The sequence below is a fragment of the Globicephala melas genome, chromosome 5, assembly GCF_963455315.2.
Source record: "Globicephala melas chromosome 5, mGloMel1.2, whole genome shotgun sequence".
In the NCBI taxonomy this organism is placed as follows: domain Eukaryota; kingdom Metazoa; phylum Chordata; class Mammalia; order Artiodactyla; family Delphinidae; genus Globicephala; species Globicephala melas.
In genome coordinates this window covers 55,378,041-55,522,219 of record NC_083318.1, presented here as the reverse complement: position 1 = coordinate 55,522,219, position 144,179 = coordinate 55,378,041, and positions in this window count along the sequence as shown.

Here is a 144,179-nt window from a genome sequence, read left to right as displayed (position 1 = left end):
AAGACCATTGATACAAAGTTACTACAGAATGAAAAGTTAATTTTCATTATGCTTTAAGTACATGATAAAAATAACCTAATGTAGGTTTAGTCTCAAAACTAAACAGAGAAAAACAAGTTAAAATAACAGTGAGATACCACTTTTTAATCAGGTATGCAAAAACCAAAAAAGAAATGGATATTAACTTTATGAAGAGATGTTCCTTACTAGAAGTTATATAAATAAGTGTAGTCAACTTGGAAATTGTCAATATTTGATAACACTGAAAATATTAAGAAGATATGACTGAGCAATACAACTTTTAAGTACTTAAATATTTTGGACTGCCATACATCTGAGAATGTGACAAAGCAAATAAATCCATTTCACAGGAAAATTCATATGGTACATACACGAAAAAGTTTTCATATTTTTAGGTCTTTCATTTAAACACTACAGCCAATTAATATCTGCTAAGAGCCTATGAACTCCATTCACAGGTATGTAGGAGTTAAGGATGAAGATGTTCATGTAATACTGTCTGGAATAGCAAAATTTGGTATCATTCCAAGGGACTAAAGAGGAAGATCTACAGAATACAATGTGGTTACTCACATGGAAGAATATCACAAAGCCATTCAAAGACTCTAATAGACCCTCAGATATAAATATGAATGAATCTCAGTAGCATAATGATGACTGAAAAAGATGAAATTCAGTATTAGACCTTGAATACTATGCAATTTTTCAGTTAAGAAACTCACAGAATGGCATTATATGATTATGGATGCCTATGTGTTTGACTTGGAAAACTTATATTAAATACCAGAACGAGTGTGACTATGGTAGTAGAATTCAGATTTTACTTGAAATAAAGCATAGAAGAGGGGAAGAAAGATCTATGTCTGAATGGATTATTTTAATGTATTTCTAACTAAGGATTATAATTGATTGGAAAGGCCCAATCTGTGACTTAATGCCATGCATAAATTTTGTGATTTTTCCCCCAAAGAAAACAAATAACATTTTTAATAAGTATATATATATATATATGTATATATATATAAAATTGACAAGTTAGTCCACCTCTCTAAACCTCAGTTTCCTCACTCATTAAAGGAATCATACCAGTCACCACTTGAAAAACGTATAGTGAAGATTAATTGAGAAGATATATGCAAAATAATAATGAGTGTTTGTCAGGTTAACAGTTGTTGGTTTAACATTTATTTATTGAATATCTACTATACATTATCAATGTAGGTCCAGAAGAAAGTAGTGAACACACAAAAGATATTTTTTCTTTCATGGATCTTGAATTTTATATGGGTGCTGTTGAACCAATGAAAGAGTATATGATGGATGGATCAGTGGATGTATGGATATACATAGAAAAATATCAAAGAATGATGCTTGCCATATTGCAATATTAAAATAGAGTTGATATCATAGGCAGTGATTGGGTAGCCAACAGTAGATTTAGTGATCAAGGCAGAGTTTCTCAGAAGGCTGCCTTTAAACTGAGCTATGAATGATATGAATGGGGAAAATAGGGAAGATCATTGCAGGAAGAGGAAAAATCACTAAGGTAGAAAAGAAATGTGTGTGTTCAAGGAAGCATAATAGGCCTGAGTCGTGGGAACATTGTAGGGAAGGAAAAGACTGGTAAAAAATAATCACAGAAATTTGCATGAACAACATATTCAAGGTTTGAAAGCCAAGGTAGGGAGTCATAATTTGATTCCAAATCATATGAAAAAAATTGCATGGCTTTAAGCAAGTGAGTGATATAATACAATTTACTTTTAAAATAACCTCTTGGTTGCCAAGAGGACAACGCATTCCTGGGAATAAAATGTAAGTGAGGAGATTTTAGGAAAATCTTGAAGTAATCCAGGTGTGAAATGATAGTGGCTTGAACAAAGGGGAGAGAGATAAGAATAGAAAAATAGTAGATATAGAGGACCAGTTTTTCAGGAGATTCCAGATTCCTGATGAATTAGGTGTGGTAACTAAAAGAGCAGAAACCAGAAAAATTCTAGCAAGATAATTGCTGATTATTGCAAGGTGATTCTTAGTGATTATTATGTGGGTGTTGTTTTTGCCTTAAGTGGCCTCACAATCTTAAATAAAAGATGCATGCAAATAAATACTTATGCTATGTACAAACCACTTAGATTTTATTTTTAAAAATAATGTTAGTAGTGGCATATTAAGAAAACCTAGCTTATTTATCATAGTACCTAAAAATATTCCTCTCAGAAAACAATAAACTGAGTAATAAATAAAAATAATTGCTATAATGAGAAGGAGATCCTTAAATTAAAGTAAGAAACAAACAAGTAGGGAAGTCGTGGTATTTATATTTAAAGTTTATTTCGAGCCTCCAACAGCTAAAGCCAAAAGAGAAATCTAATGGATTAACAAATTGTAATTTTCTGATAGCTGGCCGCATATGAGACAACAGTAGAAACACCAAACATTTTCTGGCTCTGATCTGGGAGAAACTGCTAGAGAGAATTTAAACAATATGAAGAACAGCATACCCTCTTGGTTTCTCATATTATTTCAGAATAATATTTGAGCTTTGCATTTACATAAGCAAGTGGCCTATTGAAGCAGAGCCAAATCCAATCTCTTTGCTGCACAGAAAGAGAAGCTGACAGCATTAAAATAGAGGTTTGTCCCCAGTGAATTGACAATATTTCTTATGGAATAGCCTTAAGTTCCTTAAGAGTCCAGCATGCAATTAATTATTTTATTCATTTATTTAACAAATATTTATCATTATCATTTGTTTTAGAATAATTGTGTTAGGACAACTCTGTGTAAGCAGTTACTTAAAATCACATAAATAAGGATCAGGCACGTTCTTCTTTGTCCATGGTGGTAAAACATGCAAATGAGAAGCAAACATATAACATAAAAGTGGTAATTGAACTAAGCCAATTGCAGATATAGTCTTGTGAGAGGGCTTTTTATTTTATAAGAGAGATAGAGATTTATTTGTTGGTGTATTTGCTTTCCTGAATGGAGCACTTACTTGGAAGACTTCAAGAACTTCAAAAATGGAACGTTTTTGACCATAGGAAAATGGGGGAAAAGGGCATCACTGGGAAAGAAAAAAAAAAGAATGAAAGTGCAGCAGAGGGGAAGGGTATAAAAGTAAGGATAAATCGTTAAGCATGGCTTGAGGTTTTGTGATATAATGATGAATGCTGGAGATAAATCTGAGAAAGTGGATTACAAATGGAATCTAGAGCAGTTTTCCTGTTTTCAAATGTACACTTCCCTGCAGACTACATGGAAATTTATTGGCAATTAAGGCATATAAAAGCCATGCTTTAGGAAAATCAATCTGACAGCAATGAGAAGGAGGAAGATGGAGTCCCCCTGGAGCTAACTTGGTGTCTTGCACTCACCATCCAATACTTAGGCTTGGAACTATTGGCCTGCTTTAGTCCAATAGAACTCTACAAATGTACATCTCTGTAGTAACAAAGACTAAGGGAACTGAACAGAAAGTTTTGGCATGTCAAATGTATTGCTTGCTTCTCATGAAAGAAGAAGGGTGGCCAGACTTTTTAACGTAAAGTCATGACAGATGAGTGGATGGAGAAGAAAACTTTAGAGGCAGGAAATGAACATGCTTCTCCACACCACAAACTAGGAAAGCTTGCATTGGTCACCTTATTGTGTGTATATTTATACATTTATGGAATAAGAATCTAGTCCTGCATTACTTTCCATGAAAAATTCCACTGAAAAACAGAAAATAAAATGAAAAAACAGTCTATTACATCAGTGGAAATCAAGAAACACAGCAAGCAGCATGAGAGAAATAGAACAATGTTTCATTCTCAGCTCTGCTTTAGATCAGTTTATTAAAATGGAACTATCTCCTCAGTGTTTTGCAAGAATTGACATGTAAAATGTATCAATGTGTACTTCCTAAAAGAATGTTTATTATATATCATTTCAAGTTTATCATTTCAAAGTTGAAAAATATAGTAAAATGTAGCTTATTATGGAATATAGTAAAATAATAAATATAATAAAATGTGAACATAATATAATAAATATAATGAAATATAACAGATATAGTAAAAATAAGTATAACAAAAAATTATGTACTAAATACATATAAAATATACTACATTTTATTTATATTATCATATGATTATAAAATAATGTAAAATATAATTTTGCATTTATAGTATTTCCCAATAGAAGTATATACATTTTTTCATGTTAAATTTAGTTATTTTGTTTTCTAGAGCTTTTCTTGAGTATGTTTACCACAGACAAAACTATTTGTCTCACTATTAGATTTTAATATTTGTATATCTTATCTATTAATTTAGCTATAATATTTATGAGTTTGTATCTTATTTTCACTGCACATATTTTATGATTCTTCTAATTCTTGAAATGGATTATTTTATTTATTTTATTCCATTTTGATTTAAAACATACCATTTAAACATGTAAATTTTTGTCTGAATACAGTTTTTTTGTCTCTATAAAGAGTGATAAAAAATGTTTTGGTTTTGTTTACTAAGTGTGATCTAATTGCAGTTTCACATTGTTTCCAAAATATAAAAAGTTTAAAGAAACTTTTATCACTATTTGCTGGTTTTCTTGAATTATGATGGAAGAACAGAAATATTATTTACTCACTTTTGATATTGCTATTGTGCCTAATATAAGCTAAATTTTGTGACTAGTTCCAGGGCCTTGGAAAAATTTTGCTCTTTATCTTTTGGTATTAATTTGACATACTTCCAAGCATATAAATTAAACTATTAATATCGTCTATGTGATATGTTTACTTTTTTTTCCCAAAGACTGAAGTATGAATATTAACGTCAGAAATCACTTCATAGCTTTTGCATGTTGCTCTTTCCCCCTTATAATTAACCCTTTGTTGAGACCAAATACTTCAAATCAAAAAGCATGTGTGAATTGCCCTTACGCTTGTGTTCTGTTTTTGAATGTAATTCTCAAATCCTTTTCCTATGGGAGGATAGGGCAATCGTCCCTTGGATGACATAGTCACACTCCATTGACTCTTTCCTTGCTCAATTTTAGTACTTCCTCTCCAAAAGCTCTCACTCAACCACAATCCTCACACCTCAGTCTTCCTGGGAATTGCTTCAGAGTTGTGACAAGGACAGTTTAGGTTAAACAATGAAGTAATATTCATTAAAACATAATATCCTTGAAGTAATATTCATTAAAACATAATATCCTTTAGGAATAAAGGTAAATTTCAGATTTATATAGGCTTTGGATGCTTTAAACAAGAACAGATAAAATGGCTTTCAAAATGTTCCCTTTTCTCTGTCTTTCAGGGTACAATACTTGGGTATGCAATAATGCAAGTCTGAGACAGAGTTTCCTCATTCTCACTCTACCTGCCTTAATATTAGAGGGGGATTCCTTCCAGATTCTGGATTTAGATTGCAAGTAGTATTAGAGTTTTGTGTTTTTCCTGTGACTTCATGTGAATTTTACTGAGAAGTTTGGTGACACTGCATTGGAGACAAAGAGCATATTCAACCAGAAGTCCTGTGGCTCACATATTTAACAAGAACAAAGCAGCTAGCTATTTTCTTAATCACCAATCTGCCTTCCCACAAAGCTGGAAATCTTAGTCACTTCCAGAGCTAATCTTTCCTTTCTCCATCCTGGTCTGTGGATTGGTGTGGCTTCATCAACAGACTCTTGCCCTCTGGCTCCTAGTTGAGTTTTGGGATGGAAAGAATGAGAGATGGTTGGAAGAGGGTAGGAGAATGGGGTTAGGTAGTTTGTTTCCTTGGTTCTCTACTCTAGACCTGGTTCCTGTTGATTGGCTTTGGAGTAATGCAGGCTCCCTACACTATTCCTTGGGGTATGCTTCACTATTCACACAACTTTGTAAATCTCCCCTTTATTAAAATAGCATCATATTATCAAGAGCATGTTATTTCTTTTCCCCAGGTACACTGACTGATACACATCATTGAATAAATTATGCTTTTACAGCCTTTGCTACATTCAATTACTTATATATAGTCCCAACTCATGTCTCTAACTCCCAATATTGACAACATTGACAATTCCTGATATATGTGCAAACCTTAAGCCTGTAGCTGTTACATTTAAAAAGTGCAACTCATGGGATGCAACCATAGTGGATTTTTATTTTATCTACCACTGACACTTCATATGTGCTGGAAATAGCTGGATCTTCCTCTGCTGCAGGATAAAATTTAGTAAAACTGCAATAAAATTTATTGCGACTTTGACTTTCACACACACACACACACACACACACACACACACACACACACACACACACACACACACACACACCTATTTCATTTAAACAATTAGTATCCCAAGTCTGGTTGTAATAGTTGAGATTTCATCTTCTCCATCTCAGCAACCTGCAGGAAGGAGCCTGTTCTTCATCTTTGTCTCTAGAGGGAGCCATTCAGTTATGTTCACTCCACAACATTGGAAAATCTTTGCCCCACCCAAATACACATTATTTTCATTTTGCCATTCTCCAGCTCTGTACGGTCCACATTTTCTCCACTTCTTAGTAATTCAGTAACATTTGAGAGATTTAAATGAAAGCAAGAATAACTGACAGTGTTGAACTTTACCTGAGCCCTATGCTCCTGGAAAACAGCAACAGTCTGTTGAAAGAAATCAGAAAGAAGAAAGAAGAAACGGAAAGAAGAAATCTCATCTTTTGTGTCTGGGAAAGAGCTTCTTTCAAAGAAACATCCAGGGCTTTCCTGGTAGCGCAGTGGTTGAGAGTCCGCCTGCTGCTGCAGGGGACACGGGTTCGTGCCCCGGTCCGGGAAGATCCCACATGCCGCGGAGCAGCTGGGCCCGTGAGCCGCTGAGCCTGCGCGTCCGGAGCCTGTGCTCTGCAACGGGAAAGGCCACAACAGTGAGAGGCCCGCGTACCGCAAAAAAGAGAAACATCCATCCCCCTTTGACTAAAATAAGACTCCCAGATGGAATGACAGGGACAGACACAATCCCGAAAATCCCATTGTTTGTCTCATACATGATTAGCTGAATGGTTTGCCTTCAGTAGCTAATAAGCAGGACAAAATGCTTATTAACTTGTCCTGAGCAAAATTTAGCCAGGTGTCTCCTCTCCACACAAGACACTGACTCGACCTACTCTTCAGTAGGCATATGAGTGAAAAACAATCTCTCCTTCATGGCCTCTCTTGAGGATCTATTGATCTCAAAAAAAAAAAAAAAATTACGGATCAGTAAAATATCTTCTGAAAATACCTTGTGCTTATCCCACACACCCCCACACATGGTTCTTTCCAGCCTTGTTTATTTCTCCTTATAAAAGAGAAACCATTTTTCCTCATGGATGCCTAACTTTGCCTAACTATTGCAACAGTCCGTTTCCCCTTATTGCAGTAATTCCCCTATCCCCATTGCAACAGTATTTTCAAATAAAGTGTTTCCTTACCTAAGTCTAGACTTGTTTTTCATTTGACATAATGATATCCTGTATTCCAGGCTAAAGTAGAGACTCCTCAATACTGATAAGTAATCTTTATGATTCAAATTTTTATTGTTTATTAACTACTTGTTTAAATAGCAGCTCTATAAAATATCTCCAATTGTTCCAAATTTCTTGCTTTGTCCTAGTCTCCCTTCATATTTTCAGCAGAAATTGTATTCTCATTTATTAAAATTGATGCCTACATGAGAAACTTTATATGTCTTCATTGAGCTATATTTTTCCCTTTTTGCTAAAAATAACCCTTCACCTGTACCTTTGAATCTTAGTCCTCCCACACATAGAGGACTCAATCAATTATTTTTATTGCTAATAATTATTTATTATTATTATTGCTCAATCAATTATTTCTTCAAACTTACATCTTGTAGCTCTCTCCCTCTCCATCTATATTAGTCATTCGTAGAGGCCTCGGAGGTATCTTATCATATTTAAGACAGCAACACAAAAAACAAAAATGTTTTTCCTAGACCCTACCAACTTGTACTCTTTTCTCCCCCTTTCCTTTTCTTGCCAAATCTCCTGAAATAGTCATCTTTGTGTCCTCTCCCTCACCATGCTCTCATTATTGATCATCTTGGTGTTCTTTCCACATCATCTGAGTGTAACTGCTTTTTTGAAAACTAAGTCCATAAGCACTTTCTAAGGCTTAATCTATCTTGACCACATACAATGAAAACTGCTGAGAACTTCACTCCAAATGAAAAGTTTTCTTGGAACTCCATCTGTCCTTGACTTCTCTCAGACTAAGTAATCTAGTTTCTGTTACTCTGTTCAACTGATCATTTTCTTTCTTCAAAAGTTGTTCCTATTTCTCCAATTGCTACTCAATTGAGAGTATTAGCTCAAAATTCTGTTTTGCTTTTGAGTACTTATTTTTTCTATTTTTTTTTGTTTGTTTGTTTTTTCTTCTTGGAAAATTCATGCTCTCATGATTTCAAGTGTAATCTCTAAAGAGATAATATCCAATTCCAGTATTCAGCTCTTATATCTTACATACATCATGTGCTTCTTTGAAACATTTTAAACGTCACATACCTCAGATAAAACTATTTCTTCACCTTCGTTATGTGACTTTTCTTTTGGAATTTTCTTGATCGCCAAGTTTTCCATTTTGTTTCCCCTATTTCCTCTCCCTCTTTCTTGTTCTTTTCATTCAATAATCCCTAAATTCTTATATAAAGCTCATGTGCAATGTAAATATATGATATTGATATATAATATATGTATATATATGGATCTGAGAGCTTTTATTTTTCTAAACTGGATCCTTACTTTTACAATTTTGAAGAGGAATCCAATTAGAGAATGTGTAAATAGTAAAAAATTGAACTGTTTTCAAGAATCTCAGTAGATAAATGATACAGAAGCTGAGTTCTTCTAGTTGAAAGAGGCTCAATAAGCCTGGAGGCTGCTTGACTTGTCTTATCTGACCCTTCCCAGTAGATGCTGGAGCAATGTCAAGGACACAGTACAGAATTGCTACTGGAAATTATTCTCCCAGTGTTTCTTGAATCTACGTCTTCTATTCTCACCAATCAATTTATTTTCTCCTTTTGTTTTGTAGATACCCTCAGAAAACGTCATTCAACTCCTCCTGCTTCTTAGTACCAAATTTCCTCTATAAGTACCTAATGTGGTAATCAGGGAGCTCCTCTTCCCAATGTCTTGACTCCCCACAGTTTTACCAATTATGTTCCAGTTTACATCTGTGGAACATGTGGATATTCTCCAATTTAGAGTCAACTTATATTTCTAGAGTTATCTCTCATAACTTCATGTCAAGTCAACATCAAATTCTGTATTTTCTGCACCTTTCCCATGGTCTCCTGCCCCTGCATATTAACTCATGTTTTTATTTCAGACTAAACTGTTATCCCAATTTTTTGGTAAAAGAAATTGTAAACATCTGCAAATCCACACTCAATTTAAACTCCACATTTTTTTAAAGCATTTTCCCCCAAATCACCTGACATCATCTCCTTTGCCTTTGAACTGACATACCTTGTGTGAAAATTTATTTCAGCACTCATCCTCTGGGCTGACAATCCAATGGTACCCAATGAGAGATCTGTGCCAATTGGTATAATTTTGAAACATATCTATTGGTAAATAGTTACTGCCTGGGCCTCCTGAGGTTCCCCATCCAGTTATTCAAACTAGTATGTGAAGGTTTAAGAGACTGGAGAAACAGAGATACCACCTGGATCCCTTCCAAATTTAACACATGCTAGGTAACTGAGAAAGTCCACAAATGCAGACGCTTCTCTAGGACAGGCCTAGAAGCTGTAGGGCTGATGCCATCCTATTGGTAGTACTAGCACTCAGGAGGTCAAACAGCTTAGCACTTATAAGAACCCAGAGATCATGAGCATCAATATCTGGCCTCTACCGACCAGAATTTTATCCATCTGCCTATAGAAACTGCTGTTTCTGCCATGAACTATGGGGATCATGAAATATTTTGAATACCACCACAATCTATAACATTCATTTCCTAACATAGTTAATTGAGTTAATGCATGTAAAGCACTGAGAACTGTGAACAGCGTGTGTTAATTGCTACGTAAGTGTGAGCTCTGTTATTATTGTCATCATCATTGTTATTAATATTAAGCTATGTCCATTTTTGGTAACAGATTTGCTTATTTAAACTGACATACCTTGGAGAATCTAACCTACCTTCTTTATATTATCTATTTAATAATAATATGTTTCCTAAAAATTAATTGGGAAATAAGAGTGTAAAATTATTTCCCTAAATTTATTGCAGTGGATTTATGTGACTACTTCTGTGTAGGACTACAAAAGACACAAAGAGGTGTCATCTAAAAACTATCAAAGTATTGCTAATTTACATGGCCTCACGGCTTATGTATGAAATGTTATATTTGAATTACAATAAAGACATATTGTAATAAACTTAAAATAAGTTTCTAGTTTCTATTCTTTTGTAATGCCATACCTGTTACAGTTAGTGTACCCTAGAATAAATAAATAGATCAAAAACAGATCAAACATATTACTCAGCCATAAAGAGAAACAAAATTGAGTTATTTGTAGTGAGGTGGATGGACCTAGTGTCTGTCATACAGAGTGAAGTAAGTCAGAAAGAAAATAAAACAAATACCATATGCTAACACATATATATGGAATGTAAAAAAAAAAATAAAATGATCATGAAGAACCTAGGGGCAGGACGGGAATAAAGACACAGACCTACTAGAGAATGGACTTGAGGACATGGGAGGGGGAAGGGTAAGTTGGGACAAAGTGAGAGAGTAGCATGGACATATACACACTACCAAATGTAAAATAGATAGCTAGTGGGAAGCAGCCGCATAGCACAGGGAGATCAGCTCCGTGCTTTGTGACCACCTAGATGGGTGGGAGGGAGGGAGACTCAAGAGTGAAGAGATATGGAGATATATGTATATGTATAGCTGATTCACTTTGTCATAAAGCAGAAACTAACACACCATTGTAAAGCAATTATACTCCAATAAAAATGTTAAAAAAAACACCCCAAAACACAGATCAAACTATTTTGGTTAATGAAATGGAAGGAGGGAGGATGCAACAAGTGATGGATAGAAATGTTGTTTAGGTCGAGTCATATATGATTTCATCAGAGATTGGTGCCTGGAATTAAACCTGTGAAAAAAAATGTAGGAAGAAAATAGGTATGATATTAAGAATAGGCTATCTTCCAATTTTCTGAACTTCAATTGAACATAAAGTCAATACATGTAGAGTAAAAGAACCCAAGCATGGCTGATATTCAGATCATCCAGAAATCAATGGATTTAGAATGAGTGAAACTATTGATTTTATAAGTGCTGAACTATTGATCAGGCACACCATGGGCCTGTTAGCATGAAAGCGTAGTTTAAAACTCACATGTGAGCAGTTCAAAATACAATATAACATGATGAAAAAGGCTTCGCTTACTATTGTTACCATAGATAGAAGGTCTGTTAGCCTGAGAATCTTATGATATTTCTCCCATCAGAAAAGTTCTTTAAATCTGATATTGATGACTTTACATGACAGCAGAGGAAGATCACTAGCTTTTTACTTACCATTCCCTGGATCATTGGAATATTCTTTTAGGTGGTTTTAAGAATTGAATCACAGTTGATACAGCTTTATTTTGAATGCTTATTAAAAAAGTTTTTTTTTTTAATTATAAGATTGAACTAAACGTTGTCACTAAAAACTTTTTTCACAACAAACTCCTGCAAAATATGATAATGGCTTCCAATTTCTTGTTTTATATGTGCATAGTCTGGAACTGAAATAAAAGTGTGTATCTTTTATTAAGACAATTGCATTTAATTTTTATGCTTATTTTTTCAGTGATTGATCAACAACATCTTTTCACTATGTCACTTAGTAATTGCATCCTGTGATATGTGGCTCACTCAGATTTCAAATATGTTGGTTTTATCTCTCCAAAGAGCTTAATACCTTTGTCAAAACAGTCATCAAGTACAGTAAAGCTCTGGATCTATTGTAAGTATTAACAAAACAATTGGTTTTCTGAAACCATTTTTATTTGGTTGAAAGATCTAGGAAAAGTCTCAAAATTTAATTTACATAATACCTTTATTTCATTATAGTTTTAATTGTGAGGGAAATTAAAGTTAATGGTATAAAACCATTAAGTCATGTGGTTGATAAGTACAAATACAAAAGGATAAGGAGGATTAAAATTTAATAAAAATTACTAATAAAACCATAAACATTTGCTCAAATCTCATGAAAGAAACAAAACAAAAACATAGTATCACTTAACAGATGGTAGTCTTATAGTATAAATACGTGATTACTTCAATATCCAAGAGATATTTGCTGAATATCTACTCTGCGCAGCCAATGTGCTAGCTACTATGAAATAATCTAAAGATGTATAAAATGAGATACCACAAACTAATGCTTACAATCTATTAGAATAAATAAGTCATATGCACAATATATTCAAATTATAATATAAGGACTGCAAATGTATTTAAAATGTTCAACTTTAATAGCTCTGGGAAAATATTTTAGGGGAAATATGCAAAAATAAGAATTAATGTTTAAACAATAATGATTTCTTTATTTAATATATATAAAATATGTTATTTATTTTGTGAATGTATAGCAAATGAACTACATATACCCACAGAATGGTGTACTGTGGTACTTTTGAAAGTCATGGTAAATTCCCCAATTTAATGAATAGGGGAAGCGACCGTGGTACCCTACTAAATAAAGAAGTGGATTAGAAAACAGTAACATGAAATCCTTGCAAATTGCAAACATATAGAAGTTGTGTGTGTGCATTTGTGTGTGTGTGTGTGTGGTGTCTTAGTATGTTTGAGCTACTCTAACAAAATACCACAGGTTGGGTGGCTTAAACATCCGATATTTATTTCTCATAATTCTAGAAGCTGAGAAGTCCGAGATCAAAGTACCAGCCAATTAATTTTCTGGTAAGGGCTCTCCTTCTGGCTTGTAGACAACTTGCTTATCCCTGTGTCTTTACATAGTTGAGCAATAAAAAGAGAGAGAGAGAGAGAGAAACAAGCTCTCTGATCTCTTCTAAGGGTATTAATCCCACCTTGAGCATGCTACACTCAAGACCTGATCAAAACCTAATTACTTCCCAAAGACCCCATCCCAAAATACTGTCACATTAGGGGTTAGGGTTTAAATATATGAATTTGGGTGTGTGGGGCAGCACGATACAGGCCATAGCAAAGAGAGAGAGAGAGAGAGAGACACTGTGTGTGTGTGGGGTGGGGGGGGGTGTGTGTACATGGGCCAATTGGAAACTTCTTAGTTGATCTGCAGGACTTCTAGCTTGTAAGGATCACGTTGGCCTTTAAGATTTTGTTAAAATCGGCTCAAACTCGCCTCACGATCTCATGTGCTTTAATAAATAATCATTCTTTCTAAAATCTCTGGAGAACCCTGAAAATATTCACCTGTCACCTGGTCCTGCTAATCCTGTCGACTGCTCCAACTCTCTCCATTTCTATCTCTGTGTGTTCAGGCAGCATCTGTCAAAAAATGTTTTCCCTCTTTCATCCCCTAATGAGCTCCTCTTCCTCCATCGACCCTAAAGAACCAATTAAAAATGTTTGTGTGAGCTGGATGCCATGAAAACCTGACACAACGGGGAGATGTTACTCCACAGCAGAGTACAGCTTACAGTTTAATACTGAATATTGTTTTTCCTCACTCTTCAAAGTCACTTGGGAGCTGAGTCCTGGTACTGAGTTTACCTCTTACTTCAGCCGTCTCCAACCTTTTTGGCACCAGGGACCAGTTTTGTGGAAGACAATTTTTCCACGGATGGAGGTTGGGGGATGGTTCAGGCGGTAATGCGAGCAATAGGGAGCGGCAGATGAAGCTTCACTTGCTCGCTGCTGCTCACCTCCTGCTCTGAGGCCCGGTTCCTAACAGGCCACGGACCGGTGGGGGTCTGCAGCCGGGGGGGTTGGGCACCCCTCTCCTACTTATTCTCCCGTTTGAAGTACTGGCTTCTCACTTCGCACCATCTTATAGGACTCCCTTCTCCTCTTCCCCTTGGCTGACAATCTAAAAAGCAAAAAGTCCTAACACTATTTTATGCATAGAAATTCAGCTTTCTCAATTTCTCTGCTACAAACTAGTATATATCTTTCTAAATCTCAGAGTGTATTAATGCTTCTCACATTCTCTAGCATTTGGCAGCACTAAGAAACACTGACATTCCATTTATGTTTACATCATGGGACAACTCAAATTTTGTGTCAGATTTTCTTCATTCTAGAGGGAGTAATGCAACCTTTATTTCTTGTATCACTGCTGGATGAAAAGAAGCAATTACAGTGAGAGTGAGAGAGGGAGAGAGTGAGAGGGAGAGAAAATGAGAATGAGATCTTTTTTTACTAGTATTTATTTTACTTCCCAGTAGACAATATATGTATAACAGAGTGAAGTATGTGGCAATGAACAAAATCGCCAACCATGATGATATGATTAAGGGTTATTTCACTTACCTGAGTTTTTTTTTTTTTTTTTTTTTTTTGCGGTACACGGGCCTCTCACTGTTGTGGCCTCTCCCGTTGCGGAGCACAGCCTCCGGGCGCGCAGGCTTAGTGGCCATGGCTCACGGGCCCAGCTGCTCTGCGGCATGTGGGATCTTCCTGGACCGGGGCACGAACCCGTGTCCCCTGCATCGGCAGGCGGACTCTCAACCACTGCGCCACCAGGGAAGCCCACCTGAGTTATTTTTTAATGCTTGTATGAATATTGTAGCCTAAAGTCAGTAATAAAAAAAGAGAAGTGAGGGGCTTCCCTGATGGCGCAGTGGTTGAGAGTCCGCCTGCCGATGCAGGGGACACGGGTTCGTGCCCCGGTCCAGGAAGATCCCACATGCCGCAGAGCAGCTGGGCCCGTGAGCCATGGCCACTAAGCCTGCGCGCCCGGAGGCTGTGCTCCGCAACGGGAGAGGCCACAACAGTGAGAGGCCCGTGTACCGCAAAAAAAAAAAAAAAAAAAAAAAAAAAAAAAGTGAGATATGGGACGTGAAAATAGCAAACGTTTTATACAATAATTTTTTTAAAAAAACTAACATTCGTAGCTTTTTCATCAATAAATTTAGACTAGATTTCAACTTTTCACTCCTCACAGAGAATCTGGTTTTCACTGTCAGTCGTTATCAGGCTCTTCCTTATCCTGAGCTAGTTTCTGTCGATTAACAGCATTTTGTTTCCTAAGGAACACAGCACACTGGAAAAAAAAAATAAAATAATTAATAAAATTATTAATTATTAAAATTACCCAGAGAATCTCTTACTCACTGATAACATTGATGCTGCTCTATTGGAAACATAGTTAGGCTTTAAAACAAAATATTACAAAAATTAAGTGCTTGACATTTTTGACTTAGGTAAAACTTTCAAATTTTTTAAAATACATAATATTTTTTAAAAAGTAGTTCTTGACTCTTAAGTTATAAATAAACTCAAACTGTCCCTAAAACCCAAGGTAATTATGTGTTTCTTTTTCCATTCTACCTCTTTGAAACATTAAATTAATTTTCACAGTTTTAAGACTTGTTTTCTTACTATTTCATTCTGTCTACCAGACAGTTTGTTCCTTGAGGACAGGGGCCACATCTAAGCCACTTTTGTGTTTCTGTTGTTATCATATTGCCTGAATCATGGTAAATGTTGCATAAATGCTTATTGAATAAGTAGAAAAGCAAGAGAGTCCACTCATTCTCCATTGCAGAAAATGTTTTTTTCCCCCTAATATGGGTTGATAATGGGCATATAGTTGAGGAATTTCGTCCAACTGTTGCCTTAATTTCCAAGTCTCTCCTGTTCCGCTGTGAAAAATAAATAGTTCAGTGATTACCTTTTAAATTTGATGAATGTTAGCAAAAATCTTGATTATTCAAAGCAAAAAAAAATAAATAAATGTAGACCAAAAGTTTCCTGAATTATTTTACCAATTCTTGATTAACTTTGTAAATATTCATTAACCTTAGAGGAAAAACTATAACATTTTGATATATCAGTTCAATTAGGTTCTGAATAATAACTGTACCTCACAAATATCTTCCCAGAGATGACTTTTTTTTGCCATATGCGGGCCTCTCACTGTTGTGGCCTCTCCCGTTGCGGAGCACAGGCTCCAGATGTGCAGGCTCAGCAGCCGTGGCTCACGGGCCCAGCCGCTCCGTGGCATGTGGGATCCTCCCAGACCCGGGCACGAACCCGTGTCCCCTGCATTGGCAGGCAGACTCTCAACCACTGCGCCACCAGAGCAGCCCCAGAGATGACTTTTATAGGAGCTAAATATAACTATGAGAGAAAAATAGAAAGATACTGCATAATCTCAATTGTGAGGTAACTGCCATTGTGCTGAAACCTATATTCAAATACTTTCAGTTATTACCTATCTTTGTAGACCTCTCACTATGAAATAGACTGGTGGCGCTATATTGAATAATGATCATACATAAGAGTTCAAATGTTTTAGTTAATGTTAGATGGCCTTACTACTGAGTGTTTTGCAAAATTGCAAGTGAGAACATGGCCTAAATAAGTCAACTGTACAATTCTTGAAGAACTTCACCTGTTTGGTGATAATGTAGTCCATAGACCAGTCAGCGTTAAAACACACACACAAAATTCTCAAGTATGTGTTGCACTATGAGAAAAAATGGCTTTCAATTGATTACCAGTCCAAGAATAGTACTTGCATAAAATTTACTTTATTGATGATGTGCCTATCTTACCATTACCATAAATTATTGATAGCATTTTACTGAAAAATCTTCTGGGCTAAAAATTTCAGGCTCTCTATTCTGAAAAATCAAAATATTGCATAAATTTCAGCTTGCAGTAAGTATAGTGGAAAGTTTGGAGGCTGCAGTCACACTGCTGTGTATGAATCCCAGGTCTACCCTCATTAGCTTCCTAAGTTTGGGCAATTTCACCTCTATGCCTCATCTTCCTCATCAGTAAATTTGGGTTAATAAAAATAGCACAGATTTCTTGGGTTCTTGTGAGTATTAAATGTGTTAATGCACAAAAAGCATTAACAACAGTGTCTGGTGTCTAATAAGCTCTAAAGAAACTCCCTAGCATGGCTACTAAAACCAGTAGATTTATTGCCCTTTTCCAAGTAATTAAATCCAAAAACTCAGTTCTAGTTTCTTACATATTTTAATTTCAATTCTAGTTTACTATATGTTGTTTCTATAGTTTTGTATATTTTTGTAATTTATTTATTTACTAGTTTGTAGATTTTAACATAGAAATGAAATTATACCATTGTTAGTCCCTACAAAATAAAGCAGATGTGTCCAATACACAGTCATTTTGACTTGAAGGGATACTCTGCAGATCATTCTGATTCTATTAATAAACACATCTAAAGATAAATTTAAATTCAGTTTCAATTATGTAATTACCTTATTTTAAAAAGCATGAAGATGGTGGGGTGGAGTCAAGATGGCATATTAAGAGGGCACTGAATTCACATCTCCTCACAACTAGGGCACCTACCAGGCACTGGTGGGGGACCACAGACACCTAAGGGGATGGGAGAAGACCCCAGTGACCAAATACTCTAGGGCTTCCCTGGTGGTGCAGTGGTTGGGAGTCTGCCTGCCAATGCAGGGGACACGGGTTCGAGCCCTGGTCTGGGAAGATCCCACGTGCCGCGGAGCGGCTGGGCCCGTGAGCCACAAATACTGAGCTCTGTGCGTCTGGAGCCTGTGCTCCGCAGCAGGAGAGGCCACGACAGTGAGAGGCCCACGCACTGCGATGAAGAGTGGCCCCCGCTTACCACAACTAGAGAAGGCCCTCGCACAGAAACAAAGACCCAACACAACCAAGGATGAATAAATGAATAAATAAATTTAAAAAAAAATACTCTAGAAGGAATCAATAACAGAACAACTGAAGCAGAAGAACTGATAAGTGACCAGGAAGATAAAATGATGGAAATAACTACCGCAGAGCAGAAAAAAGAAAAAAAAATGCAAAAAATTGAAGACAGTCTCACAGACCTCTGGGGCAATGTTAAATGAAGAAACATTAGGACTGAGAAAATATTTGAAGAGATTATAGTCAAAAACTTCCCTAACATGGGAAAGGAAATAGTCAATCAAGCCAAGGAAGCGCAGAGAGTACCATACAGGATAAACCCAAAGAGACACATGGCAAGACACATATTAATCAAACTATCAAAAATTAAATACAAAGAAAATATATTGAAAGCAGCAAGGGAAAAGCAACAAGTAACATACAAGGGAATCCCCATAAGGTTAACAGCTGATCTTTCAGCAGAAACTCTGCAAGCCAGAAGGGAGTGGCAGGACATATTTAAAGTTATGAAAGGGAAAAACCTACAACCAAGATTACTCTACCCAGCAAAGATCTCATTCAGATTCGAAGGAGAAATTAAAAACTTTACAGACAAGCAAAAGCTAACAGAATTCAGCACAACCAAACCACCTTTGCAACAAATCCTAAAGGAACTTCTCTAGGCAGGAAACACAGAGAAGGAAAAGACCTGCAATAACAAACTCAAAACAATTAAGAAAATAGTAATAGGAACATACATATCAATAACTACCTTAAATGTAAATGGATTAAATGCTCCAACCAAAAGACATAGACTGGCTGAATGGATACAAAAACAAGACCCATATATAAGCTGTCTACAAGAAATGCACTTCAGGGCTTCCCTGGTGGCACAGTGGTTGAGAGTCCGCCTGCTGATGCATGGGACATGGGTTTGTGCCCCAGTTTGGGAAGATTCCACATGCCGTGGAGCAGCTGGACCTGTGAGCCATGGTCGCTGATTCCACACGTCCGGAGCCTGTGCTCTGCAATGGGAGAGGCCACAGCAGTGAGAGGCCTGCATACCTCAAAAAAAAAAAAAAAAAAAAAAAAGAAAGAAATGCACTTCAGACCTAGGGACCATACAGACTGAAAGTGAGGGGATGAAAACAGATATTCCATGCAAATGGAAATTGAAGAAACCTGGAGTAGCAATTCTCATACCAGAAAAAATAGACTTTAAAATAAAGACTATTACAAGAGACAAAGAAGGACACTACATAATGATCAAGGGATCAATCCAAGAAGAAGATATAACAATTGTAAATATTTGTGCACCCAACATAGGAGCACCTCAATACATAAGGCAAATGCTAACAGCCATAAAAGGGGAAATCAACAGTAACTCAATAATAGTAGGGAACTTTCACCAATGGACAGATCATCCAAAATGAAAATAAATAAGGGAACACAAGCTTTAAATGACACATTAAATTAGATGGACTCAAATTGATGTTGATATTGATAGGACATTCCATACAAAAAAAACAGAATACACTTTCTTCTCAAGTGCTCATGGAACATTCTCCAGGAAAGAATATATCTTGGGTCACAGATCAAGCCTTGGTAAATTTAAGAAAATTGAAATCATATCAAGTATCTTTTCCAACCACAAGCTATGAGATTAAATATCAATTACAGGAAAAAAAACCTGTAAAAAATACAAACATATGGAAGCTATAAAATAAGTGAGAGATCACTGAAGAAATCAAAGAGGAAATCAAAAAACACCTGGAAACAAATGACAATGAAAACAAAACAACCCAAAACCTATGGGATGCAGCAAAGGCAGTTCTAAGAGGGAAGTTCATAGCAATACAATCCTACCTCAAGAAACAAGAAACATCTCAAGTAAACAACCTACCCTTACACCTAAATCAATTAGGGAAAGAAGAATAAAAAAATCCCTAATTTAGCAGAAGGAAAGAAATAATAAAAATCAGATCAGAGGTAAATGAAAAAGAAATGAAAGAAACAATAGCAAGGATCAATAAACTAAAAGCTGGTTCTTTCAGAAGGTAAACAAAATTGATAAACCATTAGCCAGACTCATCAAGAAAGAAAGGGAGAAGACTCAAATCAACAGAATGAGAAATGTAAAAGAAGTAACAACTGACACTACAGAAATACAAAGGATCAGGAGAGATTACTACAAGCAACTATCTGCCAATAAAATGGACAACCTGGAAGAAATGGGCAAATTCTTAGAAAAGCACAACCTTCCGAGAATTAAACAGGAAGAAATAGAAAAGATAAACAGACCAATCACAAGCACTGAAATTGAAACTGTGATTAAAAATCTTCCAACAAACAAGAGCCCAGGACCAGATGGCTTCACAGGCGAATTCTATCAAACATTTAGAGAAGAGCCAGCACCTATCCTTCTGAAACACTTCCAAAATATAGCAGAGTTGGGAACACTTCCAAACTCATTCTACAAGGCCACCAACACTCTGATACCAAAACCAGCAAAGATGTCACAAAAAAAGAAAAAAAAAAGGCCAATATCTCTGATGAACATAGATGCAAAAATCTTCAACATAATACTAGCAAGCAGAATCCAACAGCACATTAAAATGATCATACAAAATGATCAAGTGGGGTTTATAACAGGAATGCAAGGATTCTTCAGTATACACAAATCAATCAATGTGATACAACATATTAACAAACTGAAGGATAAAAACCTTATGATAATCTCTCAATAGATGCAGAAAAAGCTTTCAAGAAAATTCAACACCCATTTATGATAAAAACTGTCCAGGGGTTCCCTGGTGGCACAGTGGTTAAGAATCCGCCTGCCAATGCAGGGGACATAGTTCGAGCCCCGGTCTGGGAAGAACCCACATGCCAAGGAGCTACTAAGCCCGTGCACAATAACTACTGAGCCTGCACTCTAGAGCCCATGCTCTGTAACAAGAGAAGCCACCGCAATGAGAAACCCACTCACTGCAACTATAGAAAGCCCACTCGCAGTAATGAAGACCCACCACAGCCAAAAATAAAAACTATATATATATATATATATATATATAAAAAACCTGTCCAGAAAGAAGGCATAGAGAGAACTTACCTCAACATAATAAAGGCCATATATGACAAACCCAGAGCCAACATCATTCTCAAAGGTGAAAAACTGAAACCATTTCCTCTAAGATCAGGAACAAGACAAGGTTGCCCACTCTCACCACTATTATTCAACATAGTTTTGGAAGTTTTAGCCACAGCAATCAGAGAAGAAAAAGAAATAAAAGGAATCCAAATCAGAAACGAAGTAAAACTGTCACATGTTTGCAGATGACATGATACTATACATACAGAATCCTAAAGATGCTACCAGAAAACTACTAGAGCTAATCAATGAATTTAGTAGAGTAGCAGGATACCAAATTAATGCACAGAAATATCTTGAATTCCTATACACTAATGATGAAATATCTGTAAGAGAAATTAAGGAAACACTCCTATTTACCACTGTAACAAAAAGAATAAAATACCTAGGAATAAACCTACCTAAGGAGAGTAAAGACCTGTAGGCAGAAAAATATAAGACACAGATGAAAGAAATTAAAGATGATGCAAAGAGATGGAGAGATATACTATGTTCTTGGATTGGAAGAATCAACCTTGTGAAAATGACTATACTACCCAAAGCAATCTACAGATTCAATGCAATCCCTATCAAACTACCAATGGCACTTTTCAGAGAACTAGAACAAAAAATTGCACAATTTGTATGAGAACACAAAAGATCCCGAATAACCAAAACAATCTTGAGAAAGAAAAATGGTGCTGGAGGTATCAAGCTCTCTGACTTAAGACTATACTACAAAGCTACAGTAATCAAGACAGTATGGTACTGACACAAAGAAAAATAGATCAATGGAACAGGATAGAATGCCCAGAGATAAACTCACACACATATAGTCATCTTATCTTCTATAAAAGAGGCAAGAATATACAATGGAGAGAAGACAGTCTACTCAATAAGTGGTGCTGGGAAAACTGGACAGCTACATGTAAAAGAATAAATTAGAACACTCCGTAACATCATACACAAAAATAAACTCGAAATAGATTAAAGACCTAAATGTTAAGGCCAGACACTATAAAACTCTTAGAGGAAAACATGGGCAGAACACTCTTTGACATAAATCACAGCAAGATCCTTTTTGACCCACCTCCTAGAGAAAGGGAAATAAAAACAAATATAAACAAATGGGACATAATGAAACTTAGAAGCTTTTGCACAACAAAGGAAGCCATAAACAAGACGAAAAGACAACCCTCAGAATGGGAGAAAATATTTGCAAATGAAGCAACTGACAAAGATTAATCTCCAAATTATACAAGCAGTTGATGCAGCTCAAAATCAAAAAAACAAACAACGCAATCCAAACATAGGCAGAAGACCTAAATAGACATTTCTCTAAAGAAGATATAGAGATTGCCAGCAAACACATGAAAAGATGCTCAACATCACTAATCATTAGAGAAATGCAAATCCAAACTACAATGAGGTATCACCTCACACAGGACCGAATGACCATCATCAAAAAATCTACAAAAAATAAATGCTGGAGAGGGTGTGGAGAAAAGGGAACCCTCTTGCACTGTTGGTGGGAATGTAAATTGGTACAGCCACTATGGAGAATGGTATAGAGGTTCCCTAAAAAACTAAAAATAGGACTACCATATGGCCCAGCAATCCCACTGCTATGCATATGCCCCGAGAAAGCCATAATTCAAAAAGAGTCATGTACCACAATGTTCATTGCAGCACTATTACAATAGTCAGGACATGGAAGCAACCTAAGTGTCCATCGACATATGAATGGATAAAGAAGATGTGGCATATATATACAATGGAATATTTCTCAGCCATAAAAAGAAACGAAACTGAGTTATTTGCAGTGAGGTAGATGGACCTAGGGTTTGTCATACAGAGTGAAGTAAGTTAGAAAGAGAAAAATAAATACCATATGCTAACACATATATATGGAATCTTAAAAAACAAACAAACAAACAAAAAATGTTTCTGAAGAACCTGGAGGTGGGACAAGAATAAAGACACAGATGTAGAGAATGGACTTGAGGATACGGGGAGGGGGAAGGGAAAGCTGATACGAAGTAAGAGGGTAGCACTGACATATATACACTACCAAATGTAAAATAGTTAGGGGAAACAGCTGCATCACACAGGGAGATCAGCTTGGTGCTTTGCTATCACCTGGAGGGGTGGGATAGGGAGGGTGGGAGGGACACGCAAGAGGGAGGGGATATGGGGATATACGTATGCATATAGCTGATTCACTTTGTTGTACAGCAGAAGATAACACAACACTGTAAAGCAATTATACTCCAATAAAGATGTTAAAAAACAAAAAAGCATGAAGATGAATAGAAAATATTCTTGGGCTCTTCTTTGGGGATTATCGAAAATTCTACTCTGTTTTCAGAAAAACAAAGCACAATTTATTATTTTAGCCATTATTTCTAGTACTTATTTGTTTCAGGACTTTTATTTTCCTTTAAGATTTATTATGTTAATAACCTCTTTTTGCCTCTGTCTTCCTTCAAAATGCCTCAAGCATCCTAAGGGGTTTTTTTTCTGATACATTTTGAAGTAGTGAAATGTTTTCTGGTGAGTATGTAATCATAAGAGTGGCAAAAACTTGTTTTATAAAAGAGAATTTTTGTTCTATATGCAATAGTCAGTAATTAGGAATATCTTAGAAGCCATATTGTCATGTGGTGTTATGATGACACTGTTAATGTTTTTACCACCTCTCAAATAATTGTAATTTTTCACTAGATTGGTAATTATGAAAATCCCTAAAATACTAGACATACCATTTATGTGCACACCATTTCATTAAATTTTAATATTTGTGACAGGATACTAAATGACACATCAGTCAAATTAATATTCATTATTTGAATGATCTATATGATAACTTGAATAGCACATAGCTCATTGTACTAAGCTACATTTTTCATATAAATGTTTTATTTGTTAGGTTTCTACTGCTTCACACAGATAATAGAATTGATAACTCCTGAAATTATGGAGTGTACTATTTTTACATTTCCATTGCAGTGTAATTATGGCCACTTTTCTTCCTTCAGTTTTAAAATAAAAAAGAAGACCTACTTTAAAATAATTACCTACAATTTTGACTTGACAAAGGTGTCAAAGCTTATTTCCTACCTTACAGTTCTTCTTGTGGTGCTCTGGATTAAGAGTAAAATGTTTTGATGTCACTGCATTTCATGTCTAGGATGATATAATTATCAAAAATAAAGCTTAACTTAGGGAAGGCAAAAATTAAAAAGACCTGAATTCATTTTTTAAGATTCTTCTATTTAGAGAGAATTAGAGGAATATAACGATGTCTTTCTCTTTTTCCATTGCCTAAAATGATCTCTTCTTTAATAATACCAGTTTCTTAATCAAGTTCTACAGGATTACCACAAACATTTTTTGTGTAATTATAAAAATTACTCAAACTACTGCTTTGACATTGCATATATGAAAATAAGCAATCTGGTATAATTTCTTTCTTTTTTAAATTGATATATAACATATTAATTTTGAGTGTACAACATAATGATTTGATTTATACATATACTATGAAATAATCACCACAATAAATTTAGTTAACATTCATCACCACACAATTACAGTTTTTTTCCCCCCCTAGGAGAAATTTTAAAATACACTCTCTTAGCAACTTTCAAATAAACAACACAGTATTGCTAACTAAAGTCATCGTGATGTATGTTCCATACTCAAGATTTATCTTTTATTTATTAATATGCAGATCTCTTGCTTAATATGTGACATTATGAACTAACAAGTAAATGTGCTAATGCATTTTTTGATAAATTTAGTTGGCAAAAATCAATATCTATGTCATTTTGGCCAATATGTGATCAATGTCATGCACTTTGTGCTCAAAATATAAGTGAAATATGTAAAATAGTGTTCTAGAAAGTTTTCAGATCCTGAACCTCTAGATTACACACTCTAAGGAATTTAAATGTTCATATTTCTATGCCCACTTAAAAGTGGGCTTAAACTAAATTAATTGGCAAAATATCAGGTGCTGTGTCTATAATGGAATATTTAATGGTAAAACATAGAAATGATAAAAACAGAAAGAATAAAAGGTTATATTTAAAATAGTTCTAAGAAATTGATTTTTTCCTTCTCTCTACTTTCTACTGGTTATAGTTGAATCCTATGTATCTAGCTATTAATTACTCTAGAATATAATTTGCAAGTATTGTGAAGTAGAGATATAACATTATTTTTTTTATGGAGAGCTGATTTTTCTAACACTATTGAAAAGCCTATCTTTATGCTCTTCATATGAAATATCACCTTTGTTGCATAATAAATTTCTGTAGAATCTGGAGTCTGCTTCTGAGGTTCATAAACTATTTCAGTACTTTTCTTAAGTTTCCACTAATGTCACTAAACGATTTTAGATATTTTAGTATTTTATAGTATAACTTGTCCAAAAAGCAAATCTTCTCTCAATTATCTTTTTACCAAGGGTTTCTTGGCCATATTCTTCTACTTATTCATTTGTCCATTTGCTTTATAAAATGAGTTTATCAAGTTTCTAATCACACTAGGATTTTTATTTTAAATAAAAAAAGGAGATTTTAAAACTAATTTTGTGATAAAATCTGTGTTTATAAAAGTATATCATGGTATATCTCTGTATTTTCTAGTTTCCCTTAAAAAATCATATAGTTTTATTAATAAAATTTCCTTACCTTTATTCCCCAAATGAAGTGGCCTTCTGTCTTTTTGAATATTCAATAATTCATAGTTTAGAAGCTCCAAACAAGTAGAATTCAGGGCTCTGCCCCTTGCTGCTGAATTAATCCTAGACAACTAATGTTCTCTCCCAACTCTTTAGAAGAAAGATTCCTTAATGCAGTTGGAGTTCTACAATTAAAATGTATTTCTGTGTATTTTGAACCTAGAAGTAGTGACATAATTGTATCTCAAATGCCAAAGATAATTTTCAGTGTTTTAACAGGAATTGAGAATCCAGTGTAAAATAGTGGTAGTAACTGTAAATGTCTTTAACAGACAGTCTCTGTGGAGAGATACTACCTTGTCTTACCTCCTTGGTTAACTATTTTCTGAGTGTTATCCTTCAACTATCACAGATTCCAGAACTAGACAAGAGTAAGAAACCCTTGTGTGTGAGGGCTGGCCAAATTGTTACAGCCTAGTAGAGAAGGTTTGCCTAACAAAGAATTTCAGGATACTACTAATTTATATTGACACAGTTTGAGATAATTTGTGATAATTAGTTCTTCTGGGATAGAACTGGAACAAAAAAAAATTTAGATAGTTTAAATTTATTAATACAATTGATTTTACTTGAGATCCAGGTTTGTGCATGTCAATAGTTGGATTTGGTTTCAACTTTTTACTCAGATGTTGATTGAGATCTGCACTCAGTATAGGCCCATGATAAATGAATTTGAGGTGAAAGGAATGCTTTCATATAATATAGAAGACAAAATTAAAGGTCTGCGAGACATAGGAATGCTGTTGTATACACCTTTACTTATATAGACATAATTCTATTCCTTTGTGTATATCTAAGTTTCCATATGGTATAATTTTCCTTGTGCTTGAAGGAACTCTTTTAATATTTCTTGTAGTGTAGGTTTTCCAGTGATGAGTTATTTCCGATTTTGCTTATGTAATAGTTTTTATTTCCTCTTTGTTTTTGAAAACTTTTTCACTGCTTAAGAATTCTTGATTGGTAATTTGTTGTTGTTTTTTTCTTTCAATGTGTTAAAGATGTTGCCCCACTTTCTTTATCAATGTCTGGAGAATACCCAAAGATCACCAATATCTTTCTAACATTACAAGACAGTCTTTGATTTTCTGCTGTATAAAACCCTACCTATGGTATGCTTGAGCCAGATTTTATCACCTCACAAATGCTTATTTTTAATTTTTCAGGAATATTGCCAACATGTTGTTAAATACAGTCTTTAGTTATTTTAAAATGAATAACATAATTTATAATTAAACATTATATTAAAAACAAATGTAATAAATATTCAACACACCACTTATTACATTTTGCTATAATTTATGGTCTTGAAGTTGTCTGTTTATCTTTATAATGGAAATGCTTGATAATAGCCTGATAATATGCAGTTCTTCCCAACTTTGTATGCAACGACATCACTAGATGACTTTAAGTTAGTTATGATATGAGTATTTACACTGTAGAAATCAGGAAACACTAATATAGGCATTGACTTCTTGTTTATTTTTAGTTGTTTAGACTTTAGAAAGTGACAGAGAAAATATCAATAATGCAGATTAAACTTAAAAGTGTGTCACATCTGTAGACAATACATAATAAATAATACTCTCCCAATTTTTAGGGAATGTTGTTCCAGCAATTGGAAAGTGTGATGTTGGTTTTTGCTTACGTTTATGCTTAATCCTGTTAAAGAAGGGGACTCAAATTCATAGTGTATGAAGAGTATTTTATGATGGATGATATTTGAAGTGTATCACACCTGTTTTGATTTATCAAGTTAGAGCTTTTTAGTTGTTCTACAGTTTACTTTGACTTTTAAGAAATTGTAATATACATTTAAGCATATGTCTATACTCCCAATATTTTTCTATATGGCCATTTCTATTTGGTTTTCTAATTCCATTTTGTAATATATAAAGCATGCTCTAGACACTTAGGCTTGAAACATATAGATAATATTCCTCTAATTTATTTCCTTGTACGAAGTTCTTTTCAAGTGAATATTTAATGGGATATTAAAATTCTCAGTAACTAAAAACTACTGACATGCATTTTCCTCTTTAATAATCAGGTAAGCATCAGCATAGTTCATTTTGTAATTTAATAGAATAGGGTATATTTCCAGCTCCTGAAGGAATTTAGAAAAGATGAATTGCTTATTTTGCATTTCTTTGAAAGCCCAATAAATGTGCTGTTTTAGGTGTTGCAGGACAAAAGATGATAATTCTTGAGACTGATTGTCCTTTGGGATGTGATTTTTCTTTAGTTTTACTCAGAACTAAGATGTGATTTAATTTCCATGTATTTCCTGATTAGAAATCCATACCTTAGATCTTTTCGTAATTAAAAGTATTCATTAATTTACCAAATATGTTGATCAGTTATCATATACAAAATTTTGCTCAGCATTAGGGATATACACCTGACAAAGACAGTCTCTTTCCAGGTTTGTATACTCTACTGCAAGGAAATAATTAAATACAATTAAATGTGACTAGAATTTTATTAGGACAAGTAATAGTTGCAATAGGCTCATAGAAAAGGGAGTCTTGATGTTTACATGAGAGAGTTATGAGAGAGTTCACACATATTTGATGTTTTCTTCATCAATGGTGTCCAATAAGCATAGTTAGTGAAATCTCAGGATTCTTATCTGTGAGAACTCAGGCGAAAAAAAATCAGAGAGGATATGTAATTTTTCTTAAATTAAACTGTATCATGGCTTATGGGCTGCCTCTCACCAACCACATAGCTCAAAGGATTCATTGCACAGAGAACTGTTTCCTGGAGAAAGAATACAGCTGATAAAAGAAACTGGACAAAGAATGGAATGTCCAGGTGAATGAGAAAGAAATAGGGTTTTCACCCAGTTCACTGCTGTAGATTGGGTAAATGAGTAGAATAATGACAATGTCCAATATATCTTAGAAATGCTAGCTACATTTAAGAGTTCAATTGATGGTAAAACAAAAACCACATCCTCTAAGATTCGTGGGAATAATAGAGACACTAGATGCAGTAAGAAAAGCATATTAAGAAAAATGTTTATTTCAGTGGAGTTTCTCTCGTTAAATAAAAAAATCCATCATATATAAGAAACTGAAAGTTGGGAGATTATGTTTTGACACAAATTTTGGAATCTAAAACTCTTCAGATTTCATAAATAGTTCATATATAACACATGATCCTGACAGTAGTGGAAAACAATGTAAAGTATAATGATAACCAATTCATCTAATATGGATGTCAGTATGGAAAATAAAGATTTAAATTGAATTTGTATACTAGCTCTGCGTACAAGCTTTTGAGGAGTAAAGGATATAATGAAAGTGATGTTGTGATGGGTGAGCTCTAATGGGAAGATAATTTTGGACTTGGACAAAATTGGATTGAATTCTAATTCTGCCACTTCTAAGTGTAGGACTCAAAGCATATGCATTGTTATCTATTGTATAAAAGGAATATAGTAACTACTATTCACAATTGTTATGAGGATTAAAATTAACACAATCATATATAAACTATTAGTACAATGGACAATTAACTAGCATAAGAACATAATAAGAGCTAACTAAATAGAGATTCTCATTTTGCTATCTCTTGCTGTATTATTTCTTTATGTCAGAATATTTATTTTACATTATAACACTCTTGATGAATTTTTTATTCCTCATCAGATTTCACATGAGGAATAAAACAACTGAATATTTAATATAAAGTCTACAAATAGTTGATAATTTGATATTCTTTTGAATATTTAAAGCTAAATTAGGACCAAAACTTATTATTTTCCCCTATCCCTTTCTGATAACTACACTAGTTCTTATAATAACACTTACATGCCTCTAGTATTTTATCTGTAGAAATAGGAGTATTCACTGAACATCACAACCACTAGCTTATGCATTATTTGCATACATTATTTAACAATATTGTGTGGAGTTCCTACTCTGCACCAGACACTATGATGAGTGATTAGGGATTAAAAATAATTAAGACACAATTTGTGACCTCTAGTTGCTGACATGGTACCTTTAAACACACTATTGATAGAACATTATAAGGGTTATAATAAATATATAATAGTGGCATAGAAAAAGACCTGATGATTAAAGAGTAGATAGGTAAGAAAATATACCCAAGAATAAAGATACTAGAATTTTATTTTCTATGATTTGATGGAATTAACTGTAGAAACAGGGAAGATGTCTTGGTATCCCAACAAGAAAAGGATACAGCAATACTAAGACCTGCATCTAAGGTGTCCCTAAGATAAAATTTAAAGGTTTTGAAATCACAGTATAAAAGAGTGTGCCTTTTCAAAACAGTGTGCCACTCATGTTTTTAACCTCTTGCAGTGTTATACTTGGCAAACTTTTGCACATATTCAGCAAAATATTTTATCAGTACTGATTTAATTCACTCACTACTGATTCTGTCATTACTAATTCAATATTATCTCTTTCATTGGTCTGTTTATCTACTGGTTATATATATCCCTTTTATTTTTCCTGAAATTTTCTTCATTTTACTCTGTTGTTTTCAATTTATAGCTTTTGTTTTATTACATTTGTTTTCAATAGAATGTATAGTTTTATTCACTGTCAAGGAATAACCTGGCAGATCATTTGATTTTTTTTTTCCATCATATGGCACATATGGAAATTGGACTAGGAAGAAAAAAACCCCAGAAGTTCTGGAGAAGTTCCAAAGGATATAATTGCACCATTTTTATCATTTATACTCCCTTGAGCAATTCAGTGGAGTGGAAGACATCAACCTCTACCGCATCTAAATTTATTTTTCTTTTCGAACCTTAAAACGATCTCTTGTGTACCTGTGGATTCTTTATTTTTCCAGGTGGTTTATGGTTTACATGCTTATAACTATTTTTTGTAGTTTGATCTCCATATGCATGATATAAAACTGGCTTTTTCTTACTAAATCTTTTTCCCTATAAGCAATACTGTAAACCAGGGGTCCCCAACCTCTGGGCGGTGGACCGGTATGGCCTGTTAGGAGCCCGGCCACACAGCAGGAGGTGAGTGGTGGGCGAGCAAGGGAAGCTTCATCTGACGCTCCCCAACCACTGTTTTCTCAATTTTCTAATCAGGCAGGTCATAACAAATACTATATTTTTTATAGTCTGGCAAAATTATGAAAAGCTTGGTTCTGTCATTTTTTTCCATTATAGTTTAACAAATCATTTTTAGTCTCTGCATTGAAAAAATCAGAAAATTGGTGAATCTAATCTTTCCTACTTTCTATGTTTATTGTTACTGCTAATTATCATTGTGGACAGAATAGTCCCCCACCTCCACCCCCCAACAAGATGTCTACGTGCTGATGAGACTAAGTATCTTGACTTGAGAAGATTATCCAGGTGGGATCAAAGTAATCACAAGGTTTATAAATGTAGTCAAGGTCAAAGGCAAATAAAATTCCACCTCTGGACAGCAGGTTTGTCTCCTGTCCAAGAGTTACAGACTGCTCTTGCTGACAGACTACTCTAAAGATTTGGACTTTCCTTAGACAGTCCCCGCTATTGTTTAAGCTAATAATGTGCTATTAATTTCTTAATATATATTTGTTATTGGTTCTGTTTCTCTAGTTGAACTCTGATGGCCACAGTCCCTAATATGATTACTGTGGAATTACTTGCTAATGGCAAACCCTCTAATAATATCAACATGTTCCAGAATTGAGTATTTTGACCTAAATAAGCAAACAGGCTGGAAAATGGTAAATACGGTTTCTTTTAAAGGGTAGAATTGTTTTATTTAAATAATCAAAGTAAGTGATAAACCTCTCTTCCAACACCTAGAATGAGTCGAGATGAAAGAAAAGATACTATTTTCTCAAGGAAAGAGAGTTTTCTCTATCTACTGCATAAATTTGAAAATATTACTCTTTGCCAATGGAGCTTTCAAAGATATAAGCTAGAAGACAGAACAAGTACCACATCTCACTATTATCAATTTTCTTCCCTGAAATACAAAAGGACATTTCAATTTTTGCATTCTCAACCTCAGTGTCCTTTGTAATGTTCTTGAAAGTGATCTAAATACTTATTCCTGGAATTTGGGAACATAAAGCCCTGCCTAATTTATTAATAAATCCAAGTTTCACCTGCTGCCCAGCACATGCACACTGAGCGTAAAGAGGAGATCTAATTTGTTTCCTATTTTGCAGTTACCTTAGGATTTTAAAATATATGTTTCAAAATGTATTTTATTTTCCCTTTACCAAAATATCAAAAGTTACTTTTAGATATAGCTCATAGGTTTAATTTGGTTGTACGTTGACTTAAATGATAAATGTTTTATGGGTGCAACAAATGGAGAATTTGTTGCAAGTGAGTCTTTGTTTATCTGCCTAAATGATATCAATGAAGTAAACTGCCTGTTTGTCTTTTCTATGCCTTTTACAAGTTGAGTTTTCTTCAGTCTTTACATGATGGCTTGAGGGTAACTCAGTATCTTCACTCATAACAGTAACATGACTATAGTATGTTTTGATTTTGAAAGCTCTCACTGTGTAATTCGGAGATTCCTATGGTTTTATCTTTGGCACTTGCATGAATTGCTGCAAGTGTCCAATTATGAATCAATCACTATTGCCAAGAGAATGGGGTGTTCTCATTGGCTTAAGCTGTTCAGAGTAGGCCCATCCCTGGATCTGTGGAGTGGATTCAATCTCATCCAAAACACATGGATGATCATAGGGATATATGAATTCCACAAGGAATGGAAAAGTAACCATTAACTCTAGTTCAGGAAAGTGTTTTACTGAAATATGCCTGATGGTGGGGTATTCATTTTACCAGAATATATAAGGTATGTAGGTGAAGAAACCAATATTAATAATATACAACTAATAATTACTGAACTCTAAGGAAGCATTGTTTTAAATGCTTTAGATGTACCCATTCACTTAGTCTTCACAAATAACGTAACAAGAAAGTAATAATATTATTCCCCTTTTATTAATGGGGAAACTGAAGCATTGAAAGGATATTTGACCAAGACCACTCAACCAGGAAATGAATATAGAGAATAGGATTCCAGACCCTGAAATCTTGAAAATTAATACCATGTTGTTTTAAAGGAAAGATTAAAAAGACTTACCTAAGATCATAAAGCAACTATGCTAAGAGTTGTGATCTGAATGCAGCCTTCCTATATATTATTTTCCATGTCACACTCTAAATCTTCTTTCTGAATTAAATTATGTGTACTAATGATTCAAATGTAAACATACAATTATTTATTCATTACCACAGTCATGTACTCTGTTAATTTTAAATGAGATATCTCCTGTGAATAGTGATGAGCTCAAACCTGACAGAAGATACTTTGTAACTGTTTGGTTAATGAAAAGACAAATTAACTAATTAAGTGATGTTTTTAAAATCATGGTAGATGATAAATCAATTTTTCCCACTAATTGGTACTTTTAATATTAATTTTTCATTACCATAATTAATATCACAAATATTCCTCAAGTTAATGTTTGAAAATATAGCCCCTATAACAGTTAATAAAGAGTTTTAGCAAAATATACTTATCCAAATATCCAGAAAGTACATCACTCTCCCAAATTCAATGGAAATAAATTACATGATTACCACTGAGCCCTTAGCCTAAAGGCAAATTGTCTTTTATAGCTTTCAAGTGTCTTTGAGGCAAAAATATTACAGAAAATTTATTTTGCAAAGTAACTAGTAATCATCTCTCAGTCATATAAGTAAATAAAATAACAAAAATGATTGTAAAATTCTGACTCCATATTCTTAAGAAACTCTAAGCCAGAAAGTAAAATCTGCCCTATGCACATATGAATATCAATGAGATTTTAGTCTTATTTATTCACATTACATTCTTTACCAAGTAATGTTACTATCTTGACATTAAAAAGCATACCAAATGCCAGATATATATCCTTATCTATTTTTAAACAAATCAACATTAAGTAAAATCTTAGCTGTTTGTTTAATTTGTGTGTGTGCATGTGTATGTGTGCCATTTTCAAACCTTAGTAATTTCATATATACATACCTATGCATAAAATATTGTCATTACTTTTATTAAACCTTAAAATGGCATAAACAAATGCTCTTTTCCTTGTTAAGTCTTTAATAACCTGGTTCTATCCTACATTATATTCAGATATGACTTCAGCAAAAGAACAGGGTTTTCTTTTTAATCCATGCTTTTTGGTTTTCATTATTTTGTCTTATTTTTTTTATTTTTGTTTATGATTCTGAACAGTAGTGTAATAGTAGCCACCAATCCCAGACTTCTCTGATGACTGACAGCAATCTAAAATCTCTTACAATTTTATTACATATTTACTAATGAATGAATATGTAGCCCAGTATTTTAAATGTCAGTTCTCCAACTCTGTAGTTACTATTAAACTGTAGCAAAACAAGGTATGGTTTAGTCAGAAGAGTACAGAGCCAGGTGCCACCCCACAATCAGAACACGACCTATGTTGCTGTATTAGATACTCTTGGTGTTACATCCAGATTGTTTTTTTATGTGGGTACACCCTTCTTTAAATACTTTGAGTGTTGACTACTAATGCTCATAGTGGCACCTTCTGAGGATCACCCTCCACAGACAGGAGCTACCTAACCTGCTTGCTAATGGGTTGACTTGGCAAGGGTAAGCCTCTCGTTCACCAACCCACTCATCCAGATGCCTGATGTTTCAAGAGTATAGAGTCACCCTCGGAGGTTGCCTGTCTTCTCTGGGTTGGAGCTTTGGACTGTGGGAAGTGGAGGAAGACACCTGTCTCAAATTCCCCACCGTTGATCGAAGTCTGGCACATCAGTCTGGTCGATGGCGGGAGGAGGCCCTAGCAGCAGAGTAGGTACCACAAATATGCTAAGTCTTGGGCCAGAGACATCTGTGGTGGTCTGTTCTCATCCAGAACTGAGGAAATATCTGTGTTTGAGGTAGTATAGCATTAAATAACAAATATAAGTCACCATCACAGGTAGAGAGACCATAGAATAAAGGTATAAATTTTATAACTTAGCACTTTTCTTCTGCTTTTGTGCTTTTGTACAAGTTCCCTCTCTTCCTAAAAAGAGACATCTAAACCTCTAGTTTTTTCCATATCTTGGTAAGAAATATAGATATTATCAAGTAACTGTTCTCTTTTTCCCTTTCTTTCAATTATCTTCTCTTTCCTCTTCTTAACTTTTCTTTCTTGCTGATCTTTTACTCTCTTGTGGTTTGAAATACCATCTCCATGTGGATGACTGCTATGTTGGTCTTCCACTAACTGCTATAATACATTCTCCAAATTTAGTGTTTTAAAACAGCACAAATATATTAACTTACAATTCTGTAGTTTAGGAATCCAGAATGGGACCCAGTGTGCTAAAATCAAGGTACTGGCAGGCTTTCCTTTTTTCTGCATTATTGCTCCCTGGGGAAATCTGTTCTCCTGCCATTTACAGCGTCTAGAGGAATCCTGCATTCCTTTGCTTGCAGCCACCTCCTCCATATTCAAAGTCAGCAACAGCCAGGCTCAGTCCTTCCAACATTACATCACTCTGTACTCCTTTTCCACCCCCCTTTTCCAATTTATAGATCCTTGTGATTGCATTGGGTCCACTCTGATAATCCAGAATAATCTCCCTTTTTAATGTGATTAGCAACCTTAATTATACCTTCTATGTTAATTCACACTTTTCCAGGAAAAATAACCTATTAACACATCTCAGGAATTAGAATATAGACACCTTTGGGAGATGTATTATTCTGCCTGCCACAACTACCAAATCAAAATAGGCATTTATAAAGTCTAGATAGAAATGTTAAAAGAAATCTCAAAATTTAACTTCCCAAACACATCCTCCTGTGGTGACACAAGAAATTATCTTTTTGTTTACTCTTCCATAAATCAGTCAACAAAATCTATTGATATCATCAAAAAATATTTCTCTAATTGCCATTCTTTTTTCACCATCACTACATTAGGTAGGTTAATACTAGTTGCAATAACAAATAAAACTTAAATACGCAATAGCTTAACAAAATTTGTTTACCTCTTAGTCATGCAATATTTTGATCAATGTGTTCAGTAGCCAGCATTTCACACAGCGATTCAGAGACACAGAATCCTACCAACTTATGGGTCCGTCATCTCAGAGGGCCATGGAGTCCTTTATTTCCAGGCAGATAGCAGATGAAGGACAAAGAAAACCTGTATAAATTTCATCACATTGTCCAGGAATTGTATATCACTTTATTTTATATCCATTAGTTACACAGTCATACCTATGTTTAAGGCTATTAGAAACATAATGCCTGGCCTTATAGCTACTTGCCAGGAAAACAAAACCAAAAAAACAAAATCACTGCAGTATCTCTGGGCCAAAGTCTTAACTATTAGGCCACAAAAAATTTTTGCAAACCCTTCTTCCCAGGCACACAAGAGCCATCATCCAAAGGATATGTCACATTATCAGATCTGGATATGCACTCTTATTTATTATATCTGAATACAGATCCCATGGCCTGAAAATGTACAAATTAAAAATAATTTTAGCTCTAACACTTAATATATAATAGTGGGTGAGTACAATAGAAACTCCTCTTTGGAGAAAGAAAGACTAGGAGGCACATAGATGTCACTGGTTCACACCAAGGATTCAATCACACTGCCAAGCATTGTGAGGTCCCTTGTCAAGAATCATGAAATATCTGAAATGTTACCTTACTTGCAATCTATTAATTGACCAGATTTGTGGATGCTGGTAGACTAAACAAGATTTTCTAGGTCACAGATGAAAGTTTAATATTCACAGCAATATCCAGGTTATCGACATTTTCTTGTACCGGTTCTCTGAGCCCAGGTTCTCACAGGGAAACATATAGACCCTGTGTATCACCTTCACGAACAATAATTTGTGTTACAGTAGATGAAACATGAGCTTAGGGAGTCTGAATTTTTTGCAGTGATCAGGAAATTAACCTTTTCTTAACTCTTTCGAGGTTGTTTGATATAGAAATGTTTGGTATATGTAAAGTTTGCCACACAAACAGCATTAAAAAAAATAGTCTGGAACAAAAGGGCAATTACTGTCTCACTCACAAAATGTTCAAAAACATGAAACCCATAGAGGATTGTCTCCCAAAATACCTTCATCCTGATGGTGGGTAAATATATTGATTAGGTGCTTATTCTGCTTTCTGGAATAAATTGTTTTGTCAAGTATTCTTTGTGATCTATGACTGCTGTTTGTGTGATTATTCCATAATTATTACTACTTTTAATAAAATTTTTATTTTAGAATAGTTTTTGACTTATAGAAAGTTTATGAAGGTAGCACAGAGTTCCTATACACCATGAGTTTCCCATGTTATTAACATCTTGCCTTATTATGGTATTATTGTCACAACCTGTGAAATAATTTTGATACATTGTTAAGAAATCTAAATAAATATGGAGCTTATTTAATTAGCTTTTACCTAAAACCTTTTTTCTTTTCCAAGATTCCATTCAAATACCACATTACATTTAGTTGTTCTGTCACGTCATGCTTCCTGTTCGTGATAATTTCTCAAGATTTTCTTCTTTTTGATGACATTGACTGTTCTGAGTAGTATTGGTTCTCAACTGCCATTTGTCTGATAGTTTTCTCATGATTAGGCTGGGGTTATGGGCTTTTAGGAGGAAGACCATTAAGGTAAAGTACCATTCATCACATGATATTAAGGGCACATATTACCAACCTGACTTATAACAGTTGATATTAATCCCTCAGCTGAGATAGTGTTTGACAGTTTTCTCCACCTTAAAGTTATTCATTTTCCTTCCTTCCCATAGTGTATTATTTGGAAGTAATCACCAGGCCCAGCCCACATTTAAGAAGTGAGGAATTATGCCTCATCTCTTTGAAGGTAGACTATGCATATAGGTTTTTTAAAATTCTTCTTCGTGGGAGGTGTTTATTTTCCCTTATTTATTTAATCATTTATGTATATTAACATGGGCTCATGGATATTCATTTTTTACTTTGAGTTACAATATAATCCTTTTTTTTTTGCTTTGTTGCTCAAATTATTCATCCATTGGGACGTAATTCACTGGGAGATCTTTCAGTTGACTTCTGTGTTCCTTTGATATACTCTCTATGTGTGTGAATGTGTGTGCTTCTGACACTAGAAATTCTTCAGGCTTGTCTTTGATCTGTTCTGCCCAAGGTCTAGAGTCAGCCATTTCTCCAAGGAGTCCTGGTTCCTATAGTTGGGTAATGGAATAGAATATTTCTTGCATATTGTTTGAATAAAGAATAAATAAAAACCCCTAATAAATAAATAATTTTAAAACCCTAAAAAATGAAACATATTTAGGTTTTTGTATAGGAGTAGCAACTTTGATTGAGAGGATAAGGCTGACTGTAATTATTAAAACTCCAAATCTTAGAACCTCAAAAACATCACACTTCACTCCTTTTTCAGATTTTCAGGGGGACTCCTTGCACATGGTAATTTAGGAAACTGAGCTCCTTCCATCTTTAATTTTTTCCATCTCTATGACTTCAAGTTCTTTTTGTTTCACTTAGTAGGCAGGGACAAAAGATAGTGAAGGTAAATTTGCTTCTTATCACTTATCCTAACAATTGCAAATGCTATTCATCCTTACATGCCTTTGACTACCTTCAAATGTTTAGCTACACTTTGCTGCAGCAGGGCTTAAAAACTACAGTCCCTGGCTGGATGCTGCTTCTTAGCAAAAACTTTAAGTTATGGAAGGTGAACACAAATATTGTATGGATAGCAGGTCTTTATTTCCAAGTACTATTTTAGCTTAAGTCCTTAGTGTTTCTGTTTCCCAGGCCATTACAATAGGCTATCCCTAACCTACACATCAATCTCATAGTCCTTTTGTTAATTCTTTTAAATATTTCTAGTAAATTTGTGCTCCAAGTCATCCTACACATAGCTATCAAATTAACAACCCTAAATCAAATAAATTTTCATAAAATTTCCTTACTCAGAAACTCTTGACAACTACCTATTACAACCAATAATGTTTTAAAATTTGATCTGATTATTCGGATCTCTGTATGAGCTATATATTCCAAACATTTCTCACACTGTTTCTCAATATATGTTAAATGATGCAGCCAATCTGACTTTCTCATCATTCCTAGAACACACCATTTGGTTTCCCTCCTCCATATTTTAATATCCTGTCCCAGCCCTTCTCATTGTGTTGCATTTTTACTTGCCTTTTAAACCTGGCTTAAATGCCACCTTCCCTCAAGGTGATGGAAATGAATTTTCTTTCTTTGAATTTTGATAGAATTTGTAGTTTTTGAAACCACTTTCCAAAAATTTTATTTGTGTTATAGGGTTATTATGATACTACACTACCTGGAGAACAGATATTAAAATTTACTTATCTTTACATTATTGGCAGTAAATAATAAATTATCTTCCATGTATTTTTCACTCTGTAAAAATTTAAGTAAACATGGACAAATGATTTTAATTAAAAAAAAACTTTCATTATATAATCTACATAGACAAAATGCTCTTTCATGTTAAATTAAAACCAGTTACAGAGTCTAACTTAAACCTTTAAAATATAACCATTAATATTTTCTCATATAAGTTTAAAAATTTTATATCATCATAATAAAATTAGTGAACACAAAGTAAAAGAGCAGACAATTAAAATATTTAAACAGTCAATTATAATAAATATAGATTAAGATATTAGAGTTTTGGAATTTAAACATGTATACTTTTATGCATTACATAAAATATTAATACAAAAATGCATTCAAAAACTGCCACTTATTCAACAAAAATAAATAGGGAAAGCATACACTTTTAGACATTTATTTTTGCTACATTATTTTAATGTCCTTTTAAACAGAACTCTACTTTTCTTACTACTATATCAAGTATCTTTTGATACAGTATAACATACAGAAGAAAAAATAGCTGTCATTTTTATTTCCACAACCTGAGACATTAGAAGTTTAAGTTAGTACTTTCTAATCTGATAAAGATTCAGAAAAAGGAGATATTAGAAAGGTCAACAATTAAATATCTAATCATAAATATTTGAAAATGCATTCACTGAAAATATAACTGGAAAAGTAAAATAAGAAAGAGAGCTAAAGTTACTCTGCTTTAAGGAACTAGATGCTACTGTCTTTCTCAGGGGTGAAGTGAATTAAAATAAATTTCCAAACAGTCCATTCATTTAACTAACTTCACACCAGCCACTTAAATTTGTACTCCAAATCACTTTAATGATCATGTTATGATCATTGTATCTATATTCAAATTAATATATTTCATAATATTAAAATAGAAAACACTAATTTTGTTTTATTTTAGTTTTTCGTTTGTTTGTTTTTTTTTGCGGTACGCAGGCCTCTCACTGCTGTGGCCTCTCCCGTCGCAGAACACAGGCTCCCGACGCGCAGGCTCAGAGGTCATGGCTCACGGGCCCAGCCGCTCGGCAGCATGTGGGATCTTCCCGGACCGGGGCACGAACCCGTGTCCCCTGCATCGGCAGGCGGACTCTCAACCCCAGCGCCACCAGGGAAGCCCTATTTTAGTTTATTTTTATGTAAACCTGCACATGCATGTTTATAGCTGCTTTTATTGTTTTTTTGTTTTTTGTTTTTTTGTTTTTTTTGGTTGCACTGGGTCTTGGTGGTGGCAGGTGGGCTCCTTAGTTGTGTCATGTGAACTCTTAGTTGCGGCATGTATGCGGGATCTAGCTCCCTGACCAGGGATCGAACCTGGACCCCCTGCTTGGGAGGGCAGAGTCTTATCCACTTGCCACTAGGGAAGTCCCAAAAATACTAATTTTAAATTTGCATTCTCAATAAGTGTCTGATGAAGAGGAAAGCATTTTAAGTAGTTTTCACTTATTCAATCAAACCATGTTTATATAACCTAAGTTACCGTCCAGCATTGGAAGGAAAGTGTTGACAGCTGATTTTATGGTGACTGCTCTATCTTTGGGGGTGTCTGAACATTTATTTTGGTCAGTTCTCCTGGAACATATAATTTAAGACACTGTTGTTCATCTAACAACCTGAAAATTTGGCTGAGGCTTATGTACTGGACGAAACCCTGGGACTTTATGATCAGGAGCATGTTTATTGAGTAAAGAGCAACCGGCATTAATGGGATTCAGGAGAACTGGGAGAATGAGAGTTGATCACGCATGTCTGAAGGACCTACATATAAAATTTGATTGCTTCTCTGAATTGAAGTTTTCCTAAAAATCTAGCCTAGTCCTTTATATGCAGGTGCCAAGGGCAGAATAAGATACTAAGGCTGTTTTGAACACTGTATAATTTCTTGCTCTGTGTTTTTTTGGAATTTTTTAAAGGTGAGTGATCTTTATTACTCATAGACTGAGGATGCCTATTGAATATGATGGCGTTTTTTAAATTTTTTTTTTTTTTTTGCGGTACGCAGGCCTCTCACTGTTGTGGCCTTTCCTGTTGCGGAGCACAGGCTCTGGACGCGCAGGCTCAACGTCCATGGCCCACGGGGCCAGCCTCTCCGCAGCATGTGGGATCCTCTTGGAATGGGGCACGAACCCGTGTCCCCTGCATCGGCAGGTGGACTCTCAACCATTGCGCCACCAGGGAAGCCCTTGAATATGATGTTTGATTGTCATTCTGAAGCCATTGATCACTGATGCTAGTTAGAGCAAAGTAGGCATTGTAGGACTGTATTAACGCTGAAATTTTGCAAGCATTGTGTGTGTGTGTGTGTTTGTGTGTGTGTATGTGTGTGTGTGTGTGTGCACGTGCATGTTTTGTTGACTCTCATATAGCTTTGTTTTTTATATCATTAATCTATTTCAGGTTATGATGTTTCTAAACATTATCATTAAGCAGCATTTTATCAGGTGTTTTGGTCAAATTTTCCTGCCTTTCACTGTACAGATCATCCCTGACATGGTTCAGCTTACAGTTTTTCAACATTATGGTGGTGCAAAAGTGATATGTGTTCAGTAGAAACCATACTTCAGATTTTGAATTTTGATCTTTTTCTGGGCTAGCAACACATGGTTTGATACTCCCTCATGGTGCTGGGCAGTGGTAGCAAGGTGCACCTCCCAGCTAGCTGTGCAATCACTAGGGTAAACAACTGATGAATATACAGTTATTCTGTACCCATACAGCCATTCTGTTTCTGACTTTAAGTATAGTATTTAATACATTCCATGAGATAGTCAACACTTCATTGTAAAATGGGTTTTATGTTAGGTTATTTCATCCAACTGCAGACTAACGTTAGGGTTCTGAGCATGTTTTAGGTAGGCTAGGTAAGCTATGATGTTCAGTAGTTTGGGTGTATTACATGTGCTTTTGACTTACAGTATTTTCAGTTTATGGTGGTTTTATCAGGATAGAATACCATCATAAATCAAGGAAGGTCTGTACTTTTTAACTCTTACCTTTCAGAGTAGAGCGATAAAAGTTAAAACATATAAATATAGAGATTTATTTACACATTGTAAATCTATTAATGCACTGAAAACAACTGATTCACTGATTCATATATTCTACCTGGCTTGACGGTAATGCCAGCAGGTATTCCAAAAGCTTTGGTTATAAGTATATTGGAATTTGTGATAAAATTGAGTTAAGAAGCTTAGAAGGAAGATGCTTCAATGCTCGAAATCTATATGGGTTTATTAATTCTGTCTTATTTAACTCCTATAATTTTGTTGTCAAGAAGGCTGGACTTATTGGAATATCTCTAATAGCTTTGAAAAATAAAATGAAAGTCTTGAGTCACTCTCAAATACTGCAGTTACCAAATATATCCAACGGCCCAGAGAAGATGGCTGAATATTTACAGGCTTGGTTTTATGATTAAATTTCATAAGTGGTAACTTGAGGATGCAGTAATAAGCTTAACTAGAATAGTTTCCTTTCATAAATTTGTGCTCATTAAATGCAAAACACATTAATAATTTCTGAGTCTACTTGTCAATTTAAATCAATTAAAATTATGATACATTATCATACCCATCTAAAATTTTCAGCTTAATCCTTTAAATGTGTTACTACTAAAGGTTACTTATATATTTTCTTCATTTTTGTTCTGGGGAGACATTTCATATACATAATGACAAGCATCCATGTTGGGTACCTACGTGAAAGTGCACTTCCCAGAAGTGTCACTTCTTAATCATCACATCTACTCAAACTTGCAAACATTTCATTAACTAATCAATCCCAAGTTAATTAGTTTTTTATCTACTATATTCTGAACACTCTTCTTTAAGGTGATTTTTGAAGTTGTGGGACATTCATAGGTTCCTATTGCATCTCCATCATAATAGTGCATATTTTTTTAGAATTTTTTTAATTTAAATTTTATATTGAAGTATAGTTGATTAACAACATTGTGTTAGTTTCAGGTGTACAGCAAAGTGATTCAGTTATACATATACAAGTATCTGCATCTTTATTCTATGTAATACATAACTGGACCCAACATAACTGCACCAATATAATATGGCAGCTTTCCAATTGATCATATTACTGTTAAAATAATTCCTTTAATTTTTACTTTGGGTGTTTCTTGCATTTTCTAGATAACTGTTTTATCTGAATGATTACTATGATGCAAAATGAATGTTGCATGTATTGTAATGTAGGAGCAAAGTGTCTTTACAGTATTTAGTGTTGCTTGATTGAATTAATACAATATGTTAAAGCAACTTTCTGTCAGATGCTGTGCTATGAATTGAAGGTATACAGATAAATACCATACAGATAAAAATCATAGAAGGGATAGCTTGTAAACTACTGGATGCTTAATCCTACACTGACAATCTTTATTAGATGTGTTCTAACAACTTATTTATATTACAAATGTATTTTCCTTTGTTGTGTCAGACTGTGGTTAAATAGTAATAACAATACTCCTTTCAGGGTTTGCTCTTGTTTTTCTCTATAAATTTCAGCAAGAAAATTTTCTTCAAAAATGGAAGGCACATGTTAACTATTGTTAAGTTTTCAGAAACATTTTTTCAAGCATACGTATTTTTAGCAGAATAAGAAATGAATTATGTTGGTTGGTCTGATTGGATTATCTGTAGCTTGTGTGGCGAAAGCACTAAAAATATGACAGTAACATTTGGTCTGAAATATAGATATGCAAGAAAGTCATGGAGAAGAAGCATATCGCTGGGATTTATTCTCCAGTCAATGCACAGTGGAATAAGTTACATAAATCCCCAGCTATCAGTGGAAAAACAGATACAATATTATGTGAAAGATACAGCTAAGGAAAAGAGGGAGTCTGCAGGTAGAGTGTTGCTTCCTTATTATTTATGTAGAACTAAGTAATGGTAATATATACTGTGTAAGACAAGGGAAACCACACAAATCTTTGTTTAAAAATTTGGATTCAATGTTCAGAAAGACACTTGGCTCTCTACTCACATTAGTGCTCCCAGGATTGGTAGAAACTAAAGCATTTGGACGTTCTTTTGGATAAGGAAGAAAACATGCTGAAGAATACATGATCTACTTGATAGTGCAATTTTGAAAGAAGATATTTAAACAATTTCCTATGAATATTTCCTATGAGAAAAAAATGTAGTTTTTTATATGGAATTATTATTGATTGAAGAAAATTACTACTGTAAATTGCTAGGCAACTATGACCTAATTATACTTAAGTGGATTTTACATTATGTATCACATAGGAATGCTGTTTTCTACTTTCGTTTTTATTTAGATTTCTAGGTATGAGTATGTGACTCTTAAGCTCTTTGAAATGAAAGGTTTATTTTAGGTTTTGCTGAATCCCTGGCACAGAGAATATATTTAAGAAATATTTTAAAGAATTAATATGTATCATACAAACTTATAAAACTCTCAATTGATAAGGATATTAAAAAAATAGGAAATGTTTATTGAGTGCCAGGCATTGTTCTGAATTTTGTACACATGTTATCTCTCCCATCATGTAGCTATTATGAGATTAGACGAGTTAATTTAAAATGAACGATCGGGCTTCCCTGGTGGCGCAGTGGTTGACAGTCCGCCTGCCGATGCTGGGGACAAGGGTTCGTGCCCCGGTTTGGGAAAATCCCACATGCCATGGAGTGGCTGGGCCCGTGAGCCACGGCCGCTGAGCCAGCACGTCTGGAGCCTGTGCTCCGCAACACGAAAGGCCACAACAGTGAGAGGCCCGCGTACCGCAAAAAAACCCAAAAAACAAACAAAAAAACCCTGAACGATTGCAAAAGATAAACAGATTGCATAGGAAACAGCTAAAATTGGGGAACATCTCATTAATGTACAGTCATCTTTCCTAGAATTTGTTCTTTATTTTTCTAGTAGAATTTTAAGAAAATAATTTACTTTCATATCATGGAAGTTTTAGTAATTCTTAGTAATTTTGAATTACTAAAGTGTCATTTTGGTGTGGAAATTAGGAGAAAGAGATTTGGCTGCTGACTGAGAATGGAGTTCTCACAGGTGATCTAAAAGACTTCTGCTAGAAAGCACACCCACACACACCCACACACACACACCCACACACACACACATGCAGAGTCAGTCAGGAAAAGGAAATAATGTGATAGAGAGAAAAGTAAAGTTGAGATGGCACTGATAAAAAGATATAATTTACCCAATGTGAGTAGTAAATTTTAAAATATTTTATCTAACCAGGAACTTTCTTTTTTTTTAAACAGGAACTTTCCGTAGAAAAACATAGTTATATATTTAATGTTGAAATTCTAAAAAACAATGACCCACCACAATGTCATGACTACTGGCAGGAAAACTTAATTTTAAATATTGACTGATCTTGGTTACATTATTGATATATATTAATCACCTACATTTATATATTTCTGTGCTAAGAATGCCTTCCTCCATACCTTATGCTTCCGGAAACAGAATGGAGATAGGATAGAGCACCATAAACCACATTCCAATTATTTATCAATTTAAAGAGTAGTTAATATGGCAAGTAGTAGCCATTAAACTAGTAAAATTATTGCAGTAGAATTAGCAGAAGTCTCCAAATGATATTAGATTCCTTTCAAATACATAATTCCAACCTGTACATTCTTTACTTTGCATTGCAATAGATGGAGTATTCATTTTAATATAGAGTGCAAAATTATGAAGTTGTTGGCATCATAACTTTCACTTTGCTGAAGCTCTGTTGTTCACAATCACTCTTTTACCACTCCAGCAAAATAGTACTTTGACTAATAATGAGATATTAATCAACAAATAATTGAATTATATTGAGGAAGATGAGGCATGAGAAAATGTATTTTGTATTTTATTAACTGGCTTTTCTCCAACTATGTTGGATAATAATATATGTACAATAAATTTATCAAAATATTATAAAAGTGAATCTAGATACAGAAGACATGAGGTTTAGTCTTGATCTAATGCTGTAGCAATTGTGCTAGTTTACATCAACTTTGAAAGCTTCTTACCTCCCTAAACTTTTATTTTCCTATCTGTGCAATGTCATGGTTCTTTCTTGATGCTTCTTATTGATTGTTTTTGGCAATGAAACACTTTATAAAATATTTTATTATATACTAATGTTAAATAGCAATAGTATTGTAGGTGAAATATATAGTTATTATGATTGATCAATAAATGTAGTGTAGGCAACATTAAGCATAAGTTCTAATTATAGAATAGTCAGAAAAGATGAACTACAATTAGCAAATAAAATAATCCTACAAATGTAATGAAAAATATTTTGTAATTATTTGTATAATATTTGGTTTCTAATCACTTTTTTTGTAGGACACCATTTTAAACATGTAAATAAAATACAAATTATTAATATTTAATATGCTCACATTTTATAGTTACTTGAGACACTAGGTTTTAGCTTAATTCAATCATGTATGCTTTACCCTTTACAACTGGCCTCTCATATACAGGTTTAGTATGAGGATATGCTGTTTTAGAATTGAACCAGGTTATAAATTAGCATATATTTTATTTTAAAAATTGCAAGTTACTTTCCTATGAGAAAATATATTGTAATTTCACATGAGGCAATATAATTTGTCTCAGCACATTATTTTTCATTTCAGACTATTACATATCCTTAAAAAGGCCATAGTATATTGAATTTTAGAAACAACAAAACAAAATATCTACGTATGTTTCATTGTTGCTTATAAGAAGGCTACATTAGTGTTCACTTTCAGTTTGTAAGTTTATTTCTTGAATTTTTAAATTTATTTGTTTATTTATATTTTAGTTAGGGGTAAATTTATTCTTTTGGTTTTTGTATTAGTTTTTCTTTGTATTATCTCCTTCTGAAACTCTATTTAAATATAACCTAGACTTTCTCAATCAATCCTCCATGCTTCCTAAGATTTCACTCATTTTTTTTCCACATCATTTGTCATTATGATGACAGCTTCACACGGGCTGCAGTAATTTATTTATACAGCAAATATTCCCTTTGTACCTTAAATAGGACTTGGAATACAGCAAAGAATAAATTATGGAAATCCAGTCCTCATGGAATTCATATACTGTCAGAGGGAGACAGAATAAACATAAGAAAGTTAAGTCACGGAAGTAGAAATTAATAGTATGGAAGAAATAAAAGAGGGTGGGGAGGAGGACTCTGAAGTTGCAGCAGTGGTTGAAATTACGAACAGGGTGGTCAGAGAAGACTAGTTAAGAAGGTGTCCATTAAGTAACAACATCCTGAAGGTTGTGAAGAAGTTAGCTAATATGGACATCTAAAGGTTCTAAAGGTGAAAGCATTCCAGTCAAAGAGGAAAGTCAGTGGAAAGACCCTAAGACAGTAGCATGCCTGACATGGTCAAGGTACAAAACAAAGAGAGCAGTGAACATAGACTAGTTGTAGCAATGAGGAGAGTAGTAGACATAGAGTTAGGCTAGAATCATGGAAGGCTGTGTTGGCTATTGTAAGGACTTTATCTTTTATTTGGCTTTGAATAGGATGTCACTTAAAGGTTTTGAGTAGAGAGGCAATGTGGCCTGATGTATGTTTAATTAGGATGACTCTGTCTGCTTTGTCAGGAGTAATTGTAAATGGTCAGTGTTGGAACAAGGATACAGATTGGGAGGCTGTTGCAATGGTCCAAATAAGGCATAATGATTGCTAGATCAGGATGATCACAAAGGAAGTAAGACATGACATGTTTCAAACCAGAGTCATAGCAGTTGAGTAAAGAGAAGTGATTGCATTCTGGAGCTATTTTCTAATGGAATATCTATGTCATACAAGAAAAGGGGCAATCAAAGGTGAAATCAAAGTTTGGGGCAAGCCAACTTGAAGGATGGAGATGCCACCCACAGAGATGGAAAAACTGTAAATGAGGTAAGTTTAAGAGGAAGGATCAGATTAGTTTTAGAAATGGTAAGTTTGAGATGTTTCTTAGATTTTCAAATGGAGATTTGGGGTAGACATTTAGACATGTGAATCTGAAGTTGCATACAGAGGTCTTGGATGGAGATATAAATTTAAGGATTATTGCATATGCATGGATATTATTAAAAGCCACCAAGCTATATTATATCAATAAGTGAGTGAGTGTAGTTAGTGAAGAAAACAATCCTTCCTAATGAGCCCTGAGACACTCCAATATTAACAGACTTGGGAAATTGGAGCAAAGAGCAAAGGAAATTGAGAAATAATACAGCCAGTAAGAATGGAAAATAAACATGGGAGTATTATCCTGTAAGCTAAATAAGGTATACTTAAGAAGAGATTCTTATCAACTTATGTCAAACACAAAGGATGGGTCAAATTAAGATGAGGAAAGATAATAGACCACTATTTAAGCTATGTGTCTATTATTTGTGGACTGGACAAGAATGTTTTTATGAAATGGTTGGGAATGAAAATTTGAATGAAATGGTTTTAAGAAAGAAATTGAGAAATAAAACTGGAAATGGATAATATAGGCATTTGTTTTGAGTTTACTGCAAAACGGAACAGAATTGCAAAGGAAACTTGTTGGAGAAGTAAGGTTGAGAGAAGGTTTTGCAGCGTGCCAATTTGTGACAGTGCAGGGGGCTCCCTGAGAATTCAGTAAGGAAATAAATTATCAAATTTGTAAAAATCATCTGAAGTTTGCTCTTTTATCTATATTTTCTTCACTGCCAACTCCTCTGGTTTATTCAGGTGAGATTATTTCTAAGTGTATTGTATATACTTTATCTGGCCCACTTTCTATATTTGATTAAATTCTCACAGTATCTGTATTTCTCATGGTATTTTTGTTATTGGTAGCCCTGTTGCTAAAATAGTCTCATGCAAGAAAACAGTCTCCAGTCAACTATGTCACCTGCTCTGAAATAACTTGTTTTGTTTCCTTCTCCAAGGCTTGATGCATGTTGCTCCTTTTTAATGTCAATTTATTGCTCATTATTATGACTAAATTAAGATACGAGGTCAGAAATATTTATCCAATAGCATCTATCTTATAAAATATTCACCAGTGTTCAATGAGCAGCTGAGGTTATGGTGGAAGATGTTCGGTGGTCCAGATTTCTCAAGATTAGTTTTTTGATACTTAAACATTTGGATCTCTATAAATACATATGCTAAAATATGTAATAAATGTATGTTGAATAAATGTATTAATAAGTGTGATAAGTGACTCTGTACAAGTGGGTATAACTTATAAAACCTCAATGGGAATAGAGTTAAAATTAACTGTTGGAGTTAAAATTAACTGTTTCAGTAAAAACCATCTATTTATAGTATAGTTTTTGTCCCTTTAAGCCAGATGTCACACACTGCCGGGACAAAATATAGATTGTGGCCATAGACACAATTTTCTTCTCTTACCATTTTTCAAAAATAGATTATTAAACAACATTTTTGAAAAGGTCCCATGTTTATGAAATCCAGATATCTGACTTCTCTTGAGTAAGTAGAATATCTCTCAACACTGAGTCCACATTTCACAAGACCACATCATCTCCAGGCTCTCCTCCCTGGAAAATCATGAGCAATTTTGTCACAATTCCCTGCCTCTTTCATTCATTTTAACTAATGATATCTACAGGAAGTGACTTTCTTGCCTCTGTTTAACTATTTCAAATCAAGTTTAGAGTATTGCAATAAATGTTTAACCAAAATTATAAAATTATGGTAAAACATATGGTTTAAGCAGCACAGCGAGAAGACATTTACTAAATCCCAACTAGTTATCTGAATATCAAAGATGTTTAAAATGACAACTACCAGTGATATTACATAAGGTTTGTGTTAGCTGCTAGGTGATCAAACATAATCATGACACTATGATATAGACTACAAAAAGTTGATTTATGTATTTTTTGTCTGTGTGGGGCAGGATTTATATTAGGCAAATTTAGATTAGTGGTTTAGTGAGAAGTGGGTAGGATTCACAATCTAGTCTGACATTAACTACAAAAAGTTGAGAAGAAAGCTCAATGAGAGGGAAAGTTATCCAAGGGGACGCAAAACAACCTCCATGACATATGGCAAATCCATTCTCATTTTAGGTTGCAGGTTGCTCAACGCAAGATACTCAGAGACAATCCAGATGAGATGCTAGAGGTTTATTCCCATGGTCTAGGTAATTCATCCAGAGTTCAAGGCAACGATCCTTGGAGAAGAAGATTGCAATTTCTCAATCAGGAACCAAAGCTGTATCCCAATCTGGAAAAATTATGTGGGGAATCATAGTGACCTTCAGTTGAATGAGACTCTACAAGGTACTGGATCCTGGATTTCACCTCAGATTAGTGACTAAGGAGAGACAGGATCAACACAGAAATCTTCCAGTCAGCAGAGGGAACCAGAGCCATAAACTTGCAATGGGCCTAAGAGAACTACCTAGGAAAATAGCTTAATATAATAAAACATAGCAAAAGTCCTCTATAAAAAAAAATTACATACTTGGCATATGAAAGTATGTTCAATTACAATCAAATAAAATTACTTGATGAGCAAAAAAATCTGCTTTTTATATACCCTAAAATATATACTGGGTTTGACTCCACAGGATATATTCATAATAAAAACAGTTATCAGAATTAGATGAAAATATTCAATAATTTTAAATAAGGATGTTCTGAGCTTTAAAAACAAGCCAAGGTAAATATCAAATCATGCAATGCACAAAAGAGGCTTCTGTGTTTAGTTGCTAAATGCCAGACTGTGACTAAGGCTATCTTTTTCTCAATAGTTTTTAGTACTTTAATTAGAAAGCCAGGTATACATGTTTTTGAAACTAGATCTGTATATAAGTTTTCTTAGATAACATGCTTGTTTTCATTCTAAGCATGTAAAATATCAAGTTAAAATGGTCCAAACAGTTTTTAGTGGACTGGAACATATTAATTGAAAAATTCTTTAATTTGAAATGTTTCTGTCAGGTTAATGAATTAGAGTAATAAAATCATATTGAAAATACCTGCCTGTGAAAACCAGGCTATATGAAGTCAATGGGGAGGAACATATGTAGGTGACAAACTGTAAATTTTCTGACTGGAAACTAGTTTGTCTGATATAAGCAGTGTTTGATTGTTAAGATTCTTTCAGTATGAAATATGTTGATGCAATCTTGCTTATCTATGTATATATCTTGTTTACATACTGTTAAGAGGGAAATGCAAATACTTTTATGGAGAGAAACATCTGTGCAATATAATTTTATTAATTCTCAAAATACCAAAAAATAATATATTTTAAATTAGACATACTCCAAATTAGGATAACGTAAGATTCAGTGTCAGGTGTCAAGGACATAGTAGAGATTCAACAATGGCAAAAATAGAATTGATTCAGTTTTCTGCTAATTTCAAATAGCAATGGGATTTAAACTGTGTAAAATGATAGGTTAATTTCACATTCTTGGATAGACATAGATATCATAAAAATGGGTTGATTTATTAAAATTTATAATGAAATAAAATTGTATTAAATTTCAAATTTTTGAAAGGTAAAGAGCAGTGCTTAATGATTTCTATTTAAATTACTGTTAAACAGAGCTTAGTGCAGATACCTCTGGGTCATAAAGTAAATTAGAACTATATCAGCCAGCAGCAATGAAATATAAACTTCAATTGTATACTGGTTAGATAGCCAGGTAAATTGTCTCAAGTTGAATTTATAAGCTTAACTTAATGCACTGAGAGAGAGAGAGAGAGAGAGAGAGACTGGCTCTAAAGATTGAGCTTTGGATCTCTCTGTATACAGTTCTGAAGGCAAGATGTTTACTATTTTTAAGCTTCTGCTCTTGTGAGATAATTCCACTTGTAACAATACTCTTCCATAGAATAATACTAAACTGATATTGATAACATCATTGTAGATGAGTTTATTAGATCAGATTAATAATTTTTTGTTTGTTTTCCAGTCATCTTTATTCCTCCATTTTTACTCCTATCTGCAGTGACTTAATGATTTAAAAAAATGGCTTTTGTGAAATTTAACTATGGAAGCAAATATTTTGATTTTCTTTTCGTGGTCATGCTCCTATTAATATGCTGCAAAAAAAGACATGCTTCTATTTTTGTTGTTGTTGTTGTTTTAACAATCCTTTATAAACATTTAATCATAAAAATTCTGAACTCTTTCCAAGATTTATATAAGACTTCTACGTTCATAGATCTTCTTGTGCCTGATTAATATAATATTAAGTAGTTTTTTAAGGAACAGAGATTTCAGACTATGTTCTCGATTGCACCAAAACAAACCAACCACTACAATGATTTCTGTAAGAAATTTTCAGGAATAAAAATTGAGAAATCATATAGACACTTGTACCAAAACTTGTGACTAAAGGTTAGCAAAGTTTAAATATGCAAAATAAAATATTTCTACCTAGTTCATAATTTAATGGCCTAATAAACATATAGTCATTCTTCAGAAATCCCTTTTTTAATGTCTATAATGAATTTTATTTTATTTTTATTTTTTTAACATCTTTGTTAGAGTATAATTGCTTTACAATGGTGTGTCAGTTTCTGCTTTATAACCAAGTGAATCAGCTATATGTATACATATATCCTCATATCTCCTCCCTCTTGTGTCTCCCTCCCACCCTCCCTATCCCACCCCTCTAGGTGGTCACAAAGCACCAAGCTGATCTCTCTGTGAGAGAGTGGCATGGACTTATATGTACTAGAAATCCCTTTTATGTGGCAAGGACAATGCTAAGAATTAAAATAGAGCTCATGAAACATGAACTACTACCTAAGGACCAAGCTGTTCCTCTCTGAACTTGTCCTTCTTAAAAACAGACTAAATCTGTGTAAGTGTCAAGAGCAATTTTGTGATGAAGTGAGTGGGTCTGGAGCCTGGGTGATAGGGCTCAAGTTCTGGCTCTATCATTGACACCATATAAGATGGTATTTGACTATTGTCAATCTGAGTTCCTTCATCTGTTGATTGGAGGTAAGAATGGCCTTGTTGTATAGCATGTTGTGAAGATTAAATAGGATGATGAAATTATAGCTCCTAGCATAGAGTTCACACAATCTATGTTAACTTTTAATATCTTTTAGAAATGTTTTCAAATGTACTACTTTACTCCTAAACATACTTCCATAAGACTTGACTATGTGGGGAAACTTTGAATTCTGTTTAACTGAAGTTGAAGAATAACTGACTTTTGGCATATAATACTAGACATAGTAACAGTGTTTGTAGTAATAGCAGCAGCAGCAGTAACAGTATATTAGATATTCTTATGGTGAATTAGGATAATTATTTTAAACATCATGACCATGGTGAAGAGCTGTGATATAAGAAACAAGCAATAGAGTAAAATAAAAATTAAGAGTTTTTGAAATACCAAGATAACTTTAGGTCTTGTATGGTAAACACTAGAAAACAGTTTGCCCAAAGAGCCAAAATGGAAAACTTGATGACATTAAGGGATATTCTTCACTGAGAAAATTAAATGTTGTTAAGGATTTTACGCTTCACATATTATTTCATAAATACAAGACATTGACAAAATGATCCCAAAATATATTTGGAAGTAAAAGTAGCTAAAACTAACCCAAAATATGTAGAAAAATAGATTAACATTCAACTTGTTTTCCTATTAGCTATTACAGTAATGAAATGATGTTATTTGAACAAGAAATCAGTATTTATCTATCAGATGCTTACTTCAAATTATATATCTGGAATATAATAAAGGCTTAATATCAGATAAAAAAAGATGTAATTTAGTAAATGCTTTTAAGAAAATTAACAATTTGAAAAAGGATACATTTACATATTTACTTCCAACACAGTAAAGTAGATTTCAGATTATCGTATTGTTAAATCCAAAAAAAGAAATAAAAGGCAATTTGAAAAAAATATATATATATATATAAAGTGAGAAAGTCTTTCTACAATAAACTGGAAAATGCCAGAAAGGGAAATTTTGACCAATTTGATCATAACAAATTTGATCTTTGGAGCTTCATATAGCATTATAAATAAGATTAAAATGCAAACAAACATGATAAACTGTTAGAATGTTTTTTGAAAACAATGGATAAGAGCTTGACATTATTTAAACAGTATTAAGTACTTGATTTCTGAACAGGAAACGATTGGTCATTTCAAACTTAAAATATAAAAGGGATATTATAAAGAATAAATTATAAAATATTACAAAAACATTGTACCTCACTACTAAGAAAATTAGTGAAAATCAGAAAAATAAGACCTATACCACCTTATAGTTTTAATGAAAAGGCAACATAGTACAACTTTCATATGTTCACATAATATTCCTCAGAAATTACACTTTAAAACAAAGAACATAGTTTCCATTTTTCTGGGGTTTTTTGTCCACGCTGTGAGGCATGCAGGATCTTAGTTACCAAACCAGGGATCGAAACTGTGCTTGCTGCAGTGGAAGCACAGTGTCTTAACCACTGGACTGCCAGGGAACTAAAAAAACAAAAACAGTTTCCTGAAGAAATAAACAGAGATGAGCACAAATATACATGTAAAACACATAAATTCCAAACAGTAATGATATTGTAAATGAGTTTTGGTACTATCTTTTAAATTATGTTTTAATGGAATATTTAATTTAATGAGAATTATGCTCATTGCTCATAATATTATATTAAATGATAATATAAGAAAATAAATTATATATACATGATATATAGAATATATTATATGTGTATATTATAATACGTATTTTTAAGGTGTTTTTTTTTTCTTTTTCTTTCAGTAAAATCCTCCAAATTCAGTAAGATTAAATTTCTACCATTCCAGACTTCTTCCTTGAGCCAAGATGGAGGAACAGGAACCAAATTTACCCTCTTACATGAAACAACCAAAAACAAGAAAGACAAATTATATGAAACAACAGTTTTTAAGACATTGGACATTACGTTGAGAGGAAAGTAAGGCTTTTATAATACACATGAATTGGTCATTTAATATCATTTACACATAGGCTGTGATAAGATAAATTGTATACTATAAACAACTAAATAATAAAGTTATAGTTAATAAGCCAACAAAGGAGATAAATGGAATCATAAGAATTACTCAATCCAAAGAAGGCAGGAAGTAGAGCACTGAACTTCACCAGAAAACCCTGTTTATAGTACTAGCTCTGTCTCTGGCTAATGGCAGGAGCCCAGTCAGTTTCTTTCTCTGGATTCCGGTTTCCCTCTTTGTAAACTGAGGTGCTTGGACTAGAGTCTATTCTGATAATTAGATGATCTGTGAGACTCCATGGAACCCTAACATTCTGGAGCATCTGATGTCTCTGCCAGAATGTCACCTGAGATCTTAGAGATGAGGGATTGTTAGAAAGGTGAAAGAGGATGAGAGAAACTATCATTCAAACTTCCCTCCAGAAGGAAGATTGGCCTGGATTCAGGAGACCTGGACTCAATTCTTCTGCTGACCAGCTCAATAACTGTCAGCCTCTTGATTTCAGGATTCTCATCTGTGACAGGAGGTGACATGAATCTCTGGGACCTTGTCATTTCGAACATTTCAATTTCTGATTCTAAGTATCATGTTCAATTGTTCCTAGGCCTTTAGTCACCACCCAGTAGAAATAAATTAAAATATGTCTTATGAACTCTGATTACAATTTTTAAATTATATCATCCTTGAGGTGATTGTGGATAAAAACAAAGACCCAGCAAAGTCCCAGTTGTAAATGAAGCCAACTAGCTACTTGGCAGAGGAAGATTGAAGTGCATAAAGTACACAAATTTGAAGTTATCTAAGGCAATTACTTCCTTTTTTACATCACCGAGGTTACTCACAAACAATTCTGACTATTAAGGGAAATATTCAAGACCCAATTCTCCTGTTTCATTTCTAGTCTTTATTCTGCATATGATTTATGCTTATTGTTAATTCCTTTTCCATGCCTGCGTAGATTAAAAATAGGAAAGGATGGGAGGGATGTTAGCCCCAAACTGTAATTCTGTGACCACCTGGAAAACAACACTTTTATGTGGATCTGTTGACTGGGTTTAAGACTTGATCTGAGTTCTATCTCTGACAAATAGAATCATAAGATTCTTGAGCTTGATGGTCCTTAAGATATTCCTGATGTCTTGCTGACATGTAGAGAAGAAATCACAGTATTTAACAGTGCTTGGGTCCCCAGTGAAGACTGGTCATATGAGTCACCAATGAGACACTCATTCAAGATAAGATACCTGTTAGGGGTTAAATTGCATCACCCCAAAAGACGTTGATATCTTAAACTCCAGTGCCTGTGAATGTGACCTTATTTGGAAATAAAATCTTTTCAGATAATCAAGTTAAGATGAGGTCATTAGGTTGGTAGATCCCAATTGGTGTCATTATAAAAAATGGGAAATTTGGACATAGACATGTGCACAGGGAGAACGCCATGAGAAGATGAAGGCAGAGGTCAGGGTGATGGATCTACAAGCCAAACAACACCGAAGATTGCTAACAAAGCTTGGCAGAAGCTATGAAAACAGCATGGAACAGAGTCTCCCAGTTCCCTAAAGGATCGCTGGATGGTAAAATTGTGAAAATTTCTAGTTTTCTAATTATACATAATATTGGTACATATTATACAATGAATTGATAGATATGGGTATAAATATAGATCTGAAAGACACAGCCACATCTGCAGATTTCTGATATGAGGTGGTCATGCACCTAAAAGTCAAGAACACCTAATATGTAATAGCTGAATTTCAAGCACTTAAAATTTCTTCCTTTTTTTCCTACCTTCACTGAACTGTTTGGTGGTAAGTCGGGACACCATAAATCTGTAAGTCCTTCTCTTTTGTTGAAGAGACAAACTAAACAAAGGCAAAATAAAAGATAATAGTATAAAGCTGAAAATGCATAGAGATAATACACATGATCTGAAAATGAAACATTACAAGATGCTAGAACAGCCTTGAGAAATGTCTAATGAAGAACTCTTGGAACACACCTCTGTAACAGAAGAACGAGCACAGCTAAAAATAGAATAATAGCATTAGGGAAAAAAATGTAAATTAATATATTTTTTCCTGAAGATTAGATTTTTGGTTAATTGGTTTCTATTTTTTAATGCTGCATTTTACCAAAAAGTCAAAGGAAACAAAAATTCTGATTGTAATGAATTATGGGCACTGTGCTGGCCACCAGTTCTTTCTGGAGAAAAAGACTTTTCCTGGGGAGAGTGGGAGAGATTGTTAAACACAGTTTTATCGGAATATGTTAGAGAGAGAAAAACAAGAGTCAGAGATACCTATTTAAGTCTTGTGAAATGAGCTGTCTGGGCATGAGGTCACCAGGAAAACAACTGTATTTACTAGGCACAGTTATAGAGGATGAATTATGAAGAAATACCTCCAAATCAGAATCATTAAGAACTACCCACTAATTAAATGAATTTACTAAAATAAATTCAAGGACCAGAGGTTTAGAAAATTTCTTAAGGCTTAGAAAATGCTCTTAAGGCTTAGAAAATTTAGTGCTTTGCAAATATATAGGGAAATTAGAAAGTACCACAGGTTCTTGAGGTGAGTTTTGATCATAATGAGTCTAAGGCTATGCAGAATTCTGAAGTAAAATGGATTTGTGGGTAATTCATGCTTAGGAAGAACTTCATGAAAGAAAGCCTTGACAGTATATTCCCTCTCTTCTGCTTCTGACCAGTCAGAGTGACTTCTGGAAACAACCATTCTGTGGAATAGAACAGGCTCTTGCATGGCTCATTACTGAGACATAAGAGCAGTGTCACATAGGTCACAGTGAAAAAAAAGAAATCCACTAGAAACAAGTCAGAAGACACTTGCACATAATCACGCTGTGTAGTTATGGCCCTGTTGTTGTTAAAAACATTCCCAAAATAACTCCGTCTTAAAAGTCACCAAGGAATAAGTAATTTTGAACGCTTTTCATGTTAAAAACTAATTCTTTCTACTCTCTAATAATGTTTATTGCTGACATCTGCAGAGATTTACAATAAAATAAGATGTTTAATGCCAACTTGTCAAGTATAATATCCTCTTTGTCGTTTAGTAATTTTCTGGGAACATGCTTGCTTTCATTTATTTTTTGAAATTATTATTTTTTATGGCAGTTATTCTAAACAGATTAAAAAAAACAAGCCAACAAAAATCATTTTCTGGCCCACTTGAGAAAAAAATCCAAGTAACATTTTCAGAGCCAATATCCATTAAAATATAACTAACTTGTAGTGTTTGAATACCTCTCCATGAACACTCAGTAACTAAGGAAAGACATGCCCAAACTGAGGTGTAGTGTCCTGCAGGCCTTGACAGGTATGAGACTGCTTTTTATTTATTTGTATTTGAACTTTATTTTGAAATAATTTTAATCTACAGGAAAGTTGCAAGGAAAGCATAAAGAATTTCGGTAAAACTCTTACCCAGTTTCTCCCATTGTTAACATCTTATGTTACTCTGTTATCTTTGTCAAAACTAAGAGACTGATATTGGTATGTTGCTACTGATTAAACGCCAGTGGATTTTATCACTTTTTCTATTGATGGTCTTTTTTTGTTCCTTGATATAATCTAGGTGTTTTAGTCTGTTTGGGCTATTATAACAAAAATACCATAGACTGGGTAGCTTAAACAACAAACTTTCATTTCTCACAGCTTTGGAGGCTGGGGAGTTGAGATCCAAACAGAAGCAGACTCAGTGTCTGGTGAGGGTCTGTTTCCTGGTTTATAGATTGCTGTCTTCTGGCTGTGTCCCGCATGGCGAAAGAGGATGACTTTGTTCTCTGGGGTGCTTTTTATAAGGGCACTAATCCTAATAGTGAGAGCTCTGCCCTCATGACCTGATCACCTCCCAAAGGCCCCACCTCCTATTACAATCACCTTGAGGATTGGGTTTCAACATATGAATTTTGGGGGAACCTATATATTTAGTCTATAGCACCTGGTACTACATTTCATTTAGTCCTCATCTCTCTCCTATCCCCACTGGTCTGGGATAGTTTCTCAGTCTTTCCTTGTTTTCCATGACCTTAACAATTTTGAGGAGTACTAGCTAGGTAGTACCTAGAAAAACTCCCAAGCTGGATTTGTTTCTCTCTATAGATAGATACATAAATAGATAGATAGATAGAAAGATAGATAATATATAGATTTTATATATATAATCTAATATATATATATATAAAATTAGACTCAGATTATGGGATTTTGAAAAGGATACCACAAAGTAAAGTGTCCTTGTTATCACATCATATCAGGAGGTAGATGATATCCACATGATATCACTGATGATCTTCACCTTCATCACTTGTTTAGGGTAGTAGTTGCCAGGTTTGTCCACTGTAAGACTACTAATTTTCTCACTTATTCTTCTATATTTTGAAAGCTAGTCACTCAGTCTAGTGCACCCTCATGGGTATGAGGTTGTAGTGGGGAGATAAACCCCAATTCTTAGAGGGAGTATCTACATATTTATATTCTTGGAATTCTTCTGCAAGAAAATGTATGTCTTCTACATTTATTTGTTTATTTTATCATTTATTTAGATCAGTATGGACTTATGTAATATTATTTTTATGTAGGATTATAATCCACAATTTACTTATTTTATTTCTCAAATTGTCCAAATTTTGGTCTTTGGGAAATTTTTAAAATTTTCTCCTATGTCGTTTGACATGTCCTCAATTGATTTTTTAGAACATTCCTAAACCACAGGATGCTCCAGGCTTTTTTTGCATTTTTCTCTGCCTCAACCCTAAAGTCACTTATTAAACCAAAGAATATTAGTTTTTATTTTTTATTAAAGAATATCATTCAGAACTAAAATCTGGGTGCTGGGTGTAATTCTTGCCACTGAGGTATCATTGTTTCTAGGCCCTCTCAACAGACAGAACTAGAGAATATATGTATACTAACCTATGTGTACATAGATATCTATAATTTTTTCTGTATCTATTTGTGTGATATTAAACACACATACACAGACACACACACACACACACACACATACACACACACACACACACATATATATATATATATATAAAATCATGAGTTCATACTGATTTCTCAGGCTCTAGTGCAGTACCAGAGCATTCATACATTTTATTCTTCATTTCTTATTTATCTGAACTTTTTTCACTGACAATGAGAAATTTGATTCTTACCATTCACTCTCCATTTACTTAATTCTTTACCTCCAGTATACGTGTAAGGCAGTTCAGAATTGCTACTTGTACCTAGGGCTGCTTTTTTTTTTTTTTTAAAGAGAGCATGCAAATCTATGTATCCTTACAATTCTTCTGCTGTTTCCCAGTATCTTTAAGTAAAGTCTGAATTCCTTGGCACAGCTTACACAAGGACCCTGGCTAACCTAACCTTTTCTACCTCTGCAAATTTTCCTCCCATTTTGTTTCTTAACTCAAGTCCTGCATGTCTTTTCAAGTTCATGACCACACTATGCTATGTTCTTTTCTATCTTGGAACTTCACACCGGGTATAACTCTCTCTCCCATTGTGTGATAGCAGGCTTGTTCTTTTTCTTTTTTGCTGTTGTTTTTTCCGTTTTACTGCTATATTCATAATGCCTAGAAAAGAGTCCACTCTACAAGATAGTGGAATGCATATTTAATGGATAAATGAATGCTTTTTTTGTGTCTGACATCTGTCTTCTCCTTCCCACTGCTATTTTGCCTGGCTAAATCGTGCTTATCATGAAACTCAATGCTTAAACTTTACTTTTTCAAAAAATATTTGCTAAACCATTCCTGACCACACTAGGTTTGCTTCTCTTATTATATGCTTGTTGGGACCCAGACCTGTGTTTTCCTTTGGATCCCTCATGGTGATTACAATGTTCACTCTTCATTGCCTTTCTTTTTCAAGCAGATGGAAATGAAGCCTCAGGACTGTGTTTTCCTCTCTTGGTCCCCATTGCTGTTATCCTGTCTCATCCATACAAGGAACTTGGTAGTTATTTGTTGAATGCATTGAAGAGAGAAAAGATTAGATATGGAATATGTGCAGGCAATGCAGCAGCTACTGAGATTAAGGGCAAATTTCTCTGCGGACTCTTTATCAGGTACCTTCAGCTGGAGGCAAATGCACCCTGGGGTACTTCAAGGAACAAGGTGTAAATTGTCTGTGAAAATGTCATTAACTCTTTGAGGCAGTGAGAATGCCATTGAAGAAGTAATACTGAAGTTCCAGAGCACACATTTTTAATCAGTAAAAGCTTACAATAGACATGGGAAAACTTTTGAAAACTGTACTTACGAGTTGATTTTGTGGAGGAAAGTAAAACCCTTATGTATATTTGAAGTCTGCAAGACAATGCAATTTCTGATTTTTTTCACTCTTATCTTTCTTACATGTGAATCCTCTGAAAACCAAAAATTCTAAGTCTGCACAGCTTACTGTCTTCATTAATTTGACTTTACTATTCATTCTCTTCATCCTCATGACTTTAATACTCTGGGAGAACAGAACTTTGCCCAGGAAAATAAAAATGGCAAATAATTTAATTATTTATCTTAGGAACTACGTAAAGACCCATAAACTCTCAGTAGAAAGTATCAAATGATAGTTTACAGCCCAACACTCTGACCCCTCTTTCCTCAAATTCCTTACCCCATTGTATCCACCAATCCTACACTATTACATTATGACCCTATGGAATCCTAACCAAGCCCCGGCTTAAAGCGTTATCTTAAAGCAGACTTCAAAATATCATAAATATCCTGAACTTTCCCTCACTAAAAATTTATGGAGGTGGTTATTTCCTTTGCTATAGTAAGTGATAACTCATCAAGTTGCTTTCGTGATATGTTTGGGGAACCCACATTCAACACTATTCAGATTAGCACATTTACTTCCATTTTTACTAATCAGCACATTTAAAAGTCCATTGTTACATTTTATTTTTGAGGGCCAAAAAACCCCATAAATAGTGAAGATTATTTTTACTAACTTTCAGTTATCAATTTGACAATTATTAATTTGTTTACTTTTGAAATATATTTTTAATTTCACAATAAATATATATATGCTAACCAGAATGGTATAGCCATTTTCCTTGAATAATTGACAAATGCTTTGCCACTTTATTACAGTTCCAACAGAGTTTTTATTGTCAACATATTATCACTAAAAATCCTTTGAAAATATTGTTTATGGTATTTTTTAAAAAGATAATATGTTTTAAATCATATTCATGTAGACTGAGAATTAGGAAAGTGAATTTCATAATATTGGTTCTGTGGCATGGCCATTAGAGCACTGTTCTATGAAACTTTTAATTTTCACTGACTTTGCAGAGTATTCTGTATGATAATTCAACACATGAGTTAAATTTTTGTTTTACAAAATAAAACCAAATGACTATCAGTCAATAAATGTCAACCGTGAAAGAAGTGAATGGAGCAGCATGTAAGTGCCCAAAGCACTTGCAACAGCAAAATAAGTGCCACTGTCCCTGTCTGCCAGGAACCTGTGATACAATCCATACATCATGATGTCACTGTCAAGCTCAGTGTCATGCTCATGCCTTTAACTTAGGAAAAGCACAGACCAGAGATCTAGGATCTTGGATTTTATTCCTGTTCTGTCTTTAACTTCCTCTGCAGCTTTGTTGAAGTAAACTCACTTTTCAGCTTTTCTGTGTGAAATGAGAGGGTGGGAATAGATCCTTGGTTTTCCCATTGTTTTTCACAGAGACACTTCAAGAGCACTTTGGTGGGAGGGGTAATGGGTTCAGTAAGAGGAGTCCTCCACTCCCCACTGCTTCAAACACAGCAGCTCTGCTTTTCCCTGTATTTATTTTGGACTTCCAAGCTAGCTTTCATTTGAACAAACAAATCAGTGCATTAAGTAAAAACAAACAAAAACAAAACAAAAAAATGTAACTTCATTTTTCTCAAATATGTAGTTTGAAATGTGGAAAACAATAAACTTCCTGTTCTGTAGCTAAAATATGTCTCCATAATATAATAATGATGATGTGATTTGTTTAGTCCTTATAATATTCCAAGCAATTAAATATATAATCTGATTTCTTTTGACAAGAACACTGAAAGGAGGGTATTAAATATCATGCTTCTTTTCAGAAAAGAAAATTGGATATCAGAGAGCTTGATTTCCAATTCTCCAATTCCCTAACACTTTTGAGAGCTTACTCGTGCCAGGGCTTTACTAGTTGTTTTTAGGTTCCAAACTCACAATACCTTAGGTAGCTACACACATAGCAAATCCCCAGAACTGGAGTTGGAGTCCAGAGTGGCGGAAGATGCTTCTTCAATGTGAATAATGATAATAAAACTGCTGCCACTGAGGAATGATATAACTTACCTTGACTTGGAGCTACACCCTTGCATAATACTGAATATCAAAAATTTCATTTCATTTCATAATGCAGTGAGACATACTGTCCAATATTCCTATCTTAAGGATGAGAAAACTGAAGTTTAAGCAAGTAACGTGGTTTGCCTCTGTCTAATATCACAAGACTAGTAAGGAACAGAGCTGATATCAATCCTAAGCTGTCTGAGACCAGAGCCTTCATTTAACCCATACAGCATTCTGCTTAATTTATTGTCACACTGATTTCCAATTTAAAAGTGATTAATTTATTTAAAAGGTGGTTAAAATTATAACAGAGCCTGAGGACTGGCACTCCCAACTTTAAGACAATATAAAGCTACCATAATTAAGACAGTGGGATATTAGTGAAAGAATACACAAGTAGACCAATGCAACAGAATAGAGAGTCCAGAAAGAGACCCATGTAAATACAGTTCACTGATTTTTGACAAAGGAATGAGGGAATACAATGGAGCAAAGTAATCTTTTCAACAAATGGTGCTGGAACAACCAGACATACACACACACACACAAAAATGAATCTAGACACAGCCATTGAATCCTTCACAAAAATTAACTCAAAATGGATTACAGACCTAAATTTAAAATGCAAAACCATAAAACTACTAGAAGATGACATAAAAGAAAGTCTTGATTTCCTTGGGTTTAAAGGTATCTTTATATATACAACACCAAACAATATCCATGAAAGAAAGAATTAATAAGCTAGACTTTATTAAAATAAAACAAACAAATACACACAAATATTGTTCTGTGAAAGACACTTAAAGCACGAAAAGGCAGGCAACAAACTGTTGAGAAAATTTTGCAAAATAATGTCAAATGAAGGATCATTATCTAAAATATACGAACAACTCTTAAAAATTAACAATAAAAACAAACCAATTGATTAAAAAATGGGCCAAAGACTTTAACAGACACCTCAATAAAAAGATACAGGCAACAAATAAGTATATGATAAAATGCTCCACACCATATATCATGAGGGAAATGCAAATTAAAACAACAATGCATAATATATTACATATCTTTATGTAATTTATATAAATATAAGCTATGTGCCTCTGAACCCACAGAGCTAGAAGTTTTGTATAATTATTGCTCAGGTGTGTTAACTAAATAACTTGGATATATTCAAAGAGTTTCTCACTGAGATCCATACCAACAGAGATTAAATATTTTTTTTTTCTTACCATACAGCTGTTTAGTTGAACTGAGATATAGAAAAGTATTGTAAAATTTTAATTAAGCAAAGTAATGTAAAGTTTTAGAATGAAAACAACAACAGCAATGAGATTTCACTACTCACCAATTAGAATGGCCAAAATCCAGGACACTGACAACACCAAATGCTGGCAAGGATATGGAGCAAAAAGAACTCTCATTCATTGGTAGAGGAAATGCAAAATAGTACAGCCATTTTGGGAGACAGTTTGGCAATTTCTTATAAAACTAAACATTCTCTTACCAGAGGATCCAGAAATTGTGCTTCTAGGTATTTCCCCAAAGAAGCTGAAAATTTATGACCACACAAAACCCTGCATATAGATGTTTGTAGCAGCCTTATTCATAATCGCCAAAACTTGGAAGCAACAAAGATGTTCTTCAGTAGGTGAAGGTGTAAAGAAACTGGTATATCCAGACAGTGGACTATTATTCAGAGAGCTAAAGAAATGAGCTACCAAGCCTTGAAAAGATATGGAGAAAACTTTAAGACATAATACTAAGCAAAAGAAGTACATCTGAAAAAGGCAATGTACTGTGTGATTCCAACTATATAACATTCTGGAAAAGGCAAAACTATGGAGACCTTAGAAAGATCAGTAGTTGCCAGGGGTTAGTGGAAAGGGTTAAATAGTTGGAACACAGGGACTTTTCCAATAGTGAACCTACTTTATATGATACTATAATGGTGAATACATGTCATTACACAGTTGTCCAAGCTCATAGAATGCACAGAACCAAAATTAAAAATATAAACTATGGACATGGAGTGATTTTGTGCCAATATAGTTCATCAGTTGTAACAAATGTACCATTCTGGTGGGGGATATTGGTATTGGGTGAGAGTATGCATTTGTGTAGAGATAAGGGATAGATGAGAAATCTCTGTACCTTCTGCTCATTTTTTTTCTGTGACTGTAAAATTGTTCTAAAAAATAAAGTCTATATATTAAAAAGTAAATGCTAAGCATCACTAATCACCAGGGAAATGCAAATCAAAACCACAGTGAGATATCATCTTGTGCCTGATAAAATGACTGTCATTAGAAAGACAAGAGTTAACAGGCGTTGGTGAAGATGTGGAGAAAAGTGAACCCTTGTTCACTATACTGTTTTCCATAATGGTCCAGCCATTATGGAAAACAGTATAGACGTTCTTCAAAATATTAAAAATAGAACTGACAAATGAACCAGCAATTCCACTTCTAGAGATTTATCCTAAGAGCAAAATCACTATATTGAAGAGATGTTTACACTCTGATGTTGACTGCAGCATTATTCACAGTAGCCAAAATATGGAAAAGAAACAAAACAAAACAAATGTCATTGACAGATGAATGGATAAAAAATGAAATATATGTAATGGAATATTACTCAGCCATAAAAAGAAGGAACACTGCCATTTATAACAACACAGGTGGACCTTAAGGGCATTATGCTAAGTGAAATAATTCAGAGAGAGAAGAAAAAGTAGCATATGATCTCACTTATATGTGGAATCTAAAAAAAAGGAATTCATAAAAACAGAAAACAGATTGATGGCTGCCAGAGGTAGGAGGGGGGAAAACTGGCAAAGGTGGTCCTGGTTATTTTATAAACTTTCAGTTATAAAATAAATAAACTTTGAGGATGTAATTGTATATAATTTTATTTTCTTGTTTTTTACTAAAATACTTGTGGTATAGTTAGGGTAGTTGGAAGAAAGGAACTTAAAAGTAAAAGACAGGGAGTCAGTGATAGACACAAGGGCACATCTCAGTAAGACAAGTAAGACAACCTCCACCTTTCAGCTTTAATTTGGTGTCTCTGAGCCTGTGTCTGCCTTAATCAAAGGAGCAAGAAATCCCATCTAGGCCTTGCTTGTTCTCCCTAGTAGTTTCTTACAAGAAAGCAGAGTTTGAAAAGCTCATGACCTGGATCAATAGTCATAAACTCATTGAACACAACCATTCCATTGCACCAGGCTTGAAAACAACACACATGAGACACTGTCAGAATTTTTGTCTCTACTGATTTTCTTGACCAATTTTACATAAGATGATCTTTACCTTGATAACTACTAAGGAGACAAAAATAAAACAAAATTATGACTGTAGCCTAATAAACTATCACTAAGAAGTAGCCTGAACTAAGACGGTTTCCATAAAATCTGTAGTAGGAGGGTATAGTAGGAGTTTCCCATGTAAAATACTTGTCTATATTTTAAGATTTGGCTACTCTGTCTACTGGAATGTTAATTTTTCTCAATTCCCTGATCGGAACTGCATTCACCTTTTCTTCCTTATCTGTCATTTAGCTCATTTACTTTTTATCTGTAGCTTGGGTTGTTATTCTATAAACTACAGTTTTTGCTCAGGAAAGTGTGCTTTATAAGATACAATGAGTTTGAAGACCCAAAATTACTAGAATAATTAATTGAATGAGAAGTATTAAAAACTCAAATTGCAGTTTGCACAAAAAAATATGTTTTGTTCCTGATTACTTTTCTGCATGTATCAAACCACATCTGCTTAGAAATCTATTCATAAAAGCATGATGCATTTTGTTTTTATTCTCTCAAATTGGGAGCCAAAATGAAAACTTGCAGAAAACGTAAAACATGAATTGTTGAAAAAAATCAAGTTAGCAAAACTCTACATTACAACAAATACGTACATGTTCTCTATATGAGCAACATGTGGTTTGGACAGATGTTAGTATTAATAACAACAAGAGATTTGCATATTTTATAAACAAGTTTCATATGTACCATAATACCTAACACTCCATACATAAATTTCCACAGATGCATCCCTCTTGTTTATAATATGTGTAAAACTTTCTAATATGTACCCAAAACACTCCAGCAATAATGCTTATTATAGCAAAACACATGCATACCTATTCACAAGACCTAAAATGCAGAATTTATATGTATATATAAATATATACTGATTTAATATCAGTGGCAAATGAAATTCCACCACAGGATCCAAAAGGTAACACTTTCAAAATTACAGTTAAATAATATCTTTAAAATTAAGATATTGAAAACCATAGTGGCATGCTTTTATATTAAAAAAGAGCTGTAGTGATTAAAAACTCTTCTTTCTATCTGGTGTTGTGCTGGGGAGGCATGGATACAGATACTCAGTTATTCTTCCTTTTGTTTAGTTTTGGCCAGCAGCCAGTTAAGGCTGTAACTCCAGCCTGTGGAAATTGGTTGAGTAAATGGAGACAATGAACCAGGTGCAGAGGATGAAGATTTGGGAGGCTGAAATTATCGAGTTAGTGAGGTGTGATTCTATTGTTTCAGCATGGGCTTCCACTCCTACTGTGGGAGATGGTGTGCACATCAATCAAAATACTCTTCCAGTATATAGCCATGTTGGTTTGTATCTCAAATGCCTTTCTATGAATTAGGTTTATATGTAAGAAGAGCTATTTAAAGAAGTTTTGTGTTATTTTGGATTATATTTGTTTTTCTTTTCTCTTACCAAACCTGCTTGCCCACTGATGGATGGACTGGCTAAAATATTTTGGGGGCTTCTAATAAGAGGAAGATCAGGAAGACAGATGCATACATTTAATCTCAGGGTCACTTAAAAAAGTTCTGTCAGTGGAGTCTTATACTTTGACTACATCATTAGCTACTCTTCTTGTGCATGATTTAAAAATCATCTCAAGATGATCTGATTGATTGCGGATGACATGTATTTTGTTTCTAAATTTGTAGCATGCCTCAAAAATGGTAGAGTATATGACCCTGACAAGAAAACTGTTGGCATTAACGTGGTCTCAATACTCTGCAGAAACAGAGGATGTTATCTTTGGTTTATGATCTTCTTTTCTCAGTTTCTCAGATTGTATAAAATTTCTGACACTGATCAAGCAACTTCACATGTGTTATGTTTCCCTGGGAAATGGTGTGGCTTGGCATTCTTCCTTCCTTATGTGTAACACTAAGGCATACCAGGAAAATCTTACATTTTTCTATATAAACCAATGAAAGAAAAGCAAAAGGGCAAGTGACCTTGACATTCTTAATAAATTCAAGAAAAAAATATTCTGCAGGGGTATATTGACGTTATTAAATCATTGTTAAAGAACTTATAGCAATTATCAAATCTGACACATTCTATGAAAACTTCCATTTTGAAAACTTCCACAAAACTGCTATCATTTAAAGCAGGCTGAAATAGTTAAGCAATCCAGTGTGTGTCCTTACTGAAACAACAATTTATTCTATCTTGTTTAAGTTGAACATCAATTAAGTGTAGGGAATAGCTCACAGAATCTCAATGAAGCCTAGAGAATCAAGCTTAGAAAAGTCCATGAGACCAGAAAAAAATATTATATTACACTTCTATTTAGATGCAATATCTCTGTCTTTCGACAAGGTAATGCAAATCTTGAGTACAAGATTTCATCACTTAAGATCTTTGCCAGTGATGACTCTTATAATACAAATAATTGCCTGTCACACTCTGCAGCTTTCATCAGAATGGACAAGGAATGTTCTCATATTTCTCAGTATTAAATCATTATTTGTAATGGGTGATCCCATCTGCCAGAGATAAAGTTGCCTATGTATATTGTATATTTCAAATGCAAGGGTTTCCAGGAAATTGAGATTTGGTTGTGACCACAATCTTGCCAAAATACCTGGTGTGTATATTAAACTTCCCTAAAATACCACCAACTTACTTAATTCAACATTTCAACAAACCACTTTGTAACTTGTGAGACTGGGGATTTTAGTATTCTAACTAAAAACTTGAACTGGAATAGATTGTGAATCTGTGAATATACACATCTTATATCTAAATTTTAAAATTTAATAAAATTAAGGGGGAAAGAGAAGAGGAAAAAGGTAGACAGCATTCTGCAATGCTAAATATGGTAAGCAGGAACTCCTCTGTTTTTCTCAAAGCCCAATGACTGATGTATTCTGTAGGCCCAAAATATATATACATTAAGCCCTCAAAATCTTGTGAAGTCCAGGATGTTACATGAAAATCAAGATCTGTACCTGCATTATTTTTCTATCCTGCCAACCTTCTCCCCTCTGCACTTCTGGGATTTATTACCAATCTTCAAGCAGCAGACTCCTGAACTCCAGCTCTAGAGTCAATTCAAGCCTTCCTCTTTCCCTTTTCCAACCCCACAATAAGGATCCTGTAAAGCCCTGACTAAACAATATATTACTAATATCCTTTGGAAAAGAGCATGCTGAATTCCTGAAACTATGGTGGGGGTGGAGTGAACAGGAAATTTAACTTTTCATTCTTTTGAGATTCCTGTATTGAGAAACCTGAAAAGAAATTAATATCTCAAAAGGGTACGCGATCAAAATCATATGATCCGGGCTTCCCTGGTGGTGCAGCGGTTAAGAATCTGTCTGCCAATGCAGGAGACATGGGTTCAAGCCCTGGTCCAGGAAGATCCCACATGCTGTGGAGCAACTAAGCCCGTGAGCCACAGCTACTGAGCCCACGTGCCACAACTACTAAAGCCCACACGCCTGGAGCCCGTGCTCCGCAACAAGAGAAGCCACCACAATGAGAAGCCCGCACATCACAATGAAGAGTAGCCCCCACTCACCACAACTCGAGAAAGCCTGTGCACAGCAATGAAGACCCAACGCAGCCAAAAATAAGTAAATTAAATAAATTTTTTAAAAAAAGCATATAATCCACCAGTGTCTAGTATTATTAATAATATTTTACTTTTCAATAAAATATTAATTATTGACTATATTCCTGGCATATTAATTTAGGTTATTAAAATTATGACATACTTCTTGATTTTTGTTGCTGTCCTGCAAATATTTCCTTCTTATTTATTCCTTCAAAATCAAAGCGTGACCTCCTTCAACATAAGATCGACTTTACATAGAGTATAACCTTTATCAGTACAGTCAAGATATTAAGAGATAGTAGAGGAAGTATTTGTAATCATTTGTTTTCTCAGAATGCAACTTCTCATCATAGAAAACAGGAATAATAATAATGTTTTCACTGAAGTTTGGTACTAGAGCTAAGAATATTTCTCATCTCTCCAGTGTTATTGAGATAATAAAATATATTCTACAATGGTGTCAAATAACTGAATACTGTAATTGTGTTTAAACAATATTAGATTGGAAGTCAGTTGTCTTTAAAATATAAAATTATTTTCCTGAAAATCTTTTCTGTTTTTTTTAACTAAAACATTTCCAGTGGCAAAGTGTCAATTTTATCATGAACAACATGACATTGTACATCATTAAAATATGTTCTTAAATTAACTTTTATTATCATGTAATTTTATTTTTATAAGTTCAATAAAGGTAGAAAAATATAGTTAGAGTATTAGAAGTACATTGACAATGTTTTACAATTGTCATATTTATGATAGCAACCTATAGAACCTGCTCATCATCTGAACACTATAAAAATCCATAGGAGAAACTTCATCTTAATAAAAATCCCATTGATTAATACCTGGAAAGTAACATTTCTTTCAACAGAATTAAGAGAAAAATGAAAAAAAAATGTTTGCATTCTCCTTAGTAAAATGCATACACACACACACACACACACACACACACACACACACACTGCAATAGCAACAGCAATATTAAATATCAATAATTCAAGGGTAAAGGACAAAGTTGAGATGTTATGACAGTCTTTTGGCTGGATTAATTTTTCCCTATCACCAGTACTGTGTTCAACAGAATAATTTTCAGTACAAAAATAAATAGATTTGGATTTACAGAAAAGCGGACAAATTTATCCAAGGGCGTATTTCAGCTTGATAGCATCTTTATATTCAAGAGCATCGTTTGGAAACTCTAGAATCTATTACATTTTTATTTTGTCACATTGTTTAAATACACTGCAGTGTCTTAAATCCTAGAGAAAAATAAAATCCCCAGATGTAAGAGACTATTAAGTATATGAGGAAAAAATCTCAATAACAGCATACCTGGGCAAAGCTTATAGTTCCAGATTCCGTAATTGAATTGTCAATTTGCTAGAATGTCCTCATTTGATTAAAACTGGAACTACTGACCAAATTGTGTATACATTTCATAGAGACAAGCTATGATAAATGAAAGTTTCAACAACTAGACTACATTGGAAAACAAACAAAAGGAAAATGTTTTTCTCTCTTTGTTAACTAAGAGATCATTGTCTTTTCACCAAGCTGTATTTTAAGGTAAATGTCATTGCATTATATCCAAACTGGGCTAGATTCAGTGTAGCGATGAGGGAGTGTTTGTTACTGAAACCTGAATGAGGCATCTATAAAGTTGCATACACCAGTACAGTGTAGAAAAATTCCCAAACTGACCATGATAATAGGCAGGCTTCAGTTGCATTCTGGAACTTCAAGTCTAGTATTAGCCAGAATGGGAAGAGCTATACAGAGCAGCAATTACGATGTACATTTAAGAAAGCCTGGAGATAATGAATTGCATGAAGAAAACAATGGGCTTGTGTGTGTGAGCAAATTGGTGGTGGCCAATGTGGGAAGGATTGGGATAGGGGTTTTTCTCTCTCTGCATCAGTCTGGGTAGACACAGGGCTTAAATATAACCTGGGTAAGAAATTTCAGACTAGTCCAGAGTAGGCTTCTTTTATTATATGGCCATAGTCTATCCAGCAGTGGATAATGCGACTGGAAACTTAAGGGTGAGAACTTAATGGTTTGGAATATAATAAAAAACAAAGAGTTGAGTATGTAACAAATGACCTGTGGCCTTTACCCACAAGGGCAGCTACTGTGTTTGTGTCATAGGGAGGGAAAAGCGTAGTCCCAAATGAGTTCTATGCTAAGTTTCACATACACTTAATGTAAAACAACAAACAAATTTGTAACAGATAAAACGGTAATGGAGCAAATAGAACTAAATCTTAAAATAAATATACTAAATTGGTAAAGTAGGTAAAGGGAATATATTGCAAACGTTAAAAAAAGAGATGATTATGAAAAAGAACACACTGGTGACATTGGTTTTGAAAGAATGTAAAGATGTACTTTACATTTAAAAGTATATAAAGATCTCGGAAGAATAAAGGCAACCAAAGGGTTAAAGGAATGATTGCCTCTTTAAAGGAATGAAGGAGAATGAGTTTTAAATCAAATGAGGCTCTCAAGCATTGATTTGCATTTATTTCTGTTTTGAGAGCCTAACACTAAAGAATCTCAAAAAGAAAATACGCACTAACATTCTTTCCTGGTAGTAATATATATGTTTAAACTATTTTATCAAACAAAAAATGGGTGGAATTAAAGTTTGTTGTTTTATCTATATGTTGTCTTATCAGTTGTTTTGAATGGCATAGAAGTTTTACCTCTTCACCAGTGTACAGTTACCAGAGAAAATATCCAAAGATCACCTTTGCTTCCAGTTTGCTTTCAAACTGGAGAACATTGTACAACATGTGCAGTTAAGGTGATATTCCAGGTTCTTTCTTAATTGAACCTGTCCCTCATCTATTAAGCTGTTAATCTATGAACTGACTTAGAAATAGAACTAGTTAAAGGATTGTCACTTTCCATTGCAGAGGCTACCACCAGATATCTGCTTACTAGATCTCAATTTTAAAAATTTATTTGATACCACATTTGATCAATTTTGAGCAAGTTGATCAATACTCTGGCTATCTTCCTATCTTGCCTCAAGGATACTAAACTCTGTTAGCCATCACTATACATCCTTGTGGAACAAAGCACCATAATATTCATTCAGGTCCTGCCTCTAATTCACAAGTGATGTTATTGGGCTTCTGCCAGTCCAGAATCCCTGAGTGCCCAATACCATGTACTCATAACCTACCAATAACTCTAGTCTACATAGGCAATACCTCCAGCTTCTCAAAGATGTCAATAAGCACCATCCTTTTCCTTCATCCCCCAAGACTAGCATATTTCTTTTTCCTGTATGAAAATCATGTCCCCTAGCCTTTCCTGTACATAGCTGCATTAGAGGAAATACATTCTCATAGTGGGTTTTCAAAATATACAAAATAATCCCATTCTAAAGTCTTTGCTTAATCTGGGTGTCCATGCCAAGGAAGTTTTGGCATCTATGCCTCATTTACCATAGCTCTCTTTATATCAAACTTTGAGAAACCATCCCAGAAAAATATTACTACTGTCTACAGGTATCCTTGAAAATTTTTATATCTGGAGAAGTGATTTAGTGCCATGTTGATCTCAGGTGGCCTCGGCCTGGAGCGACTTGAATCAGGATTTCGGTTACCAGCCAGAGATTGAGGTCAGGCCGTGGCAGTGAGAGCACTGAATCCTAACCACTAGACCACCGGGGACCAGTGGCCAGTGACAAGGCCCTGGTCCATCGGCTTTGAAGAAATGAATTTCCACTTAGAGATGGAAAGTAGTGAAGTAGGTAAAGAGTTTATTAGGAGGAAAAAGAGTATGTGTGGGTAGACACATGGGTGGGCTCAGAGAGAGAGTCGCACCCTTGTGGTAGTTTGAATCACTTTTATGGGGCATTTCTTCTGGGTGTCCTTTGGCCAATCATCTTGTTTTACCTGAATCAGTATTTGGTATATCTCAGAGTCTTCCCAGAGTCATCTCTTAGCCAAGAGAGATTCTAGTGAAGAGGCCTATGGGTAGGTTGACAGCACTTACTACGAGGTGACACACCCTCCCTTTTGACCTTCGAGGAGTCTTTCTGCACATGCATTGTTGAGAAGGTCTCCTTGACTTCGAGAATGAGAAATATGTGCTCTCTATCTTTTATCTGGGCAGGTCTCAGCTCTTCTTTCTCCAGCTATTTTGGAGTATCTGTCCACAGGGGAGAATCTCCAGCTGTTCACCCTGGGACCCATCTACCTCCTGACTCAATGTCATTATGTTTTGTTAACCATTCTTATATCTTCTCTATTCTCATGATAACCCAACAATGTCACTAGCTACTCCAAATGTAGTTATCTACCTACCTAGTAGATAGGTGTTAGTCCTTGCTAATACCTACCTATTAGCCCACTACATTAGCTAACTCATGTAATTCTTTCAGTACATAGGTTATTTCTTGTCAGAGCAAGGGCTATACTTTATAAAGACTACTACAAAATATGTTTAAAGAGGGACAAAAAAAAGTATATTTTACAAGCATGAAAACATGACCAAACACGCCCTTCTCCTCATAGCTCTTTCTCCAATAATAATCCCAGCCCTGCACTATTCCTCGAGCATTCAAGATAAAAAAACAAAAACAAAAGCAAAAATACTTAATCTTCAAATTGTCTCTGACTTCTTATAGTATTCAATCCAGAACAGCCTATGCTTCTTTGAACCTCTCACAAAATCTCCTAATAGGTATCCAAAATTCTATAGTAATATGGTATTAATCAGTGTTCTCCAGAGAAATTGAAGCAATGAGATAGATAGATTAGATAAAGATATAGATACATATATACCAGGAGATTTGTTATAGCATTTGTCTCACATAATTATGTATCCTGAGAAGTCCCACAGTCTGCTGTCTGCAGACCAGAGAACCAGGAAAGCCAGTGGTGGAATTCAGTTCAAGTCCACATGCCCGAGAATGGGGGGATTGATGATGTAAATACCATCTGGGTCAGAGGATCTGGGAACCAAAAGCACCAATGTCTGAGTGCAGGAGGACATGGATATCCCAGTTCAAATAAAGAGAGTACATTCACCCTTCCTCCACCTTTCTGTTCTATTAAGGCTCTCAATTGATTGCATGATGCCCATGCTCACTGGGGAGAGTGATCTTTCCTCAGCCTACCAATTCAAAAGCTAAGCTGCCCTCACAAACAGCCCTACAAATGATGTTTTACCAACTATCTGGGCATCTCTTAACCTAGTCAATCTGATATACAGAATTAACCATTATACCCTCCTAACAACTCTTATTGGTAAGGTACCACATATTTCATTGTTTCCTGTCTCCTTTGCTACCAGAGCTTAATAAACCTAACTTTGACCATAAATGTGCTTCCTACAGTCTTTGCCTGGTGAGCACCAACTGAAGAAAAGTCACACTTCTGAATTACATATGATTGGATACCAAGTTGGTTCCCATGAGAACCTCAAAAATACAGCTCCAGGGCAGGAAGCATCAAGAACATAAGGTAAGGTGCTATCACATGTTTTTGTATGAAGCTTCCCAGAGCCCATTCTAGCATTTACCAGAGATGGGGGTCAGATGGATTTGCTGTAAGGTATATGCTGTCTCAGATATAATAAGTATCTGGACAAAACAGGGAAATTCTTTATTTGTAGTACAATGTGAAATGAGCTTTTTAAGTCTATTGGCATTTACATATGTAAATCACACTATAGAAAGCAATATCAAGATAATAATATAATTCTAATGATCATTGTATATGGTGTATGATCAAACTATACACCAAGAAAACTATATCAAATGATGAGGATTAGTTAAAAGGATTGCACAGTGAACATTTCAAAATTATGACTATGAAATTGTAAATATCTCATGGACAGGTTAAATACACACCCATTTTCAAATTAGACATGTGCTTGTAAGTTTGGGTAAATATACATCTGGAACAGACTAATTTCTTCTCTGAAATCATCTCTACATACTGGAAAAAAATGGAATTTGAACTGTAAAAAATGGTCTATAATTCACTACAATAGCCAGTAGTTGAGCACTGAAGTAACCATTTAGAGCTTTATAGATGATAGTAAATAACTGGAATTGCTCTTCAATGAGATTGTTGTTAAAATAAACTGTTAAGATTTGTGTAGTCCTGTTGTCCTGTGAGCTCAAGATACTTCACATTTTCCTTCCATATGTTTCCCTTGAGATTTGTGCTGATATTTAAACAAAATAGCTGTCCAGAGATATTTTTCATTTCTGGAAGAGCAACAACAACAACTACAATGCTTTTTCATCCAGGCTTCTTACTCCTAGGTGGCCATTTACAGAAGTCTCCTCCTATGACAATATGAGCAGAATTGTTTCCTTTTCTTATTTCAATAAATATGTTTTCCACTTTAATTTTAGTTTTTATCTTCTATAAAATGTTGGAAGACCAGGCATAGCATTTTAAGTGTGCACTGTTATTTATTACTATAATATACTTTTATTAATCCAGAAAAAAACATATTTTCTTCGGTTTAAACCATAAACTTGAAATTAAAATCAGATGTAAAAATCTCTGATTTAAATCAGATGTTTTACTGTCTTTATTCATTCATTCATGTATTCCTTTATTCACTCAGTAAATATTTATTGAATATTTCTGTACCAGGCACCATGTCAGGTACTTGAAAACAGTCATAAACATGATACACTCAACCCCTGTTCTCATGAGGTTTATAATTTAATACCATTATGCTTAAGAATCTCACAGTAAATATGAAAAAGGTTTTCAGTATTGGGGATGACCTTTAGAAGATATTGAAAAGCAATTTCAATATTGTCTGTGAGCATATAAGTATTTTCTTACGCAGATTTGGAGAGGAAGGCTTTCTCATCAAGCAAAGCAGTTATTCTCCTTAGATGATGACAGTAATTTTGTAACAAATATTCCAAAACGATGTTTCCCTACCATTAGCACTTTGGTTTTTCACTTGGCAAACACTGAAAAGCAATGAGTACATACAGTTGAAAGGCAACTGAAAATAACATGGGTGTTTCTACAAATCTTAGCCACTTAATAGTTCATCAAGCTCAGAACATCTTTATTTTAGCATTAGCATCACTGTCTGCTGTGAGGAAACTCTGCGAGCTGTACTTGGTGGAAGATGCAAAATCAGCTGACAGAAAAAAACACCCTCAATATGGTTAATTCCAAGAGCTACAAATGAGAGGCTACTTTTTCCTTTCTTACATTTATGCAAATCCTGATTTGTTAATAAGTACAGACAATAAATAAGGCATTTTCTCATGCATAACTATTTTGAAGTAAAAATTTCCAGCCATCGATTAGTAAACTGTTCTGTGAAAGAAGACTCTAGTTTAAAAGAAGCAAAGGGAAAAATACACGAAATGTGGAAGCCTATTCACAGGGAAAATTAATTATGAGATTATTTACAGAGTGAAATGTAAGTAAACTACCTTAAATCTATCAATAAATCAAGTTCCAAATTTGGATGGTTTAAAACCATACTCTTCATGTCTTGTTTGGATAATATTAAATTTTTTGTGAAAATTTACTTCCTGTTGTTTTTAAACATAAGTGAAATAACAAACCTAAAAGCTGTCTTTTTTTTTTTTTACTATATTTCTCTGAAAATTAATGCTTTGGAGATGATAACTCACTCAATAACTATTTTTCAACTAGTTGTCTGTATGGATATATTCTGTGTATATGCAGACATCATTAAAGTAATTTTGCAGTGATAATTTTATTACAAATGTGATAATGATATATACAGAAAAATGAAAGCACATGAGATCTCAAATTTATGTTATAGTATTTCACTTATCAATCTTTTCCTCCATTCTTTAATAATTGCCAAATAGCCTTATATTTTCTTTTGAAAATACTGAGTAGTAATACATATTTAACACTATCAAAGGCATGTATGTATTATCAGTTATTGCCAGGAATAATGAGTGTTGGAAAGTTTTGACTGCAAAGCAGCATGAGAACAACTGTTGAGTGGTGGTACTGTTCTATATCCTGACTGTGGTGGTGATTATATGATTCCATGCATTTCTCTAAACTCTCAACACTGTACACCGTGGAAAAGCAAGTTTTGCTATATGTAAAATTTTTTTAAATGATTAAAATAGATTTAAATGGGTCTATTCTGTAGGCTTTTCATGTACTATGCAAGGATTTTCACATGATAAAATTCCATTTTCCACAGTCTACTATTTACATTTTATCAAGTTTATATTTTTCGTTATCGTAAATTAATGAACATATAATCTTTACAAAAATTGTTTGAAGAGTTTTATTTCAAATTATGCTTAACTTGTAAATTTTTTAAAATTAAGATTTTAACATATTTTTATTACTGAAGTTTTCTGAGAAAAGTGGTAACATTTTTGAAGCAATCTTCAATAGAAGAATTAAGTTGATTTTCATATTTCTGGTAACTTAATCAGTCTTCTGTTTGTTAGTACAGAAGTACAATTCTGTAAATTAGAACAGAACTTTCCAGTATTTTGTATAGCATATTACTTACACCCACTAATTTAGGTAAGAAAAAAAACTCCATAATGGTTTCCTCATTTTAATAGCATTGTAAGTCATATTCCAAGTTTTAACTTTCATATTTTTATTGGAACTTTATTCAATATTACTCATTGTGTGATTTGCCAGTCATCTGCTTGATCATAAGGAGGTTGAAAGATGAGTAAGAGATTGTCTTTGCTGTTAAACAATTTAGAAGTAGAGGAGGAGATTATGGGAAATGTAAAATAGGACTGAAAGGGCTTCCCTGGTGGCACAGTGGTTGAGAGTCCACCTGCCGATGCAGGGAACACGGGTTCGTGCCCCGGTCTGGGAAGATCCCACATGCCACAGGGGAATTCCCTGGTGGCCCAGTGGTTAAGACTCTAAGCTCTCACTGTCAAGGCCCGGGTTCAATCCCTGGTCAGGGAGCTAAACTCCCACAAGCTGCGTGGCCAAAAAAAAAAATAAAGCCCACTATCATTACATTATTAATTATGTTAAATATAATATTAAATTAAATGTGAAACTAAAAGCTATCATATATGTGTGAAATTAAATTTGCCACTACACCTATTCAAGGGAACTTTTTCTTCCTCCCCCAGCCCTTAAGAATAAAGAGACTTTCCTCAGGAATAGAAAGACGGTTGGCTGGTTTATCCCTCCTACTTTCACTGTTTCCAGAGTACAGCACTCTGAGACCCTGCCCTGTGAAGAAAGTCTCTAATATATTACAAATATATGTTGATATATTTGGAAGAGTGCTAATGTTTAATTTCTCACCCCATTTCCCCCCAAAAGCAGTCAAACTGAAATCTTTATTTTCTTTTGTGATGAGCAACTTTGAGTCCTATTCAAGAAATCTTCATCTACTCCATGGTCACAAAGATTTCCTCCTACATTTTCTTAATGAAGCTTTGGAATTGAAAAGCTTTTATTTTCTCAGTTAGCTTTATGATTTAAAATTTATTGCAAGTTTCTTGGCATAAAGATACAAGTTTTTGTTGTTGCTGTTTGTTTTTATATAGAAATCTAATTGATCTGGCACAATTTATTTCTAAAAAGAAACAAAATGAAACTAAGATACCCTAAATATTCTTTCCTTATGGAATTGCTATGATGAGTATTTTGTATATCAAGTTTGCACATGTATCTTCTATTTATTCACTATTATGTTTCAGTAGTATATATGCCTATCACTGTTTCTATAACACTGTCACAATATCACTTGTAGTAAATTTTGAAAATATTGATGTAATATTCCTAAATTTGTTCTTTCCTTCCAGATTCTCTTGATTAATCTAGGATCTTAACATTTTTATATGAACTTCAGGGATATATTTTTAATTTCTACAAAAATACCATCGAGATTATTTTAGGATTATATTAAATATATAAAACAATATTCAGGGAACTGACATCTCAAGAATATTTAGTCTTTTTGTTCATAAACATGGTATAGCTCTCCATTTATCTAGGTAATCTTTAATTCTTCTATCTGTATTTTCAATGTAGAGTTATTATATATTTTACTTAGATTTCATTTTTAGTTATGTATTATTTGGGATGTTAGTATAAGTGGTATTTTATAAACCCCATTTCTAGTTTTAACTTGTTGCATATATTTATAGGTTCAATTGATATTTATATATTGACCTCTATCCAGTGACCTTGCTAAATACACTTATTAATTCTAGTTTTATACATACACAAATATGTAATCTGTGGATAAAGATTATTTTACTTCTTTCACTGAATCTTTTCATTGGAGTTGGGAGAGTGGTCCTATCTTATCATACTGCATAGGACCAACCATTAGTACAATGCTTATTACCAATGGTAAGAGTAGACATTCTTGTCATGTTTCCAAATCCCAATATTCTTTTAATTTAGTGAATTACACTGATTTGTTTTCTAATGTTAAACTAACCTTACCTTCCTGAAGTAAGCCCACTGTGGTCATGATATACTAACATTTTTATTGCAATGCTATCTTCTTCCTAATACATTGCTTAGCCTTAGTGTATATGTTTATGAGAATGCCTATCGTATCTTTGTGCTTATAACTTTTTTTGAAAGTTTCAAAGGCCTGAGATAAAACATATACAAAACTTATATCTTTTTTTTTGTTGTTGTTGTATTGGCTAGAACTTGGAGGGGGAAAAATGAAATCATGAGGGTAATTAATCACCAACTTCAGATGATATGTGAAAGTACTTAGGCCTCTTTGGCAGTATGTTAAGAAACTCTCATCTCTTATAGCGAGTGAGCAGAAAAATGTAATACTTCATCATAAAGGTGGCCAAGCTTCCAAAAAAGTTTAAATTTTAAATATAAGCAAATCTGATATACCTAGGCTGGGACCCTTTGGGGGAAGGAGTGTGACACTGGGACTGGGAATTGGGACATGTGGATACATACACTGGAATTCATTGAAATTTCACTTACTCATGAACCCTGTGAATTAACTTCTTCCTCTTAAAAATCAGCACTCTCCCCTTCCCTGATAATAGAGAGGCCTCTGACTTGCAAGACAACATGCCTACACTAGGAACTTCACCCAAGTACACACTGGAAACCAAAGCAACACAAGGGTCAAGTCATAAGTCAAACTAGCTACTGATATGCTGGGTATATCTGAAAGTCATTGCAGGATCTAGAAAATACTGGCAAAGAGGATTTGGAAGAATATGCATGGTACCTGGTTTTGCATGTGCTGAATTAAGTGTGTACTGTGAAACTTAAAGTTGAACAAAAAAGGTTTAGCAATATGGAAAGACTCTTCCTTCTGTAAGATTTAACAGCTTGACAAGGACTCTGGTAGAACTTGTTAACATCTTGCTAAGATGGTTCTTGGAAATTTGGAAAAAGCAATTGGATACATGAGTGAAGTAAAAATGCAAGAAAAATGAAATGTACTGCTTGAGAGAGGTGTCACCATCCATGAAACAGTGATGGTCACCCTCTGGTGACCAGGGCTGTTGGTAGAGAACACTGTTACAAAACTGGGCTCCTAGTAGCAATGGAGATAATAGGATCCTAAAGTAATAAAGGTCAGGTGGTGGCAATGAGCCCAAATTACATAATTTTTGTAGTAAGCAGAAAATTTGGATTTGCAGCCAAGGGGCCCTAACCTGTAGAGAGATAAGAAGATGGTTAATAGAACATGATGTACCCAGATGCAAGATTAATGGATAGCCAATAAAGACTATCTAAAATGACCATATATCAAGGAGGAATTGTAAGTATGCTGAGAAAAGCTGTCCTAATACAAGTCATAATCTCTTGTCCAGTTCCCAGACTTGATCCAGTTATCAGACCTAGAATCCATTGACTGAAGTATAAGCCTGCTCTAAGAGGATGAACCCTGAATTTCCCACAAATATGTATACCTGAATGATTTACCCAATCCTCAAAGGAATCTATAGCCATTAATTAAGGTAACAAAATGCAGGAGAAAGGACAATGTCAAGATAATTTAAGGACACAGGATCTAAGTTATTGATATCACGGTACTTGATAAATAATTAAATAGTATTAAACATTGTTTCCATAAAGAATTCATGATGTTCTACATACCAAAATATTCAGCATTTTTGTATATTTTAGATAATATCATAAGAATAAAATGTAACAGTTATATATACATTACATACAATGTATATATAACATACAAAGATATACACATATATTTAAGAAGAAAAGATTAACTTTATTTGAAAATTTATGTTATAATCCCTACATATGAGGAATTCAACATGAAATTACTGCAATTTATAAAAGATTTGATAAATCACATATATAATTAAAATGAAATTAGAAAAATAAACATACTTAGGCATAAATATAGCAGAAAGTAACAGGGTTTAAGTGAAGAAAATTGTACTTTTTATTGAAAGATATAAAACTTTGTGAAATATAATAAAATAATATCTGAGTTAATGTGAAGACAATTTTATTCTGGAGATAAAGTCATAAAAGTGGTACTTCTTTCTAAATTAATTATTAATGTATTAAGATTCCAATCATACATTGAGTGATATATGATCTGCTTTTGTAACTAGTAAATTTACAGTTCATATGAAAAAAAATGGCTGAAAATTAAAGAAAATTTACAAAACCATTTACAAAAGAATAGTGATGAGTTCCTTTACTTCTCCTATATTAAAACATATTTAAAATACTATTTAAGAAAACAAAAATATGCAAAAGATTAAAACAAGATTAAAAGATGCATTTGACAATTAATATTAATAAAGTTGAAAATTTAATGACTAAATTTCTCAGAAAGTTTCTAATGCCAAAATTTACTTGAGGAGGGTTAGAAAACATTGACAGAAAACTCACTCAGAGATAAACACTTAAAAAATTACATCCAGATTATTTTATACCAGCAGGTTTTTTTTGTTTGATAGGTAAGAAATGGTTTTATTTTGAGAAATACACATTCCATAGATGGTGATCTGCTTCAAATATATCAGAAATTTAACAAACATTTTTATGCAATATAATCTTTATGTTATTTCTGCTATTGTAGAACAAAAATCAGAAAAAAATCCATCCAAAAAATATTGTTTGAACCTTAATTCCAAAAGTCATTAAACAAGTTAATGATAAATACCATATTCAATTATATCAATATTTGAAAAATATAAAATTGATGAATAAATTTGACACAAATTACCAGAAAACTTTTGCAAAATTTTACATGAGAATTTTTAAATACTTTTTCACATTTTAACATTATGTAGGAGGCAGGAGAGAGCAAGGACAAGCAACCACAGGGAGAAGTGTCCATGGAGTTCTGTGTGCCACCATAGAATGACAGCAGTGGTGGTATCATCATAGTGGGCCTGTAACAGATCTTCATGTTTTCCAGAGACCAAACACCGTGGGAAGAGCACCTAAATGTTTTTCTGACCCCCACCCCTTTCCTTAAGAAGGATAGAGAACTCAGTGGAGTGAGGGACCATGGGCCTGTAGCCATTGGGATGAGGAGATGGCAGTGTCCATGCGGAACTTGGAGATCTATAGTGACACTGAGGACAAGATTTCACTCCTCAGTGAATGTTTTGTTTTCAGTAAGCTCACAGCCACTTAAACTCATTAAAGTTCCCTCTAGAAAATTGGGTATTTACTATGTTATGAATGCTTGTTTCTTCTCAAGTCCACATGCTGGAATCCTAATGTCCAATGTAATGGTGTTAGGTGGTGATTAAGTCATGAAGATGGAGCCTTCATGAATGGATTAGTTATCTTATAAAAGAGACCACATAGAGCACCCTAACCCTTTCCACCATTTGAGGCCACATCAAGAAGTCTACAACCAGGAAGAGGGCTCTCCCAGGATGCAACCATGCAAACACCCTAACCTCAGACTGCCAGCTTCCAAACCTGTAAGAAATACATTTCTTCTGTTTTTAAACCACCAAGTCTGTGGTATTTTGTCATTGTAGCCCAAATGGGCTAGGACAGCATTCAAAGCAAATATTAATTTCAGTGTGTGAAAATAAAGTTTCATGTTGGCACATTTGATTTGTTATTTTTACAATTATATAATTTATAAAGCTAACAAAACTAGAAATAAATAAATCAATACATTGCTTCTTACAGCTTATTTTCTAATTAGTACCCTTTTGTAGTGTTCACAAGGTCCTGTACTGTCTACAATATAATGTTTATTTATTCATTTATCTTAAATGCTTGTTCAGAAGTCCACTTTTATTTAACAAAAACCTTGTCACACTTAGTAGGAAGGATTATATCCATTTATCAAAAGTTTCCAAAGCTATGTAAATAAGATAATGCTTTTTTTACAAATAATGTTCATTATCACACACTAGAAAATTAAATACTATTAATGATAATGGAAGACACCACAAACTAATGATAAAACATGTTCCACAAATAAAATTCAATATCATTTGTAAATTGTAGTTTTGGTCACAAAATTTTTTTTCTATTTCAGAAAATTTTTGGCAAGCTGTTTTATTTACAATGACAACTTTTAAAAGAATAAATTCACTGAGAGTGTATAGGACAAGATTTTCAGTTTTTAAGATGTTGGAAATATATATATATATATATACTTTTTTTTAAAACTAAGCTACATATGATAGTGATATGTATTTAGAAGCACATATTTATGTGTGTAGAGAAAGGACTATGTATTGTCAGTTCACTATTACTCTTCCTTTTGATGATCCTGTTAAATTAACAGTATACTTGAATGTTAGAACACACAGAATCTTATCTCTTAGTATAAAAGCTAGCCCTCTCTTTTCAAACCTCACACTCCAGAACTAAGAGGTATGTGCAAATTAATAACATGTATCTATTTTATACTATATTCCAGACACTAATGCTTCTTACATGTTGGTGGGAGAACTTTCTACATACAAAAGCAGTGCTATATTTGACCAGCCAGATATGGCTTAAAATATGTCCATATAGATAAAACCTTTATTTTTTTCACTTGACTCAAAAGTATTTCTATTTCTATTATTTATTTATAAACCATATTCATTTTCATTGAATAAAGAAAACAGTAAACAAAACTGCATACCAATAAAACAGAGTCACTTTGAATATTTTGATTAGTACCTTTCCAGATATAGGCTAAAACGGGTTCAGTACAGAGAATTAGATGTGTATGTTTGTATTCCAAAATGTAATCATTGTATGTATGTATGTATTCATATATGTGTACTATAGTATGTGCATGTATATCACAAATATCCCAGACTATAATCATAGTATATATTCTGCTTTATTGAATAACTTTTCCTAATGTTATTTAATAATATTTTTTAAATTATTCCATTTCCATACCTACATACCTGCATCATTATAATCATCAGCAGCACCATCATGCAGATTATGAATTTATAATGTTATACATAATTCATGAGAAATATCAAACGTTAAATGTATATTTCATTCAACAAAATGTACCTCAAAAACTTTTCTAGCAAATGGCCATAGCAGGGAAAAATACAGAAAATATATGTTGGCATGGTCCTCACATATTTGTTTTCAATTATTTTCTTGCAAAATAATATGAGAAGTACCATTATTTGCTCAAAGAAAACATTTAAAGGATCTTTCAATATATTACTAAATTGTACTCAAAAAAGTTTGAGCCAAATTAGAAACCCATTATGACATATGAAAGTAACCTATATTCCTATGTAATTACCATTGTTGAATACTGTCATTTAGAAATATCAATTTGTCAGGCATATCATTAATTTGAATAATTTAATTTGGGTAATTTAAACTAATACTTAGATTTAAAAAATTTAATATACCTGCTGAAATTTGGTATTTCTTCTGGAGGCAATATGGTATAATGGTTAAAATCCTGAGCAATGGTGCCAGACTGCACTGGTTTAAATCTCAGGTCAGCTACCTCCCAGCCATATGACCTGGGCCTAGTTACTTAGTTACCACATGCCTCATTTTCCCTATCTATAGGCAATAGGTTTTAAAAAAATGAGCATTACATATACAATACATATATATATATAATTCATATGTATATAATTACATATATAATTTTGAATAATAACTGGAATATAAGAATCATTATATAAATACAATGATTGTAGGCTCAAGTGCATGGCCCATATTCATTTGAGAATTAATCTTTTGATTTGCTGTTATAAGGATTCCTTATGAAAAAATACTATTGACTCTCTTTCAGCCATATACACTCTAACTTCCCTTTATCTCCCCAGTCTTTTACTTGGATGGTCCCAAATACAATGTGTTTTCACTTAAAATGTTATAAATTCAAGGTTTAATTCTCTAAATGAACTTATGCCATATTTCATCAACCTACAGATTTTCGTTTTAATAAACCTGTATGGTTAAAGTGAAGTTTTATTTGTGTTGATGAGTGTTTTTTCTGAATAAATAAAAAACTGGATTGTTTTCACCTGTATCTAGAGGGTCTGCATTTTCTTGGGAGGTCTAGAAATAAATTCATTGTGGTTAATAAAAACACAGACCTACCTTGCCTGTGTTTTCAGATAGGTGATCAATCGTAAGGAAATGCACAATAGTGGCATTACAGGAGATTCCCAGCTGATAACTTTCATTGTATTGCTTTCGTGTAAATAATGACAATACTTCAGAGGAGACTTGTTGCAGTTTCATAATCAATAAAGGGGAAAAAAGTCCCCTCTAGCTACTTGTCACTCCCAGCTCTGACAATTAGTTCCATTTCCTCATGAGAAAACACACGGCGAAGAGGAATTGCCCAAAGTTTCAAAATTTGGAAGGTAGAAAGGACAATCGGTAAGGGAAAAATTATAGCAGAGACTGACATTAAAAGTAATTCGACAAAGTCAGAATTGCCCTGAATCCCTCGGCTCTTTAATGATAGGCCCACATGCTCCATCTCCACATTGTCTCATCTCACTGCAAGCTTCTGCATTTAGAGACATTATCATAAAACTTTCTAAAAGACCTAGACCTAACCTAGTCCTCACCATCTGAATAAGAAATTGTGCCAGCTTTGTGTCCTCTTATTTCAGATCAGGCAGTGTAATTAAAAATGAGTCACACTTTGGGAACCACAGAAAGACACCTTTTCTTGAAGTGCAGGTATAGTGCTATTATTTCTGGTAGATTCCAGTGGTCTAATTCATTCAGATGTCCAATAATAACCCAGCAGGGACAGTGCCTGGGGTCCTATCATGAAGTTTCTGTCTCTCAAACCCCTTGCTTGTAATAAAAGAAACTACAGAAATTATTTTCCTGTGTCATTTTTAGTCCTTCAAGACAATGGAGGGGAAAAAAAATTTCTACCAGCAGTCTAAGTATAGTGTCATTGTTATCTATCTATTCTAATATTCTACCTCCTTGTCTAGTCCTAGACTATGCTCAATTTAGACAGGAAGGTCAGTATGAAAAAGCAAAAAAAGATAATATAATCAAAACTGTAGAAAAAGACAAAAAAATAAAGTCTTCCACAATCAGTGCCTTGAATAAACTTGCCTCAGCCCCATTTGCCCATATATACATATGTATATACTATATAATATAAAGTTAAATAATCAATACATAATTATAATACATTAGCAGTACATATTTTATCCTTTGCAACCACATTTCCCAAATGTCTACTACTGATTCTTCTTTGAAGGGACTCAACAAATAATAGTACCAAGACTAATAGGCACTCCTTAAAATATAACCTGGCTGACAAAACACAACTCCCAAATAAAAAGATTCTCAAGAACACAAAGAAAGCGAGTGTATTGATTCCTGCATTCAATTACTGTACTAGAAAGCATTCATTCCTTTGGAAGAACCTATTATCTTTCAAAATAATGCAAAGTCTCAGCAGGTGCCATCGTATTGGGCTGTGCAAACTGTATCTCCGCCAAACTCCAGTAATTATTTAGACCAGTCAGACTCTGTGTGCTTGACAGCAGAGTCAGCGTTCGTTACACCACTTCAAATTGTTTGTTGGATCTTATTGTTAAGATCGTGACATTCATTACTGGGGACTAAACCCTTCATTACACAGTTTGTCAAAGTCCTCAAGCAGTACAGTATTTGAAAAAGAACATGCAAAATTAGTTTCCTAGAGGGAGCTCTTAGAAGCGAAACAATTAAATAAATTAAAAAAAAAGAAAGAAAAAGATTTCCAAAATACATGTTACTTTGTCACCAAATAGTGACAGATCTTTCTTCACCCACATGTCAATCAGATCAGCAAAAGCACATGATATCTAAGAATACTCAATAAACTTCTCTTGAACAATACTATAGCTTTGAAAGTTCACTTTTTCAAAATACTATCTTTCCTACAATCAAGTAATACCTATTGCTTGAAGTGGTATTTTGGTTTTTTCACAACTGATACATGATTTGAGGAAATATCCAGTGATGTTGGAAAGAGATAGTAATTACCATATAAGTTTTCTGTAATAACTACTTTATTTCAGGGTGTCTTTTGATAAATAAAATTTTATCATAACCCCATTGAAGTTCTGAGAGTAGAAAAAAATCCACTAGATTTAATTACTGACTGTTTTCCTATATGTAAGAGGAATTCTGGAGATTACTTCCTATTTGTTAGTCATTCCACTATGCCCTCTAACCTAAAACTTGTCTAACACACTGCATAGGCCTTTGTTCATGCTTTTTTTAATAATAAATCCCAGTCTCTCTTCAATGGAGCATAAATCCAAAGAAACTTGGCAGTCTCTGAGAGACAGAACATTCAATGCACACAAAATGCATTCACAGCCAAGAAAACCAACCTACATTACAGACAATGGATTAGGAGTTTATCTTCCTCAGATGACCATTTACTCTTCTAATTATCCAGGGCCATTGAAAGACACTACAGACTGGCCACTTAGCTTGAAGTCTCCTCTCCCTGAATGGCTTTGCTGATTGTTCTGTTTACTCTCCCTTAATTAAAATTTATTCTCAAGTCACATGGTAAGCTGGATCCAATGAAGCTAAATGCCTTCTTCAGCTTTTCATTTTTTGTTAATATTTCCCAGATAATGTTTTTTCTTTGTATGGATGATCTTCATTATCTACCTGTATTTCTGAACTGTTGTTCTTGTGCGAGTGTTTTGCAGGAGGTCATATTTCAATTTCTGTAGTCATCTTGGCTTCTTTGCATCTATCTTCCAGGAATGTTTATGAAACAATCTATTCATAAATTTTATATCATTAGTTATTCCCAGATATGAAATAGAGAACATGAAAATCAAGTTACCTATAAAAGATAACAAATTTGAATCTATAAGGTCGCCTGCATGGGGCTGGGTTGTGTGATGTGAATTTTTGTGTCTGTGTGTGTGTGTTTTTATGTGCGTGTGTGTGTGTATGTGTGATTGCTTTATAAACAGGGGCCAATATCTTCATCTTTTTCTCTTTTTCCTAGTCATTTGAGAACTTGGGTTTCTCTATAACAGGTCTGTTTTCCCTGGCCTGGTGTCACTGATTTCTAAGATTTCATTTCAAACAATATAAAATAGGCCATCCGTGTCTGAGACTTGTCTTTCACAATTCAGCCATTTCTGTTTCACAAGTATGCAGTTTTAACAAATTGTCTTAACCCCCTGCAGTTTCCAATTATTACAGCTTACCTGATTTAAATCAAACTGTGGGCCTCAACCTGCCCTAGGGAGAGAGGGAGTATAGGATTCCTTCTCTGACATTCTGAGACCAGGGAAGTGTGGGTCCTAAGCCCAGTATAGCTTTAGAGAGGGAAGAAATCATCACAGCGGAAGAAAGTTGCTTCAGTCCCAGGAGGAAAATCCCTTGTAATCGAACCAGTATTCCAGTAGCAAGAAGTTTGCGGAAGAGTTACCCTGTTTTACATCCTGAGTGGACTGTAGACTAAGATGTCAGCAGTCATGACACAAAGCAGTTCTTAAGGCAGGAAATTAAAAACTGCTAACAGTAAACTCTCAATTGCTTGTCATTGAAAATCAACTCTTTGCAATAAGATACAAATGCATCTGAATGTTTTGGTATAATTTTTCCCATAAAAATGTATTTGTGGTAACCTGATATCAAAAAGCCGAATGCCTTTCTTGCCCACTAATGGACAAATAAAATATTTGCATTATTATACTTCAAATTTGGAGTGATACTAAACATCATATACAACAACACTCTCCTCCTATGTCCCTCTTCTAATCCTTGGATCCACAACAGTCCCAACACAAAATTGTCCAGCAGGAACATAAATACTTCCAATGATGAACATGTCTTTTGCTTGGTGACATATTAGTAACATCAAGTGGCCCATTATTTCAAGAGAAGAGTAAGATGAAGAAAATGTGCTTAGGAAACAATATTCCATTTGATTCATGGGGGTTATTTTATCAGTTTAAAAAAAGTCATGATGACTGTCTCTGAGCAATCAGCTTTTCATCATAAAAGGATGGTCACCATCCAGATTCAGTTAATACTCAGAATTCTTTTTGGTCTCTTCCCACCACTGCTCACTTTTCCTGACCTATCTCACTACCAGGACACTATCTGAGGATAGTCCTGTTTAGTGTCTGTACTGTTTTCTCACAGAGTTCCTATATTTTTTCATAAGATGCGTTAAGGTGAAGTTAGTGCCCAATTGTATTTTCCAGCAACAAATATAATTCCTTGTCTCATTCAATGTAATATGTAAGATCTCCCATGCTATGCCAACGAATTCCACTTTCTAAGTAACTCATTCACAGATAAATATATGGTAATGTCTTCACTGTTCTTTTCATAGATTATCATTTACAAGAAGGGAAAAAGAATAAAGTTCCTACTTAGTGATACAGTATAGATGCTGCACACTTTTACTGAAAACCAGCATGACAGAAATTATCCAAGAGAAATGACTCAACATGGTAAATAGTAAGAAAACATCTCCTACATAGAAAAGGATTCTCAGGAAAGTAGGGAAAATATTGAGAGGATTAAGAAAGGTATTGGCACTAACCGGTGTTACATTAAGAAGATAAAATTCTGATAGATGTCTTTCCAGCTGGAGGAACTAAAGGAAAGAGTCAGGGCAAAAACGAAAGATGAAAAGTCTAACAGAAAATTCTGAAAATAATTGAACTAGAGATCAGGAATCTGAAAATCTGTAAGTGCTGCCCAAATCCCTGGCTGATACCCAAACCAGGTAAAAACCAAGGAAGACAACATACATCCCAGTTAAGAATGAAAAAACAGTACTGAGATTTGAGCTGACACCTGCAAGTGAGTCCAACCAAGTTAATTATCTGCCAAAACCAGATAGAAAACAAACAATAACACTCTTCAGAAGAATAGAATTTAGAGTCTCCAGAAATTAACAATCACAATGTCTTTACTAAATGATAAAACATATTAGTGAACATAATAATAATAGTCTTACCGTCTGAGAGAAAAGACATTCAAGGAGACCGTTCTTTGGGTGACTCAGATGAGAAAATTATCGGATAAAGATTTTACTCTGCTATTTCATCGATACTCAGTGATATGAAGGGGAATATGCATATGGTGAATGAAAAGTATATCTGAGTTATTCAGCTGAGTGTAAGAACTAAGGAAACATTTTCAAACAGACCATCAAAGTAAGGAGACTGGGAATCCAATGTAGAAACTTGAGGGATTAAATAATGGGAAAAGATATGTATATGTATGTATGTATATATATATATATATATACACACACACATATATATAAGATATATAAATTTTATATATATATAGACACACACATATATATATATAGAGAGAGAGAGAGAAAGAGAGACACACACACACACACACACACATATATATATATATATATATATATATAAAATAAAAATAAGCTTTGGAGAAGAGAGAGTATATATTTCCCATAAAAAAACAACTTAAAATTGAGCTGCAAAACAACTTAAAATATCCCAGTGTTTAAATAAGATGTAAATGCAAAGAGGGAACCATAGCCAAGTGCCTAGAAAACAGTATGCTTCAGGGTGAAGTAAACTAAAAGAAGGATAGGGTACATTTATCTAATTTTTCCTTAGCTTTTGTGTCTTGGGTCTAGCTGACTGGGTGGGAGTGGGGGACTGTTTTATTATTAGTTGAGTGACTGACGTAAAGTATCATAAAAATAGGATAGCTATGTCAGGTATCATCTAAGACTTTAAATCCCTTGGTGTGCTGTGGTATTTCTTACACTGAGGAAATGGCTCATGCTGGAAGTGTTCCCTACTTGTTGGAGAAAAGAAAGAGAGGCACCATGATTGGCTCTCCAGAAACATAACGATTATTAAAATCAAAGTTAATTCATAAGTAAATCTCACACAGTAAGTGTCTAACAAAGCAAAACCACAAAAAAGGCCTTTCTCAGACTGACTTTTCAGAGTATAGATAAATTGTCTTAGCTTGTGTTTGCCTTAAAGCAGAGCCCAATACAAAAATTTCTGGTCATAAATTTTATAAGCCCACCACTTAGAGGGGTGGGATAGGGAGGGTGGGAGGGAGGGAGACGCAAGAAGGAAGAGATATGGGGATATATGTATATGATTCCCTTTGTTATAAAGCAGAAACTAACACACCATTGTAAAGCAATTATACTCCAATAAAGATGTTAAAATAAATAAATAAATTTTATAATCCATTTATTAGGGATATAATTACAGAAACAGGAGTAAGGCCAAAGGCAGTGAGGTAGGAACCACAGCGAGCAAACACAAATGTGTGTTATTGAGGTAGCCACCCCATGGTATCGAGCAAAAATAACTGCTCAATCTTGCAGTCCCATCTCTTAAATGAGCTTTACTGACTTTTCTATAAATAGGAAGTTGTTTAAATAAGATAATAATAATAAATTAATTTTTAAAATTTAATTAAAATTTTAATCTGGGATTAAATTCCCCAATATACAGTTTCTCCGGTTAATGCCCACAGGTCCTTTGGGAAGTATAGGGATATGATTATGATATATACTGGATGGTATTGTAGAGTCTTTCCCCAAGGTGAACTGGGCTATTCTATTCTTGAAACGATTAGCTCTGTATCTATGAACTGTCTTAAAACTAGAAAGTGGGTTAAAGACAATAGTTTTCTCTTGTGGAATTTCTTTTTCTTTTCTTTTAATTATTCAAGTTGAGCTACATCCTAATGTACTATTTTTCCATATGACCCTTAGGAATTGTATCATTTCTGAATAAAAAAGAAAAATGAGAAAAAAAGAACAGTATCAGAACAACAGTCAAAAAATATAACCTGTTGGGCTTCCCTGGTGGTGCAGTGGTTGAGAGTCCGCCTGCCGATGCAGGGGACATGGGTTCGTGCCCCGGTCTGGGAAGATTCCACATGCAGCAGAGCGGCTAGGCCCGTGAGCCATGGTCGCTGAGCCTGCACATCCGGAGCCTGTGCTCTGCAACAGGAGAGGCCACAACAGTGAGAGCCCTGCGTACCGCCAAAAAAAAAAAAAATATATATATATATATATATATATAACACTTGTTGACCTAAGTTCCAAAATTGAAAAGGCTGTCTAAAATGTCAACTATTTAGATGAAAATACTGATATTTGAGTTTTTCTTTAAAAAGGTAGAATATTAAAAATCCTATAAATATTCAGACTCATAAGAGCAACATGTTACTTAAAGATAAATGTGTGCATGCCTTGATCTCTTAAACAGGATATCTGAAGACAATGTAAACTATACAGAAATTGGAGGGTGAAAGCAGGAATCACCACCACATATGTCAATGCCTAGAACAATAACCGATGCATATCAGATGCCCAATAAATAATTTTTTAAAGAATAAATGGAGAATTCCCCAGTGGTCCAGTTGTTAGGACTCTGTACTTTCACTGCTGAGGGCCCAGGTTCAATCCCCACTCAGGGAACTAAAATCCAGCAAGCCACGCTGTGTGGCCAAAACTAACAAACAGAAACAATCCCAGAATAAATGAATTTGTGTTAAAGGAGGAAACAAATGATATAAAATTACTAAATGTATGATCATAGTATTAAAATTACTCTGATATTTCTATCATATTGGATGTATATTTTGAAACTAATGTGTTGATTTTATTTTAACATGTCAATATTTATAATACAACATAAATTATATTCCATAAAATTATTTAAATTTATGACAGATAATTACACATACTACTAAACAACATTCCCTGAGGTTATATAGTTCGGGAATTATTTTAAAAGGTATATGATCAAAAATATTTAAAGATTACTAGGTTAGAAAATATTTATGTTTAAAATGCAGTGGATTCCATTAAATTAGTATTCATATAATACTTTATTCATTCTTCTCTGAATCTTTGTTTTGAGGCAGGTGATGTGACAGCATTGGCCTTGTGATGAGCAAATTAGATTTGGCCTCTGGCATAACTTCTATTTTAGTAATACACAGTTAATAATGCTTAAGAAATAGTACAAGTGTGAGATATTAAAAGTTACTGTATTGAAATGTTCTATTAGCTTCAAAAGTATACTTATCAAATTAAATGCAAAAATATAAAGCCTTATGTCACACTCCAGGTTTTATTTTACTTTCAGTAAAACACAACTCTCTAGAATAGTCTCATAAAATTTCTTAATTTAGTTTATATAAACCCCAGTCAAACTGATACAGATTCTATCATATGCAATTTTGCTTAGTGTGATTAAGCAAGAGAAGTCTCTTTACTCAAAATGTGTAAAACAGTAAAAATAAAGAAAAACAGAAACTTTTGTATAGTGAATCAAGCTTCCATCAAAATTCAGTGCTTTCCCTAACCAATCACAATGAACAGGATTTGCCTATCACTAAACCAACATATTAAGGTGTTATTCTATTTAAACTACACTACTTTTTCTTTCATACTTCTCTGTAACATTTCTAGATGCATTGAACCCATTCAAAACACCTGAACTGTATATTAAAATGTATATGTTCATTTAAGAACCAGCTTAAAAGTCAGCACCCTCTTAAATCAAGCCTTTTCTACCTACAAGTGTAAAAGTACCTCAGTTCTCTGTAGTTTTAAAGAATGTAGTGACATTTATTTTGCAAGACATCATCACCATCATCATCACCATCATCTTCATTCTCCATAATTATATCTTATATTGCAGTTAATTCTGAATTTCTTACCTCTACTGTTTATCAGGGATTTGTCTATCCAGTGGTTTACATTGCTAAGGTTTTAACATTTGTGGTCAAATTATGACTGATATAATTAGCACTCAAACATTTGCAGATTTTTATTCAAATAGTATCCTAATATTTCATTTCAACCGAATCATTTGATCATGGTTTATAGACCCTATTCTCATGATCACTGTCATGTTTGCTTGTCTTCATTCTGAAGGCCAAATGATCAGATGACCTTTATTATGGCATATTTTTAAAAGATTTTTTTTTGTCTATCTAGATTAGAATCACAACCATCATGCAAAACTAACAGTCATCCTGTTAGATATCATTTATGTGATTCCATGAAATAAGTATGGCTTTTGAGCTAGAATATGAAGAGTTTATATTTTGAAACAGTTTTCTCTAAATATAATGTGAGGGAAATATCTAAGTATAAAGAACAAGACACCATACTAATTCTACTCACAAATTATATTATAATTTAAATATATTTACTGATGTACATTGTTTTCTAATAAAACTATTGTTTGTAAGATTTCGTGCTTTAAAATTAAAGTGAGATTTTTCTTCTGGGCTCTTCTGATTATTATTATTTAATATTTATTACAAACCCATAACATTCCTGTAAAGATAAATTCAGTAATAGACACAACTGTTTCACCTAAAATGCTTACTAAATGAGAAAAATACAGAGAGAACAGGCACATGTAGTTTGATATTTTTCTCCATTGAGATTTCTAAGCCTTACATTCAATGGCAAGTAATGAATTTTGTTGATTCCGTACATTGTAGATTTATAGCTGCGCTGATGCTGGCTGAAGGATAACCTATTGCCCAATAAGTTTGCTCTCTCCAGAGGGAGTAAAAAATCATTTTACAAGAATCCCTTCCTTATTTCATATACAAACAAAAGGTTAAGTTCAGAGCCTGAAATCCTACTTTGTTTTATTTTTTTCCTTTTTAGAACATTTTTAGGGACCTAGCACTTGCATTTCACTTGCTCTCAATTTTACTATATTCTACATTATATAATGTGTTGATGCATGAAGCATCAACAACAATAAGACATTATTGTTTTAAATTCTAGAGTGTCTCAGTGGGAGGGATAAAAAAGAGGAAAAAAATCTTTATATAAGATCTCAGTGTTTACATGTATTGTGCTTTTCACTTGAAATGTAATTGAGTTCCATAAGGGATTTGGCACACTTTCAGATGTAATAAAAATCATTAATGAGCTAGACAATTAAGGAAAGATATTTATTGAAAAACTTGTTTCCCGCTGAGCTGCTGAAGTGCATAAACCCTTGTTTGGAAGATGTGTCTGCCATGTGGTAGTTCAGCATACAAAGGAGCTGTCGTGCTTCTGATTTGAAAGTATACAGAAGAATACAATAGGGAACACTTAAGTATGCAAAGTGTAATGAAATGAGATCACATTGTTTCTAGTGAGTATTAATGCTCCACATATTGTCAACTTAAAATAGTTTCCACATTTTAGGGTTATTTTCAATGAACTGTTGCTATTAGATCAATCACAAGCTTCACATATTTTTTTTCATGTATTCGTTCAGCAAACTATTATTATGTGGACCTGGCTCCATGACAGACATGGGGTATACAAGAGTAGACAGAGAGGGGCACCGATGTTACGGTTCACACTCTAGGGGACAGCAATCTTTTATCTTCCATCCTTACCCCCACCTGGCAAGGTAGGTGAATGGGGAGGACTCCATACAGGAGACTGGAGGGAAGGTGTGCTCATTTCTGATTTAGGGAACACAAAGGAACCGGAGGACAAAGCAGGACAAAGCAGAACAGCAGTGTGATGGATGGCTCTGAAACTGAAGAAGAATGGAAGTCCAGACTTAAAATGAGATGTAGGAGCCATGGGCACACATGTAGTCAGATAAAATTCTCATCATTCCAAAAGACAGCTCTAAGAAGTAAGGGTCATAAGACATTGAACGTAAATGTGTAACATTCAAACAGGTAACGTAATTCAGTGAGCTGCCATCTCATTCTTGTACTCTTTCAGAAAAATAGTTCTTTGGTGGATTGAAACGTCTCTTGATTCCTTTACTGAGGCCCTGCCCAAACCATTTAAAGTGTCTCTCTATTAAGAAACTGATAAGTTGAGCACACAGAAGAAGTAGCAAACCTAGAGTCAATTATAGTGCAAGTGTTTGATTTTGAATGGTGTAGAAGAGCGTTTTAATGATGGTTTTCAGTTAAATCAGTGTTTCCTTGGGCAAACTTTGAGCTCTGCACATCTTTTTTTCCATTTGGGTCTTGGCTGCCCCTTTACAGTTATGATGTCTCCGTAGGTATTCATTTGAATCTCTTGAAAAGTCCTATTATGTGGAAAAGTGGTTCATTTTTTATCACCCTGCTGTGTTCATAGGTCCTTTTCTGCGTGTAAAACTGGAAGGAATGAAGGAAAGAAGCAAGGAAGGGGGGTGGGGAGAGAGAGAGAGAGGAGAGAAAGAAAGAAAGAAAGAAAGAAAGAAAGAAAGAAAGAAAGAAAGAAAGAAAGAAAGAAAGAAAGAAAGAAAGAAAGAAAGAAAAAAAAAAGAAAAGAAACTATAGACATGGTAAGAAATTAGGAATCAAACAGCCCAAATAAAAGACTGAATATTAGAAGGTATTTCACATCAATCTAGTAAAAATAATGTATAATCATTGCTGATTTAATACTTTAAAAAGCTAAGCAAAATTTATAGTGGAAGTCTATGTCTTACCGATTCATTCATTTTCTTCAAAGATACCAATATCTTCTTAAGGAAACTCTTCTCATCATAAACTAAAAAGATAAATTCTCAATTAAACATCAAAAAGAGACAATTATTATATTTCACGTATTATGCCTCTCCACCACATACACAAACATGCAAACCTGTGCTTGTGTCTGCAGAAATCATGCATCAGGAAACCAAGTCACCATGGATTCTAGTAGTGAATCTGACTCAGTTTGATTGCATGACCCTGAACCACATAAATTCTAATCCTTGGCTCTCCACTTCCTCTAAAATAAACGATTTAGTTTACAGGTTTTCTAATATTCTATAATTTAGCCTTAATACTCTATGTCTTAGGGTCCACGTAGTTGTCCATCTGATTTACAGAGTATTTTTATGCGGCCCTTCTTCCACTTTTGAGCTTTTTTTCACATCATTTCCTTCTCTCTTTGCATTCTCTCAGCCTTTGCTGCCTGTATAGCCTAAATCTAAATGCACTGATTTATCTGTAAGACCTTCTGGGCACTAATAAATTGTCACTTCCTCTTTCATACCTGGTCAATGGTTTTGTGTAGGCTACAATGAAAGAATCCCAACACTTTTACCTGAGAATCAAGTCATATTTGAAGGAAATTAATATGGATAGCAGAAGATAGTTGATCTTATCAAGCCCTGGCTTCTCAAATCCTCACTTGAGGATGGGACTAATAAATCCCACCATGTTTCTATTCAGCGTGCTCCTTTCCTACCTGCCACCTAAAATCCAAGAAGCTCTGTTATCTGTTTTCTTATTTATTTCTTCTTTTCCTTTAGAGAATCAAGTGCAACTCACTTTTCTACCATACTGCCTGGACCTGCATCTCCTTTATAGACAAAATATACCCCCATACTTTTCACTGAGCAAGTTTTACTCCTTCTAGTTTTAAATTATAATGAGCTCATTCCTTTTCAAGTAGACTAGTTCAGTTAAATGTTACCTTTTGTTTTCATGAATAGAGGTTAGCATGCGGAAACTTAAATAGAATTAAAGTATATTTCTCTGGAAAGAAATAGCCCAGAATTAAGCAGAAGAGAGGTATCAGGGTTGCCAACTCTTTAGCCCTGGGTTTTACATTTCTGGCTTCAAAGCAGCTGCTTCCAATCTCATCATAGTTCTGCGATCAGGAAAGGGGGAATTTGAAGTAGAGGGCAATTAACACATTGTAAGTTTATTTCTGCTCACATCGCTTAAACCAAAATATGGCCATACCGTGTTGCAAAAGAATATAGGATATGTTTTTCTAGCTGAGCAGCCATATGGACAGCTAGATCTCCGGGGTGGTGGGGGTGGTGGGATTTAAAACTAAATGAAAGAAGGTGTAATGGATATTTGTGCACAGTTTCTTTTTTTTTTTCTGCCTCATATTGTTTCCCCTGGAAACTTCTCATTTTCACTCACTACAAAACATAGAAACACTCTCCACTTACTTCTAAACCAGTACTTTTTGCTAAAATCTCAAATACAATAACTTTTGTTTGATTGCAAATTTTTCTATATAGGATATCTGGATTATGTTGGCAAAGGTGAGAGTCATTTTCATGCTTCATCTTTTCTAGCTTCTTAAATATTTGACATGAACTACACACTTTTACTTCTTAAATCACTTTTTTTCTGAATTTATGTAACAATCTCTCCTTTTTCATGGATGAGAAGCTCTGTTACCTGTTCTCTATTTGTGCATTTGAACATTATGAACTTTAGATGGCAATCAATCTCTCAATCTTCTCCACAAATATCTATGCATAAATAGTGATGTTAGCTGAGATGTAGCCTCAATATAAACAACTTATAATAAAGTAACTTGTAAGCATTGAGTAACCTTGTGTACATTATAGACTTCTTTACTTGAAAGTCGAAAATCCTAAAATCTAATTACTGCAGTTGATTATTCAAATGTCTAACTCAAGGGCCTCTTGAGATTATAAGATCCCAAGTGGAGGGAAGCACACATCACAAGCAGAGAATATTTTTTGAACTGGTTGTGGAGCTCAGTCAGTTCTTTTAGAGGCTAATAGCTCCCCCCCGACCCCCGCCAACCCCAGCCATTCTAAACAAAGTAATCCTCCCCACTTCCTCCTTCACAATTGACTGGGCTACAGATGGTGATCTAAGTTGGAATGATCATCACTTGATACCCAGGTATTTGGAATAAAAATCGTGGAGGAGAGAGTCTAAGAGAGACAAGTGCAGATAGAAAGCTAGAGCACAAATGAACCAGTTCCACTGTGCAGTAAAGCAGAGAGAGACAGTTTGCAGAAAGAGAGAAGGAGCGTGTGACAGGAGAAGCAGAGACAAAGAGGGAAATTAGCATATCCCGGTTCCCTCTCAGCCTTCTAGTTCCCTGTTCCAGTCTTCCCTTAGTCCTGGCTGGACTTTGAGGACCCTGTGAAACATTTCTGACTTCTCTTTGGAAACTGACATCTTTATTTTGTTCAAGTTAATTTCTGCAACCTGCAAGTAGAGATCCATGTAAAAGTTCAAAATTCTGCATATAATATAGTAGCTACATATCTCTACAGATGAGCTAAACACAAAATAGATACTTAAATGGGAATTTGTGTGTGTTGTTCTGGGTTAGTTTCAGCACAAAAGGTGAAGAAACTTTTCAAACTTTTCTGAGAAATAAAAGTAACAAAAAATATGTGGTGATTTATAGCAGCTGGGTATGTTAGCATTGAAGGAAATTTAATGAATTTTTCAAAGAGTGGATTTTTTGATGATATAATTGGAGATTAGTTACCTACTACAATAATTACAATGAGTCATAACTACATTTCACAACACATTACATAGATTTGTTCAATTCTGAATAAGAAGGAATAGAGTGACCTTTTTCTTCCTTTTCTTTTGGCCACTTGTTTTGGGAACATAAAACATGGATTCTGCCTTTTCACTTTCTTGCAATATAAAATCACTTCACTTATGGTTTTATGCTAGTTTAGTCATTTAATTCTATTGATCACCTCAGTTTTCCCCATACACAATCATAATTATGCTGAAATAATTATTAGTTCTACTGATAATTATAAGGCACCTTTGGCATCAAAGTCATCAAGGAAATCAAATTAGGATGTGATAACAAACATTACTTTTCTTTCTTCTTACTATTGCTTTTCAACAATAAATCTTTGTTATCAGATAAATGGTAAAATATGCAAGCTAGAAAGAAATGGCAAGGAGGTGACAGCAGTAAACTCTGTATGTGTGTGTGTGTGTGTGTGTGTGTGTGTGTGTGTGTCAGAGAGAGAAAAAGAGAGATAAAGACAGACAGCAATTAGAACTAAGAAAGGATGCCAACCAAGAGGAAACATAAGAACATAAAGGCACATTGGAGAATATAGCCATTATATGACTACATGTATAAAGATTATGAAGGCTAGCAACTGGCCTTGCATGACAGAATATTCAAATAAATCTGTGCCACTGAGAATGTAAGCTTTCTAGAAACGAGTTTGGGATAAAGACATTTAGTTCATTTTAACTACACCATTTAGTTGAAACATTTGTATAATTTCAAATGATTAATTAAATCATTTATTTGAAGTTATTCATGTAGCTGGATTATAAAAATTGAAGTGTATATTGTTTAAAGGGTTTCACTGAACATGAATTCTTTGAAACAAAAAAAAGATCTTTTTTTCCCCATTTACTATGCAAAATAAAGTGTAAATCACATCTTATTTGCTCCTTGGAATTACAGTGACTTTACTGGTCATCAATTTTATCCTTTTATGCTGATATTGTACAGTCATAACTTCATCTTAGTGCAACCCTTGACCTATGGCACTGATTTAAATGTATATTCATGAGTGCCTTTGTAGTGATACAATACCAATGGGCATAATACTGTCATTAAACTACAAGTCTAGAAATTGGTATCTTGACTGAATAGTAATTTAGTCCAAATTTAAATATATAGAATTCAAGATTTAAGTATAACAGTGTCTTTCAACTGAAGGCAAAATGGTCAAAGCATGTTACCTAAGAATAAAAAATGACATAATATAAATTACTTTGTACTGGCTAGCATGTTAAGCAAAGGGCAAGATGCCAACTACCTAACCTCTGGTGTAGCAGAATATGGTATACTTTCCATTGGGTGTGCTGATTGCATTTGCTTGAAAATTTAAAGGCACTCTGGAGACCATATTCCCACATATCACTCCCTTAAGTACACTGTGGTAGAGTAAAAGCATGGAAAATGAGAATCTTCCTTCTTAGATAAGAATGATGAATCTAGTGGGAAAAGTAAGGATGTTAAAAAGATGTGGGAAGTGATCTCACACCCTCAAAGCTCTTTACTCTTGCTACAAGGAGCTCTGGGGGAATACATTGGTGGAAGCTCCAAATCACCTTCCTGTTGTAGATCTATGGGAAAATGCCAGATGATTCTGTGGGCTACAAAAGAAACTTCTCTCTCTTAGCCTCATTTAAGAAAAAGTGTGGAATCTTATTCTCCATTTTCTGTAGTAGGTCATTGCTGTGGTTGTTACCTGAGGCTTCAGGAACATGGATGGTTTAATAAGAGAATCTGTCAACAGCATCTTTGACAGGCAATAATGATGATCTATTAGAAAAGAGAAATTGAAAATGTGAGGAGTAGAAAATATATAAACTTAATCCTTAGTCCTTAGAAAACAGGTGCTAAAAAATGTAGAACAAACAAGTCAAGATATCAGTTAGAGAACTGGAAAATAGAAGGAGGAGGGAAAAGAAGAGGAAGTATTTTTCAATGGTAACAATACAGCCTGTTAATTTTCTTCTCAAAATACCTCCAAAAAGCTATATATTGCCTACTAAATTTGTTGAACATGTAACCTATCAGATTTCACAGATGCATTCATATGGTCATTTTTATTTTTAAAAATAGATTGAAGAAGTCTGTATTTGAGAGTATTTGCTGGTATTTAACAGTAAGCTTGGATCAAAAATTAAAATAATCATAATAACTAGAAATGACTGAGAATGGAAAGAAGGAAAGTGAAAAAAGAAACTGGTTAAAGGGCTTCTAGGCAAGTTATAATAGAGTCACATATTCAAGGTCTTGGCCAACCGAGGCATAACAGATGATCTAGAAAGGAACAATAATGATTATTTCAACAATAGTCCACTAGCTTGTAATCCAAATTCTCTTTTATTTCATCCAGTTAAGTTTAAACTCTTCAAAAGTGGAAAAGATAGGACTAAATAATGGAATATGCTTTATTTTATTTTTATCTATTTTTTCATTCACAGATTCAATTAATATTGTTGACAACCTACCATGTACCAGTCATTCTAATGGATACTGAGATCAGGGTAGATAGAATAGGCAGAGTTCCTGCCGTTAGGAACTTATATTAAGCCCAATGAGAAAGACACTATTCTACTGATTACAAGTGTGATAACTGTTTAAAATGAGAAAAAAATAAAGATATAGTTTAATGTAAGAATTTCTGGTTGTATTCTGCAATTTTACAACTGCATCATATAAACATCATCAATTGTTTACTATTGACCAATTTTCCAACATTTCTCCATTAGCATATTATAACATCTTTGCATCAGGTAAGGAGACCCTGCAATCTCCATTGTATAGACAAGGCCAGCAAGCCCAAGTTGCACAAGAGGCTTGCCTGAAATAATACAAGAGTCAGAGAACTACAGTCCATGGCACAAATCTAGCCTGTTCTCTACTTTTGCACAGCCCACAATCTAGGAATGTTTTTCTTTTTTCCATTTTTAAGTAGTTGAAACATATCGTTTGGAGAAGAATATTTTGTTATACATAAAAATATATGAAATTTAAATTTCAGTGTGCTAAATAAAGTTTTATTATGAAACAACTATCCTTCTTCATCTGCATATTTTCTATGGCTGTTTTCACTCTGCAGTGGCACGTCTGAGCAGTTGGAAGAGAAATCACATGGCCTGCACAGCCTAAAATATTGATAATCTAGTCCTTCACAGAAAATGTTTTTCCACACCAGGTAATAAAGGAAACAGTCCTTATAATTTTCATAATATTTGAGTTTTATTGACTATTTAGTATATGTGAGTCACTACCATTTACTCTTTGCACATATTAAATTAAACAATAAACATATTTATGAGGAAGAGACTCCATTTTAGAAATGTGAAAGTGAAAGATGAGATTTTTTTTAAGGGCAGAGAGTAAGAGTTTTGAGGAGAGGTTTTAACCTGGTAAGATTGGCTCTAAAACTTAAGCTGTTTTCCACTATTCTATACTTATAGTAGGAATAGGCTGAGTCCTCATGATTTTCAAGATCCTTTCAAACTGGAAATTGTGATAATTCCTTAATCTGAATCCCAATCAATTTTATGTAAATGAGTAACACTTTTCTGACATCTGTTTAGTATTTTAGATGTTAATGGTCAACTCTGATAGTTTTCTTTGCTGCTGTACTGTTTGAAGCTAAAGTTAGTACAGTATCATGAAACAGTCTGCTTTTTGGTTCACATATTTTTACACCTTGGTGATTTTCTACAATTTCTATGGCCATTCATGCTTCAATGTCCATGGAACTGATCGTATTTAAAGATGTGTGGTAAACTCTTAATTTCTAATCAGGCCAGACATCCTGTTTATTTTTTTTATTCTTGGCAATCTATTAAAGAGTTTGGAACAATGTAGGAACTTAATCCACATTTCTACTGTGACCTGAGTGGCACTATTTAAGAAATGAATCTTCATATTCAAGACCTACACTCAAATAAAGGGTAAATAATTAAACACTACCAAGTTGGATTCATTGTGCTCCATAGTCTACACACAATATCAGAACAACTGTCAAGAAAATTAACTTCAAATAATCTCATTGACTTTTGCCCTGAATTTGTTTAGCGAAGGGAACAAGACAGACGATTCAGGGAGCTTACTTTCAAGTTTAATTGTACATTGCAAACCTTGGCTCAACACTGCCCTTGGGGAACTTTCAATAATCTGGACCAAAACAACAAGAGAACTGTCATCGAATCCACATGCATACTAATGTAGCTACCCCAAAATCTTTTTTTTCTAACGTCTTTATTGAAGTATAGTTGCTTTACAATGTTGTGTTAGTTTCTGCTGTATAACAAAGTGAATCAGCTATATGTATACATATATCCCCATATCCCCTCCTTCTTGCGTCTCCCACCCACCCTCCCTATCCCACCCCTCTAGGTGGTCACAAAACACTGAGCTGATATCCCTGTGCTATGCAGCTGCTTCCCACTAGCTATCTAAGCTGGGATGAAGAGTAGCATTGACATATATACACTACCCAAAAATCTTTAATCCTGTGCCGAATAGTAAGAGACAGTAAACCAACAAAATTCGGTAAACCAGCATGTTGAAGGTAAGCTTTATGTCAGTTTCTAAGCATTTCTTTCTGAATGAATAGAATCTAGATGAGCATAGAGTCTCTAGATGAGGACAGTATTGAGTCACTTCTTCAAAAGTCTCTTCCTTCAACTAATTCTTCATTACTCAGTGTCTTTTCCTGTCATTTTCAAAAATTATTAATTCCCTGTACTTGATTTTATTTCTAATATTATTTGGTCATGTATGTGTATATGTGTGTGTTTATGTATAAAGTCCATTCATCACTAAATTATAACTTGTTTAAAGACAAGAGTCAAATATTTGTTTTTTTAGCTGTCTGACACTTATTTTAGCAGTATCAATTCTATAATTTTTGTATAACAATTTTGAAATAATGAAGTAAGAAAATAAACAATTTTTAAAAACTAATTTCATCTTGAAATTTTAATAAAAAGCATAATATTGGGATATTTGTGATCTTCATGACAAAACTCAATATCAACATAATTACTGTCAATTTTAACTATAAACTATGTGCATTATCAATATACCATTACTTACCCTAGGAGGAAGCTGAACTATTTTATTTAATCCTCAGACTATTCTAGTAAAATAGGTTCTATTAAAATTTTTATTTTTAGGGAAACTGAAGCTTTCCAAGAAGTCAGAGGTAGGAAACCAGCAGTGCACCAAGACATGCCTGAATCAAGGTGCCAACTCCTTTACTTCAGGGTTCTACTGACTGTATAAACAAATAGAGAGAGAGTAGGGTAGAAAAAGAGATAATTATTTAACACTAAAAGCATACACAAGATATTAAAATTAAAAGGTAAAGGTAAAATTAAAGGTAATGAGGATAAATATGCATTGATCAGTGTATTTTTACTTTTTCTTATATTTTTAAGATGGCTGGATGAATAAGAAAGGAGCTATTTCTAGAAGCTTTCCTTGAAATCTAACTACAAATTGATAGAAAGTAAAGAAGAAATGGGAAGTGGTGAATGTAGATAAAAAAGGGAAGAAATTTCAGGCAATTATTTATTCAGTTAAGTTTCCTATGTGACCCTAGGGGTGGAAAAATGTTCTTCTTCACTTGTATGTTCTTTAGCTGGTCTAATAATTAAATTGATATATTAACAGAGAAGTTATATTTAAGGTTGTAATGAATGTCGGTAAATATTGTAGCCCTATTCTGTAGCTACTTTTTTTTCCTTTTTTTCCCCACGTGGTTATTTCCACAGTCCCTGATGGCAGTAAGACCCAGGGGAGGAAACAGATATAATTAAAAGAAGGTACTGAAGCACACAGGAACTGAGAACTGACTCATCTCTCTCTTTTCATTGCCTCCTGGTGTTAATGCTTTCATTTAAAGTGTCAGAATTTGAGTACTTGTTATCATGATTGTACCAACATGTTAGTCATACCTTAAAAATCATGTTTTGTTTTTTTTAAACCAGAGAAATACAACAAAATTTAAATGAATTGGTAGTAACAGTTAAGTGCCAAAAGTGTTCTACTTATTGGCCCTAACAGTGAAGTTTGTCTCCTATTAAGTAATTTTTAACATAGTATACATAATTTAGCAAAAGAGGGAATATTGGCATTGGTATTAGCATACTTGAATTTATTTTCTATTTTTATTTGAAATTGTATAAACATTTCTATACAAAACAAAATAATTTTTAAATGATGCAGAATAGGTTGAGCTCTTTTCTTCTGACAGTAAACAAAATCTGAATCAATATAAGGTTGTAAGACGTGAATCTTCAACATTTGGACCCAGAGGCATCTGTGATTCCAAGTGACAAAGGTGATTGTAAGTACTAGCTGAGTTCCTCAGAACTCTAATTAGTTCATCAGATTGTTCAGTTTTTACTTCCTATTATATTATGTAGTAGTAAGACACAATAGGTGATGCATGTCGAGGTGATTACAGCATGCCTCTGGTAAAATTGTAAGGCAGAAGTCAGAAGAAAAGTTTACTGTTTCTTACCAGAATTTCAGTAATGACTCCATAATTCACTGTCTACGGTACGTTCTTGCTGTCATTATAAAAATAACAACAAAAAAGTCAATGGACTTATCCTGGTGTAATGCGTGACATGACTGACAACAAATTACAAAGTTTGAATTGTTTATCTTGAGTTGTAATCTCAGCTCTTATTTAATAAAATTTCTTCCTGTGTCTACTATTGTTAAGAAGTACACACCGGGGGCTTCCCTGGTGGCACAGTGGTTGAGAGTCCGCCTGCCGATGCAGGGGACACGGGTTCGTGCCCCGATCCAGGAAGATCCCACATGCCGCGGAGAGGCTGGGCCCGTGAGCCATGGCCACTGAGCCTGCGCGTCCGGAGCCTGTGCTCCGCAATGGGAGAGACCACAACAGTGAGAGGCCCGCGTACCAGAAAAAAAACAACAAAAAAAAAGTACACGCTGCATAAAAAAAAAAATTCTCAGAGATCAAGTTTTGTTATTGCCTTGGTCATTAAAAATACTTCTTTGCTTGCTCTTTTAGTTTGTAAAACCTGATGCTATAAGAAGGAAAAAAATGCCCAATACTATTACTGAATATAACCCCCATTTGACCAGATAAATTCCTGGATACACAGAAGAAAACCAAGACAAACTAAAGGTTAACAGAGTTTTCTTAAATTTTATTGCCAGATGAATAGGAAATAGAAGAAAAAAGTAAAACAAGTAGATGGGATATAATACTATTCAAATAAAATTTCTATAAGGACATAGGAGAAAGAATATAATGATCTTACCTGAATCCTATCCAGGAAACTGGGTTTAGCTTCACTAATCCCAATACAAATTTTCACTTTATTTTCTAAATCATGCAATTTGCCTCTTCTGAAGGACAGATATTAACATTAGCACATTTCCTTTATAGCCTTAATAGTACATTTAATCTGCCTTCCTGACGTTACTTAATGGTTCTCAATAACTTTATTGAAGTTAAGAAAATGCAAAATAAAGTAACTCTTTCTTCTATAATAAATTAACTATTTTAAAACATTTGGAGAGTCTGGAATGCTTTTACAAATTCTGCAGTAAAGAGATAGACTGACTTCAGCTCATAGCATCATCATAACATGAGAATTATTACTTGTCCATACAGGGAAGGCCAATGTTCATTACAATCACATTTCTAAAGTAAAAATATAGTTTTATTCTATGTTTCTGTTAAAATTAGACCTTAATTAGTATAATAGCCTCATTTAATCATTATGATAGTGTAAATATTTATAAGTTACAGGACATTCTTTTGGATAATTAAAACAATTTTATTGAAACAATGATTGTTGAATGAAAAATGAATGAAAAATAATGTAACAATTTAGAGTTTTCCTAAACTTAGTCAAAATAATTGAAGTTGATGTAGGTGAGAATTATCAAATCCATGAACCATATTGCTTATGTTCTCAGAACTCTGATTTTTGCACTATCATCTTTTCTTTTCCCTCATCACCAAAAATAATGTTTTCAATGTTCTTGCTCCTGGCTCCAAGTCTATCCCAAATGTCCAAGTTTGTCAGAAAAATGTTTGACAAAAAAATGTGCCTGTCAATGACTCTACCACTAATCTGTCTTAATAGTCTGAGATAATATTGATTATCTGATAATTGAAAATCTGATAATTATCTGATAATAATATTGAGAGAAAAGATTATGAGTTGCATTAAAAAGCAGACATAATATTTCTAACACCTTGTAGGTACACGTGAGATATGGGCATAATTAAAAGGGTGATGGCAGACCTCCTAGAGAACGGACTTGAGGTTATGGGGAGGGGAGGGGTGAGCTGTGACAGGGCGAGAGACAGTCATGGACATATACACACTAACAAACGTAGTAAGGTAGATAGCTAGTTGGAAGCAGCCGCATGGCACAGGGATATTGGCTTGGTGCTTTGTGACAGCCTGGAGGGGTGAGATAGGGAGGGTGGGAGGGAGGGAGATGCAAGAGGGAAGAGATATGGGAACATATGTATATGTATAACTGATTCACTTTGTTATAAAGCAGAAACTAACACACCATTGTAAAGCAATTATACCCCAATAAAGATGTTAAAAAAATAAAAATAAAAAATAAATAAATTGTTTAACCCTCAAAAAAAAAAAAAGAAATTGAATTTGCAATTGAAAGTCTCCTGAAAATAAAAAAAAAATTAAAAAAAAAGGGTGATGATTTTGAATAATGTTTCTGAGGTCCATAGTGACTCTCATCAGGAAAATAAATAAACAAAAATTCAAGTGAAGATTTTAATGACAGAATATGAGATAATTTTCCTGTGGAATTCAGTTGATTCTATATTGGGTAAGGGCAATTGTGCATTTCTTACAAAGAGACTATGTATTATAGAGCACCTTGATCCTCAGGGAAACTGGAAACCAAACAACTTTCCTAGGTCTATGGTCTTTTAGATGTGTCTGACTCCCATATTTGCTCTCATGGAAACCTGAAGATATTCTTGATTTGTGCTACTTTGGAGCTACACCACTGAAATCTATGTCTAAACAAAAATGCTCTCTGTAGTTTCAGGTGAAAGAAAAAACATCCTTAGATATTAGAATGAGGCAGTGCTTTATTATGATAACTTGGAAGAAGCAAATTCTGTAACAAGTATAGGCAGTAAGTAAATTTGGTTGCTTAGTAAGAATGCCCAAAACAACCAATTTTCCTATTTTATTCATTTAATGAGCACATATAAGTGACTTACTATCATCAGGAACACAAGGAATAAAGCGATTCAGTAAAGTAGCCAAGGGCATTCATTCGATGAGTGGCAAAGCTGGGAAACCCAGACAATTCAACTTTAGAATGAGTCTGTAATTTATCACTATGCTATGCTGTCTCTATACTGAATAGATAAACATATTCAACAAATAATTTTTTCTAACTTTTCTTTTCCTTATAAGTAAATCAAGGATAAAACCCCATGTCCTACTTATCTCTCTCAGTTAAAATAGTGCATGTAAATGCACTTCATAGAGCACATGCTATTGTTCATAGTAGCAATTAATCATAATGGTAAAGACATTCACTTCTCATAGTGAACCAGGTACATTGAAAAACATTACACATTGATTATTTCAATTACTAAAACAACCCTATGAGTTTGAAAGAATCTGTTATCACCCTGTTTATATATAATGAAATTTTGCTGTAATTACAATTAATGTTTATAATACATATTTGTACTTCTTCCAATATTAAACAGAAAGTAATATCGAGATTTTCAAGAATGGTGTTATTATATACTTGTGTGTCACCATTAGTTTTGCAATGTTGTAATTAAGTTGTTACTAATAATAATTAAATTTCTGAATTTCTCCAGTGATTTTCTGTTAACAGTATAAATTAGATCAGAAATTAGTTTATTTCTATAATAACCTCAAACTTTTTCATTTGCATTCTGATATGCTTTTTTGAATGGAAGAAAAATAATGTAGGAACAGCTAGATGCTGAAAATTGCATATGTTAATATATCACAACAGAGGAATTATTCTGTAGGATGTACGTTGATGGACAAATCATAGCTTGGAAGTATATAGACATCTTCCCTAACCCCTTATTTTAGATGCTGAAACCTATAGAGGCCATTGTACTGTTACTTCAGCCTTGTTTCTCTGGTATTTATGTGCCTAACAACTATCTGGTACTTTTATCAATTCTTAATATTCTTCAGTATATTTAATCAGATTAAATTTCAGACAGAATGTAATCAGACACAAACTATAATAATAGCCAAAAACTTAGTATATCACAGTGTTCTTTTATTTAAATATTTATAATTGTCAATTATAGATATTATAAATAATATAATTCATATTTTAGATATTTATAATTATAATTTTTAACTAACATTTTAGGGGCCAACTTTTTTTTTGTGCCATGATAGTTTCTGAGAAGGTGCTCATATTATCCATAGTCTAATTGGGAAGACAGGTTTTTATTTCATAGTGTGATAAGGACAAGAATAGAAGGACATCTATATAGAGTTAGCCCAGCAAAGGGATGATTAACTCTATTTGGAGAGATCATAGCATGCTTCCCTTAGACAATGATATGGGATGAATTTCAGTGAACAGTAATTTCATATACAGTTAAAACTACCATAATATTAATAGAAAAGAGAATTTATGGTTTGTTATATTTTTAGAATAAAAGTAATATTATGTAGTGCTTTCCGCTGTCCTTCTCAAAGGCCACAAAATCTTGGGATAATCTTGTAAAAGTGAAGAATTTCACACCCCCCAAAATAGCACAAGAATACATGAATTTAAAATTGTGCATTCATTGCAGCACTATTCACAATAGCCAGGACATGGACCTAACCTATATGTCCATCAACAGACGAATGGATGAAGAAGATGTGGCACATATATACAATCAAATATTACTCAGCCATAAAAAGAAATGAAATTGAGTTATTTGTAGTGAGGTGGATGGACCTAGAGTCTGTCATACAGAGTGAAGGAAGTCAGAAAGAGAAAACAAATACCGTATGCTAACGCATATATATGGAGTCTAAAAAAAAAAGTACTGATGAACCTAGTTGCAGGGCAGAAATAAAGAGGTAGATGTAGAGAATGGACTTGATGACGTGGGGTAGGAAGGCGAAGCTGGAGCAAAGTGAGAGTAGCATCGACACATATACACTGCTGAATGTAAAACAGTTGGCTTGTGGGAAGCAGCAGCATAGCACTGGCAGATCGGCTCGGTGCTTTGTGATGACCTAGAAGGGTGGGAGAAGGAGGATGGGAGGGAGGCTCAAGATGGGGACATGTGTATGCATATGGCTGATTCGTTTTGTTGTGCAACAGAAACTAACACGGTATTGTGAAACAATTATACTCCAATAAAGATCTATTAAAAAAATATTGTGCAGTCATGTTGAAGGGATTTATGGACAGGCTGATGATGCCTGCACAACATACTCTTCTCAGCTCTGAAGTTCTTGACATTTAAAGAAGTGTTATGGCAGGAGAGTAAATGAGATAGAAAACAGTAGGACCTTCCTGATCTTCATACCTCTTGATCTCTACTTCTCCCTTAAAGAACCAAAAAACAAAGACAAAAACACATACTCAGATTACTCTACTTTCTACCATAGTTCAGCTGCCTTTAAAGCTTATTTCCCAAAACTCAAATCAATTCATGCTGCTAAACTGCACAAAGACATGTACTAGCTCCATAGTGTCCTCAGATTTAAGTCTGAACTTAAGAACCTGGTGTATGGAACTATTCATAACCTGATTCTTAGCATTATTTTCTGCTCTTCCCACATATTCCCTTTTTGTGCATGTATGCTGATCATTCTGCCTATAATGCTCTGACTAGTTTTTTGCCCTATGACTTTACAAATTTTTAAAGGACATATCTCAAAGTTTTCATTTTACAACTTTTTGTGTTGTCTCACAATTGTTGCATGTTCCATTGTGGTTTTTCCCTTTCTTCATCTTTTTTTAAAATTTCGGTATTGGAAATTTCTTAGCTTGGTCTTTTGGCAGCTCCTGATGTATCCATCAAAGGTACTCTTTATTCTTCTTACTGTGGTTTTGATTTCTAGCATTTCCTTTTTATTCTTTCTTAGAATTTCCATTTTTCTTCTTATAGTACCCATCTCTTTTGCACGTTGTTTACTTTTTCCATTAGAGAACTTAATATGTTAATTACAATTATTTTACATCTCCAATCTGGGAATCTCAAAATCTGGGCCAAAATTTTCTGGTTCTTTTGTCCTCCAGCAAAGCCCTTTCCACCACAGAGTGGGCATTTGCTATGGAGAAGAATCTTGGCGTGGTTTACAAGTGGTCCTTTCCCTCCTCTGCCTCCTAGGATCACAAAGAGATTTTTCTTGAATCCCAACCTGGTAGAACTCTAAGACTATGGGAGTGTCTATCTCTCATGTTAGTCCACATATAGTCTTCAGCAATTTGTCAAAATTACCATTGAACTCTTCCTACCACCTACGACATCCAGTGGCCTCTGTTCAGGGTAAATAAATCCTGGGTGCTGTATCTTTATGTACCAGATCCTCCAGATTTGGGGATGGTAGTTTTCCTGCAACAGTCCAAGAGAAATCATCAATTTTCATTTTGTCCAGTTTTTTCCTCATTGTAAGTTTGAGAGTGTTGACTTTCAATCTCTTTATATGCTGGAGTTGTAATTGGAAGTCCACAGTTGCCTTTTAACTTTCCTCAGTTCCCTTGTAAAGGTCACTATCCACCATGATCTCCCATACTATTCACAATAAAAAGTTCTCCCTTAACACTGCTCATTATAGAGATAAGATATGGCTTTTTATGTAATGTGGAAATAAACAAAGACAACTAAAATGAGAAAAAGCAGAGGAAACGTATTCAGAGCTTACAGGGGAGTCCGCCCTCATCACTTCCATTTGGCAGAGACTCAAAGGGAGGCAGGGGAATGTGGACTCTTCATGGTGAACAAAGGGAAGACTTCACATAGGCTCTGATTGGAGGTTGTTTGCTGGGGAAGCTGGAGGTGGGCTACTCAGCAAGGCAGCCTATGTGATTGGTTTGGGTAGAATATCTGGCTTTCTCTGATTGGTCCCAGATTAAAAGTGAGGACAAAAGTTAAAGAAGCTGGCAACTACTGACCAAGTTTTGACCATTTGCGGTCACCAGCGCTAGAGGTTTGATTTGGCTTACTGAACTCGTTGCTCCAGAGGTTGTAGGCTAGAGTTCCATTTTTACATACATTCTGATCATTGTCCTTTTGTGTATTTAGTCTCTCTGTAAACATTATTCATCTCTTTGTGGCAGGGTCTTTTTATCTTCCTAGTGACTAGTCCACAGCTAGAACAAAGTTTATGCATACCCAATACAAATTAATTGAAGGAATAAATTTGTTCATTTTAATACTAAATTGTATTGTCACAATAACTTTGCAAGTTTACCAAGGTTAATACTAATATGCCAACTTTTTTTTAGATTAAGAAACTGGGACCTAGAAAATTATATGATTTGCATTAAGTTATATGGGTTATAAATGTTAGAAAAGAACGCTAATCAATTTTTTTTGGTTCCTATTGAACACAGCTCTTTTTTGCATATGTTATCTTTAATTTTTATCACTGATACATTAACTGTACAATTATTGCATACCCACTAAGTGCCAGTCCCAGTGCTACTTTCACTTTCATTATTTAAATTAACCTCATAAAATCTTATGATTTTTATAAAAATAAAAACTATTTATATATAAATCAAAGGACTTTTAAATTTCACCAGTTATATCCATTTTTAATTTTAAAGTATTTGATTATTTACTTTAAATATTTTAAGCATTAATAAAAACAGTGTTATACTTTATTCTTGACCTCAACATTTTTCAGTCAAACTTTTCTTTAGACTTTTAATATGGGAAATGCTGTATATTATATAGTAAACCTTCATAAAGTCATGTATTCCATATCTGAAGAATATTTTTCCCTTTTTATTATATAAATCTTGCCTTTCCCCACCATTTTCTTTCCTTTCTGTCCTTTCCTATCCCCTCAGATATAATATATCCTCCTAGATTCCTCCATTAATGCAAAGATATTACAGATTGAGAAAATCTTGTCACCATAATATACTTAAAAACAACATTAATAACAATCACAAACACAACATACTAGTTAAGACTATTTGGGCTTTGCGATTAGCACTTTTGTCTTCAAACACTGTTCATTCCCATGTTTGATTAAAATAAGACTGATGGAAGGTTGTTGGGTATATTTGTTTATCTGTAGTATAACCATGACTTAAAACACTGCAAGGACTTCTCTTTTATTAACTGAGTTTGTAGAAGATGTCCCAGGAAAGAAAAGATTGTAATACTAATAGCAAATACAGACAAACAAATTCTCATATCGATTGATTTATTTTTCTGATTTGTAAAAATCACCCATTCTGTGGAGCCCTGGGGCAAGCAAGTGATATAAAAACACAAACATTTTGAGCCAAAACAAAGAAAACCAGCCTTGCAGCTCCCTTTCATTCAAAAAGCTTCCTCTATAAATTAGAAAAATTTGGTCTAGAAGAAAGCTTGCGCTCTACTCCCAGAGGTTAAATGACATTATATTTCAGCACATGGAAGAAACTATAAGGCCTGAGGACTGTCCTTGATCAAATACTCAATATCCATTCCATTTATTGTAAACAGGTAAATTCTGGTTAATCCTAGATGGATTGAAAGCAGCAGGTATCTTGAATATGCAATTCACCCTGAAAAGACTGCTCCTGCAGGCAAACTCAGAAAAACAAATGTATGGATATTTATTTTCAGTAGGCTCAATATTCATTTTAGGGGAGCAGAGAAATATACATGTGAACGAACCACAGATAGACTATCTGAGAATACCTGTTTTCAAAATGGTTGAAACATTAAGGGTAACACTTTGAAATATGTAGAATATTTGTCCCCAGATAATCTGAAAACCCAAGAGTGTTTGAGTCTACTACCTCTGACAGAAGAATCTGGTAACCTCTTCCCTTCTGAAAGAGGTCTTCCCTTCTTTCAGATTTGAGCCATGGGCAAGGTGTGACACTTGCAATATTATGTTAAATCTTCTGGGCTGTGGAAAAGAAGTTTGGTTCCTAGAATCAAAGAACTGAACTCAAAGATATATGGGAGATTTCAAAGTCAAAATAACAAGTCTGAAATTCTATTAAAAAAATAATGTAAACTACTTTAAAAAGTATTAGTAGGTGCCAAGTGTTATTTGAGCACTGTATGTTAAAGTATCATTACTCTCCCCATTTTACAGATGAAGAAATAAAGGCTTAAATTACTGAAGATCATATATGCACTATATAACGATTAGAGCGACCAAGAATGAGCCATATTAAACAGATAAAATAGGTTCTAAAACTAGGAAATTATACAATAAAGGGCAAAAGAAAGTAAAATTAGCCTGCAGCAATTCTGGAAATAGAATGTAGGAACTTAGAAGGCTATTAGCACCTAGACAAACAGAAAAAGATAGTAAAAAAAGTGATGTTTAGCAGCGAAGTTTTTTCACGACATCATGTTTTATATATCACCACTTGAAGATAATATATCTATAAATGATGAATCAGGGTCATGGAGAAACCAGTCTATTCCATTTTTATGAGTTTCTTAAAAGTGTAAAAATAATACAATAATATGTGTGGGTCAGAAATCCTGCCCTGTTTCTGTTCTTGGGCAACAACAACAAAACATTTTGGCTAATCCATTCTAGCAGCAGAACAGTCCCAAAATCTGCAGATATTCTAAACTTCTTTTTATCTATTGAAATGGTTCCAAGTGCTTGTTCTGCAGCCTACTTGAATTTATTGATACTTGAATCCAAGGAGACCAGAAAAAGATGTTATGTAAATTTTCAAATAATCATTACTAAGGAATATTTGAAACGAGAGTATTTTATGATTTCTGATCCAGATTTAGTTTAGATATTTATTAGCTATTTGAACTTGACAAATATGTGTTAGATATTGGAGGTTCCCTTTTTATTAGCATATAGGAGATGAGGTTGCTCTCTAATATATGGGGATGCTGTCAGAATGAAGTGATATAAAGTAAGTCAAAAAATTCTTTGTTTTAAAGAATATAGATGCAGTAGCTATTATCACATTGAAAATCTTCAGCGTTTTTACTAGCCAGACTTTAATAGTTTCTGGAAACTTCTCAAAAACAATGTCATTATTTAAAGAAAGAAAATAGAATGGAAAAAGAAGACATGTAAAAGAAAGATGTGTTGAATATTTTGATATAGCCATATATTCCATACATAAAATATTCCAGTCTTCTGGTTTATCTGAACTGAAAGGCAGTTGGTCACATGTAAATTTTTAAAGATCTTAGAGGTATGAAGCCCTCCTGAGGATGTGCTATACCACAATTGAAAATTTTCTTCTAGAGAACAAAACTGAGTAAATAAACAAAATGAGAATTACAAATAGAAGAGAATGAAGTAAGACATAAGTAAGCAGTAAGGTAACTATTGATACAATATTTATACAGAAGAGAAAACAGAAATGCAGAAAGTCCATCCAAAGTCTCCTTGACCCTGTGATTATTGCTTTAATTCAAAAGACATTCTATTCTATGAAAGTCCATAAGTAGAATGAGTGTGAAATCTTAGGCAGCTGATTCTCGGGAGCAAAGCTAGGTTTTTATTCAAGGTCTAGTCCTCTATTCAGTCACTGGTAAATAGTGGAGAAGGGTTTGTTCTTTCAGTTACAAAGAAGCAAACATCCTTCTCAACCTCATAGTTTGTGCAGCTACATTTGGTGTTCAAGGATTAAGCTTTGTAGAAGAGTTAGATGAAAGTTGAAAAGTTATTGAAAAAAATTACCCGCCCCCTACCCTGGCAACTATAGTCAGCCAGGAAAAATTAAAATGTTCACTAAGAATTAGAGTGAAAGTCAGTGTTGATATTAAATTAATATTTTCAAGTTGAGTGAATTTTTTTAGGATAAAACTTGAACAGTGAATGTTGACCTTAATAGAGAAGAAATATTGAGTCCAAACTCTCTAAATGTTAACTTTTGAACCAAATTAGTGTTTAGAATGATTATAATAATTTGATGTTTCTCCTAATAGTTTTTGTATAACAGCAGCATATTTGACCTTTCTAAATGTCAGAAATAATATTTAATATTAATCTGCTCCTCAGCCACTTTAAACACTCAGGTAATACTTAATTTTAAAAATAATAATCTTGATATTTGTGCTCAAAATGTCATCATATATTGCTTGAAGGATGATTCAATGTCTCTCTAAAATTGATGAATTCAAATATTTCTTCCACAAAGTGGTTAGAAATTGGAAGAAGAGAAAAGTAATTTATTTTATAGAAATCAAGTAGAATCAACTCCACCTAATGTAAAGTACAATGGCACCCCGCTACATGAAGGCCACTTTTATTATGGGACTAACAGTAGTTTAGAGAATGAATGGCTGGGAAGAAATATCTATGTCTTAATGTTGGTAACAGAGCCTCTAAGTAAAAATTTCAGGGGAACACTGTAACAATGAAACTTAGGAGAACACTATTAAGCTCAAATGTCAAGAGATTTTTGTCTTTGTATAAACAATATATTGCATGAGCCCAGATTCTATAAGTTAGAGTCTGTTTCTCTTTCACTAGTTATTACCATAAACTGAAGTTGTTCAGCTATATCTGGAATAGATTGGAATATTTCTTACAATATGGATCATTTGTGCAGCCAGCTTGATCTTATTTTAATACTACTTTGAGTGGCAAGCACTTTAGAGGAGCAGACATATGATATTTTAAGAAATTCATACAAAGTAGTCAGAAATATTCCTCTTCTATATCTGACATAATGATGTATTTTTTTCAAGAAAATTTCTATGCAGTGTTTCCTTTATTACTATAAATGTGATAGCAGAAGATGTCTATGTGGCATTTGTATATATCTTTCAAGTCCTTGTGGAGCAGGAATATTAGCTACTCTCTCTCAGGGTGTGAAGATTAAATGAGGACATTCATGGACACATTTGGTATAGGATTTGGTCCATAATAGATGCCTCACAAAGAAGCAAAGATTTTGGGAGGCAGTGTTGACTACTTGAAAGAGTTCAAGCTTGAAATGATGCACAGGTCTGTGTTTACAACCTGTCTTTACAAATTAGTGATAGTATGGTTCAGGTAATGAAGAAAATGTATATTTAAAAAAATCATTTTGATTATAGTGTAGGAAACTCTATCAAAGTTGTTGTTCACTACTATGTTGGGTTCTCCTTCTCTAGACATACTGTAAGACTGCATTCCCTGACAATGCCATATGAGTGGAATGACCATACACCTACTAGTGGAAATCTTTTAAGATCCAAGGCAGAAGTGTCCACATTCTGTTCCCCCACGATTGACTGCAATACTCATGATTTTTGGAGAGTCTGTTTGTGTAAATCCCCACGTAAAAATATGTGAGCCAGAAGTTAGTGTGCTGGTTCAGACATATGTAGGATTATTTTAAGACTGGGCAGTGGGCACCAAGAAAACTGATGTTGAAGATTGAAAAGATGGCAAGCCATGCTATCAGGAGAAACCATTTTATTACTTATCTGCAGTAATTCGTATTTCTGATGATTATTTTAAATAATTAATTTGGAGAGTTATATTAATTCAGAAATCGAAGTTTAAAAGTATAAGGGCTTGTGTTAGCTGTGGTTGGCAAGTAATTCAAATAGAAGTTGGGCACAAAAAAGTAATTAGCCAATTAGCAAACAGGAATGAAAAGAATAGAGAGATTCTATACATTTAGAGAACTTTAGGATTCAAAGATGCAACTGATTCTTAACCCTAATAGTTAAAAATAAAATAATTAAAATTTTATAATTGGAAATAATAATTTAAACTTAGCCTTCAGGGAAGGTTCAAATTAAGGTATTAGATAAGCAAGTTACATATAGGGAGTAGAATCATGGCCAAGAAAAGAAATATTCACTACCCCAGCTGATTTCAGAATTTCTGTAATCCTTTGCCTGTTCTGAACTATCTATTCTTGTTATTTATGAATCAGGAAGGGTATGGGTGTGTTTTAGTTATTATATATCCCACTCTACCGTTGCAGCTTGTTTGTGCAAACAACCTCATACTTTAGTTTTTGAGTTACTTAAATCTTCTGGAGATCCCAGACTTTAAACTTGATTCTGTGACTGAGTAGTCATTTAGGTTATTGCTCTTCTGTTTGGTGAGGCTTTACATTGGTGTATAAAGAAGTTAGAATCATATGGTCTTTCTGACTTATTTCACTTAGCATAATATTCTTAAGGTCCATCTATGTTGTCGCATGTGGCAAGATTTCATTTTTCTATGGCTAAGTAGTATTCCATATATACTCCATCTTCTTTATCCATTTACTCCTTGATGGGCACTTAGGTTGTTTCCATATCTTGGCTATTGTAAAAATTCTGTGATGAACATAAGGGACATATATCTTTTTGAATTAGTGTTTTAGAATTCTTTGGATAAATACCCCAAAGCAGGATAACTGGATCATTATGGTAATTCTAAATATTTTGAGGAATATCCATACTGATTTCTACAGTGCCTGCAATAATTTACATTCCTACCAACAGTGTATGAGGGTACCCTTTTCTCCACATCTTCACCAACACTTATTATTTCTTGCATTTTTGATAATGGCCATTCTGACAGGTGTGAGATCATACCTCATTGTGGTTTTGACTTGCATTTCTATAATGATTATCAATGCTGAGCATCTTTCATATGCCTGTTGGTCATCTGTACGTCTGCTTTGCAAAATCTCTATTCAGATCCTCTGCCCATTTTTTAATCAGGTTGTTTGTTTTCATGTTGTTGAGTTGTATGAGTTATTTGTATATCTGGAATATAAAAAAAATGAACAAGCAAACAAATATATCTAAATAAAACACATTAGGTACAGAGAATGAGTGGTGCTTACCAGAGGGGAAGCAAGCGGGGCAGGGGGAGTGACATACACTGATGAATGGAAACTAAATGTTTGGTGGTAAGCATGCTGTACAGTATATAGAAGTAAAAATATAATGACGTGCACATGAAACATATACAATGCTATACACCAATGTTACCTCAATAAAAAATAAATTAAAAAAAGAAGTTAGACCTACCTAATTGTTGAAAAACAAGGTGCACGTTGGAGGATTACACTTCACCACTCACTAGATACTAGTTTTGGCCAAGTGAGTCATCAGGGCCAGAAGTGGTATGTGCGGGTGTTGGACAAAACCCTGACAGAGGCAGTGCCTGATCATCTATATTCACTCCTTCCTTCTGCAGAGTGATGATATGGGAGGAGTTGAAGCCTTTACCATCTTATGCTCTGAAATAAGGATTACAAAGATCTGGGTGTCACACAAATATAAGATAAATAGAAAGCACAGATGAGAAATAAGCCTTTATAGATTTATATCAGTGAGAAAACAGTGTTGCTTGTTACCATGACATAACATATATTTTCCTGACTGAAAATGGGGTGAGAAAGGAGGGAAAACAAACAGAAAAAGAAATCTAGAAAGATGTTGCAGTAAACAAGAAAGAGATGGAATGACCAACTAGAACAATGACTACATGAAAAACAACAGAGGTATCTAAGATGCAAAATTAAATTAAACAAGGTAATTTGTTGGATGTGGGGGGAAAGAGGATGAAATCAAAAGCAATATTTAAATTTATGACTGAGTAACAGGGGTGAATATTGAAACTATCCATAGGGAAAAGTAACATAGGAGACATTTGAGGCATCAAGATGGGGTGGGGAGGAGTAAGGGAAGATTTATATATGTGTAAATTTAGCCATTCAAAGAGAAATATTTAGTAGACACTTGGATACAACATCTAAATCTCAAGAGAGACAACTGTGCTAGAAATATATATCATCAGTTTAAACATGCTAATTAAGATGTAACATTTGTTGAGTCTGCCAAGGAAATTGTGTAGGATAAGAACCCAATGATAGACTCTGAAAAACACCTATATATAAATGATAGCTAGACTTAAAAAAGCACTTATAAGATGGCTGAAGAGCAGCCCTTATGATAGGAGAAAAAGTGTAAGATTCTGCACTACAGAACTAAAGGAAGAGTTATTTCAGAAAAGCAGGGTAAGTCAACAGAGTCAGATGTTCTTAGAGGCTAAACAATATAAGATAAACAGATTTTGCTTGTATTTAGTCACAACAAGATCATAAATGTGCTTCATGAAAGGCTTTTATTTTAATTGAAGTATAAATGACCTCCAATATTGTATAAGTTTCAGGTGTACAACATGGTGATTTGATATTTTATAGATTAGACACCAAAGTAATTATAATACTATCGACCATATTCCCTGTATTGTACATCTCTGTGACTTATTTTATAATTGGTAGTTTGTACCTCTTAATTGCCTTCATCTATTTCATCTATCCCCCCACCTCCCTCCTCTCTGGCAACCACTAGTTTGTTCTCTGTACCTATGAGAGGTCTTTAACTAGAGTGATACTTGTGGACACCAGATTAAATTTGGTTGACGAGTAAAAGGGAGGTGATAAAGTGGAAACAATACATGGTGGGCAACCCTCTCAGGCAGTGTGAGTATTAAAACAGGCCAGGAATAGCATTAGGTAGAACGAGATAGAGATTGGGAGTGAGATTTTTTGGTCTGTATGTTTACTGTATATAAGTAGAGAGGCTTAAACATATTTAAATGATAAGATGAAAAGATAAGTAGTAAAGAATAGAAGAAATGTGTTTGACAAATTCTGGAAGGAGAGAATCCAGTTTCCTGGTAAAATGTTGTATCTGAGATAGAAGGAAGATTATAGCTTTCCTTCAAATAGAAGGGGAAGAAATATGGTGAGTGCATATATTTTTATGTATCTGGATAAGGTAAAAAGAAGTTGAGAGATTATTTTCAGATAGTTTCTATTTTCTCTGTGGAGTAAAAGACAAAGCCATTATCTCAGATTGAGTGGGCAATGGTCAGATCACATGTTTGTATAGAAGTGCAATTGGCTTAAAATAATGAGTAGGAAATATAGAAGAATGTCCAGGCTGAAATGAGGGCTTGGATAAGGAGGGGACATATATGTCCATTGGGTCAGGTCTGCATGACTTAAGATTTTCTCTAGCGGTACTCAAACTCCTGGGTATTAATGCAAAGAGTGTAGACAGTCTAATTGTGCTAGGGTTGTGGCTATACTAGATGGATAAGACAGAAGGCCAGCAGGACAAGAGATTCATTTATGCTGGAAACTGAACTTTAGAACTGATGAAACAAAGAGTCTAAAACCGTTAAGGAAGAAAGGAGGGAGTGATATGAAGTCCAAACATGGAGTGACTGGAGGACTGAAATCTACATATAGTCCGATTCCAGTTATAATTAGACTTAATGAAAGAGACGTTTAGAAATAAAAGACCAACAGGTACATGAAAAGATGCTCAACTTCACTAATCAGCAGAGAAATGCAAATCAAAACCACAATGAGATTACCTTACACCTTATACCTGCCACCTATTACCTTACACCTGTCAGAAAGGCTATTATCAAAAAGACCACAAATAACAGATGCTGGAGAGGATGTGGAGAAAAGGGAACCCTCCTACACTGTTGGTGGGAATGTAAATTGGTGCAGCCACTTTGGAAACAAGTATGTAAGTTCCTCAAAAAACTAAAATAGAACTACCATATCATCCAGCTATTCCACTCATTCCTGGGTATATATCCAAAGAAAATGAAAACACTAATTCAAAAAGATACATGGACCCTAATGTTCATAGCTGCATTATTTACAATAGCCAAGACAGGGTAGCAACCTAAGTGTCCATCAACAGATGAATGGATAAAGAAATCATGGAATATATATATATATATATTCTAAGTTTCATTTTGAAAATCATTAGAAATATCTAGATATCACTTTTCATTACTTTTCATTACTTTGGAACAATTTAGCTTAGCTGTATGTTTTCAGCTTCATAAATGCAAGGTGACTCTCAACAATGTACACAATCAGTACATTGTAGACTACAAGCCACACTAATTTTTATTACATAAATACATAAGAATAATAGGTTTTCACTTATAATTATTGCTAATTAAAAGAAATTTGTTCTCCTGTCACAAAACTAGAGATTTTATTCAACTTGTTTTCATCAAAAAGATTTTAAAAGACAGATGACAGTGAACATTAGAGGGAAAATTGTATAAAATTATTAGATGTGAAGTGTTGGAAAAGGTAAAGTGCAAATATAGAGAGACCTATGCATTTAGCCTAACAAAACTGGGGCAAGGCAACTTATGTCCAAATTTGAAAAAGGTATGCTAAAAAGATAACAATTACAATCAAATTTACTGGCAGTAAAGGTTGTATATAAACTTTGCCATGCAAACAACTTGGCAAAAGGTAAAATTCATTAGATACTTTGCTATTTGAGAACTTATAAGACTGAACTCAAATTATGGCCAAATATAAATTCATTTTATTCTATCAATCAACACAGTTACCAGCATACTATAGAATGTATTTATTTATTATATTGATGGCATGTTGTTTTTCCTTGAGACTATCAACTCCATGTGAGTAGGAATGTTTCTTCTTCCAAGCTATGATTTTATATCTGTTTACCTCATCATATACAAGTTTCTTGTGACTTGATCCAATGCCAGCTGCAGTGTGATCTGTGTGGCCTCTAACCAAATTCACTTGTACACGACTCAGTAGTGACCCACTTTGTCCATGCTACACTCCTCTTATATCCTGCTCCAGATCTTCTCTATTATTTTGTTTCCAGAATGATTTCCTGAAAGTGAGATTACATGGGGTGGTATCAGGTTAAGTGGAGTGGAGGTGAAGTGACAGGAGGCAATCTGGTACCAGGGGTAGAAGAACTCCTGGAGATAATTACTTCCCCTTTTCTAGTACAGCAGGGAAGTCCTGAGAAACAGTTACTGGAATGATTTTCAGATGCTTGATACAATGTGGGAGGCATGTTCACATTGGCTTTCTTTACTTCCCCCTCCTTGCCTCTGTTCTCTGAGATTACATTCTCTAAATCACTTGATCTTTCTTTAGGTTCTGCCCTCTAGGAAACTAGACTAAGATATTTAATGATTTCTAAAGCCTAGAAAAGTTTAAGGACATACGTGGCACTCAGTAAACATTTTTAGTGACAGGATAAGATCATAAATGATGCCATGGTGGACGTTGTTATTGTTGCTTTCTTAACATCTATTCCAATATCTTTTGGTAAATACATACTAGAATCTGTAAGCAGAAACATCCTTTCCAGTCTTTCAGGAAAGGAACCTTGATTGAGGCTATCCTCATATATAGTCAGTGAAGAATGAATGATTTAGCCCATACCAATCAATGAATATGCCTCTTGGCATCCAGAAACAGCATATTTCCTCTTAGCAGGAATAATTCGCTGACACAATGTATACATTTTATCTATCTCTCTATCTATCATGTATACTCCTACTAGAACATAAACTCAATGAGGCCAGAATATTTGATGTTTTGTTCACTGCTATATCTCAAATATTTAGTATACAGTACAGAGTAGATACTAATAAATTCATTAATTCATTGAGCAGAAACTATTTGCCAGCACTCTTCTGGGTTCTGGAGAAAAAACAGAGTACATGAAACAAACTAAATATACTTCTCACATGGAGTTTATATTCTGGTTGGGTGAAATAAACAAGAAAACAACAAACAGACAAATTTGATTAACATATATATACAATTTACCACTATATAAAATAATATCAATATAAAAATCATGTGTATGATGGTGGTAACATGAAAAATAAAGGAAGGAATGGGATAAGGAGTCTCTACGAAGTGAGTAGATTTATATAAGTAAATTATTTATTTATTTATTTATTTATTTATTTGCAGTACGCCAGCCTCTCACTGTTGTGGCCTCTCCCGTTGCAGAGCACAGGCTCCAGACATGCAGGCTCAGCGGCCACGGCTCACGGGCCCAGCCGCTCCGCGGCATGTGGGATCTTTCTGGACCGGGGCACGAACCCGTGTCCCCTGCATCGGCAGGCGGACTCTCAACCACTGCGCCACCAGGGAAGCCCTACATAACTAACTTTAAAATAAATATATAAGCAAATAACTCATTGGTTCGGTATGGCCAAGGGAACTAACTCTGTTCATACTGGGTATTCTTTCCATTGGTCTTGAATTTGAATAGGTAGGTTGTAATCATTCAGCTGCTGGCAGGCAATTTGATTCCTCAGTGGGAACTCTGCCTGAGGGTCTGTCCAATATGGAGGAAAATGAACATGGAGGAAGCAAGCACAACACCTAATGATAAATGATAAAATGAGAAGCTGTGGACCTAGAACCAATATTATTTTTCATGGCACTATTTAGTTATATGAAGCCATAAATATTCATTTGTTCTTAAATAGGTTGGAGTTAGATTGTGTACCATTCATACTATAATAAAAATCAATTAAGACAGACACGTAGGAAAAAATGGTCTACATTGAATCTTAATTTTTCAATAATTCAAGTGCACAATTTATGAAGAGGCAGACACATCTAAAATGGTATCACAGCTACAAAATAATATTTTTTTAAAAAGAGCACAGTTAAAAAATTAAATGCTACCACATCTTTGGATTACTTAAATGCCATTAGTTTTATCTTTTAATCTCCCCATTGTCTTTGTCTTAACATTTCTCTTTTACTCTCTCAGGTGTTCTTTTTCTATATCTATCTGTCATATATTTACTCTGTTTCCTACAAGCAGAATACATAAAGAATTTTCAAGATTTTGCATATTGTTTACCAAACAAAAAATTAAAAGTAACAATATATCTAAAATAGAAATTTAAAGACAATAGTTAACAGAAATTATGTACCAGTAAATATAATGCTTGGAGACTTATTTTAAAAGTCTAAAAGTAAAAAACTGATTCACAAAATAGGACTTGTAAATTATGGTAAAATATATTATAATTTAAAATAAATGAACATGGGCTTGGGATCAGACAAAAGGGCTTGAAATCTACCTTTGCCGCTTTGTAGCTCTGTGTGCTTTGTCAGGTTACACCTACCTCAAAGAGTGGTTAGAGAATTAGCAAGTAAAGTAATATCTTCTTAACATATTTTTGTTTCTTAGCCCTTTAAACTATGGTTAGATTATGCTTTGGTGTTGTTTCTCTAGTGTTAAACAATATCTTTATCATCCCTTATATATGTCTATTTTCCTCAATTCTTTTGTATGTAGCTATGAAAAATCCAACTATTTTAAAAATTATCCTAGAATTTTAAAACTACTTTCCCTTTCCTTTCTGCAGCATGTCATAAATCTGAGATATTATTCATGTTACAATATATGAAGCTGATGATATTGGTAATACTGAAACAACATGAAAAGTTTTCATTCTAGTTTTATCAAGTTGTTTGTTCAACAGTCAAGGAAGGAACTAATCATTGCTTCCATGGAATGAACTGTGTGAGGGATGCTGAAAAGATGTTTCGTTCTACTTTATTTTCTCTACTTTCTTTCTCATTAAGGAAGTAAGTAGTTTGTTCTCATGTTATTTTTCTATGGGTTTCTTTAATGATTTCTCATTTGGAAATTGTATTTTGTAGGAAAAAAATGGTTTGTGAATGGTGTATGAGACAATAGCATTTGTCAGTTTAACCAAGAAATATTAAAAATCATTAGAAAGATATGCTGAATATTCAAGAAATGAGATATTTAGAGACAGGAAATTAGCAGCTTCTCGAATTAGGGTGAAATATATGTACTAGATGCTGAAGATGCTTGAATCAAAATTTGTGCAAATAAAATGTGGCCAGTACAATAGACTTCTGGCAATAGTTTGAGAATAAGAGATTAAAATTGTATAGAGAAAATTGTATAAAGAGTACTACATATAAATGTATTTAATCTGCATTTTGAATTTTTGAAACTTTGTTTTTCTTTATAACATTATATTCTCCTTATATGTGTAAAATCATGTTTTGAAAAGCTGTAGTTTGGCTACAATTTATAGAGAGTAAGTTTTATGTTTCTGAAGATAAAGATTGAAAAAGTGTCATAACTTTCCATGTTCTCTGCATTAAATTTAGAGAAAATTACTTAGATTTTAACTGCAGGTAAAAAAAAAAAAAAGTCAGTTCCATGGTATTGGCCCCATGAGCAAGCAGTCTTCACCCAAGAACATTTTATGTAAATAGAAGCACAAAATGGAGATACTAATAAAATGGCATTATTACCAAAAAAGGAGGAATGAAAGAAAGAGAATAAAGAAGGAAAGAAAGAAAGAAAGAAAGAAAGAAAGAAAGAAAGAAAAGAAGAACAGAAAAAAAGGAAGAACAGAAAAAAAGAAAAACAGGAAAGAAAGAGACTATAGACATGGTAAGAAATTAGGAATCCAACAGCCCAAATAAAAGACTGAATATTAGAAGGTATTTCACATCAATCTAGTAAAAATAATATATAATCATTGTTGACTTAATACCTTAAAAAGCTAAACAAAATTTATAGTGGAAGGGCTATGTCTTACTGATTCATTCATTTTCTTCAAAGATTCCAATATTGTCTTAAGGAAACTCTTCTCATCATAAACTAAAAAGATAAATTCTCAATTAAACATCAAAAATAGACAATTATTATATTTCAAATGAGTACTTCCTCTCATAAATTCATTTTGAAGGTTGAAAGTCACTTAACAGAATATAATGTAGTTCATTATGGGGAAATGCAATTTAATTATAGTGATTCAGTATCTAGAAAAAAAGGAAGATTTTCCTTAGAGAAGAGGCACATATAATGAGTTACCTGAACAATCACTTTGAATCTATCTGTCAGGATGAGGACTTCAGATGGTCTATAGGATTAATAAAACTTTGAAAAAATTGAATAATTTGGTAAAAATGGATACGTTATTCTCTTTTCTGTACTACCAAAACATTTTTAATAGCTCTATTATTAAACATAACACATTGCATTGTCATTGTTCTATTCACAGCCTATTTCCTATTAGACTGTATCCACTGCAAGGGCAGGGCCAATATCTTTTGGCCTACCCTAATTTCATGCCAGATGTGATGCTGAAATCTTTGTAGGTATAGCTCTTTGCTGAAGTCTCTGACACAGCAAAGTCCCAGCCACATCCAGCAGCTTTTTCTTCACTGGTCTGTTGAAACTTGAAGTCATTTCCTTTGTTACCCAAGATCTGGTAAGACTGGCCGTGAACAGGGCCGTGAGTTTCCATGTGACTTTAAATCTCTGCTTACCCTCTGTCTGCTCAGATTGTTTATTTAAATCAGTCTTTAATCCTCATTTTATTACATTATGGCTTTTTATCCCCTAGGAGAGGATCCTGCTTCACTAGGCCTTGCCTTTAGAATCTAGCCTCTTAGCAATTTTGAAGCATGTAATCCCCACCACAAAAAAAGAAAAAATTATGTGACATAATGGAGATGTTGGTTAATATTACCATGGTAATCACACTGCAATACATCAATGCGTCAAATTGTTCTAAACTTATACAATATATATGTCAACTATAGCTCAATAAAAAATAAGTAAAAAAATAAAAATCCTTGCCTTGGGGCTAATGATCTTTTCTGATTTAAAACATTCTCACCACCACAACTCTCTCACCATACTCATCACATAAAAAGCACTGCATGAACATTGTTCTATGAACATGTTATTTTAGTCTGCTGACCTTTCCTTTTGGGGAGGACTAACCAGTTGTTTCTCTGATCATCTCTCCAAAATGTTCCTGATTTAGTTATTTTACTTCCCTAAAGTTCTTGGCATGCTCTGAGTAATACCAGTCTGTGCAAATTAATGAGCTAAAGCAGTAAATGAATGGATCATATTTACTGATATGTTTCAAAGATTTACAGTTTATATCTACTCTTGAATTCCCAAAAAGCCTTTTTCTAACAAATCTGCATTATTTATATCCTCAGGTCCTCCACCCGAATATAATATTAAATTCTACCATGTAAATGGAGATCAGTTATAGCACACAAGCACACACAAGGCATGCCAAATATGGGACTTTGTTAATTCTGACTATGCACATCAAACAACTGAAGGAAAAAAGGATACAATTATAAAAGTTGTTAAGTTGAATTAAAAATTTTATAAGTGCAAAATACCCTTTCTGAATTCACTTAATATGATGTAATTGACAGCAGTTAAAAAATAACATTTAAGTTACAATATGTCACATGTTATGTTAGTAAGATGCTGTGGATGAAGTGGCCCCAAACTCTTCCTGGAGAATCTCAGAGAGATGCATGTCATCTGACCTAGATACATAGCATGTAATAAACGTTCTTAAGATGTGGTCTTACCTATTTTAACTCCACTTAATTCTCAGCAGCCACCATTGCACCACTTTAGGTCTCTAGAAGGACTGGTTTTCTAGATGTTTGGTAAACTATTGAAGTGATATCAGATTTTTCTCTTTTTTTTTTTTTGCAGTACGCGGGCCTCCCACTGTTGTGGCCTCTCCTGCTGTGGAGCACAGGCTCTGGACGTGCAGGGTCAGTGGCCATGGCTCACGGGCCTAGCCGCTGAGCGGCACGTGGGATCTTCCTAGACCGGGGCACGAACCTGTGTCCCCTGCATCGGCAGGCGGACTCCCAACCACTGCGCCACCAGGGAAGCCCATGATATCATATTTTATTCACAAAGATTACCCTGAAAGTAATGCAATTTGATAGAGGGTAAAAATAGAAGCAGAAGTATAAACTGAATACTTGATATAATGACCTAAGAAATAGATGTTGAAGACCAAACAATAGCAGTGGATATAGAGACTATATAAGAGATATTAGAAGGCATATTTAGTGTGACACAGTGGTAAACTGAAAGCTGGTGTACAGAATGAGAAAGAAATATTATGGGCTGTCTCCTAGGTTTCTGAATTAGCCAACATGATGACTGTATTACTATATACATCATGTTGTTGTTAAGAAGGATATGAACACTGGATTTTTTTTTTTATTCATGGATGCCACAATCATAATTATCTACTTAATTTTCTTATGAATCAATTTTGTAGTTAAACATGATGGTAGATTATTGAGTGTAAAAGTTTCATATGCTTATGTTAACTGTGAAATTTAGTCTCTCATTTAGACCAACTGATTACCTTATTTAGACCAAAGTAAGATTGCCTTACTTGGACCCCTTGGCATAGGAGGGAATATACAGCACTTGGTTGAAACTGCTCTTCTTTCTCCCCTAACTTGTCTTTATTCATTTGTTGAAAATAACTTGTCCATAACTGTGGTTCTATTTTTCACTTCCCTATTTTGTTCTGTTGATGTATTTGCTTATCTTGATTCCTGTAGCTTCCTAATAAGTCTTGAAGTCTCAAACATTGTTCTCTTTCTTAAAGTTGCTTAAGCTACTCTAGCTCCTTGGGCATTTCCATATTAATTTTAGAATTAATTCACAAATTTCTACAAAGAAAGTTGGCTGGAATTTTGACTGGAATTTTGTTGTATCTATGAATCAATTTGTAAAGAATTGATGTCCTAAAAATATTGAGTCTTCTGACCCATGAATACAGTTTGTCTCTCCATTTATTTAGGTCTTTAAATTCATTCAGTAATGGCTAGTAGATATTAGTGTGCAGATCTTTCACATCTTTTATCAGAATTACTCCAAAGTTTTTTTCATATTTTGAAGCTATTGTAATGGTATGCTATTATAAATTAAAAAAAAAAACATTTTGTTTTAGAATGATTTTAGATTTGTGGAATAACTCTGAAGATAATGCAGAGTTACCATACAAGCTACAACCAGTTTCCCTACTATTCACATCTTACTTTAGTATATTATATTTGTCAAAGTAAGTGGATCAATATTGATACATTATGATCAACTAAAGTTCATACTTTATATTCCTTAGTTTTCCCTAAACGTACTTCTTTATTCTAGAATCCCATCTAGGAGATAACATTACATTTACCCATCTTGTCTACTTTGTCTACCCTCACTCTTGGCTGGGACCACTTCTGACACGTTCATTGTTTTTGATTACTTTGACAGTTTTGAGGAATACTGTCAGGTATTTTTTTTGTAAAATGTCCCTCAATTAGAGCCTGTCTGGAGTTTTCTCAAGATTAGTCTCCACTTATGGGTTTTGGAGGGGAAGGTCACAGAGGTAAAGTGCCGTTCCCATCACATCACTGGTACATACTAGCAATGGTACTGACTTTTCTTGATGTTTACCTTCATCACCTGAATGAAGTAGTGTTTGTCAAATTTCTCCACTGACAATTGCCATATTTCCCCTTTCCAACCTGTACTCTTTGAAAGTCTCTGTGCACAGCTCACACCTAAGGCATGGGCACTTATGTCCCACTTTCTTTATGGCAGAATATCTACATCCAGTATTTAAAATTTTTTGGCACAGAAGATTTAGCTTTTTTCTTCTATCTATCTATCAATCATCTATCTATCTATGTCATCTATTTACTTATTTATTTATATAACTATGGATTCATAGACATTTATTTTATGCTTTGGGCAATAATCCAATTCTCTTTTATTTATTAAGTTGCCCAAATTGTTCCAGGTTTGGCCTGTGGGAATTCTTTTAGTTGGCTGCTGTATCCTTTTGGTGTATACACTATTGTGTATACACCAATACACTATTGTGGGATTTAGTTTTTTTAGGCACTATCTTATTTTCCGGGTACTAACGGTTCCAGGCTGATCTTATTTAGTCTCTGTCTCAATACCAGATTTGGTCATTTCTCTAAAGATTCCCAGTTTCATTTATTGGTGAATGGAATATTATCCAAGATCTGAGCCCTGGGGAAGTTCATTGCTATTGGGATGTCATTGATACTAGTCTCACTCAGCTGACAGATAACCTGTTTATATACAGGTCTATAAATATTTCCATATGTAACCACATGTATCTATATTAAGCTAAATGTGAGTTTATAGTGGTATCTCTAACTCTAATTTGTTATCACATGACTTATAGCCTTCTCCCTTGCTTATCACTAACCTCCAACTTCAGCACAAGAAGTCTGGTTCCCAACATTTGCCACCCATTTACCTAATTGTTCAGTTCTAATACTATCTTAATATGGTTTCAGAACTATTCATCTGTACCCATGTGGGAAATAACCTTACCAACAGTTACAGTGGTTAGGTGAAATACCCTGTCCTTTAGTTTTAGAGACTCCACTTCCTTCCAAACAACCTTAGGTCAGCATTTTTTCCTTCATTCTTTTCAGTGAGATTATTTGGCACATTTGTAATAGAGTTCACTGTTTGTTATAGTCTGCCTTCCATCCTGGGATTCCTCAACCTCTATTTTTTTTTTAACTTGCATATATTTTTTTTGCTTTAAAGTCTACAGATTTTGACAAATGCATAGTGTCATGTATCCACCATTACAGTATAATACAGAAAAGTTTTACTGATCTTAAGAGTCTTCTGTTACTTAATTTTTCAAGCCACTCTCTCCCAAATCCCTAGAAACCACTGATCATTTTTACTGTCTGTATAGTTTTGTTTTGTTTTGCTTTGCTTTTTAGCTCATTCTTTTTGTTAGCACAATAGTATTCCATTATATGAAAGTAGTGCCTCCTGCTTAACCATTCACTTGTTGAAATATATCCTATTTGTTTCCACTTTTTGGCAATTATGATTAGACTGTTATAAACATTCTTATACGGATGCCAGTCCTATTGGATTACAGCCTTACCCCTATGACCTGATTTACTCTTTACCACCTCTTTAAAGAACTTACCTCCAAATCTCCAAATCCAGACACATTCTAGGATATCAGGAGTTTGACTTCAGCATATGAATTTTGAGGGAACACAATTCAGTCCATAACAAGTATAGTATTTTCTGAGCTGTTATTAAAATTCTTGAAGATATTTCAGAATGCAAAAAAAAATCTTCCTAGTACATTTCTCTTGTTTTCTTTGCTTTTTCTCCTAAGCTATTTCAAACCTTAGTGCAAGGAATAGTGTTTGCTGTTCAAAAGAGTTCTCTTATTGCTAGGTATTTTATTCCGAGATTTTTGATTGCTTCTCAGATTATAAGAGTCATGAAACCCAACCCGAGAAAAAAATGAAGAGAAACCTGGGAGAGCAGCTCTCTCTGGGATGGCTGCTGTCTCACCTGATTCATATCATGTCTATTACACACTCCAGGCCACAAAGGCATTCAATTTTATTACTTTTCTGGCCTTGTATTTCTAAATAACTACTATGATTTTACACTGTTTAATATGTAAAACATACTGTTTAACTACCATGAGTTACTTTTAGGTTGCAGCCATAGAGCTTGCCTGATGGTCTCAAAACCTGAGCTTGAGATTAAAGAAAAAGACAAGAAAAATGAAAACTTAACCCCATTTCATTTTTTTAAAAACATCTTTATTGGAGTATAGTTGCTTTAAAATGGTGTGTTAGTTTCTGCTGTAATAACAAAGTGAATCAGCTATATGCATACATATATCCCCATAACTCCCCCCTCACGCATCTCCCTCCCACCGTCCTTATCCCACCCCTCTAGTTGGACACAAAGCACAAAGCTGATATCCCTGTGCTATGTGGCTGCTTCCCACAAGCTATCTATTTTACATTTGGTAGTGTGTATATGTCCATGTCATACTCTCACTTTGCCCCAGCTTACCCTTCCCCCTCCCCGTGTCCTCAAGTCCATTATCTACATCTGTGAATTTATTCCCATCTTACCCTTAGGTTCTTCATGACCTTTTTTTAATTTTTTCTTAGATTCCATATATATGTGTTAGCATACGGTATTATTTTTCTCTTTCTGACTTCACTCTGTATGACAGATTCTAGGTCCATCCACCTCACTACAAATAACTCAATTTCATTTCTTTTTATGGCTGGGTAATATCCCATTGTATATATGTGCCACATCTTCTTTATCTATTCATCTGTCGATAGACATTTAGGTTGCTTCCATGTCCTGACTATTGCAAATAGAGCTGCGATGAACCTTGGGGTACGTGACTCTTTTTGAATTACGGTTATCTCAGGGTATATGCCCAGTAGTGGGATTGCTGGGTCATATGGTAGTTGTATTTTTAGTTTTTTAAGGAACCTCCATACTGTTCTCCATAGTGGCTGTATCAATTTACATTCTCACCCACAGCGCAAGAGGGTTCCCTTTTCTCCACACCCTCTTCAGCATTTATTGTTTGTAGACTTTTTGATGACGGCCATTCTGTCCAGTGTGAGGTGATACTTCATTGTAGTTTTGATTTGCATTTCTCTAATGACTAGTGATGTTGAGCATCCTTTCATGTGTTTGTTGGCAATCTGTATATCTTCTTTGGAGAAATGTCTATTTAGGTCTTCTGCCTATGTTTGGATTGCATTGTTTGTTTTTTTGATATTGAGCTGCATGAGCTGCTTGTATATTTTGGAGATTAATCCTTTGTCAGTTGCTTCATTTGTAAATATTTTTCTCCCATGCTGAGCTTAATTCCATTTCAAAACAAATTTTCTGACAGTGTAGTTCAGTTATTCACAGACAATGAAAATCTACTTTCACGTGCTGTTTTGAGCAGTAGAATAGAATATTTGCTAAAATGACTACATTTTGATATCACACACGAAAAGATATTGGGTGAGTTTATTGGGGGAGCAAGCACAGAGTGTTTTCATTTTTACTTTAATCCCATACAATAAAGGACCTTGAACAGAAATATGATATATTGCTAGTCAGTTATGAGGTCTAAAATTTTCTATGATAATATCACTCAATAATAATGTTTTACTCAGTACTAAGAGATATATTTATTTGTGGAATTTTTAAAATGTTCTTATTGCCAGGAGAAGAAGAAGCATTGTGGGTTGTTTTATTTTTTTTTTAACTTTGTTTTTAAAATTTCCTAACTAGAATTATTTTCCTGGCAAGAACAAGGCAGCTTATACTGTAGAGCAGCTTTATCTATCTTGGGTCCTGAGTGGAAAAGGGAATTACCCCATTGACTGCGGTAGTTATTTATGTTAGATTTTCTAGGGCAGTCTGACAATCATTTACACCAACTGTCAGAGTGGGTTATGATTTGGGGCTAAGAAAATATGTTTACTGTGGCTTCTTAAGACATGCCCTGAATATTTGAGATTTAAAATGAAATCTAGGGATGGACAAGCATTTTCAAGTCACATCCACCTGAAAAGCAAGGAAAAAGTCCAGTCAAAAAGAGCAGGACCTAGTGGGTATAAAATGTGTTGACATTATAAGGCTCACTGTTAAAAAAATATGTTTTAAGAGAGGAGTAAAAATTGGTAATCATAAATCAAAACACAGTGAGTCTTTAAAGATTCAAGCAAACAGACTGGTAATACGAACCACGTAAACCTGTCAACAGGTACTAATGCTCCTGTCACCTGACTGTAGTTTGGCAGCAGGACCTGAGTATCTAGGAGGATGACTAAGCCAAATGAGGCAAATTCTACTATGTCAAGAAATTTTTTTGTTTTAATGCGAGGTTCCTAGACTAGGCCCTATCCACCAAAAATAAAACACACACACAAAAAAAAACAGTGGGAAAAAAAAAAACATTCTCACTCTTGGGGACTATGGATTTTATAATTTCACAATTATAATCAGACCCAGATTAGCAGCTAAAACTGAGGATTGAATTTGATGCAGTAGAGATGGAGAATTGGGGAGAGTAGCCTTTGGCAGATATGAAGCTGAAAGAAGAAAAGATAAGGAAGGAAAATCTAGGGATTTTCCAAATTTTAACATTGCATGCAACACTTTGGGGAGTTTTGCAAGTTGTATTGCAATATTTTCTTGTAAAGTGCCCTCCAGATGTTGTCTCTTGAGCAAAGCAAATGTTACAGTGATAAGGGTTTAGTTTAAGCAGAAGCCCTTTGATGTGATAACATCTACCTTTCATCTGAGAAGTAAAAGATATGTTTCTGATGTGAATGCTGTTCATACTGTGTTGGCAGAGAGGATTTTTCAATGGAGCCAGCAGAACAGAAAGAACAGCCTCTAAAGATTGCTGCATAGGCTTTCATTCATAAAACTTCTGCCCATTTTTTTCTTTTTTACACTACACACTGTGAATCCTTGATGAAGAATATTTTGTGATGGCAAGAACAAAGTAAAAAGACAAACAGACAATAAACTAAGTTAACTTTATGCAGAAATGGATGTGTCAACTGAAATCAACTTCTTTCAGATTCAAGTTCCAATTCTGCCTTTTGCTTCTGAATTACTCCCACCTACTGTGACTAACATTCATGACTTTCTTCCTTGATTTACTGTGTCATTACATTTGTATCATATTATCAGTCTTCCAATTTCATATTTACCTCATTTGATCTTCTAAATACCACATTACCATTGAAATAAATAGGTCCTGATTTTTCTGCTACATTTATTGTCTCATTCACCATTAGCAATTAATAAATGCTCAATAAAAATAGTTGTGTTGAGTTATGCATTTTATAAATGAATGACTTCATTTGTTTTTTCTTTCTAAACTTCCTGCTGTTTCTCCTTTCGAATGTTATAAGGAATTTCAAGAGAGATTTCCCTCTTAGCTATTTGGACAAGTAGATACAAATTGCTTATTTATATTCTTTCTGGAATTTGAGTGCAGATTCATTTCTAAAATGTTTTTGCTTATTTCTCTGTGTCACAGGAATATTTTTATTTCAATGAGGTTCAGATTCTTCTAGTGTAGAAAAAATAAAGATAAAGTACCCTAAAAATTGCAATATTTTTAAAAAATCTATAAATATAAAGAAACAGCAACACAATATTTAATAGAGAAAAACTTGAAGTTACTGAATATCCAAGGAAATGAGTGATTTAATAAGTTCAAATCCATATAAAATAGCCATTTAATATGATACTTCAAAAACACTTAATAGCTTAGAAAATTGTATTCCATTCATTAGTAAGTAAAAAATCAGTAACACAAAGAGAATATCATATATACTGATTTTTTCTGGAAATATATATGTAAATTTGCATAAAAAAGAAGGAAGAAAAGAATTATTTGAAGCAAAATATCATTATTGGTCACCTGATTGGGGGCTATATGATTTTTGCTATTTATTTTCTTTTTTTGCTATTTGTATTTTCTAATATTTATTTTCAATAAACTATAATTGTTTTTTCAATAAGAAAATAGAAAAGAGCAGCCTTATTTTCAAATATCTGAGAGGTCAAAATGAAACAATCTGTAAGCAATTCCATTAAGATGCAATTCTTAAGACCACCATATACATACTGACCCTTAACTTTAATTCCTAAACTAGCAGATTTATGTTTTATTTTAATTTATGCCCTCTGTATTCAGATTCAGCCTTATTTTTTGTAATTATTATATTATGCAATATAATTTTGAGCTGTATTATCCAGGGAACATGTATTGAAGAAAGATCATTTCAACACTGAGAAAATGTTTGGAAAATCCAAAGTTTTTCTGCTTTCATTGTGAATAGAAAACTTTCTTCAATGTACCAAAGTAGAATTAGAATTTACCTCAGGGTGCTTCAGTCTATGGCTGCAATTTGATGCAGTTGTATGGAACTCTCCTTATTGATTTATCCTGCTTGAAGCTACTAAAAACTATAGGCTGACGAATGTTTTGGGAGATATATTTGAGAGGTGGAGTCTTAGTTTAGAGGATAAAAAGCAGTTTTGACTTGTGAGTTTTGTTTGCTTTGCTTAAAGCAAACATTGTAAAATCTGCTAATGGATGTCATTCACTGGTGGAAGTGTTAAGAAGTAGTCATTTTGTCTTCTTTTATAGTTTTTGTAGTTTTTCTTTTTTTAACTTCAATTTTCATGAGCTTCCTTTCAAAATATCAGATATCAGGAATGATGTTTTCTGGTTAGTTCTTCTTAACTAGGAGCAGAACAGAATAAGTCCAACAACAATTAGGGTGGTTTCTAATAGGAAAGAATTGTTGGCTAAGACAATTTATTAGCCCAGTATATTATTTTTGTTACCACACATGATTTTCCATATCTTATTGTATTAACTATCACATTTTTTACTGCATCTTTTTGTGTGAGTTTTCCTGTAATGAGAGAAACATGTGCTCTTTGTCTCCAAAATAGATGTATAAGAATTTTAAAGTACATATCAGTCCTAATCTGTGTTATATTGCACAGTGTTAGTACAGTATTTCATATAAATAGTTGCAGTTTCATTTATTGCACATTGACTATGTCAGGACTGTTGTGGGAAAGAGCATGTTTGTATTAATCCCTTCAGTAATTATATGGCTAAGTGTTCACACATAGTTCTATGTGACTATTAAAACCATACAATATTGATAACCACCACAGTACTCTGATCCAGTAAATAAAATTCACTTCTAAAGGTATTTTTAGTTTAAAAATGGCATTTATATGTTACTATATATATTATATATTACTATGATTCTTCCAATTAATTGAACCATTAAACATACTTTTTATATTGACAGCTGTTTTATTTATTTTTTTTGAATTTCATTATTTTTTTATACAGCAGATTATTATTAGTTATCTATTTTATACATATTAGTGTATATATGTCAATCCCAAACTCTCAATTCATACAACCACCACACCACCCACCCCGCTTTCCCCCCTTGGTGTCCATATGTTTGTTCTCTGCACTTGTGTCTCTATTTCTGCCTTGCAAACAAATTTTTCTATACCATTTTTCTAGGTTCCACATATATGTGTTAATATACAATATTTGTTTTACTCTTTCTCACTTACTTCACTCTGTATGACAGCCTCTAGGTCCATCCACGTCTCTACAAATGACCCAACTTCGTTACTTTTTATGGCTGAGTAACATTCCATTGTATATATGTACCACATCTTCTTTATCCATTTGTCTGTCAAAGGGCATTTAGGTTGTTTCCATGACCTGGCTATTGTAAATACTGCTGCAATAAGCATTGGGGTGAATGTGCCTTTCTGAATCATGGTTTTCTCAGAGTATATGCCCAGGAGTAGGATTTCTGGGTCATATGGTAATTTTAATTTTAGTTTTTTAAGGACCCTCCATACTGTTCTCCATAGTGGCTGTACCTATTTACACACCCACCGACAGTGCAAAAGGGTTTCCTTTTCTCCACACCCTTTCCAGCTTTCATTGTTTGTAGATTTTCTGATGATGCCCATTGTAACCAGTGTGAGGTGATACCTCATAGTTTTGATTTGCATTTCTCTAATAATTAGTGATGCTGAGCAGCTTTTCATGTGACTCTAGGCCATCTGTATGTTTTCTTTGGAGAAATGTCTACTGAGGTCTTCTGCCCATTTTTGGATTGTGTTGTTTGTTTTTTTAATATTGAGCTGCATGAGCTGTTTATATATTTTGGAGATTAGTCCTTTGTCCATTGATTCATTTGCAAATATTTTCTACCATTCTGAGGGTTGTCTTTTCATCTTGTTTATAGTTTCCTTTGCTGCACCAAAGTTTTAAGTTTCATTAGGTCCCATTTGTTTATTTTTGTTATTTCCATTACTCCAGGAGGTGAGTCAAAAAAGATCTTGCTGTGATTTATGTCAGAGAGTGTTCTTCCTATGTTTTCCTCTAAGAGTTTTATAGTGTCTGGTCTTATATTTAGGTCTTTAATCCTTTCAGAGTTTATTTTTGTGTATGGTGTTAGGAAGTGTTCTAATTCATTATTTTACAAGTAGCTGTCCAGTTTTCCCAGCACCACTTATTGAAGAGGCTGTCTTTTCTCCATTGTATATCCTTGCCTGCTTTGTCATAGATTAGTTGACCACAGGTGCGTAGGTTTATCTCTGGACTTTCTATCCTGTTCCATTGATCTCTATTTGTATTTTTGTGCCAGTACCATGTTGTCTTGATTACTGTAGCTTTGTAGTATAGTCTGAAGTCAGAGGGTCTGATTCCTCTAGTTCCGTTTTTTTCCCTCAAGATTGTTTTGGCTATTCAGGGTCTTTTGTGTCTCCATACAAATTTTAAGATATTTTTTTCTAGTTCTGTAAAAAATCCCATTGGTAATTTGATAGAGATTGCATTGAATCTGTAGATTGCTTTGGGTAGTATAGTCATTTTCACAATATTGATTCTTCCAATCCAAGAACATGGTATATCTCTCCATCTGTGAGTGTCATCTTTGATTTCTTTATCAGTGTCTATAGTTTTCTGAGTACAGGTCTTTTACCTCCTTAGGTACGTTTATTCCTAGGCATTTTATTATTTTTGTTGCAATGGTGAATGGGATTGTTTCCTTAATTTCTCTTTCTGATCTTTCATTGTTAATGTATAGGAATACAAGAGATTTCTGTGCATTAATTTTGTATCCTGCAATTTTACCAAATTCATTAATTAGCTCGAGTAGTTTTCTGGTAGCATCTTTAAGATTCTTTACGTATAATATCATGTCATCTGTAAACAATGACAGTTTTACTTCTTCTTTTCCAATTTGTATCCATTTTATTTCTTTTTCTTCTCTGATTGCCATGGTTAGGACTTTCAAAACTATGTCGAATAATAGTGGTGAGAGTGGACATCCTCGTCTTGTTCCTGATCTTAGAAGAAATGCTTTCAGCTTTTCACCATTGAGAATGATGTTTGCTGTGGGTTTGTCATATATGGCCTTTATTATGTTGAGGTAGGTTCCCTCTATGCCCACTTTCTGGAGAGTTTTTATCATAAATGGGTGTTGAATTTTGTCAAAACTTTTTCTGCATCTGTTGAGATGATCGTATGGTTTTTATTTTTCAGTTTGTTAATATGGTGTATCACATTGATTGATTTGCATATATTGAGGAATCCTTGCATCCTTGGGATAAATCCCACTTGATCATGGTGTATGATTCTTTTAATGTGTTGTTGGATTCTGTTTGCTTGTATTTTGCTAAGGATTTTTGCATTTATATTCATCAGTGATATTGGTCTGTAATTTTCTTTTTTTGTAGTATCTTTATCTGGTTTGGATATCAGGGTGATGGAGGCCTAGTAGAATGAGTTTGGGAGTGTTCCTTCCTCTGAAATTTTTTGGAAAAGTTTCAGAAGGATGGGTGTTAGCTCTTCTCTAAATGTTTGATAGAATTCACCCATGAAGCCATCTGGTCCTGGACTTTTGTTTGTTGGAAAAACTTTAATCACAGTTTCAATTTCATTACTTGTGATTGGTCTGTTCATGTTATATATTTCTTCCCCGTTCAGTCTTAGAAGGTTTTGCTTTTCTAAGAATTTGTCCATTTCTTCCAGTTTGTCCATTTTATTGGCATAGAGTTACTTGGATTTGTCTCATGATATTTTGTATTTCTGTGGTGTCCATTGTAACTTCTTTTCCATATCTAATTTTATTGATTTGAGTCCTCTGTCTCTTTTTCTTGATGAGTCTGCCTAAAGGTTTATCAATTTTGTTTATCTTCTCAAAGAACCATCTTTTAGTTTTATTGATCCTTGCTATTGTTTGATTTGCTTCTACCTCATTTATTTCTCCTCTGATATTTATGATTTCTTTCCTTCTACTAACTTTGTGTTGTGTTTGTTCTTCTTTCTCTATTTCCTTTGGTGTAAGGTTACATATTTTATTTGAGATTTTTCTTGTTGCTTGAGGTAGGATTGTATTGCTATAAACTTCCCTCTTAGAACAGTTTTTGCTGCATCCCATAGGTTTTGGATCATTGTGTTTTCATTGTCATTTGTCTCTAGGTGCTTTTTTTTTTTTTCTTTTTGCGGTATGCGGGCCTCTCTCTGTTGTGGCCTCTCCTGTTGCCGAGCACAGGCTCTGGATGCACAGGCTCAGCAGCCATGGCTCACGGGCCCAGCCACTCTGCAGCATGTGAGATCCTCCCAGACTGGAGCACAAACCCGCATCTCCTGCATCGGCAGGTGGACTCTCAACCACTGTGCCACCAGGGAAGCCTTCTCTAGGTGTTTTTTGATTTCCACTTTGATTTTTTCAGTGCTCTCTTGGTTATTTAGTAATGTATTATTAAGCCTTCATGTGTTTGTGTTTTTTACACTTTTTTCCCTGTAATTCATTTCTAATCTCATAGTGTTATTGTTGGAAAAAATGCTTGATATGATTTCAATTTTCTTAAATTTACCAAGGTTTGATTTGTGACACAAGATATGATCTATCCTGGAGAGTGTTCTGTGTGTAGTTGAGAAGAAAGTGTAATCTGCTGTTTTTGGATGGAATGTCCTATAAATATCAATCAAATCTATGTGGTCTATTGTGTCATTTAAAGCTTGTATTTCCTTATTAATTTTCTGTCTGGATGATCTGCCCATTGGTGTAAGTTAGGTGTTAAAGTCCCCCACTATTATTGTGTTACTGTCAATTTCCTTTTTTATAGCTGTTAGCATTTGCCTTATGTATTGAGGTGCTCCTATGTTGGGTGCATATATATTTATAATTTTTATATCTTTTTCTTGGATTGATCCCTTGATCATTATGTAGTGCCTTTCCTTGTATCTTGTAACATTCTTTATTTTAAGGTCTACTTTATCTGATATGAGTATTGCTACTCCAAGTTTATTTTGATTTCCATTTGTATGGAATATCTTTTTCCATCCCCTCATTTTCAGGCTGTATGTGTCCCTATGTCTGAAGTGGGTCTCTTGTAGACAGCATATATATGGGTCGTGTTTCTGTATCCATTCAGTGAGCCTGTGTCTTTTGGATGGAGCATTTAATCCATTCACATTTAAGGTAATTAATGATATGTATGTTCTTATTACCATTTTCTTAATTGTTTTGGGTTTGTTTTTGTAGGTCCTTCTCTTCTCTTTGTTTCCCACTTAGAGAAATTCCTTTAACATTTGTTGTAGAGCTGGTTTTATCATGCCGAATTCTCTTTGCTTTTGATTTTCTGTAAAGCTTTTGATTTCTCTGTCAAATCTGAATGAGATCCTTGATGGGTAGAGTAATCTGGGTAGTAGTTTCTTCCCTTTTATCACTTTAAATATATCATGACTCTCCCTTCTGGCTTGTAGAGTTTCTGCTGAAAAATCAGCTGTTAATCTTATGGGAGTTCCCTTGTATATTATT